Consider the following 104,453-nt stretch of genomic DNA (forward strand, 5'->3'; position numbering starts at 1 on the left):
TAAAAAGTAATTACATAAATTATTAGCTACGAATTATTCTCCTGGCTTTACTGTGCTGCCTCTCTGGATGACTTAACGCTTGAAAAGTACTAATTTGTATCAACACAAACATCACCCTGATTTGCATAGTACAAAAACAACATTGTGCAGAGTTGAGAAACAGAAATGCATTCCCGTGTGGAATAAACAATTTTCCTAAGGTCTGTGGATCTTTAGTATTAGCCACACATCAGAATTATGTGCCTGATTACCATGAAGGGTGTGAGGTACAGGAGTGTTTCATGTCAAATCCATAAGAACTACCCAGTGTAACAGTTACATATCCAGGCAGTGCATAAAAGGAAATCTTTTTCTTGTGCTTGTGGAAAAGGCTGCTTATGGCATTTGCAATTGTTACCTGTCCAGTGAAGTCTGCCACTGTGCTGAGCAACCAGGGGTGCAAGACTGGACCTGCACTCACAAGCTTTTTATTTCTGAGTTTTCCCAAAAGTTGGGTACCACACAGGGGTAACTTGATTTCAATCCTAAATGTCATGGTGATACTTGTGTCGAGAGAGGACTAGGCTGTAGCAGGTACAGCAGCTCATCACACTGGAGAGACATGCTACAGCATCTGTGCTAGAACATTCACCTAAATGCTGATGTGACTCAGCTTGGGCTTTCTGGCAGGATGGTCTGCCTGAGAGAGCTCCTAGTAGAGAGCAAGCAGCTGAAACAGCCCTGTCTGAAAGATCTCATCTGAGAGAGGTGTGTACCCCTCACTCAGGGGGTTTGGAGAGGGTTGTTAATGATGGACTTCAGTGAACTCAGGTGATCTGGGAATTTTGGGAAACTGAAAGAACTTTGAACTGTGTTTGAAAACCTTCATTAAAATGAAAGGTTTCACAGTTAATATGGTACTTGTTATTCTTGTCTTCTTTTATTTGACAGATTTCCAAATTTCCAGCATTTAAAATGCTGTTCTGGAGTTTTCAAATGAAGTGGCAGTCAATGCCCAGCGTCACAGCGACTTTACGGTGCCAGATTGGAGGCCCTAACGTAGAATAATAGACAGTTACTGTGACTTCTGAGTTTACAGCTTAGAGATACAGATGTAAACTGCCAAAGTCTTTATTTTAAGTGTTACAAGGAGACTTTGTGGGAAGCTTTTGATGACCAAAAGAGGAGTTTTATTGGACAGTAAGGGAGAAGGACGTAAATGTTACTTGTATTCTTGCCCCAAAAGTGAAATTGTAAATGCCGAAAACCTCTCCCCATAATTACTGAGTCAGCTTCTATGATCTAAAACATTTAAATAACATATGGGTATTGAAAGCAAAAATACCCAGGTCTTTAAGGTCTGATCATCTACTAAACTAGGGCAGCGGAGGTATTCACTCTGCTATGTGTTAGTTGTTTTAATCTTGCATTTGCCTTCCCACATAGACCTGACAGCATCAGAAGCCAAGACCCAGTGGAGATTTTCTGGCACGTGACAGACTTGATTTGCTTTGTGTAACTTCCCCATATTCACCTTTTTATTCTTAATGTGTTGAAAAAAATGTCGAAGTACACAGCTACAAACTCATCTCTCTTCTTAGGGATTATTTTAATGTGGTAATAAAAGCTGAGATTAGAGATGCCTCTGGCTAGAATAGATGGTGCTGCTTTCTAAATCTAAGTAAAAAATCAGCCTTTTTTTGTGAAGTTTCTCGTGGGAGTTTTGATTTTAGAAGAAACAATGTTGGAGAAAGACCTGGAACATGACACAGAGCAATTAACCATGCAGCAGCGGGAGGGAATGGCTGCTCTGCACGCCATTTCCAGGTCCATGATGCAGGGCCTTCAGTGCACAAACCCCATACTGTGCTGGTGAGGTACAATGTTTAATAAAAGGCAGCTCCTGGTTTTTTTTTTTTTTTATAAATACGGTTGCAAGTGAAAGGCAATTGCATATTGCTGAGCCTGAGAGGACAAGACCTAGAGGTTTACTCTCAGTTCAAGTTCATGTGCTCATTAGCCAAGCTTGGGATGATCTGTCACTTTGCTTGAGGAGTGAAGGACTTCCCAGGACAGTGACTTTACACACCAACCAAGCATAAACAGCTAGCCATGTCTAAGCACGCTAGCTAAATCTCCAGCTATAAAGCACATATTTAAGATCTGAGCTGCCAGGTGGTTGTTACCTCAGGAGCTTTTGTCCATCTCTAGGAATATTGTCTACAGGTGCAGGAAGCACATTCCTGGACTGCAGTGTAGTCATAATTGTATGCTGAAACTCTAGGCTGCTAGATTTCTAATGAAAAAAAAATTCTGTAAAAAAAATCAGCACATTGGAATCGGGGCTTTAACAAAGCCTGGAAATAAGGAAAACAAGAATTTGAATCTCTGAAGAAAGAATCCAGATTAAAGCCTAAAGGAAAACTGTTTTACTACTAGAAGAGGTGGCCAAACCCAATCTCTAGTGGCTGGTATTGGCCTCTCTATGTCTCTGCATCTGCCTACTATGGCAGATAATGCTATAATAATGGCCATGGCATGGACCAAAAATCTAACTGTCCTTCTGAAAAAGGATTTGTACTGATGTTACCCCCTTCTGTTACATGGCAACACAGAAACAGTAAAAAGTGCACCAGGAAATCAACAGCGCAATGGAGAAAATGATACTAAGCTTGTCAGACTGAGCTTTAGAGCACCCTGGGTTTATATTGGGGGTTTTTATTTAAATAACAAAGTTGCACTAAAACAACCAAAACTGCTGATGATCCTGGGCCACAGCAGGATCTCACTCACAAGCTCCATTTACTGCAGTGTGTGGTTGACCCTGTGAAATTGTAACTCCTGGCAAGGTAGACTTGTGCTGCAACTCTTAAGGCAGCTGCTTCTCAGACCTGTTCAGTGCTGATTCAGCCCCAGCAATCACTGGAAGGCAGAGTTATTAATTAAAGGTGTGCAGAGCATTCTATGGGGCTAGAAGACATGTCACCAATGAAACAGTGGTGGTGTTATTTATTATATGAATTCATAAATGCCTCTGGACTTCTTTCCAGAGCCAGAGCACATTAGAATATGAATGAGGAGGTGCCATTCCCTTAAACCAGGGGAAGAGGTTAAGCAGGAGGCTTAAGTGGTGGTGGGTGCTTGCTGGAACTTGGCTGTGAATACCTGTAAAACAAGCAGGTAAAGAGGATTCCTCTAGCTGAACTAGAAATTCAGGAGATTTCTGGTTCAGCCAATAAGGGCAACATCTATCAATCAGCAATATTGAGGGCTTGTGCAAAAGGGTGTTTTTTGAGCAGAGATATCCAGAATAATTGTTTCAAATTCCTGTGGATTCATATTGTCAGGAAGTCTGACATCCCTGGCATTATTCTGGAATACCTATTCCACTTCATGTTCACATTGCATCTTATTCTGGAACAATTTCTATAGACAGTCAGAAATCACAGGGATTCTTGTTATTGGGCTCACTGTGCTAGGCTCGCACTGGGCACTCCACTCCATCCTTCTGCTTTTCTCAGGAACCTTTTTGGGGGAACTTTGGGGGAACCTTTTCTCAGGAAGTTTCTCAGAAACCTTTTTGGGGGAACTAGAAAAAGACCCCAGACTTCTTTAGATTTTGTACAATACTTCCTTTATTATAAATAAAGCTGCATGAGAAGATCTATACAAATTCAACAGTGTCCTGCTATAAAAGCAGCGGTTTGAATACAGCATTGTCAGTCAAGGAAGACCTTAGTTTGGAGAGTTTTGGTGTTATTGCCCATCTCAGCTGCATTGCCAAGACTGATCTTCATAGTACAGTTTTGCTTCTGAGCTAACATATTACACAAACACACACAGTCCTAAAAAAAGAGACAAGTAATAAATAAAGCTGTTTACTATATAGGATCCTATGAGAATAACCCTTCAATAACCAGCAGCTCAACTGGTACAGGTGGAAAAAACTAATTTCTTCACCACAGAGAAAATGTTCCAAAGGCTTTGCATTAAAAACATCTGGCGACCAAGCACCAAATCCTGCTGCTTGAATACGTGGATAAAGTTTTGGATCGCTTTGCTGAAATAGATCGTTATACCCCCATAAGACCTGTATACAGAGCAAGTTGGAGAGAGAGAAGCCGTATTCTATGGTTGCTACACACTAAAGCGTGAACTCCCAACAGCTCCCCTTAGAAGACATTCAGCTACTGAACAAAAATAATAACCTTAGACCAACACATTTCCTAAAGGTAAATGACACCTGAGGCTATGTTGTAGATCAATGGCTGCTATCAAGCCACCACTAATTCCATTGCTTTGACAAAGCCTATAATAAAATATTAAAACCACAAGTTGAGGTGGAGGGAGCAGTTGGAAACCAGCAGAAGGCAATACGGGTTCATCTGTTAAATTCACCTGGTTAGCAAATAGCAAGAACAGCACTGGGACACAAGAAAGAGGTCCAGGACAGGCAGTTTACCCTTCCTCAGGAGCTCTCATGGAGATACAGGCATTACCAAAGAGATGTTTGTAACCAAGATGGCATATGCTGTTTGATTTTAAAAGAACGTTATTCACGTTAAGCCACAAAACCCAACTTCCACCCCTCTCCATTTAAAGCTGCTTCCTATGAATGCTCCACCAGACTTCAGTCAAGGCAGAATTAAACATGGGCAGCACTAAAATGTCTTAGGACATTTTTACTGGCTGACAGCTGATGGCGCTGAACTGTCTTAGAAACCTTTTTTATGAAATGTGAGTGTGGCCTTTTACTGATAGGGCTAGTACTTGGTGGGCAAAGATTTAATACAGGGGAGAGAGGGCAGTCCAAGGAATGATGTGCTTCATTCACATCATGGCCTCCTTGTATCACCGCAGAGGTCTGATCCAGGGAAATGCTGTGTACCCATGTCTCCTCAGATGGGACGTGTCTATACCTCTGGTATATATACCGGTATATGGCTTACAAAGATCTCTGCCCCGAGGCTTACTGGAGCACAGCTTATAATCAGAGAGCACTTCTCCCCCCAGATAGGTATGAATGGGTTCCCTCGCAGCCTAAACGCAGGACAGACCTCTTAAAAGGTGCTCAGGGCAAAATGAGCATATTGCATGTTGGAAAATTAAGCCAAGCAATTTGTTTTCAGGGAAATCAAACCCATAAATTCCTCGGTTCAGCTCAGCTTGGGTTCAACTAAATCCCATGGGAACGCTTCAGGGTCAGTTCAGGCTTAAGAGAGAAGAGGCACACAAATACGGAAAATGAAGAACAAAAGATTCAATCCACTTATCAGTTTAGGTTCTCTTTGAGTCTGAGCAGCAGTGCTTGGAGATGTGTAAAGACGAGTTTAGGCATGTTTACAAGCCCGTAGGACTGGCGTTACAAAGCTTTGTTCTGACATTTTAACAGGGGAGTTACCTTACTCTGTTCAACAGCCTTTTCTTCTCATCCTCCCCCCCTGCTCAACCTTACAAAGAAGTTATTTTTCAACCCTGAACGTCATTTCCTGAGAGACCTGTGTCACAAATTTGTTTCTTTGGACAGGCTAAATTTAGACTCCTGACAGGAAATGGCAGAGAAATTTTTATTTCTCTCTGCCTGGGAACACATTTAGAAGCAACTCTGACCACAACTGCTTCGGCACGACCTGCCTGCCAGCAGCCCATGCAAAGCTGGATCTGCTACAGGCGCTGTGCAATAAATCTGGCCAGGTAAAAATGGCAAATTGCTTCGGTCTGCAAACAACTTAGCTTCCAATGTAGCCTCCAGGCTTCAGTATTCACCCACCCTCCCTGTTCCTCTGCTTGTCGCTACTTGCTTGCTGTGTCCCCAGAGATTGCTCCTGCCCTCTTTTCTACTGGGGAATTCTCACTTGGTTGTGCTAATGAAAGCCAGGGGCTTACTGTACTCTTTAGCGTTAGCAATTAGTCCTGCCCTGTTGCTCTGCCAGCCCTGGCAGTCTCCCAGGCACTCGTTGCCAAGGGTGCTGAAACAAGCATTGATGATCATGACTGTCCTACTGGTACTACCCACCAGCCTCTTCTCTCTCATTTTGCTTCCTACCCCTTACATTCTGCGCAGAGGTATTGCTTAATCACCCCGTAGCTGTGATGGTAAAAGCCAAGGGGAGCAGCAATTTGAGCAGAGTTCCCTGTCCCCACCTGTGCTTTTTTATAAACCAGGTGTGGAAATGGGAGTTACAGCTTTTTCCGCCTTTCTGCATGAAATGTCCCTCACTGGTGTAGGAAAAGGGAGGAGAGGACATCTTTATGGAGAGTTTGCTTATCAACAGGCTGGATAATAAACCTCATGCTGCACGCTGTCCTTAGTAATGATACAGGATTAAATCTTCTCTCTGATGCATGTGTAGGAGAGGTTTGATAAAAAGGGACCTGTGGAGTCATGGTAATATCATCCCTGATGGGTCTCACCATCCAGAACAACCACCCTTTTGCAAACAGGATTCAGAGAAGCCCTAGTGTAAAATATTGCAGGAAATCCTAGTGTAAGAAAATGGTTGGGAAAGGCCCTTTGCACTGGAGGCCAGGCCTCCGGGACCAGCACAAAGCAGATCCGCACTGAGGCCCTGGCTTGGATCCTGCACAAAGCACATGAAGGACGGTGAGATGCTACTGAGCCCTCTCCTCCAGCAAAGCTCCCTCACCAGTGCTGGGCAGCCCACTGGCACGGCACTGACATACTGCTTCCTGAGAGAGTTCAGGCTTCTCCATTTCTGCATTGGGTTTTTCAGCACATGCCTCAAGATTCTCCCCTGGCCTGAAAGCCTGCAGAAGCTGTCATTTTCCTATCGCACTCCTGTCTCAGCAAATTACATTCTGCTACCCGCAGCTCCTCAGAGCCTCATCAGAGCAGCAGTCTTAAAAAGGATTGAGGAGGCCCCATATGGAGGCAAACAGGTAGCTTTTGCCTGGGTGTCTGGGAGCAGAAGGCATGTGACACAGACCACAGGCAGCTGCAGAGATAGCGCTGCCAAGCTCTGGTACATGAGCACCTCTTGCATTCCCTCCTCCTAACTCAGAGACATCCTGCTGGCCTCAGCCTCGTTAAAACCATGCTTGAACAGTCACACTTTCATTTGAAGGGTGATTGTTCCCTTCTGCTACCAGACTGCTGAGATTAGCTTCATTACAGGATAATTCTGGAGAACTGTTTTTATTAAAGCAAAACCTGTAGCAGTCCTTCCTCTTTCGGCTGTTCTCAGCCTTGCTGCCCCGAGGTAAGGAAAACAAACAAACAAACCAAACGGCCAGAACCTAATAATGGTGTTTCTCTCTTTTATTTAAGGTAAAAAGGTTCCTGTCCATTTATCCATGGAAAATGGCCAGGAATATAAACCACTAGCCATGTTACCATGAAGAAAATGGAAGACTCGAATGAAATGGTCTGAAGACACAGTCTCTGCTGCCTGCTCTGCTGCATCCTCCCCAGGGAGAATAAATGTGCAGGGGTGTTTCTGAAGGACAGGACAATCCATTTAAACTACTGCTGCAAGTCCTGTCAAGAAGGCTTTTTTTTAGAACTACAGTTACCTTTTGATTCAAGAGCTGTGGTTGATTTGAGGATCTCCATCCAGTCCGGATCTTGTGCATGACCCTCCTCCCCAGCTCAGCACCGAGTCTTATGTTGTACTTCCCGTTGGTTGCAGAGCTCCTGCTGTCTGCAAGCAGACAGGCTCTTGTAATCCCAAGATCCTGCCTCTGATTCCTCCACCCCTTCCTTATCTCCCCCTTCCAAAGGAAATGAAGTATTTGGCCACCACCACCATTTGCATTGCAGGCATCTGAATAAATTAGTCATATTTGTTGCTCACCACCACTGTAGCGTGACTGAGGCACAATAGAAAAATACATTCTTAGCTGCATAAAACCTAGCCAGCATACCAGCGGAGTGGAAACTTACTTTTATACCATGTCTTCCAGTTTTTCCTATCCTCCCCCCATCCCCTCTCCCTTACTGCAGAAACCACAGCCCGAGACTGGTTCACCTGCAGACAAGAAGCTGTACTGGCAAAGTCCACTGTCTCCAGGAGGCTTCAGAAAGCTGTCCTCTGGACTTGTGCTTAGAGGAACAAGTGTTTTCCTGCTGGCTTTTGTTAAAGGGATTCCTTATGGATCCCATTGGTGTGTGCAATGGGAATGTGCACTGTGTACTCTTTTATCAGCGCAGACATGTTCCTGAGCATCTCGTGGAACGTGTCCACTGTCTTCCTGTAAACATCCCTGCGTAGCACAAAAGGACGGAAAAGGTTGAGAGGCTCAGCCCTCTGGAATATGACGGGGAAGCCCAGCTCTGCTGGTACCTTCCCATTGCCAATGAAGAAGTGGCAGAGCTTCTTCTCATGCAAACATTTCTCCAGGAATTTAAGCATGTCTTGTAGACGGGCCTCCAACTTCTCTGGGGCCCAGTCCTGACTGGGACGTGCCTGCAGGAGATGCAGCATCACTGTCTTCAGGTGGTAGTTGGTGAGCCCGCTCGGACCTGTGAGACTGCACTGCTTCCCATGGAGGAAGGAGAGGATCTGAAGGCAGCTGACATGGCAGGCATTAGTGGGCAGCATTTTGGAGACCAGATGGATGAACCTCCTCTCATACACTGCGAAGGTGAGAAACCAGTGAGTGCTGGACGGGAGGTCTGCTGCCAAGCTGCTCTGAGGGAAATGAGAGATGAAGTAAACGTCAGAGTTCTCGTACTGCACCACAGGGGTGAGGTTGAAGGCAATTGATTTCCCTGACCTAAATTTTATCTTCAGAGCTCCTGGTGAGTCCAGGAGGCTGAAGGAGAGGTCAAATTCGTACTTGTGGGAGATTCTGTTCCAGGCCTTGGTGACCGCAATCTGGAACCACTTCATGACTTGGTCAGCATCCAGATATTGAGTATTTTTGAAGCACAGGAGGTCTTCCATCTCACTGCTTGGCCTGGTAGTATTGGCTTGGCTATGGAGGAGGCACAGCATATCTTCCCCTAGTTTAGTCTTGTCACAGATGCAACCTGTCCCATGTTCATCTGCCCTGCATACTTTGATAGTGCCATAACCTTGTTCATCTGGGGGAAAAGAGTCACCAGAGCACCAGGTCTGGGACTGGAAACGGTATGGCTCGGGGGGGGCAAAAGGCACTATCAGATCACAGACAAAAGGTTTACGCACTCTCCAATTCTCATACATACTCCCCACACCCATGCAGTCCTCCACTTCCATGTCAGCATCCCGGTTACAAACACTCCTCAAGGCCTCCAGCAGGTCATCTGCAAAGCCTTCCACCATCTCCCGCATCCTGGCCATGTCTCCAGTAGTACCTAGGATGCGCTTCTCATAGAAGCTGGCCAAGACAGCCTTGTCAGGGAAGGCCACTCCTTTAAATGCTTTCCCAAGGACAGCCATGTCATCCTCTTCTCCTCCTGTGTCCTGCCAATTCCCTTCCTGGAAATCCTGCCTCCAAAGCTCGATCAGCAGGAAGATGACCATGGAAAGGGCAGTCCACATATCCCATCGGACCTTTTCCTCTTTGCTTTCCTCCACTACCTCTGCAGCCTTTTCCAGAGCCTTTTGTGTGGCTTCCTGGTCTGCGATTTCCTGCTCCAAACGCAACTGCTCCAGCCGAAGGCTCTCCTCCCGCTCCTTCATCTTCTGGATGATTTCTTCCGTGTTCTCAGGGACAGTGCCATTCTCTTTAGGGAAGAGGAGCGGGTGGTTGACAATAGCTGTAATCACCACTAGGCACACCCGGAAGATTCCCACGGGCATGGCAGTTCCTTCCCTAGAAGAGAAAGAAAGGCAGAATGACCCACAATTCAGAATATATTCTCTCAAGAAGAAAAATGAAAGAAACTCCCCACTTGAATAAAAGCTTTGGCATCCTTTCTAGCCCTGAAAAAACTGCTTGAGTCTAGAAGCTCCTAAGCACATGCCTGTTTCTGCAAGTTACCAACCAAGCTTCCCAAGGAGACTTTATCAGCAGATAGTGGGGATGAAAGTGTCCTCTTATCAAATTATCTTTGAAGAACAGAACTGTAAAGGCACTTGCTGCTGTCAACCCACTGTGATGCTGTTGGGGCAGTGTAGGAAGGCATGTCATTTCTCCTTCCTTTAAAGTTCTCAGGACAGAAATGGAAAGAAGCAGGCAGGACCTCCCCAGATGTAAAAAAGTAGAGCTGGAGATGACCACTGCTTTCCCTCGACATAAGGCTAATGTTGCAGACCTGGCAATGGCATAGGCAGGGCTGTCCTGGCCACCTTCCATGTTAAGCATGTCTGGGGACCCACATAGCCTGCTTGGATCAGAGCAATCTTCACTGTCAGTGCTGGTTATGTGCACCTGGGTGGGAACAAGCCTGAATGGTTTTGTGCTTCTAAGCAGGCACTAGAGGCAAAGCTTTTCCTGCCTTTCAGCACCATCAGGGCCAGGCTGTGGCAAACCCTCCCAGCCCCCAGGATGCCTCATGACTGCGGTCCCCGGAAAAAGGGCTGAGACAGAAAGATTGCTAAATAGGAAAGGGTGTCCTTTAACCCAGTGGTTTTAAAAACATCGCATTGTTTATTTTTGGTGCTTACTTCACTAATAATCTGTGGAAGACACTAGTAAACACCATGGCTTTGATCTAAGTCATCTTCCCCAAGCACCCCCTTAACAGTGGTGCTTGCAGCCAGCTCACTCCTTTCTGAGGCAATGTCAGTGTGGCTGTGAGGACACACCCTGGGTGTTGGTGTCACTGTGCTGGCCGCAGGCAGCCCTGTGCCAGCAACGGTCCCGCATGTCACCCCTTTGACAGGCCTTGGCATGACCAAGACTGCTATGGTGTTTTGGAGTTGCTTCATGCAGTTACTGGCTCTGCTGCTCAGACTTAATAAAGCTTTCCACGCCATGGGGCTCATGATGAAAGAATTTAATTCCCAGCTTTCTGGGACACGGTCCCATTGCTGGGGCATCCGCCTGGCCCTGACGAGGCCTCCCAGAGGTCTGGGCCTGAGGGTGCTCAGGCTAAAGTCTGGGTTGTTTCCTCCCAGGTGGCATTTCTGTTTCTGGAGGGCTAGCATTGCTGTCAAGATCCCAAGCACCTGCTCAGGGCAGGACAATCTGAGGTTGTCACCCACTGCTGAGACATGGCAAGCTCACCAGTCCCTCTTTCTAGCAACATGACCCCTCAGTCCTAGCACAGGGAGATCAGAAGGACAGGGCGGACAAGCAGGGGTATTTCTTCTTCCAGCTGGGACGTTTTAACGCAGCCCCTTTAATGCCTCAAAAGTATGTTTGCGAGAAAAGGATTTCTGTTACAGAAATAAAGCCTATCCTTAAAATACCTAATTAATCAACCAGAAAGAGTAATCTCATTCCCAACAAACTAATTCATCCTGCTGCGGGAATGAGGCTGTTTCCCAGAGAGCCCAGAGATGGTGAGGCACCGTGTGTGGACTGGGAGCAGATGGCTGCAATTTTTTCTCCCTGCAATAGCTCCTTCCTGGCCTGAACCAGCATGTTTTGGTACCACAGCAACCCTGCTGTCCCAGTGTCTGGCAGGAGGAGAACTTCGCTGGCAATCTCATTTATGCCTCCACAGGGCATGCAATAAAGACAGATCCATCCCAGTGGGCCTTGTTATCATCACTGCACAACAAACTGCTGGCTTTTGATTGCAGGAACGTAGATTTCCTCAGTGTGAGCACTAACTGCACATGGGAACTGCATCCATCGGCATGTAATTAGCTTTGCTTACAGGAGGGCTGGGACCGGAAAAACAAGGGAACGGAGCAGGATTGAGATGAATTGTCCAAGCAGCAAGAAAATTCACACAGTGCTCAGGATAACGTTAAGTGCCCCTCCCTGTGCAACATTTACTAACTACCCTTTTTTAACATCTTATGTACATGCACAGATGCATGTCCTTACACAGACATTGCTCTGGAGACGGTTTGCTGGCTTTTCTTGTCCTTTTTACATGAATTCTTTAATTCATTAGGCAATGAATTAAACCTGAATTAATGCCCAAAGATGGGTGCGCCAGTTAATCTGTGAGCTCCATGCCTGGCCACATTTTAAAAATAAACTGGGGTTGCACTGAATTGCAAAGAGCTTTATCAGTTTGCCGGGGCAGGGCAGGAAGTGCTGGTGAGTTCCTTTCCTTAGTGCTACGCTCTGGCAGACTACATGTGCTTTCCAAGCTTAAAAATAACATGGCCAAGGGCCAGGTGCCTCCTCTTGCAGTCTTGATCAGGACAACATTGCTGCTCTACCCTCCTAGACCTCTGTCCCTGCGGGTGAGATGTTTTACTGTTACCAGATTACTTCTTAGATGCATAAGGCTGAAAGAAGTCAGCTTCCGTAGGATCTTCTTGTACCCTGCAAGACTCTCCCATGCCCAGCTGCTCACAGGCACGCTGTTTCCAGAGGTTACCTGCCCCAAAGCTCTTGCTAGTCCCAAGTCCATCACTAGCCGGCTCAGCTGAATTTGTTCCAACTCACACTGGCAGTCTAAGCTACCCCAGCTGATTTTACAGAAGCAGATTAGGAAGCATGCACACAACCTTCTCCCCCAGCAAACTCTACAGGCATCAGCCTCTGGAAAAGAGTCAGGATGAAAACTGGAAGTGACAACATTACGTGAATCTGCAAGAGGCATGTCTGTTTTCAGTCTGAACAATGGAAGTTTTACTGGTCAAAACTGCCCTTTTGCTACTGTAACTATCCACACCAGAAAATGAAGGAAAACATTAACCCCAGTTAAGGCTTAAGGTTAACCATTCTCTGACCAAAGTCAGTGGAGCCTGGCCTTGACAGTAGCAAGGATGGTAGGGGCAGAGCGTTCCCACACCTCATCAGACACAGCTTTCCTGGCTAATATGGAAAGTCTAAATAATACAGGTGAAACCAGTAGCACTGCCTGCTAGGGCGGTCCAGCCTTCCCCATAACAAAGGCCGCTCTTTTCCCCTTGCTTTTAACTTTAGCCGAAGCAATTTAAGTCTGATAAAAATATTTATGCCTCCTCTGGCTGAGACAGCTTTTGTGTGGGGAAGAAGGAGAGTCCAAATGTTTCCAAGCTGGAGACTAAGAAAAAGAAACATCATTGTTTCATCTCTGCATCCAATTTAGCAACATTTCAAACGCGAGGAAAAAAAAAAAGTATTCATGAGTTTTTAAACAGCAAGTTCCCAAAGTGATCTTCAACCCTTCAATGCTTTCCAAATTTCTGGCCCAGCTATTTTTTTTCCCATTCAAAACACAGACAATGCCCAGGCTTGGTGACAGGCTTACATCTACCTACTTTCTGCTGACCCTCTTGCAGCAGGTCCCAGGGCTCCAAAGACCAAGAAGGAGCGCATTGCGGTCCTCACCACACTGCAGGCATGCCATGGGCAGCCAAGCCTGCCCTTGCCCTGCTCCTCGGGCTGGGGCGTTCCCAGGGTGAGAGAGCAGAGACCCCACCTCTTGTGCTCCCACGGGCACAAAGCAGGGAAAGGAGCAGTGAGGCTGAGGAAAGTCACTCAAGGAAGGGAGGAGGGCCGGGAGCAAGCAGGTACTTGGAGCCTCAACATCTCCATGCAAAGCTCCGTCTCTGCTCACTGCCCAGCACATGATGCTGCTTGTTCAAACCTGCCTCTAGCACCAGAATTAGTTTCCTTCTGGGCTTTTCTGTGCACTCACTGCTTCAGTGACTGGGTACTTCACTGATCTTAAGGTGAAAAACCCTGGGAAGTGAGGGGGCAGGCACCATCCTACTCTCCAACTGGGGAGCGAGGGCTCAGAGAGATAAAAGCAGCTGATTGCTCTGCTGCACAATTAGAAACAATGATCAGCTGTACCCTGCAGCACTTGGTATGTTCAGAGCCTTCACCAAGAGCACCTGCAGCCCTCCACCCACAGCTTCCAGGCAAGTTAGGCCTCATCCTTTCAAGCCTGCAGCAGCTTCCCCAGCTGGAGGATCCTGATCAGCCCCACAGCAGGTCCTGGATAACATGGGGAACCCCACGAGGCAAAGGGGAAAGATAACACTGCTATCATGCAGTTCAGGTTGGTGCCATGAAGCCACACGCAGAAGGAGACAAGCTCTCACACTAAGCTGATCTGAAAGCCCTTTGTGACTCAATTCAGTAATGTTTGGTTCACCTGCTCACCTGGACCACAGTTACAGGTAGCATGTTGCAAGGAAAGGGAAGAAGCACATGAAGCTCACAGGTACATAAAGCCTTCACACAGCCAGGCAGTGGCTTGCCTAAGGTGAAATCATGGCTAGAGAGCACCCTCCGCAAGGGCACTCTGAGAGCTAGCTGAAATCCTCTTACATACACATCACAAAAACCAAGTGGTGAGTGTGCCCAGAGAGGCTTGCCCCAAAACTGCCACTGGAAAACACTCTTCTCCTTTGCCACACCGGGAAGCACCAGCCATGCCAAAGGCTGGAGAAGAAATGGGCTGGAGCTCTGAAAATGGTCCCTCAAGTGAGATCTGACTCGCCAGCCATGCTCAGCCCCTTGTCATTGAAGCAAAGGCAAAGCTGCGGCTCCTGACCGGCACAAATGCGGCCCCCTAAGCCAAGAAACTGGTGCTGAGCTCTGCAAACCAGCACTTGCTGTGCCTGCATCTCTGCAGTATCTGTCTCCGCACCACCTGCAGTACCCAGGACCTGCACCAGCGGCCTTGAAGGAAGATCATCTGCAGAGACTATTGCAAGACAATACAAAAATAGCCATCATACTGTTTCATGACTGTAGCCAGTCCTGAAGATGAAGAGTGCGTGCTAGTGCAAGCAGATTTGCTTAGTGGTGTTTTATGTGGCATGGGGGCAGAGCTCAGGTCTACCTTCAGCTTCTGCTTTGAAGACCTGCTCACCCGGGAGCATCACAGAGCTCATCTGGTGTTCCTGTGGGCCGACCTGGGACAGCCACTGCCCTGTGGCAGTGTGTGCTCCCCCCCTTCCCACCAGCCACCCTTCCATAGGCGATTTCCCTGCATGACCAACAAAGTCCTTCGTAGAGATGATGATGCTCAAAGCCATAACTACATCCCATCCCTTCCAACTAAAATGTGCTCAACTTCTGATGTTCCCAAGCCTCCCTCGCACCCTTTTCCACAGCAGCTTCAGACCGTTTTGCCTTCTGCTGAGTCTGGCAAAGGAAAAGAGAGAGAGTTAAACAGCCACTTGCAACTTGCATCTGTGGGCTGCTCATGTGCTCTGAGCCCAGATAACCCTCCGTCTTCTTTGAAGACATAGGAGAATATTTCCCTTTCATTAACAGTCTCTTTCTTTCCCCAAGAGTTCCTCATACGGCTATATTTTTTTCCACCTTTTTATTCCCCTAAATTTTGAATCATGGGAAGCAAAACAGGCTCTGGCTGGTTTCATCAATAAACCTGATAGGACTGACCTGAAGCTTTGATTCTTAAATTAGAAAAACCCAAGTCAAGGCACTGAATGCCATTCAGTAATGCACTGGAATACGCCAAGATGTCATTTACAACACACTCGATTGCTTCCTGCGATTTGGCTGACACAAAAAGCAGTGAATAGGTGTCTGTCACATTGTGTTTTGCTTTGGTAGGCTGCAAGAAAAGAGGTGATTCAAAGAGATGATAGAAACTACAGCTGGTTGGGAGATTTTTTCATTGAAAGCTGCCAAGTTTTGAAAACAGAACTTTCATGGAAACAAATATGATTTCTGAGACTCTTTTTGCGAAGGTTCTTGAGGTCTGGAGAGGACTCTGTTGCTGGGCATTTGTTGTTCAAATTTTGCCTCTTTTGCACTGAGAAGAATGAGAGAATTTTCAGGTTTTAATTTTATTATGCACACACTTAAAAAACAGAGCACATGTCTATGCTCTTATAGTCTGACCACTTACTTGGAGTGACAGAAACTTCTGTTGAAGGCTCTCCTCAAAGTTCAGGAGACATTAACAGTAATCTAAGCTTTGGTCTCCTTCCCAGCCCCCGAAGTTGCTGCCCTCATCACTTGGCTGCTTTCAGGTCAATGCTCACTCTGCTCTGCACGTTTGACCCAGGCTTTCACAGGACTTAGGGAATTGGTTTTGGCAGGACTTCAGTCAAACTTGTCTTGTTCTTGCGACCATTTTCACTGAGGTATTTTCTGGGGTGGGCAGGGGAGGAGTCACATTTTGGTGAAGAATTTCAGACCAGAAGTGAGTGAAGTTTCCTCCCAGGTCAACACCACGTTTGTTGGGGCCTGCGGGTTATACAGCACCATGGTGTGATGGATACTGCCAGCTAAGCCAGCTCCTAGAAAACATCAAGCCGAAGCACTGCATCTCAGAACACGAGTTTCCATGTTCACTTGAGTCAGCAAGGTGGGGCTGTGGCATCAGGTGGTGCTGGAGAGGCAATGGACCCTCAGGGAGGCTGGAGGGCCCTTATAGCCAAGGCAACTGCTCAGAGCCCATGTACTGACACACACCCCAGGGTGACTAAGGGTTTATTGCACCAGTCTACCCTTCCCACCCCACTGCATATGCACTAGCGCATGTGATCCTGCCTCCTTTGACCTGGCGCAGACGGCAAGAGCCCAGAGCCTCAGATAAGGATCCTCAGTTGGTTTCTACCCTCCATGATGAAGACCCCACTGCTGCAGTAAGAACACGTCCCCAGAACTGCACAGAGCCACAAAGATCCCCCACTTCCTGCTCCACCATCAGCTTTGACAGCACCCTGCACAGCCCACCCAGAGGCGAAGCAGCACGGGGCAGCCAGGAGAGGCTCCTGCTCTCCCATCTCTAGAGCACACAGTCAGCTGCAGCACACACAGTCCAGCCAGGAAAATTGGGAGCCACAAAAACGCAATACGGAGGCTGAGTGGCACCAACTTGGGCTGATCTTTCCACCCCTATGAATTAAGCTTGCGTGCAGGATGTTGGTGTGATGAGCTACTGACAGGAACAGGACAGTTCCAGCCACCGCAGCTATTACTCATGCTCTGACTTGTCGTCCTGAGCATTAAATTAGCGCGACAAAGTACCACATTTCAGCTGCCAACACAGTTGCAGCTGATTCAACACAGACTAGTGGGATCAGGCTCTGTCTCTGGCTCTCTACCAAAGCCACCAGTGGAAAGGACCAAATGCACCAACACATGAGGTGCAGACACCTGGAGACTGGTACCGCAACCATGTCTACCACCAGAACAAGCCAGCTGGCCTGCTCAGGACTACACAAGACAGGTATGGCAGAGCAACTGCCTTCCAAAACATGCCTGGAAGCCCCACCCCAGATTAGCTGCTTGACCATAGGACAGCAGTTGGGCCACTTGCCTGATAACTATTGTTTTGCTGTTTGACTGAGAACACATTAGCCTTTTGTAACATCCGTGGACACCCTGTCCAGAGCCTGCTGTAGTGCCAACGGGGTCAGTCGCGCAGCCCGAGTCGGACATCCTGCCCAACAGGTCTGCTGTGGACTTTCGGAAGCAATATTTTCCTGCCGGGGTCACCAGATCAGGTATTTCCAAGGAAATTATGATGCTCATCCTGTGTACAGGACTAGGTAGCCCTCCCTTCCCATGGACAGGCAGATTTGGGGTAGATAAGCATGCAAGCGGCACTGACATTGTTCTAGAGGCAGACACTACTGCGCGGCCCCAGGTCCAAGTGAGGAGTGATTTTGCCAGCATCTCTCAAAGCAGAGGAGTGCTTGACTTGCCCTGGGAAGGACAGGGAGCCTTTCTCATATGTCTTCCAGTCATTCACTACCTTTTCCATCAGAAAGCTTTCTCTCATGCCTCATTAACTCTTTCTTGCTGCAGTTTGAACCCCTAATCTTCCAGTGGCTGCTGTGGGTAAAATTAGGACAGATTGTTTCTTTTCTTCTTGCAGTAGCACTCAAGATGTTCAGACGTCCTCCCTTCCTGCCCCAACTTTCTCTGCTCACATATGCATTTGTAAGCTGTTGCCATAAGATCCCATAGCCCTCCTTCCCCCAAAGTCTAGACGATCCACAGTTCTCTTTCTGGCTCAGAAGGAGCTATTTGCCTTCTAGGGCTCTTTTCCAAAACCCAAAGAGATGTGGCACCTGTTAGATTTTCAGTTTCATCAGCAAGTAGGGGATTTATCTGGATATTTCTAAGTCACTATTCCTCAGTGCATACAGGTATCACACCACTGACCAGAACATGATTCTGGCCCCCTCTTCCTGCCCCAGAAGCCAGCAGCCACCATCAAGGACAGCTTTAATATCTGCTAAATAAATGCAGAACCGTGTCATGCCCCCAAAGGACTCACCATTTACTCACTGTAAAGCTGGACCAAAGAGGGGGTGCCCATGGAGACCAGGAGACAAAGCTAACAGCATGAGGAGTGTGTTGCTCAGCATCCTGCCCATTGCCTGAACATGCTGTTTTGCTTTTTGACCGTGCAAGCCAGCTCAGCTTTTGTCAGCAAGCGGCACATGAGCAGTCTGTGCAGTGCCTCGGGTTCCCCCTGCTATGGCCGAGAAGGGGTTTTACAAATTGGAACATAGTGCTGGCTGTGAGGGAGGCAGGAGGGGAAAGGTAGGAACTGTGCATGTGGCTCCCACCCACATACTGAGCTGTTTTGGTAGGATCCCAGCCAGGAACAGCTTGGCTTTTTAAGCCAAATAAAATTTTGCCTATTAACTGTGAGGAAAAAAACTGGAGTAGACTGTACTTTTGTGAGGATTTTTTTTTTTAGGAGGAAGACACACACCAAGAAATAAAAAAAAGAAGGTTGGCTTACAACCTCACTAGCTCTCTCCCCCTCAAGCTCAATGTGATGGGAGCCTGGGCAATAGCCGGTCATTCCCTTGCATAATCTTTCACCAGCACAGATGGACACAAGCCCCCTGCTGCTTTACTGAAAGCCTGATAGTGTCAACCACAGTGTATGGAGCAATGTCACTGCACAAATGCTCTCTGGCCTCCATCTGGTGCTCACGCTGGGACCCGCTCTGGCTGTCATCCTCCCAGCCACACGACCTCCCCTCGCATGTGCGGGCAGCCACGGCTCATTGATCCGATCTGGCAGTCACCTCAGGGAAAGGTGGCGAGGATACAAAAAAGGTTCAATTGCCAAGATGTTTGTTTAAATCTACTCTCCTTTTCCCCACTTAATTCTCAACAAGGTGGAGAAAATCACACCAGTGTTGCTAAAACAGGCAGTGGTTACTGTGACTCTCCTCATCATAGAATAAGCATATGCCCTACATCGCTACGCATCCATCTTAACTGCATATTGTACATCTATTTAAACAAGTGCTTTGGTATTAAAAGGGTTGGTGGAAACACTATTAGAAATTTGATTTCCCAGCACGGACACACCACTCCAGCACATCTAGGAAGAAAACGTATGGATATTGGCACAGCTCAGATATGACTCGCAGAATGATTATGTTTTACATGTGAAACTATGAAGTCCTGTCTCAGTGACGTAACAGTGAGCACTTATATATTACAGACAGCAGAAAGCACAGTAGTTGCCAGACGCTTCCACACTGCAATGCTGAACAAAACCACAGCAAAAAGAAATTGTCATTGCAGGCTGGGAATTTGGGTGATCTGAGATCTACTCCATCACAGTCTTGCCTCAGTGACAAAGTCACACTCCTATGTCAGGACACCTGCAGGCCCAAGTATCTACTTAAACAGAACTCAGAAAGAAACACTGGATGGGATTGGCGGTTTGTGTGATATTGGACTATTGTTTTGCTAATTAGTTACAGCTGTTTTATTCAAACAGTTGGGGAGGAACAATATTTAAAAGCTGGCTGTTGTAGCCAAAACATCACCACAGAAATGAAAAGCAATGCTTTATTCCATTGCCCAAAATCCCAGCTTCTTTATAAAAATACATTGTAGTTCCTTAAATAAATTAAAAGAAAAAAAAACCAAAACACAGACTGTGAAAGCCCCTGCAGGGATGGGTAGAGGGTGCGGAAGGAGGAGAGAAGAAAGAGCACTTTTCCTGCAGTGCCTCATTTCCTTGACTCTCACTAGGATGACTCCCTGATCTAAGCAGAGGCACCCTACATTGCACACGCTGGTGTGCAGGAAGAATCAGGCCCTCTTACTTCATTACCTGGTGGCTCTAGAAAAGAGCAGGGGAAACAACACAAATGCTTTGGGAAGCAGTAAGCCCAGTCTTGGCTCGCTAGTCATAAACCTAAAAACTGCCAAGAGACACGCACGCACACAAATATGTTGGCTGCAGAGTACTGATGGCTAACCCTGCTTTTCAAAATGAGTTTGAATAAATAAAAATCAGAAGAAAAAAGCAAGGCCATACAAGAAAACAAACTGCCCTACTTCCGTACAATATCCCCATGAAGCTCATCCTTTCAGCGCCCGTGGCCACCAACTCAGAGCCATTTTCACCCAAGGGAACGACTCAGAGACCAGCCTATTGCCACATGCACCCATATTTAATAATTTTCACATGCTCTTTACTCAGTCCCCTCTGCTTACCAACAAAAGAAAACATCTTTAAGCTCTTTCTTTCCCTGAAGAGTTTGTAAACTGAATGCTTGGAAGAAAAAAAACTCTGAAAAGACTCCATGGGATAAGAGCGATGTTAACATGCACTGCTGTAGCAAAAGTACCAAACACAAGTTAAGGCCGTGAAGCCACGTGGTTTTCATTTGGGATGTGTGGGGTGAACACATATGCTTGCTTCCTTTATAATATAGGCACAACAAAGGAAGGCTTTGTTTGAAAGCCAAGGGACAGCCTCTCCACACACTTAAAGGCTGAGTTACAACGTAATGGGAACTGTGAGTCATAGCTGTGGGGCCCCTGCTCATAGGCACAAAAAACCCCTCTGCTGCAGCAAGCAAGGAGCTTAGCTTAGCAAGGGGAAAAGACAGCTTCCAGTTCTGCATGGGAGACCGAAAGTGTCCAGGACTAGCAGCAAATACAAGGCTGAGCTGAGAGCACGTGCTGTGGATGACTTATAACGCAAACCCGTCCCTTTCAGTCGACATTTCTTCCCGTAACTCCTTCAGAGCTTGAGATCATAAAACCCTGCACTCGCTCCAAGAGCATGAAGCAGCTATGGCTTAACAGGGAGGTGGGATGGATGTCAGCCAAGCACCTTCAGACTGTCTTCTGACTTTGGCTGCAGAAGAGTATGGCCATGATACTTAAACAGAGCATAGCCAGCTTGCTAGGTAGGTCCGCAGTAGAGCTCTATGTCCTTAAGTCACCTAGTGTGCCAGATAATTTATGTCACTGTGTGTTACAGTAGGTGAGGGTCAGCTGATGGATTCCAGCTACCCAAAATACAGATACCCATCTCATCCTTGCCTCTACTAGCCTGGGAGAAAAAGATAAGGGTCTTCTTCAGTTATCCTGAATGGGTTGCAACCTGCAGTGCAGAATTGGCTGTGCTGCAAAAAACCCAAGTGTTTTCTCTCATCTTTCCAACAGTCCCAAGGTATTTGGTTGCTAAATCTCCACAGTCTTTTAGAAGTCAAACTCTCATCTGAAACCAGTGGCAGTCAGGTACCAGAACATCCAGGAGGAAATAGCTTAGAATCTAAGCATTTTGGGAGCAGATCCACACACAGGCCCCTCTGGGAAGCACTATACTGTGAACATCAAGTGTCACAGTTTAAGCTTGAAAATGTCTCCTTAGGTCCATCTCTGGTATGAATTAACATTCTACAAGCTCTTAAAAATTAAGGGAAAAAAAGAAATCTGAAAGAGTAATACATTCGTCCCCCTTCCAACTACATGCATGGCCTTCACTGCATCTGGATGGTTTCTGGAAAGTCTTGGTCTACTTTGTTCTGAAAAGCTTCCAGCAAATCTCCATCTCTGCCTCCAAAGGCAGTCTAGACTACTGCTTAACTACTTCTACCTGTAGGAAAGTCTCCTTATCACTGCATGTGTTTTCTCCAAAACAAGCTGTAAGCCTTGCTGGGATTCTGGGACATACAGGCAGTATCTTGTCTTAGGGAGCTACTTCCCTCCCTGCGGGCAGCGTGGGAACTGTTTGTTCCCACTCCTCAGCAGGTGCTCACCAAGCATCACCGAATCCTCTGCAATTTGGAAGAACTGAAAGCAAGGCACTCTGAAGCTGATCGTCATTGTTTTCCTTTGGGTTTGGCCACAAACTCCATCTTTTCAATTGACAGCACCCACCATCCCTTGAGGCAACCCAGAGAAAGATGCAGCTGGTTACACAGGTGGCTCAGCTGACACCTTATAGCTAATGTCACTTCTGCTCAGGCGCAAGAACCTCCTCTACGTGCTCTTCTCCCTGGTTTTGAAAGTGAAGGAACAGTACAGTTTCCTTTGCCAGGCAACAGAAATAACCATATGAGTGGGAGACTGTGCCTAACAGGGCTTAAATTCTGCAACAGTTGGCCTCAATGGTCCTCATCCTTGCCAATACCATGGTTGGTTTTTCCAAGCCACATGCATGGCAGTGGGGTGCATCAGATGTTTCCCTGTAAATGCTGAAAAAGCATCTCTACCTTGAGGCAAATATCACTGATATGAATAATGTGCTAGTTCAGCCAGAAAAACCTGCATCTGGAAGAGGGATAATAATGAAAGACAGTGAGGGGAAAGTAAAAAGAGAAAGAGCTTCATGTACACACAGGAGGATGGCAACGGGCCAGCTCTCACAGCTTTGGGGCTGGCTGGAGGAGCATGCCAGGGAATGCTGTGAGCTGAGCTTTGCTACAGCAGAGCAGCCGTTTGAACTGACTGGGATTGGAAGAAGGGGACAGACACCACCCATCACAGATGCAGATCCAGAGTAAATAAGAAAAAAAATCACATGGAGCACATGAAGTAACAGGTACTCAGAGCTGAGGCAGGACATTGTGGCAGCCAGGACTGCTGCCCTGGCAGCTCCCTCTGCCATCAGCTCCTGTTCTTCCCTTCCCACCACTGCTACCTGCAGAGCCTCCTGTCACATGCTCGCAGAGATGTCTGGATTTAACCCAGTAGTTCTGCTCTCAGTGGGTTTTTCAGCGGTTTTCATACAAACATGAAAACTCTACACATTTCTGGCTTGTAAAACCACCATTTCCCTTCAATTGGCTGCCTCTGCTCTCACCTCTGACCGTCAGGAGGTTATCTAGGCACTTCCAGACCTTTGCTCTCCCTCTAACACCTGGACGAAGGGGGATCTAGTGCTTACCCAATCCGGGTAAGGTACCTCTGAGAAGTTCTCCCGCATAGCAGCAAACGCAGCAGTAGCTGCTGTCAGCAAAGCTTGGACCAGTTAGTTTCCTTCTGCCATCACTCTCTGACTAGACCCCAACTGTATGAAGCAGTCAGATAAAAGCAATTTTCTACTGAACGCAAAAAGAGAGAGGCTTTTAACACTGATCTTCCAAACTGAAGCCATTTCCAAATTAAACCTTCACAATATTTCTACTTGTGCTTTGCAAATGCTGTCTGACCCTCACTGTTGGGAACGCTTACTAAAATATGAGCCACACCACTTTCCTTCAGGCATTTCTGCTGAAAGGCTCAAGACCTCCTAGTGAGAGCCCATCAAGAAGCTTTTTTAAATCACACCAAATCTGGAAGGAAGAATGACCCCTGGAGCACTTACCTGCTACACGACTTTACAGGTGCTCATTAAACTTCGCATTACTACTATCACTGTGATGCAGAGAAGACTATATTCAGTCACCCACCACTGAAGCACAGCCAGGAAGTCTGCAAAACACAAAGAGAACAAATGAGGAAGTTCAGGCAGAAGATGGGTACATAATGAAGTTATCTAAATTACAGATTGATTACAGGAGAGATTAACTCATCCCCTTACCTAATAAAATGATCATACAAGCTCAAGAGACAAGAAATAATCAGCTTTGAAGTGATCAGGGAAGAGTTAAAATGCTGCTTCTCCCAGGGGAAAGCATGCAAATCACATCATGGGTCTGTCAATGCTGCAAACACACCAGCAAGCGAGAACCTCCCTCCTCTGACTCCACCCTCACCCACCAGCCCTCTCCTTTTAAAATGGATTAGGGTCAAATTAGCAGCTGCATAAGTGCAAGGGCTGGGACAGTTTTGTCTGGGATTGGTTTTTCTCAGAAAAGGCATATAGCTGCTATAAGAAGCTAGAGTGATGTAGAAATGTGTGCTGGGGGACCTGGGTTTAAAGAGCTATCGTGAGAAACACAAAACGCAGGAGAAGAGGCAGGAAATAAGCCTATGAGCACAGAGGAAGATATGAAACACAGAACCACAACAGATAACTACCATATTTTAGGAGGGAGAAGTTAAGAAATTTTAGGTGAAACAGGAAACAAAGCAAAGTCCTCCGAGCAGAAGCAGGAGTGAGGGCCCGACAAGCTCACTGCAGGCAGATAAAGGAGATGTTACCCAGCTGCGCACGAGTGGACTGGGGAACAGGAATCCATCACCCTCGTTACCAGCCACGATCACCACTTCAAACCCTCTGTCTTGATCCAAAGGATGATAAAACCATAAATAGCCCTTCTGTGGGCTGAGCTGGACTTTGAATCTGGGTCCTTTAAGGGCTCCGTATTGGGTTGACACGTCCTTGCTCTCCTGAACCCCTTCAATTCAGCAGCCGTTGGGGAGGGGATGGCTCAACCCTCCCTCCTCCCACGTACCTGCTCTGACCAGACCGTGTGTACAGTTTCACTTCTCTGTTTCTGTCTTCAACTGCGAGGCCAAATCAGGCAAACGGGCTCTGCCCTGACCTCACAGCGACTCGCAGCCTGCAGGGCTCCTTGTGTCTCTGCTCAACCAGCGCCACAACCCTACCAGCCGCAGCGCAGACTGCCAAGCACAGGAGCAAGACACCCCAATCCCAAAAGGGCTGGATCTGCACTGTAATATCCCAGTGGGTGTTTGTTACCCCCAGGGCCTGCAATGCCTTGTTGCGTGGTGGCTTAGGGCCAGTTAGGTACAGCAGGCGCTTCTACTTGGAGGAAAGGAGCTATGAAGTGCTGTGCAGGAACTGCTGCTATGGGACTTAGGCGCTCTCACTTGTTAAAATAATTTTTAAATCCCAAAAGACAGAGTTTAAGTCAGGGTTTCCCTCTGCTATGTGTGTACAGATGTTGGAGAGACCTTGATTGAAGTTTAGGGGATTGTCTAAGGTCACTATAAGAAGGTCCCTCTCAGCAGTGGGTGGGTCTGTGCTGCATCCTCACAAACCTCCTCTCACTCCTCAGAGGCAGTCCAAGCAACAGAGCACAGTGTTTGTTGTGGGTCAGCCCCATACAAGGGCCTCCTCTCCATACCAGAAATCAAACCCACCCCTGCTCCAGTGCAGCTCAGCAGCTAGTCTGGCCTTGAGGTCATGGCAGTAAAACCTGTTTGTTTTGCTGAACCACCTGTGAAGGTTGACTCAGCCAACTCTGCATGGCGCACGTGCGCATGGAAATCAAAATAGGCTAAAAAAAAGGAGCCCTGTTGCAGCTGCACCCCTGGGCCAGCTCTCTGCCCCTTGAGCTGCTCGAAGCTTGGCTACCTGCCTCCCTTCCTTTTGCTCACGCTGAGGGGTGAATGGGCAGAAGGTTTTGCTTACACAGCTGAGCCCACATCCCTGCAAAAACTGGAATTCATGGTCAGGCACACGACGATGCCGCACAGCGCACACCCTGGCCACACTCCCTCCCTCCCTTCCTCCAGTCTGCAAACCAGAGTCTCTACCTCTTTCCGCCACCTAGCAATTACGTGTGCTGATGGAAAGTATGCTGCCTGGCAGCAAACCTGCTTTTTCCCTGTGTAAATGTATTATAATAACACTTGGGAGAGAAAGAGCTGGCCCGCCCAACAACCCATTTTGAAAGGGATCTGCGGGAACAAGCCAGGAGCTTTCTTCCAGCTCCCTTCTCCATTGCACCATTGCTATGACCACAGTTGCGATCCTGTGGAGCAGAGCATGCAGGACAGGACAGCATGGGACAGCAGGCAGACTCATGCAGACTCTTCATGGAGTTCATGTACTTCACCAGTGCTCACCAGAACAACTGCTTCTTAATGTTGATAGAGGATAGAGATAGAGTCTTGTTCATAGAGGCTGAATTTAGGTTACATTTTGCCAGGACAGTTGTTTTAGACGGGATGCAGATCTGGCAGGAGAAAGCAATACAACTAGAAAAATAAACCACCCCTTTGGCCGCGTACCCATTGCACTCAGGGAACCGATTTAAGCTGTTGGGGAAAAAAAAAAAAGTACACCACAATACAATAATACAATCCACTAAGTGTGTTCCCTGATATCACACAATTTACATTAATTTATTTGCAGGCAAGCTCCAAGAGACTGAAACAACAGTCAGCAGGTAAACAGTCACAAAACCCAGCCTAAAATTGTCCTTATGAAAACCATACAGTTTTTGCTTAAAAAACAAACTCAGGAATTAGTTAGATCAGCTCATGGAACACCAGTTTTAGGTTTCTGTGGGTCAGATTCCCTCCCCCTGTTACTCATTGCCACGTAAGGAGGATCACAGGCACTGGCATCCCTCTGAGACCGCCGTGCTGCAGAGGCACGTGGGAGCCCTTATGGCCATGGAGAGAACCAACAAAACTAAAAGGGGAGCAGGACATGCAGCTTTGGTGGCCCTAGCCGTCAGATGGCCTGAAACAAGCACTCAGGAAAAGCGAAGTCCCTCAGTCCCTGACCAGGGCTACTTAGTCTGACTTGTAAGGAGTGGGGGGGGGGAAGGAAGAAAAAATAGAAAAAATGCTGTTCTTCATGTCTTGCAATGCTCCAAGCAACAAAAAGAGGAAGACAGGTGGGGAGGGGCCACAGCCTGAGCTCTTGGTAAACGGATACAATGCCTTTGGTGTGCACAGGTCGTTTCTGCCTTGCAGACAATGCTGGTGCAAACATAGATCACTGCATTCTGCACACCCAAGTCATGCAAAAAAAAAGTGTCATCTGCCACCTGGGAGCCAAGCAGCCCTCAGGGCTGATCCCAGTGCTGGCACTGGCTCCCTGACCTTTGGCAAATCAGTTCACCTCTCTCCACATCTGTGGCAATCACATTTAATATGTGCATTTCCCATGTGGGAGCAGCGTGAAGCATCTATTGTGCTAACAACAAGATTGAAAAGAAGGCTTTACATTTCCATTCCTAATTTCCGTGCTCTACTTTTCCTCAAGAACTGAAGAAACCCCCTGTCAACTATATTAAGGAAAACTGGGACCAGTAGGTCTTAAAAGCAGCTGTCTGTGAAGGTAGACAGAATCACTTTAGTCAGAGCTGCAAAAGAACATTATCATCATCATGAAACCAAACTCAAAAACCTCACACAACAAACGATGCTGCACTACAGCCGCTCTCCTGCTCAAGTGCTGCTTGCCGGGCAGCTCACACCAAACGCTCATGCCTGAAGGAGATGCGCTGGTTATGGTTTAGGCCTATAGCACTCATTAAAAACACATTAATAGTAATGTTCGCTTAGAGGTGCTGTGGGAGCTCATCATTCCTGACCGCATAACAGGCACCAATAGCAACCTTTCCTATTTTCCTGAAGGATTTTAATGTGGCAGTTCCCAAGAGAACTGCTTCAGTGGGAGATTGCCAAGTTGAAGATGCAAAGGCAGCTAAAGGCTCTGGTTCTGCATGTCAGTTTTACAGCCCACGACTTCCAGTGTCCCAGTCCTGACTCACTCTGATCTGAGCTACAAATATGTACTGGATACCTTCAAAAAGATGCCTGCACACATGAACAGCAGCTCTACTAAAAACATCACTCCTTCTATTTGTGCTCGTTAGAGAGATACACTCCATCTCAGAAGAAAAGCAAATAAGTTTTGTAACAAGCAAAGCAAAGCCCGAGCACATAATACCGAATGCGCAGCAAAGCTCAGTGATGCATTCTGCACGGAGGGCACACGCCTGAGGTCACCGCTGGCCTAAGGACCCCCGTGCTGCCGGCAGCAGCAGAGGGAGGCGGCTGTGGGGTCTCTATTCAGCAGGACTGGGTCCCGCAGGGGCTCCCCCCGCGCCCCGCTGAAGGCGGCCGCAGCCAGCGCTCCTGCAGCCCCCAGGGCCCCCGAAAGCTGGCTGCCTTCTGCTCCTGCGAGAGGAAAGGCGAAAGATGTGTAGAAGTTTTGGTGGGCTCAGCAATCTGCCCCAGGGCCTGTTCCGGCCCCAGGACCCAGCACCCACCGAGACGGGCCGCTTACGCACGGAGCGAGCACGAAGTGCATCAGTCGCTCCGTAACGAGAGACCGAGGAGAGTCGCACCACCGGGACCTGTTGCAGGCAGGCACCGGCGCCGCCGCACCTACTCCTGCGCCTTCGCTCCCCGAAACCGCCGCGGTGCGGGGGAGCGGGGCAGAGCCCACCCCGAGCCGCCCCCCGCCCCTGGCCTCGGCCTCCCGCAGTCCCGGACGAGACTTACCGGGCCGGGGCCGCCGCTCCCTGCGGGGCTCCGCGCAGGGCGCCGGGGTCCTGGCGGGGCGGCGGGGGCTCCCTGGCGGGGCGGCGGGGGCTCCCGGGGCGGTGGCTCCGCTGGGCGAGGTGCGGGCGAGTCCGCCCAGCCTGGCCGGACCGGGTTTCCTCTTCTCTTTGGGTGCTTTTTGTTTCTTTCTCTCCTCCTTCAAACCACCCCCGCCAGCCCTAGGAGCCGAGCCGTCCGCCGGCAGGCTGCGGTTTGCTCTCTGAGCTCCCTCCCGGCTCCCCCATTAGCTTCCCAGATGGTTTTGTGCTGAGGGCACAGGGGACGGAAAGGAAATGCGCTCATTTTGCTTCACGGATGTATTCCGCCCTCCTGGTGGTCGTGCCTGAGAGTCAGGAAAGCAGTCGACACACGTAACCTCGCCTGTAGTTCTTATCAAAGCAAAGGAGCAGAGCCCGGGGCCGCCGACCCATTTTCCTGGCCGGAGCGGGCACAAGCAGAAACTTGCGGCTCTGCCCACCATCCTTCGGAGGCAGAGAAGCGGCACTGCTTTCCTCGAAGGGGTGAGGGACCTGAGGCGCAGCAGGGTTAACTCAATCAATCGCCGCTGCGAGGGATTTAAAAAGTGTTTCCAACACTGCCTTCATTCTACTGTTAAAGGGCATCTTCTTACAGATCTAGCAGAGAAATAAGTTTGCTCAAGAGCTATCACTTCCGCAAAGAAGCTTAAGGGCACCAGGTTTGAACAACAGCATAGTAGTAACATCTGTCTGATTTAGGGGAATTTTAGATCCCTTTATTGCACCCTTCCTCTTTCCACAGCATTGCAACAACTGTCTTATATTAACACTGGCATGGCATGTTCTACACTCTCCACCACTGCTGCTTTGATTTTTGTTTTTTAAGCTCAGGTGGTGGACATGTGCTGCGGTGGGAGACAACCTGCACGTTATATTGCACTAAAATTTGGTGATATCGAGAGGGCACCAGGCAAATGTGGTGGTGCAGCTTGGCATTGAAGCTGTCTAGCTTGTGAGTGATAACTGGGACTGTTAAGCCAGCCCGTTCTTTGAATTTCCTGAAGTGCTTACTGAATTAAGTAACAGTTTTAATGTTACTCAAAGGGTTTGTGTTTGTAAATGTGTGTGTATGGTGATGTTTTTTTAGTGTCTGAACCAAGTTTATTCTGGTTTATTGGCAACCTGGGTATTAGTACATTCCTTTCTCATTATGCCATAATCTATGAAAATCATCTCTAGCAAAAGCAGTACTGGAGTCTCCCCACTTCGGCTCTGCAGGACTCAGCCTGTCTTGGTGCATTATTTATTTCCCCTGGGAACTTCACAGCAGCAGCAGAAGAGAAAACAGATCCTTCTCCAAGACCACAGATATTCATCACCTAAGCCAGAAGAAAATGTCTGTATAAAGCCTGACAAGGTAGTAATTACTGATTCTGACCGTGTTTGTATATATACACACACACATTGGACAGTGTAAGTCTCTCTAGGTTACAGTGACTGTGATTTACATTCACCTGCAAAATCTCTCTGGGATACAGGTAGGTGAAGAGGGAAAAGGCCTGAACATTTTTCAAAGGAAGGCTCACATCCCAACAGATTATATTACATATCCGCCGCCCCATTCAGGATCCAATTTCTGTGCCACCTAAAATGGCATAAAATTATTACAACAATACAACACGTGTAAATGGAAAAGTCAAACCAAGACACGTTCATTTGATTTGTATTAATTTTTTTATGAAGTTCAGCAGTTTGAAAGAGGAGGGAAAGCTAGAAGTACATATCCTGACAACTCCAGCACATGATTCATTGTCTGAGCATTGCTGCACTGCAGAAGGCTTAGATGGTTATCTTGCTAAAGGTAGTAATTTACCTGATAATGAGCCAAGGTCCGCTAACTTTACCCAGACGCTGGGCAGGACCTGAAGCTGTGAGCAGTGGAGTAACAGTACCACAGTTCCTCACACACCGGGACATTGCCTGTGGCTCTGTCACGTGGCTGCTACTGCAGCAGAAATTACATATAATCATATTATTTCTAAAATGGACTCAAAGATCCCATCAGCAGGAGCAGGACAAGAGCAAGATTTGGGCTGAGAGTTAAATTCTAGGTATCTTTCTCTGCTGCTTTCAGACATGTTAGAAGATTGAGGAATTATTTTATTCTTTCCACAAATAGTTCTAATCCATTACAAAGCTAAAAATATCTCCTTGAACTATTACAAGCAATAAATAAAAAAATAATCTTGCAAGATCTACAAAGAGAGAATAGGGATATGATAGGCCACAGGCAGGCAGCAGTGAAACAGCTTTTAGTACAGCTTCCAGCTGTCACCTTCACAAGGAGCACAGGAGATGGCTGCCAACCTGGAGCACACGGAAGGATCGCATTAACCCAGAGAAAGCAGGAATGACAATCTTGCGTGAGTCAGGCCTTGCTGGCGCCCTGCCTTTTATACTGCAAGGGTTTGTGTATGCCTAAAGGAGCCTGCAGCAGGACAGTATTTTGATAGGCACAGGTCAGAGTGACCCAGCAGAGGAGCTCGAGCAGACCACAGGGAGGAGTGAGGGACTCCCTTCCACCCATGAATATTTCACACCTCCTAGCTACCTTGCAAGGAAATGTGCAGGGAGACAAGGTCACCTCCTCACAGCTCGCCATATGGTGTCCTCATCTACCCCCTCACACCTGACCTTATAAACATCTTAAATCTCTGTGATTTCTATAGCCTTCCCTGGGTATTAAGATATTTTTAATAGCTTCTTCCTCCCAGAGGACTCAAGCGTCAAGTAGTGAAAGATGCCAGGCAAATTTTCAGCTAGGGAAAGATTTGGTGGTGGAGAATTAAATGGCTGAACAATAAAATATGAGGGGAACAGGAATCAGAGCTTAGGGCCTGTGTTCTGCTGCTGGAACTGAAAGGCTGTTGGAGAGCACGGGGGGAAGTTGTTTCTCCTAATGAACACATTATGACTCTAGACGTATTTGAAAGTAATTTTTAAATACACCCAAATGTTCATGATTGGGAAGACAGCCACGGATCAGAACTGGTTAGCAGGTAATGGAAAGTATCCGCGGGAAAAACCTGAGTGCTGTGCAGGGCCAAGTGTGTTTATGTTATCTTGTAGGCTTTTTTTGTAGCCTCTCTAGGGATCAATGTTGCTGGGCAGTCAGGATGGGAGGGGTCACTTCTGCCAGACTCTTACCCCAAGTACATAGAAGGAAGAGTCCTCTCCCATGTCAAGCTGCAGGTCAGGTTGGTATGATAAACCATAATACTGGTGGTGGTAAGAGCCCGCAGTGGGCAGTGATGGTGATCCACAGTGTACAGCTTTCCTCCAGCAGTCTTGGAGAATCCCCATGTTTGGCTTGGAGAAGGGAAGAAGAGAATAATTTTCTAACAAGCATGAGAGGCCATTGTAATCCTAGTTGCAGAACTGGGAGGAAAAACTGGGATGGAAAACTATTCTGCAGTTTCAAACCTGCTGGGGAATGGCAAATTCAGCTTAGTTCCAGGATTATTTACTTAATTTGAGTTGCTTTCCATAATTGTCATCTTTTATTTTTTATGTAGAGCATGTAATTGTATGTTATACACAGACTGATTGGCAGCTTTAGCTTCTGTCTCGGAACTAACTGAGCTCTTTATTTGGGTGTTTCTATTAATCAAAACATTTCCATGATTAACTTTTTATGAAAATCGTAATGTTTCTTCCTCTTGAGATCATTGGCTCAACTCTAGTGCCAAACATGATCAAAGGTTACTGCTATCTGAGGTCTGTTGCGTGATCTTTATGAACGAAGTAGAAAGCCTCCATCCAATTTAAACTGAACAACTGTTCACATTATAAAACTATCATTTAGTTTGAAAATAACAGGAGAGGACATTCAAAAAGAATGTAGTAAAAATATCAGATAATTAAGTAATTGAGGACCGCATAGCGTTTCCTTGTCACTGGAGAAAAAGAAGTGTTTTTAATAAGCTCTTGTTCCTTTTAATACCACAAAACTGACGTAAGTCTGAGAAGGCAAACTGGCTTCCAGGGTACGTCACAGGACATCGGCCCACTGACAGTGTCTGCATCGTCACTGGTGTTCGAGGCCATGAGGTTGTGATGGATTTCTGTATTGCTGGGGAAATTGCAAGACTTGCAGATAGATAATTAATATTTATGTAACGTATTTGTAACAGACATAAAATAATATTCTAATATTAGTCAATTGTTAGACAAATTTTGCTTCCTTAGTGGTCATCTCCCATTCATGATGATATCTGAGTAAATTGAGCAAAACTGTATGCAAATACAAGACCTCATCCATGAACACACGGTCACCCAACTGTGATGTATCCATGTATTAATTAACATTTGTAACACGTTTCTAAACCAAAAAAGCTTGTCAGGGCTGAAAAGGGCTGCTGGTTGGGGGGGGGGGGGGGGGGGCAGTTTTATCAAACCACTGTGGTGGTGGAGTGCCACCTAGTGATGTTCTTCCTTACAACAGCATGGTGTGAAAGGAAATGAATTTCAGCCCCCCCCCCCCAGGCTTTCCTTTATCAATTCTTCTTATCGTTACCTTCCAGTGTCCACAAGGTTCATTTTACACTTTCTAGAAGACATGTACTGTCATGGTCCCTGCCCCAAATTGCTTACATTCTCCTGGGTGATGTTATGATGAGATTTTTCTACTCTATTTATTTATATCTCTGCAGTAGCCCATAAATCCTTACACTCAGGAAGTGATGGCTTATCATTTTCATGCCACTACAGTTTAAAACATGCATTAAATTAAATGCCTGAAGGTTGTGACCTCAAATAAATCAGTGAGCCAATATTTCTTCTCTAGTAACCCTTACTGCATGCACACAAACCACCCCATTGATGCAAACCTCTCTTTTATGCAGCTGGTGAAATAGGCGATTCTGCTTATTCACCATAAAGTATGGGTGTCTCTTGAACAAAGTCTGATATCTAGGGAAATAAATAGCAATCTTTTCAATGAACTGAAGCTTTCTGGGTCTGTCTTGTTCCTGCTGTTAATGGAGATTTATTTATTTTTATTTAAGGTGGTTTATTTATTTTTTTCTATTTATTTCTGTGGTTGTTGAAGTTCTTTTTTGCTCTTACTAGCAGAAAGGTTTTCCCAGAGCTGGGAACATAGGCTTAGCTTAAAAGGGAGTGTTAAGAGGTGATCCCACTTCAAGAGCTCCATCCTGTCTAGAGGTTCACTCTACGACATGAGCACAACATTTATAGCCATGACACTCACAACACACTTGCAGGATGGCAGATGTGGTTATTTCCACTTTACCGATGAATATAAATCACAAAGAATTTTAAGCGGCTGGTCCCAAGCTACAGGAAATTCTTGCTAAGGTCAGAAAACCAGATGTCCTCTTGAGTATCAGTCCAGCTCCTCGGTCATGAACCTGTCAAGACATTCTGTAGGTTTGTTGCAGAATTCAAACTAAATATTTGACTCTTGTCACACCTTTGTGTCCTATTTGCACTTAAACCTATGCGCTATGAGTTGCGGTGTTCTAAGTTGCGGTGGCTGGCTTATCAAAAATGGGCATTAGCATGAGTTATCATGGGCTCCTAACACAGTCACCCTACTATGTCTGCACTACAGTTAGGAGTGCAGCCACTGTGATGGTGAACTTGTCAAATTTGAATGAATTTAGCTCAAATAGCACTTGCCATGAAGACCAGCTTATACAGTCACCCTTAGTGGGTCTCACAGGACACAAATCATCAGGAGTTTAAAAAACAGAAACTCATGGGAATGCCTTAGTAAATGGGTATCATTTTTGGACACATTTATGCTGTTATCCACAAGTGCAAACATGAACCTAAAGGTACGTACACAAAGGTACGTACCTCCCTTATCAAGTTTTCACTCTTGTTTTATTGTTAAAACCCTAAGAAAGAGTATAATAAATATCAAGGTTATAGATTTAAGATGTAACTTTGAATGGGTTTTTTGTTATATCATAATTTTTTTTTTAATTCTGAGCATATCCCCTTCCTCCAGCAGTATTTTGCTAGCAAAATTAAAATCATGTCTCTCGATATTTCTTTACATATGCAGCTGTTTTGTTTTAAAGGTCTAAAAGTTTGGCCCTCTAGAGAATCTGAAATCTTAGAATCAGGGAATTTACCATGATCATCTTCCTGATAATTTTATTATGTAAGAAACATCAGTACAAAAGAAAATGAGGAAAGGAAGAGTGCAAAAATTAAAGAAGGAACTTTATTTTTTTATTAGAATAGTGCTTTGAAATGATTGAAAATATGTTTCAGCATGTAGGATATTTTGTAAATTAAGTCATACATATAGAGAATACATTATAAAATGTGTATTATTCTCCAGTTCTAATGGTAAAATCAGACCATTTAAAAGCATCCTTTTGAAATTGCCTATTTTGCCATGTAATCAGTAAAACAAAGCACTACAATTCAGGCTTCATTAAACCAGGAAGCGAAAAAGTTTACCACTGTCATTATCAGTTTCAAGTGGTACTTTCAGGTCATAACTAACATCCATTCTGCTAGGGAGCGTACACATGGTACAATACATTCCCTGCCCTAAAAAGCTATCAGATGAAACAATTTGTGACACCATAGAGATAAAAACAACTATTGCAAGGGTTAGCTGAGAGTGAAGCAAGGAGCAGCAGCTGATGATACTTGAGCACAGCTCTTGAAGTGCAGAGCCACTCTCCCGCGTTCCCTTGCTCTATGCCACGGTTTGTACAAATTCATTCATACGCACAGTGTGAATGGTCAAGTGCAATGAGATGACAGAATTCAGGCTCCAAATGTAACTTGTGCACCCAAACCTGGAGGTTTGGACAAGCTGGAGAGGTGGGCCTGTGTGAACCTCATGAGGTTCAACAAGGCCAAGTGCAACGTCCTGCTCCTGGGTTGGGGCAAACCCCCATATCGATACAGGCTGGGGGATGAAGGGATTGAGAGCAGCCCTGCAGAGAAGGACTTGGGGGTACTGGTGGATGAAAAGCTGTACATGAGCCAACAATGTGCACCTGCAGCCCAGAAGGCCAACCCTATCCTGGGCTGCATCACCAGCAGCGTGGCCAGCAGGTCGAGGGAGGGGATTCTGCCCCTCTGCTCCACTCTGGTGAGACCCCCCCTGCAGTGCTGCGTCCAGCTCTGGAGCCTCAGCACAGGAAGGACATGGAGCTGTTGGAGGGGGTCCAGAGGAAGGCCACAAAAACCCTCTGCGTGCTGGAGTACCTCTCTTACGAAGACAGGCTGAGAGAGTTGGGGTTGTTCAGCCTCAAGAGAAGGCTGCGGGGAGACCCTATTGCAGCCTTTCAGTACTTGAAGGGGTCTATAGGAAAGATGGGGGCAACCTCTTTAGCAAGGCCTGTTGTGACAGGACAAGGGAACAGTTTGCCCAGAGAGGTTCTGGAGGCCCCATCCCTGGAAACATTCAAGGCGAGGCTGGTTGGGGCTCTGAGCAACCTGATATAGTTGAAACTGTCCCTGCTCACTGCAGTGGGGTTGGACTGGATGATCTCTAAAGGTCCCTCCCAAGCCAAATCCCCCTTTATCACCTTCCACAGGGCCGACCCTGCCTCCCTCCGTGCCCTGAGGGATGTTCGTGCTGACCCCGCCGCTCTGCTCGGGGCGCGGCTCCTGGCCCTTCCCCTCAGAGAGGAAATATTCCCCAGCCTCGTTGGTGACAACCCCTGACGCCTGAATTTCAACGGCAAGACAGGCAGCTTCGGGAGAGAACCCGGAGGCCGAAGGGAGGCGACCAGGGTCTTGCCCAGGGCCGCGGCGGGCCTCTCTGAGGGGCCTCCGGGCCGCGGGCCCCCACGGCGCTGCGGAGCGGGGCACACCGGGCCCGCGGGGAGGAAGGCGGCCTCCGCCGCCCCAACGGCCCGCCCCGCCGCCGTTGCTACGATACGGCGCGGCGGCCACTGCACCGCGCGGGCTGGGGCCGCCACGGCACCGGCACCGGCGGCAGCACCAGCACCGGCACCGGCGGCGACCGCCTCGGGCCCTTCCCGCCGGCGGCATGGCTGAGGTGAGCTCCCTCACCCTCCATCCCCGCCCCGACAGGACACACGCCCACACGCCGCTCTGGATAAGCCCAACGGCATCATCTATAGATCATCCGTATTTATAGACCTTATTTATGTGTCGAGTTACTTTTGGGAGCTCAGTTAGATCCTGTGTTGAAAATAGAAGCAATTAGGCTATTTGCACACAGGCAGTAATAACACTTAAATTTTAGGAACACCTGCTGCCTTTAAGATCACGTGTGTGATTTTTTTCCCCCTCCTGTATGCTGTTACTGCACTTCTTTTAACTCTATTTGTGATCACAAATGTAAACGAGATCAAAACTGAAGGTTTGACGTTGGCGAGGAGGGTGAGATAAGCACCAGCCCAAACTGGTTGCCGTGAGCGCCAGAGGCGGTTTGAAGGGGTTCGGCACCAAACCCCAGCCATGCCGTGCAGACCACCCTTCCACGCCAAACGGAGCCCGGGTGGGTTTCAATATTCAAGTTGCCTTTGGTGGTTTCCCAGCAAACCATTCCCTTTGAGGTTTCTGACACAGATAAAAATCCCTCAAATCAGAGCCTTGTCGAGGAGGGGGGATTTGGAGCCAGTGCCTCTGCCTTGGTGCATCGTGTGGCCTGACCTTTCCAGTCGTAAGGGTCTGTTTTCACTCTTTTAATGTCAGGTTTTCCAGGTAGTGCAAACTTATGCACTCCAAAACAACAACAATGAAACAAATGAAACTTGTTGTTTTGCTCTCAGATTGTGTTTTTTTTCAGAATTTTTGAAAATTCTCACCTTTAAACTGTGTTCAAATGGTGAGTAGGGACCTGAACCATTTTTGAAATAGCAACCCATGGGTTTGGCGGGGAGATATCAGGTCAGACTTTTAAGGTTGCAGGAGCTGTGTATCTCATTGCGTCTCCTCTGTGAGGGAGGCTTGCCATACCTCCATGGCCAGCTAACAGGAGAGCTGTTTTCCTATCCAAGTAGGTCCACATCTGAGATGCGATTATAAAGATATACCTAGGCTTCAGGTTGCAGCATAGAGATGTTCTAGTCCGTTTTGAGCAATCTTGAGTAATGGAAGCAATGAATCTGTGACAGCATGTAGCATCCTGTGGGCTGATTTATCTTGCTGCTTAGCAGATCAAGCTAACTCACGAGAAGTGGCGACACTGCCTCTACTTGGTATGATTGTGTTCTTTTGAAGGCTATAATGGGGGCTTATTTTAAGCTGTTTAGAAAAATAGTAGTGGAATTTGGTGTCCAGCAACTGAGCTGGCAAAATCTGGTGTCAGAACTGAGCTAGGTCAAAAGTGTCCCCTGTGAAAGGTTTAACAGTAGCATATCCTGCAGAGGAAGGATTGGCTTGCATTGGCATTAGTGGAGCTTTCAGACACGCTTCTCTGCAAGTGATTTGCTGGCACTATCTGCATAGAGAGCCTAAACTAATCAGACTTTAGAGTGTAGGGAACTGGGAAGAATTGAGGCTAAAATACTGGGCTTCCTGAATAGTTGATGTATTATTTAAACACTATCACAATGATGATATTTTATAGTCCTATCTCTAAAGTAGTTGCAGTGCTCAATTACAGGAACTCTGACTGTTAAAGCACAAGTTATTTCTGTAAAATCAGGGGAAATCTGTTTGAAAAATAGCTTGCAATGTGCATATCATATGCTAGCAAGAGAGCTGTTATTTCAGAAAATTTTGTAATGATTTCTTAGTAGCTGTTAGACACTCACTGTATTGCTTTTTTATATTCTGGGGCCATAAGTGAGATGTTGAATTCCTCTTGTTTGTTGATTATCTATCTCATTTCTTTCAGGAAAAGTCTGGCAAACCATATCTGGATGACAGTGCATTTGAAGCACTGGAAAAAGACTTTCAAGAAGTCATCAATCTACTTAAGGGAGATAAAACTCTGGAAAAATTCCGAATCGAATATGAGAAGCTCCATGCTGTTATGAAGAAGTCTCATGAAAATGAAAAGCGTCTCATGGAGAAGTGCAGGGAGCTGAATGCTGAGCTTGTGGTGAATTCATCTAAAGTAGCTGCACTCACAAAGCTGTCTAAAGATGATCGAGGAACTATATCATCGATGAAGGCGGTAAAGTTTTGAATAGAGTTAAATATGAACTGAAAATTGTTAATGAAAAACTTGGTAATAAGAAAAGCATCTACAAGAACACTTTATTTTATGTAGAGAACTAGCTGGAGGACTAACTATGGAGCTGGCATCTCCAGTTCTTTAACCCCTACTTTCCTACCAATTACTTTGTTCCTTTAGCCTGATATTTTTACTAGTACCAGTTGAATTCTGTGCTTATTTGCACTAAACCAACTCCATCAGCTTTCAAGTGCTCACTAATAGTTTTTGTTTAAGCTTTTCCTCTGTACAATACCATATTTCTAACTTAATATACAGTCTTTGAGACTAGATTAATTAATATTTTTGAAGCACTGCTTGGATGTTAACTATTACCAGAACATAAAATATATACTTACTTGCTGAAATATGGATTGTAGACCAGGGAAGTGTCATCAAGTCATATAAATAAATGTTTCATGGTGTTTTTGAAACAGAATTCTGTATCGCATTTCAATATGATTTTACCAATTTACTCTGATGTGTTCTTTGTTATTATTGATTTGAACTCTGTCAAATCAAAGTGCTTGACTCACTAAAAACTGTCGATATTTTTAGCCTTACAGTGAGGTTTGACTAACAGAAACCTAAAGCTGCCAAATAACCGGAAGACTGTATTTTGAACTTTTTCCTTCTAGTGGTCTAAAAGCTTAGGCTGTGGAACCTAGACAGGCTTTAATTTAGCATTTAGTTGAGAAACCTCCATGCCTTACAATAAAGTGTTTTGTTCTAGTAAAATAAATTCAGTGTAACAGTCCGTCGTGATCTCTGAGCACTAGAGAAAAATAATTTCTTTGAAATTAAGTTTATTGTCCTTAGAATTAGGAAGAAAATACACTCAGAGTAAATATAAATAGCAGTACTGTCATCCTATGGCTGCAGCTTGCAAGCCCATGGTATTGCTGAAAGCATCCTCAAGGAGGAGGAAGACTGTGTAGAAAAGCTTGTTGATTTTCACTGCTGCTAATCAAAAACTGTAGGTGAGTGTCAGGAACCGCAATGATCCTTATAATTTTCTTTCTGCTTTTACGTGGCAATACTCTGAGTGTGAACAGCAGCAGAGGCAATCCTTCAAGATGTTCCCAAGCTGAGAAGACACAATCTTAGTAATGTCATAAAACTGAGGAGTGGAAGAGTAGGAAAAATAAGAGCGTTTCCAATTTCAGCAGCTAATTTGAAGCTCAGGCAAGGTATGGCTTAACAATAGCACCTACTATTGAACCAGCTAAGGGGTTTTGTAGTGAAAAAGCTGCTTGGCAATATGATCCTATTAGAAATTATGTGCAATGCACAACGTGTGACCTTTCAATTCTAGTGGTGTGCTGTGGGCCAAGCAAACAGCACTGATACTTTTTCAGTTTGGTTATGAGAATTAGTCTTTCCCTTAAGAGTTCAGGAATTACTTGGAAATTGTTTAAAATGCTCATGTCATGTTTTAGAGTTTTGTTTGGTATACCCTTCATATTTCATGTTATCCTCCTTTCTGAAGGGAAGTTCCATTACAGCTCTAGTATTTCACTACAGTTTTACTAACATTCAAAAAATGTGTTTCCCAAGTGTCCAAGGTAAGTGATGAGGAAAGTTCAAGTGCTAAAATAGCATTTTTCAGCACAAAGTTAAACAAGCAGTCTGCTTCATTGTTTCATTATTTACAAATATAGGAGAATCCTGGTGGGGCTGTTCCTGTAAAAATGGTATAGTAGCTTCAAATTAAGACCTAAATCTTGGTGACTTGATGGGTCGTCAGGGTAACAGGTGTACAGCCTTCCTCTTATAGGTAATTGTTTCACATACAAATAAAAGTTGCAGAAGCAACATTTTTCTCTATGTGAAGCCTCATTGTAATCAGTAGGATTTGTTTAGGGGCAGGGGTTAACTACACAGTCAGTGGCTGGTAGGACCCAGGTCAATAATAATCAATAGCTGTTAACTGTCTGATGGTTGTTCTGTGCTCTATTTTGTAGTTTTAATAACGCAGACATAACAGCCCACTGTTTACAGTCATATCAAAGGAGCAAAGTGCTAAGAAATACAATTCTCTTCTTCATTGGTCGGGATACTGATCCACAAGGCTGCTCTGGAAGAACCCTAGAAGGGGAATTTATAGGAGCTTGTACTGCCCTGCTTGGAATTACCAAGTTTTCAATTTCCAGGGGTATCAATCCAATATACTAAGAAAGCATTTCCGTAATTTTCAGTTTCTAAGCAGTGAAACTGATGTGAGCTTTTGGGGGCATTTAATGAAAATAACATAAGGCAGTCACACTTTATGAATTCTCCTTCACAATTTCCAGAGTTCCAGTACTTCCACAAAATTTTTTGAATTATTCTAACTGCAAACATCCTGTGTAGTTCCATCTTTACTTCTATAACAGACCGCAATGCATGTTACCTACCTAACCATGTACTGAAATCACCCAGTGATGCTGACATTATCTGCATTATTTCAGTTCCCCTTTCCACTGAGTGGAATGTGGATATGTGAATATTTTTTCAATGAAGGCTTCCACCAAAAAAATTTCCTTCTCTTTACTTTTGAATTTAAAGGAAGCAATCTGTTGATCAGCTCTTCAAAGTACAGGACACAACCAAGAAACAACTGTAACGAAGCCCAGTTTTGCTGATGCCAAACTCTGTAGAAAATTCTTATTTAGATTTTGCTTATTAATGGGGCCACCATCTGCGCCTGCTAACCTTATTGATGAAAATTGGTTTTATGAATACAAATTCAATAAAATTGGTTTTACACAATGAAAGCAAGGCAAAGTACAAAAAGCACAGCTTAGGGTGACTTGAAATCACTGCTTATCTGAATGGCCTCACTGACTTCAAGGGATCACTTTTGTGAATACTCACCAGAACAAAATACTCACAGAAGTCAGTAAGACCTCTCAGAAGGCATATTGATTTTATTCAGCAGTTCTATCCCCCAAAACTCCAATCGTAATGATTTAATTCACCATTTTTAATCACAGTCTAATCAGCCAGCAGGAAACTTTGATTTAAGTAATCAGCTTTAATCTTATTTTCCATTTGCATTTTTCTAGAGAAAGGTTGGTTGCCTCTTCTTGGTTGGCAAATCTGAAACATGTTTATTAACAGCTATATTTTATGTTCTTCTGCCAGTCAAGATGATGCACTATGTCTTCATACCACTATTTCAGCCTAGCGTGCATTTATTTAAATTTCATAATTGAACATTTTTATGTAAGATAATAATGAATGAAATATTTATTATTTACTAGATGATACTTAATACTTTATGTGTGATCATTGCTGCATTTGAATAGAATTTACAACTCAAAATGTATAAAATGTAACAACTGACTTTAATATTTTAAAATGTTTAAATATGCTTGATATATAAGTGAAAAGCACATTTTTCAAACTAAATTTCGAACTAAATAATTTATTAAGTAAGGAAAATACTGTCCGTAGTAGTGAATTTAAGTTACTATAATCTCCTTCAGAATTTCTGAACAAGTAAAGCCTGTTATTTAACCCCTTATTAATAGTCTGGGAAAGAAAAAGGAGAGCAAACATTCCTGATCTTTAAGCTCCAAATGGTTTCTCAAATTTGGATATGCTGAACTAGTTGAATAAATAAAATGAAAATGTATTCCCACGCCAGTCTGAAGAAGCTACAGATGTTATATTTTGTGCTAGCTTTTAAGCAAATTCTGGTAGCCTGTTACTTCTGCTAGTTTGATAACTTGAATTTCTAATTTAGTCAGTAAAAAGCTCAGTACTACATTTATTTGATTTAAATATTTAAATTTGACTTATAGTAATAAATATATTAACCATATACCATAATATAAGTATCATAATTTTGAATTTAGTGTTAAACAGTGTTTTAAAAAGATGTTAATTTCAATAAAGAACTGCTGTAAACAATAAATTAAACTATTTGATACTCTTCATTGTGGAGTGTTTTTCATTTTTTTTCCCTGCCCCTTTTTCAAATGATGCAAGTAGGAGTTGACAGGGATATTATGGCCTGATGGAATGATGCTTCTGTCTGGCTTTGCTTGGGGAGACCCCAGAGCTAATGTAGAGTTGCACAGCCACACTTGGAGTCTAAATCTGTACAAGTCCATCAAGTCCAAAACTCCACCAAGGAGCCAGCTGAGAAAAGAGCATGAGAGAGAGGACATCATGCTGTGATTTGCAGCTCAGGGACTTCTAGTGTCAAAAGTAGTGTCTTCATTATTTACTGAGTCTTTGGGAACTTTTCTTCCAGTCTAGTCACTTGCCGAATCTACGCATTTTTTTAGCAGAGGATTCCAGAACTGGTAGGAGCTTGGTTTGAACCTGGCAAGGAATAAGCCTGCTGTGTGATTCTTAAGGATCTGAGTCAAGGGAGAGAGATGCAGGGGAAGTTAAAAAATCAAGTGAACCCCCCCTCCTCTATCCTGTCTGTGGATATCAAACCCTGGGCTTTCCATCATTCAAGTAATCCCATGTGCTGAAATTTGGCATGAGAATTGTGGCTTGTCTAAATATATAGTTAAATTCAAAATACACTAGGTCCTCACAGATGAAAATTAGCAAAGAGGGAGAAAATTTCTGATTCATCATCATTCATCAATTCATTTGATTGATCAAATTCCCTGAAAAGAGCCCAGAGTAACATCTTTTTCTCATCCAAATCTGATTGGATGTTCATTGTCATAACAGCGAGTAAGATTTTTACACACATAAGTGAGCTGTTTAAGTAGATGGTACCTTTGTGGGCACTGAATTTTCAGTAAATTTTTAGATATTAGTGGGACTCACATGACCAGAACCTCATAGAGTGAGATTTGATAATGTTCAGATCTATGTGTTAAAGAAAATGTATTAGAGCTTTTGTGCTGTAAATTGACATAGCCTGAATGGGTCAAAATGTTTGCTATGCCCTCGTCCCAGAGAAAGACAACTGGTAAAGAAAACTGTTGTGAATCTAAGCATGAAAAGGCATGAAAATCTATTCTTTTAATTAACCAAAATGTGAGGCAATTAATTTTTAATTTGTTGTTTATTTTCAAGCCAATTTAATTTATGTAGTTGTTTTCCATTTTGTTCCTAGGAGCTTGAAAAGGCCTGGAAAATGGTGGACACAGCCTATGAAAAGGAACAGAAAGCAAAGGAAACAATTAATTCACTGCAAGAAGAAATTGCGCACCTAACTAACTTAGTGGAGCAAGGATCTGGACTATCCTTGGAACAAGAACATAAGTAAGTTTTCCCAGGGTGGGGGAAAGCCTGATCTGATTTTCTATCATTCCACACCTTGTTTAGCTATTTAGACACTACAAGGACACTAGAAAACAGAGAGGGGTCTTTTCTGCCTTTTACTTTTCTCATGAGTGCACATTTATTGGTCTATGTGTTTATGCAGTGAGCAAGCACAGAATGAGGCTCTGAGTGAGTTCATTCAACATTGGATTAAGCTGAGAGATCAAATAAAAATCAATATTATGCACTTTCTCAGTATCTGTCATATTGCTTTATCTAACATTTCAACATACTCTGTCTTTGAAAATAGGGTCCTGTCAACATTTTTACATATGATGGCAGCAGTAGATAAGTCAAGAAGCAGGAGACTTGATTTGTGTTCTGTTCCCAGCTTTGTTTTAAGACATTATCACTGTCTGTATTCTTGTTTGTGTTTTATATTTATACATTTTCAGGACTGTGGGGTTTTTTTACTGAACGATTACGCAGCTGCTAGCAGAGAGGGACCTAGTCTCAGGTGGAGCCTCTAGTTGCTACAGTGTGCAAATAATAGTGATCCTCAGGAGCTGCTCAAAAGCCTTCCAAAAGCTAGTGTTTGTAGTATCAGGTCCTCAGACTGTGCTTATGCTGTAAGATTAAGTATAAACTCAAAGATGAGATTAAGTATATTGACCATATGACCTGTGCACTTTCTATCGAGACTGCTGATGGTTGGCCCAGCTGGTAATGGCTTGAAATTTTCACACTGTGTAAGGTATTTATTTATATTATGCATTCAGGATACATATGGGTCATGCTGATATCCCCGTGCACTGTGTATCTAGGCTGCAAAAACAAGACTTGTGTCTGTGAGCAAAGCCTTTAATGTGCTTAAACATTTCCCCTCCAAGTAAAGTGCCAGCACATAAATCACCTGGATGCATGAGGAATCCTCTCCTTCACCTTTTGGATCTGAAATGTTCTGGACCTGTGTAACAGGCTTCCTTGGATCTAAAAGCTTGATCATCAAGCATTCACCTAGTATAACTCTCCCTAAAGGCAGCTCCCTGTGGCTGCTTTTTGCGTTTTCCTGCAAGAACTGGGAGCCATTACTTCACCAAGACCTCACTCCTGCCATTTCCAGCTGCTGCCTAGGCTGCTGAGACCTGCCTACTTACAATTTCTTCTTAAATTTCCCTGTGTATTGCCCTCCAGTTCCACACTTAAATACTCTGTCCAGTACCAAGGCCACGGGACTAGACAATTCCTTTGCAGGTTTTCAGCCCTATAGGGCTGAACACCTTATAGTCTTTTAGAACTATAAGGCTGGTTTTTAAGGTTGAGCTTGAACCCGCAATGCTTGGACTTGCTTTCGGATTGTAAGTGTGTCCAAACAGGGAGTTGGCTTTATTCTCACATTAGGTGACTGTAAGGCATAACCCAGTTAGGTGCCCAGTCAGGCAAGCTGCAGAGAGACTGGTTATAACAATGCAACATTTTTGGTCCCTGAGTAGTTTTGCAGTGGATGGAGAAAAGGAATTTTGTTCCCTGTTACCTTTTTGGGAAACTGAAGGTTTCTTCAGACCCATGAGGATGTGGTATAACAAGAAAGAGTGGTTTTATTGGACTAGGTTAGCTTTTAAAGCTGCCTATGTTGACGGTGACTATGATCACAGTAGGTAGAGCATATAATTCCATTGACCAGCAGACCTTTAACCCAAGAGGAATTTAAAATGAAACAAATTACTTTTACACTCCTGTTTATCACAAAAGATCTTGCTCTAGCATAGAAGGAAGAACAGAAAGGGCCTGTGACACTGCTTGACTATTATTTCCTTGCTTCCAGTATCCAGGATTTGCTAAAACTTAAAGAAGAGATAACAAAGGAGCGAGACCAACTCTTGTCGGAGGTCGTAAAGTTACGTCAAAGTCTAACTCAAGCCACAGAGCAGCAGCAGGATACAGAGAGGGCAAAAAACAAGGCAGATCAATCCGTTATGCAGGTCTGTACAGATCACCAGGTGGTGATTTTAGGCTTTGTCCTGAACCATTCTCCACTCTTACAGTTGATCTCCATTTACTAGTATGGTACTACCTGTTCTTTCACATCTCAGACATTTTAAGGAGGTCTCAGAAAGGAGTCTGTTGTGAATTATTTTTATATTTTTCTCTACTTCTAGGCTATGTCCTTTGCAAAGTTTATTGTCATGTACTACCTGCTACCATAGCTTCCCAATACCCTGAATGAGGCCAAGGTTCCTTTGCCTGAATCATAGTTATCTTTCGTATGGGAGATGAGTTTCTTTTTCTACTTTGCAGATCTCTTATGCCTCCAAAGAACCACTTAGAACACAGACCTGGAATGGGGATCCTAGGTCACTTGCTGTTGGCAGTGGTTGTTATATGATGCCATACCATCAATTTTAAAATTGTATCAAATTCTGACTTGAAAGATAATTAGGCTATTTTTTCCCCCACTGCTTATGGGAAGCTTTTCCAGAACATCACTTTTCTAATGGTTCGAGACCTCCTGAGTTCTTCTTCACACTGATTCCTGCCTACTGTTTTTCAGCTTAAATAATTTTTCACCTCACCAGTGTCTGTAGAAAGCAGTCATATTCCATCTCACCTTTACTTTTTTTGTCTCATCTTTAAGTTAGGCTCCCTGTTTCTCTCACCATCTGACAGTTCATTACTGATCAATATGTATAGCTTCTTTTAAATGTGTATAGCACTAGAGATACAGAAAACTGACGATCAATAGGACACCCACTGAATGGAGAGAAAGTAGAAAAGAATGGAAGATGGGGTCCAGAACTCTGATACATCAAAGTATAAAAACATAATAATGAGGAATAAGAGAATTTAAAGCAGAATATAAAGAGGGGTTGGAGCAAGGCAACAGGGGAAAGGAAAAGCAGGAAAGAACACTTAAACAAAGAACAGAGAAGAGTTAGAAGCAGCATTTAGCTTACTGGTTTTTATTAATCACAAACAGGAAAGCAACGATCAGCCTAGGTTTCACGCACAGAGCTCATTTCTGTTTCTAAAGCAGATGGTTGGGAATGTATTGCAAGAGAATGTAAGCCTTTGCTTTTCTGACAGCATTGTGGGCATGGGAGAAAAGAGAGAAGATTAACACTCCTGTCAAAGCTCATTGAATCTTGCCAGTCTTAATCTTCTGATACTCAATTCATCAGCCCTTAAACTTATGGGATTGTTACAGCGTTTGTAACAACCTCCCATTCTCCCAGTATGAAATTATTCTCCACTTCAGACTGCTTAAATGACAATGTCTTTTTGAAGATCCAGTCAGTTCTAGCAACTTTTCATCCATGGGCTCAGAGGGAGAGGAATCTTTAAGATAAGAACATCTTTCAATTGCAGGTCCCTGGCTGAACTGAATATTTCCATGTGGTTCACCCCCCGTGTCTCCTCTCTGCTGATTCTGCTCCATCATATTTTTGGGGAGGGAGAGAGCAGAAGTCACGAGCCAGTCTATTAAATATGAGAGAAAAGCTCCTCTTTCAAAGTTCCTGCAGAGGAGCTTTGAGAACAGAAAGATGGAGAGCAGTTGTGAAAATGAACACCAGTCTGACATCTCTCTCTTTCCTTTACTATCAGTGTAATAAGTGTAATAAATGTTTCTGCTGGTGAGACAGAAAAATCAAAATAAAAATCCTTGCAGTACAATGTCAAGCCCAACTTAGTTTTAACGCTGCATTCAGAACGTACCACTTTATAAGTAACTTACAACTGAAAATACATTTGTGGCACTGCATCTTCAGAGGAATGCTTTTATGTCTGAACTGTGTCGGACCCCTCTTGTGTGAGTGAACTGACTGGTGCTTAACAAATTCTTGTCATCAATAAATAGGTTCCCTCATGCAGCATTTTTTGTTCAGCCACTGTAGAACACATTTACTTCTGAGAAGATCTGGCATATTCTATGTAGTAGTGGGTACAGTAGTACAGAAGCTGTTGTTTTCAAAATCAAGCATAGTAGAAGGAGAGGTGAGAGGCCTTGTTTTCCTGAATAAAAGGCAGCAGAACTTAAACTTTTGTCTTCTCAATTATAGCTTCAGCAAGAAATCCAGCTGCAGCAGAATGAGGCATCACGAGAGGCTCGAAAGAAGGAAAAAATGGAGAAGGAGCTGAAAAATCTTCTAGCTGAAATGGATAACAAGCAAGCTGAGATTAAGAATTTACAGCAACATATACAGAAGAACAAAGAGGAACAACTGAAAATGGAACAACATCTAAAAGAGCAGAAGGTAGGCTACATGGCACACTGTATCCGTCAGGTTTAAGATTAGGGTCAGATGTCAAAATAAGAAGAAAATGGATTTTCCTGAAGGGAGAGGGAAGGAGATTATTTTAAGTCAATACATTTTAATAAATATTTATTTTTATATAAATATTACTTTACTAATAAATAAATATGTAAAGCTTGCTGACAGATTTCAGATAGATTTCCTCACAGAAATCTGTAGTGGATCGTAATGATATTGTTAGAGATCATCTTGAAAAGATCACAGCAATTGAGTCAAGTCTGTGAGGGGTATGGATGATCTAATGATAGTAACAGGAGACTGCCAGGTTGGACTTCTGATGTGTATTGCCAGCTTTGCCACTGATTCACTGTAGTTGTGTCGGTAAAGTCATTTTACCTCCAACCCCTTCTTTCCTCTCCGTCACAATAATTTTTATCTACCTCTCAAGCTTGTGGAAGAGTTTCTGTGAAAGAGCAGAGGACTGTCTTCATAAACCGTTTTGATTGATTTTCCCCATTCTGTTTCTGAAAACTTTATCTGGAAATGTCCTGACATAGTGTTCTGCAAGTGTTTGAATTTTCAGGTTTTCAGTCCATTTCCCCTGACTTTGAGGAACTCTCAGAGAAGCAATTCCAGTAAATGGCAGGGGAGATCTCATCACTGTAAAACAGTCCTACCTCAGGGGAAAGTTCTTTGGGAGTTGTGTGTATCATCTTGTGAATTTATGACTTTTACGGCTTTTTCTTCCCTTCAGGTCCCTGAATTTGTGAAGGTAGAGGTCTGTAACAATTTTTTGTCAACGTAGAGTCTCAGTAAAACACTTCATATAAAGAGATACAGAGAAGACCTGATTATTTCTCTGAATATCACTGATTTGATGCAGCTTTTGAGGGCAGCTCCATGATCTGCCATGATGATCACATTGTTTTAAACAGGATATCTACAATTCCTAGTTCTGTTCCATTCTTCCTCGTCCTTTCTATAGTCCCTCTCAACCTTTCTAAGTGCGGATTTTAGAGGCATTCAATTGTCCAAACTATCCTGGAAACCAATAGTTCACATAAAATGCTGTACCTAGGCTAATTAACCAGAATACTGGACTGTCTTTGTTGCCTGTGCTGGCTTTAAGATGTCTTTGGAGGCCCCGAATTGTCTGTTGTAAAAAGTCTGTCCAAAACACAAGCTATCCAGCTGTGCAGGAGTCGGAGTAGAGATCTGCAAGAGAAGGTGACTCAGCTATTGCAATGTCCTTGGGTTATTGTTTCTCAGCTGAATTGTAGCTGTCTGTGATGCCTGCTCTTATTCCACTGAAATGTCTACTAAAATATTGTTGCTTGCATGACAGTGAGGATGGTTTGATACAGCTACTATAGGCTTCATCCTATTGAGACTTGTCCAAGTCTCAATAAAGAATTGCCTGAAACACAGTGTTATCCTGACATTTGCAACACAAGAAACAGTATTCCTTGTTTTTCCATTGTCTTTGCTTCTGGATGCATTCAGAAGAGGGAGATTCCACTTCTCTTCCTTTAACGTTTGTTAAGGGCGTAGTACATATTGACTTAGTCAATTTATGACACATTAATGCTTGAAGTGAAAAATATGATGATTGCTCTTTCCTCACTTATGGAGTAATATCTGTTAGGGGAAATCCTACCAAGCAGAAGAAAAGGCTGGCAGCTCCAGTATTGAAGTATATGTTCTCTGTAGAAACCATGAAACTGCTGTTCTGGGCTTCTGACTGATCACAAATTTGAGATGAAAATGGTTGTGTCCTGGTCTCAGCAAACCAGGTACCCAGGGAAATGTTATCAGCATATTAAAGTAGGATTTGCTTGCTAAGAAACAGAGCTCCCCTGCCCTCTGCTGAATGAAGTAATTTGAATCTCTTACTCATTTTTAGTAATTATACGTAGCAAGTTGTTGTGTTATGTGTAATGCCTGCCAAATGCCTAACAAGTAGTAAAATATTTATCTACCACCTGCAAGAGAGACCTGCTAAGCTCCCAGAAAAAAAATGACACTGGCTGTGTTATTCATTAGAAATTATCATTTCCCCTAGTCAATATGAACATGTATCATATCACATTAGTAATTTCATCAGCAATAAAGAGTGGTTTTTTAAGCAGACGACAATGTGTAGCAGCTTTTATCTCCTGGGGAGAAGGAAGGTTCTGTCTTCATGTATATGTAGATATTGTAATGAGATTAAAAGGAATTAATAGGATTGTTCTTTAACAGATCTTGAATGAAAAAGCTGGTAAGGAACTCGAGCAATTTCAGACGAGAAATAGTAAGCTCATGCAGGAGAGTGAGCAGCACAGTGTGATGCTTGAAGAGGTGATGCAGGACATCCAGCAGAAGACAGCAGAACTGAAAGTAAGTACCAGAAGGTGCGTGCATCCTATCAGCTGTATCACTCTGATGCAGTCTTACCACTCGGGACAGGGGTGACCTCAGGTCCTGTACTGATAGCTCCATCTGGGTAATTTTGGGGGAAATCTGAGGAGTTTTTAGGAATAGGTCTGGCTGTCACTGGGTGCCATTCTTTCTGTGGCAGTACTGGGGTGCAGTTTCCAACCCTGTTACCTGACAGTGTAGCACCTGTCCTGCTGGAGGAGCTGAGTTTTATAGAACACATAAATCAAAATGATCAACACATTGTGTTCATAAAGGATGCATGGTACTTTTGACAAGCATTAAAATCTTACGTGAAGATTGTGAGATCTTCACACAAGAGCAACAAGTTCCTTTCTTACAGCGATTAACATAATCAGAATGTTGCCAAACCCCATTGAAAAATGTTAAGAAATTATGACAGTGTCCTGGATAGCTTCCACTGAAGGGGCTTGCCTCCAACACTAAAATTTTCCTGCCACAGTATCAGTTGGGGAAGTTAAATATAAGTAACCAAGATGGTGTTTACTTTCTAATCTAAATGGTTTTCTTGCCTGACTTTACATTGTTTAATAGTTGTTTCGTACCACTCAGAAGCAGGTGAGTTTCTGTTGGGGAAGGCTTAAGTGATTCCTGCACATGCTTTTTAGGGTACTTTGAGAGCATTTGTGATAAAGGGTAATGTATAAGTGTTAGATGTTATTACTCTGTCTACCATATCTTGTATTTTGTATCATCATTGGGGTTAAAACACTGTACATCAGAAAATTTAGGTAGAAAATCATTGTCTTATCAAGGTTTAGTCAAGTATAACCAATTCACCTAAATAAAAAGGTTGTTTGCCAATAGAGAGCTTGCTTTTTTTTTTTTTTAAATGGAAACTGTTAGTTACAATGATGAAAACTAACCACTGACAGATTAAAAGCTCAGTTCATAACCAATATAACACAGAAGATTCTGACTTTGATCCTTAATGGGCTGTATGGTAGGAGCTTGTCTTCTGTTGTATTTTGTTAGGCAGACTGGAGGATAATTTTCTTACCTATTTGAGAAACAAATTACTGTCTTTTTAAGGTTACGTGATTTTATCATTACTTCTAGCAATACCATCATTGTTTAAAACTTTACAAACAATGTGTTCAAATGTGACTTATATTTGAGACTCTAGAGTGTCAAAAGACAGATTTTCATTTTATGATCTTATCCCAACTTCAAGAAAAGTTGATGGAACTTAGAGCATGCACTCGCATGACTACACATGTGTGGACTTCTGGGCACAAAAAAAATAGAAGATACTGTCCAGTTAGTAATTAAGCCAATTGCTAAAGCTTCTAAGAGGCCCAGTCATGATCTAAGATGCCCCTTTTGTAGGTTCTGTGCTTGCAGTTTCATCCTGCAGCATGCTGAGTGCCTCCACTATGGTGTTGGAGAACCTACACTGTGAAAGTGTTCATAAATCTCTTGAAGGTTATTGTCGGTAAGAATTGAGGACACTCACATACTCCCAGAGGATACTCACATAGCAGGATTCATCATCTTACAGAATCAGTATCTGAGGCTGTAAGTGGGACAGTGTTGTCTGTGATGGCTGTAAAACCTAACAGTGGCACTGAATTATACGAGGGAGTTATATTTACTTCTTAAAAGGAAAGAGACAAATATCTGTTGTGATTATTGGTTGTGTTTCCTGGTAACCAGTTCCTTAACTGTTATGCAGTGTTTTGATTGATTATTTTCTCCTATGATTGTGTAACAAATGAGGTGAACTCTACATTTTCCTTTTTCTTATAGCCATAGGTTATAAAAGAGATGAGGATAACACATATCCGCTATTAGGGTTGTGCAACCAGACCACACTACAGATAACTTTCTCATCATAGGCACTGTCCCTAACACTTCAAAGGAAATTAGAGCTGCCTGTGTTTAATCTTCAGGACTAATTGAGTAGTGCTGTGTGAGGTTTGCAGCTGGGGATTCTTTATTGATTATCTTCAGCACTGAAGCATAAGATTTGATTATCATTTTCCTTGCCCTATCTGGTTTTGTTTAAATTATTTTTAATATTGTTCAATTAGCTAATTATCTTCTCTCAGGCGACCCACAGCACTTATACCTTTGCTTCCTGAATTTCATGGAATAAGTACATATCAAATACAGAGGCATTTTCTTTCTGTGGATACTTTCTCTCTCCTTTCCTGGTTGCTGTTCTGTAGGCCAGAGATGATGAAGTGACTCAGATGCGCCTTGAAATTGCAAAGCTGACCAAACTAAGAGATGTTCTCCAGAATAAGCTGCGTGTTGCAGAGGAGCAAAACGTTGATGCAGGACATCAGAGAAACACCCTAAAAAATCAAATATCTGGACTGGAGAGAGGTAGGTGCCTAACTGATGTCATCTGATTCGTAATTTATTCATTCAGGGTACATCATCCTGTTAGGAACATTCTCCTTTAGTGTCTAGTATGCACTGTATAAATGACAGCTGGAATCTACAGCAGCATTTTTAAAACCTTGTAAGGTTACAGAACTTTCATAATGTAGCATATATGCTTTATATAGGTGGGAAAATTCAACAGACATAACTGAGCTTTGTGATGTGCCAATTTGTGCCATGTCAAATAGCGACTCATCCCCAATGCACCTTCATCGCTCCTGCACTGATCTGTGAGAGAGAAGCAATCTCAGAGTTTACTGAAATCAGACATGGTTAGGATACACTTTTTTCCCTGCTTTGATTCTGCTAAATAGTTACAGCCTGGAAATGAATGTGTCCAAGCAAGCTGATAAACTTAGTTCGGGCACGTTTAGGACTTCAGTGGTCAGAGTGGATACAAGAGCTGTCCAAGTATTGACTTTGACTAGCTAGCAGATCTGGAAAACTTTAAGAAGGAACTTTCAACATTTTTGCCGAATGGAAATTTTGGAAGAAAATGCCTTGGGTCTAACAAAACATTTTGTTTAACTTTAAAAAACAACTTTTGGGGTATTTTTGAACATTTAAAACCATTTACTTTTTTTTTAACTTTAAAATACAAATAAATTTAAAATAAAATATGCTTTGAAATAAAAATAGACACATTTTCAATGTGGTTTTCAGCAAACACAGTTTTATGATTTTTTTTTCTAAAATAATATTATGAAGTTGGCAAAACATTTGAGTTGATGAGGCTTCACTTTTGGGGTGAGAGAAAAACCCTTTGCTAGAAACTTCATCTAGTTCAAATTGACATATACTGGCATAAATACCTCTCCCTGCTCTCCCTTGTTTCTAGCTTGTGTCCTGAAGACACTGCATGTATATGGATCTTTCCATATAACTGTATTTATGGAAAGTTGTGTCTGTTTTTCACGCCTCTCTGTGAGGGTGGAAGAGCTTTCCCACAAGCATTTTGCTAGTACTGCTTAAGGTCATACTCTGTACTAGAAGGGAGAGAGGAACTTAGGAAATTCAGATCTGTATTGGAATGCCTGAGAATGACTACTAATAAAATGTTTTTTCTCAATATTTGACCTATCTTAGCACTCCAATGTACTGCATTTCCTGAGTTGCACTGTTCGTGTAGCAGGTTTTAATTAATTTTAAAATATAGTGAAAACACATCTCTTCAAATTTTAATATCTTTTTAATAGTATATGTCCAGTGTTAACCTTGACCCATAGCAAGTAGTTTTAACTCCATTGAAGCCAGTAGAATCTCACTGCTTCAAAGCAGAACTGGATTTCACATAGATGGATTAGAATAATTCTGAAAGTCACTGTTTTGAAAGTGCCGCAGTTTTTGGGTGCTCACATTGAAGCTTCTTAAAAGGCTCTGATTTTCAGCGTGCTCCGTGATTTCTGAAAAGACAACTGTTTTGTGGTATCTTGGTTTAAACACTAAAATACAGTAAGTACTCATACCATTAATTACTGTGCCTGAGTCCTTCTAAGTTCTTTTAAGTACTCAAGTATTAAGGACGTTAGCAGAGGTTGCAAAACCTGGTCATAGCTAATCGAACTGTTCATGTAATGTTAAGGCTTTTTAAAAAGTCCCCTAAATTGTTTCTGCATTTTTAGCAGCTGTACAGTTTGAACCCAGGATTTATTCTCTTTCCTCCTTTTCTCTAGAGCTGGAGGCTGCCAAAAAGCAGGCAGACATTGACAAGAAAGCTATAGATGAGCTTGTGAGGGAAAGGGATATGCTAAGCAAGGTAAGCTTCCATTCATAATGCTGATAAACAAATCTCATTGCTTGAGAATGAAATGCCTGTAGTTTAAACGCTCACCACGACACGGGAATGTTGTAGAATAAGTAACGTTAAGTAAAGCATTTTTTCCTTAAGCAGATGCTTACACTGCTTCATTTCTGTGCATAGAAATAGGGTTCGTACCCATAAACACACAAACGATTTCTAAATTTTAACATATAAACTGTCAGGGAGGTCAAACATGCTACATGTGTTCACCTTTATTGCAAATCTGTTATTTGATATCCAAAGAGTTTGTTACATCTGTGCTTTTATACTCTGTAGCATATGGAGTTTAATATTAACCTAGACAAACTAAGTCTTTGCTAGTAAAAGAACAAACCAAAATGTCAAGGCACCATGTAGCAGTTTGGCAGGCTGTGTTAATACTAATCCTGCTTTTAGGTCCATTTCTCATACTGATCATTTTCCATCAGCCCAAGGTTCTTGTACTGTAGGATAGCATCTCATATTTATGGGCATTCCTGAAGTGTAATCTAGTAAATTCAATGCTAGAAGATGATTTCTGAGGTGCTTGGTATAAACTCACCGTCCTGTGTCTTCACTGTAGCAGAGGCTCAGTTTTGGCAGGTAACAAATACCTGTTTTGTATAGGGGAAGAAATTTCATAGTGGAACCAGGAGGCTGATTTTGTGAAGATGATATCTTGGTGTTTTCTGGGTTATCTTTATGCATAATTTTAAATGAAGCTTGGTTAATTTACAGTTTGAACGTGCTACTTAGAACATGAGAAGGAAGGGTATTCAGCTTTATTTATTTTACTGGCTGTTGGCATGCTTTACAATCTAAATGCCTTAAAGCTGGTAAGGTTTTTCCAGTCATTAGTTATATCCACTTGTAAACAATTCTATCCATTTTTTTATAATGCAGAGACTAGTGTTTTAACTTCAAATCAGAAAAAGCACTATTTAGCAGCTCTGTTAGAGATTTTTTTTAAATCAGATTTGAGGCTCAAGTATTTCAACTGAACAAATTAGATAAGGGTTAATAACATTGGGAAGTCATAATCCACTTAGACAATGGCAAGTTTTTGTCATAGTGGTGGTGGTGTTGCCTTTTCAGCTCAAGAGTCATTATTTTGTGTTCCCTCTAGAACTTGGTCAAGGCTACCAGCGCAACTCAGAAGCAGGTAAATTTGGTGAAGCTCCATGAGCAGTCGAAGAACAACTTGGAAGAAGAAATCCAAAATTATAAGAATGAAGCTCAGAAACAAAGGAAGATTATTTACCAATTGGAGAAGGAGAGAGATTGTTTCATCAATGAAACCAGTGAGCTCAAACAGAAGGTAGGACCAGCTTTTTATGAAAGTGATTTTTTCCTGTCTTACTGGCAAAACTGAAAGTAACAAAATGAGCATTCATTTCTTAATGTGCCAGTGGTCTTCACACAGTTTACAAAGATTTCGTCTTGCATAAGGCCCGCTACTGTTTCAGGTCTCTCTGGGTGTGTACTCTATGAGAGACTTGGAGTGCAGCCATGTATTTCTCTTATTCAGTGATCATTTGGGAAATGAAACTAAGGCCTCTGACTTCTTACACCTGAGTCCCACAACTGAAACTCTTGTACGCAGTTGGAAATTACTCTTTGATTGTTCTGTCTTATCTGCAGAAGACCTTATCTTGCATACTACTGGTGTCCTCAAATTGAATCCAGTGAGAACTGACAGTGCTTAGCATCTTTGTAGGAGACTTAGCATTTTGAAGGATTACTCCCAGTATGTGAAAACACCTGAACATGTGCAAGCTGGTCTGTAAAACAGAGGTTTTCCAGGAACAGCTGCAGAGAAACGCTGCATAAAATTTGTGATGTCTGCTGCTCTTTATTATGTGCAACTTTACACCTGATGATGTACTCAGGAACATGGTTGCAACATGTTCCATTAATTGCTGAAGATCACATTGAAGGGCCCTCCAAGAAGCTCATTGATTTACTGGAATTAGCCTTCAAGCTGTTTCAACCCACAAGTTATTTGCTGACTTTTCCCTTTAAAATTATCCTTTCCAACTTCATGTGATCAGGGGCTTGTAAATAATTTTTTGAACGGTATATGAACCCTCATCTGGAATGCCTTTTGTCATTTCCTTGGAATAACATTCCACAAAAGTGAGGTTTGTCTTTGTTGCAAAGTCCTATTTTGCATCTTTCCCTCATAGTGCATTTCTAACAGTATAGATATGAGTTAAAAACATTGTAAACTAGGGCCAAGGAGTAATTCATAACACTCTGAACTACAAGGCTGTTGCTTTCAATTCTGATTAGGGTTGCTCACAATATTTTGAGGGTGAAAATGACAAACGTTTGCTTATTTACTTTTTCTTTTTTTCTCCTGCTACTTTGGGTGCAAATTTTCTGTCACTTCTTATAATGCAGAGCCTCAGTAAATGGGTTATGGCACTTGAGCTGTTTGTATACTGATGCCTGCATTGTGATTGTAAGTTTCTGAAGAGCTGGCAGGCTTCTGTGCTTCACTAAAGGGACAATTCATGACTCAGCTTGCAGATGAAGAGCAGCAGGAGCAGTTCTGAGCACAGGGGTATGTGAGACAATAGTCTTGTCCGTGCAGAGGTTCCCTACATGAGGCTATTGATTGTTTGGAAGTATAAAACAGGACAAAACACAGGATAGAAGGAAGACATAGGATCGGGATTATTATAGCCACTAGATAATATTTAGATTCACTGTTTGACCTATGCAGATGGTTAACTTGGGAAACTATAGCAAAACTACAGGGGCTGTTTCACAGCTGGTTGGGAATGAGCTATGATGGTCAGTAATCATATGGCCAGTCAGTGCTTTTCTGTCACCTTTTACCATCAAGCTGGCTCTGAAGGAGCTCGCTGCACACCTTCCGAATTGTGTAAGAGCTGGTAAAAAGCCAAACCCATCTAAGTCCAAAGATTTCTTGGAACTCCTGCAAGGCAGACAGAGCCATGCTGTCTCTGAAAGCTGTCTGGTTATTTACAGCAGGACAGAATCCATACAGCTGCAGAATTCCTCTTTCAAAATAATAATTTACTACTGAGTAACTGATGAGCAGAGTCAGCAAAGTTATATCCACAACAGTAAAAGATTTTAGTGGTGAGAATTCATGCTAGACTCACTTTTCTAATTATTGGCCTGGCTGATATTGGCAGGCTCATTTGCACCATTTTTAAGCCAGTGTCACTTGTTGAATAGTCTTACTTCTGGATTAGCCAGCACAAATGAGAAAAAAATCAGGCTCTTTGCTCTTTGTTGTGTAGCCTGTATTACTGAGCTACAAATGTTAGTAGAATATTTCTTTTTTGAACTTAAATTCTTAGCTTATGAAAACTCAGTTTCCCTGTGGAAAGTTTAGGCTGCTGAAAAGGAAGCAGTGAAGTATACTCTTTAGTCTCACCTGAAGCATTCCCTGACTGTGCCTTATGGAAGCCATTTACAATGTTAATTTTAGAGTTTAACAACATATCCAGGGAAATTTAAAAAAAAAAATTCCCTTTTTTAAATTCACATAATCTTTTGGAAACCCTAATGCTCAACAGGTGTATCATTAAAACCATGGCAGCACTTCTCGGAGTGGTTTAAGGTAAGCAAATAAGGACAGCGCCATTACTGAAGTCTTGAGTAGGTCCACTGAACTAAACAGGTTACCAACAGTAGATGAAAGTTAAGTGTACAGGTAAAAACATCTATGAGGGTACTGAAGAAAACTATGAATATCTAATACTTTCAACTTAGCTTTGGCCCCTCATTGCCAAATCTGAGAGGTCTAGTGTGCTGTCAACTAAATCAGAATTGAGCATGCTTATCCTCCCACAGGGCTCTGTTGGGAAACATTGCATGTGTCTTTTCTGTATTTATAAGGGAGGATTATTTGGTTTAATCATACCTGAAAAAGCAGACTCAGCATCCAGCCTGTAAGCACAACTCAGAAACAGTCCACAAGCTTATTGTATTATATTGTATCAAAACCAAGTAAAACACAAATGCAGTGACCTACTTTCAAATCTTGCTCCAGCCTATGATCACCATAATGCAGATAGAAAACATGCCTTATTGACTTTTTCTCCCTGCTGTTACTATTGGCAGGTTGTTTTAACAGAAGAGGAAAAGGCAGGAGTAGGTTATAAACTGGGACTGTGTTTTTGTATTGCACTGTAAGCAGTTCCTGGGATCCTCTGCATTCAGCTACAAATGTGCTGGAATTTTATTTGTGCTGCTGTAATAAAATTTTCTATATTTAGCTATCCCCTATCTTCAAAGTTGGTTGGAGGTACCTGGTAGAATGATTAATTAAGCCCCTGCCCCATAGTTAGACCTCAGAAGGCTTTACTGCTAAGCAAGGGACAACATTGTCGACCGCAAACTTTGCAGTTATTGACTATTTGTCGTAAACATTTTTTTATTCTTCTGCTTTGACATATGAACATAAATCTTAGCTCGAACAGCTACCTTCAGAAACAGAGTCAGGAGAACTGGGTATGAAATGCAGTTGTAAATGGATTTTGTCCATGTGATTCCTTAGCTTTTTCTTTAATGCTTGATCTTTTCTCCAGCTTTAAGGGTGGCATTGTTTTCTCCCCCAGGCAGTGAACCTGAAAAATTGTGTTCCTGATGTGTGTACTCCTTAGCTTTCTTTTTATTTCTTTTAATCTTCTTTCTTTGTAATGCTGGATTCTGTTTGAATATTGCTTGTTAGTGCTCCTTGGTTTTCAACTTTGTACAGCAGGAGGAAGGTTCTTACCTTTAAAAACATAATTAGGAAAACCCATCTTAATGATTAGCAACTGTTTGTATTTTTGGTCCTTTAACATAGTAATTCTTATGTGTTTTTATGGTGGTAACTCTTTAATAAAAGTGCCTATAAAACTTTATATTTTTGTTTATTGATACTGCATGTGATCTTCTCTTTACAGTCTACAATACACTATTCTCTCTTCACATCATTATTTCTAATCCTTCACACAAGCAACTAATGGTGTTTACCTGCTTATTTAGATCAAGTGTAAGTTACATTAACTGACTTCCTTATTATTGTAACTATATATCAACAGTTTGTGATCATTAACAGTTTGTAATGATGTGTTCATGAAAAAAAAGTTGGGTTGTTAGAATAAGGAGTACATGCAGGGCTTCTTGGAAAAACATGTGTGTTTTAATTAATCTTGTCACACAGCTGACATCCAAAACAATATACAAAGTCTAGCTTTGCTCTGTAAATAACCTAAGTCTATTCTTGGTGAAAGCTGTTTATGTTCATTTTATTGAACCCCCTCAGTGGCAATATTTTCAGTAGCTTGTTTTAAAATTAAATATGTGCACATCTATAAGTTTTAGTTTTGAACAAAACCTAGGTATCAGATTAAAGTAAAATGTTGTCCCACATAAGCAATCCAGAAAGGTTAAACTTGTACTTGGGCTGAAGTGATTTTTGGCTGTAGCTAAAACTTATTATCACAGGGATTTGAACTTGTCATCTTAGAGGAAAATCACAAACTCTGCCCCATCCTTATAATCTTATGACGGTGGTTTAATCATGTTCACTTCCTTCTTTCTGCTACAGGTCATCCAGCACCTGAAAGATATTGAAATACGGGAAATGAAGATCTGTGACTATGAAAAGAAAATAGAAGAGTCTGTGATTAAATTAAAACAGCAACAAAACCGTTGTGAAGCTGTGAGAACAGAGAGGAACCTGTACAGTAAAAATCTGATTGATGCTAAGGTAGAAGGATATGTTATTCCTTGTGTTTCTCTCTCTACTCTTTTTTTTCCCTCATCTAATTTTAATTTGTTAAAAGGAAGGCTCACTGGATAAATGGCAGAACAGGTTTCTTCATTCCTGTGTGTTTTGGGGAAATGGGTGTTTTAGGTCCCTGGCATCTTATCTGGACAGTTTGTATTTGGACTGGAAATAGGAGTCCACAGCCATCCTGTGGCAATATCCCTGCTTCAAACCACACATAAAATCACAGTACACTGGTGCTACGGAATCATAAAACCCTATCAGAGAAGAAACTTCTTCCTTTCTGTCCTGGTTCCACTCTTATTCCTTTATGAGTTGTCCACATGTCTGGGAAATAGGGCATAAGGGGAATAAGATTGCCTCCTTAGCCCTGAATGCATATGCACATTACTGTGAATCATGATTTAGAAAGCAGAGGGAACACTTTTCCAGCTGAAGTGGAATTTTCTGACAGAACTTAAAGCTTCCACCTCACTTGTTCCTTTCAGGGAGTGTCATTTTCCTCAGATAATGATTCTCTCCATTCATATCTCTTCCTTGGGGATCTCACTAACAATACTAGAGGAAGAGAACAGATCACTTAAGGATACTTTCTGTTATTCTGACGTAAAGGTCTAAAATACTACTCAAATTCTATTGCAATTGGCAGAGATTGGAACCTTGGATAGCTGTGATTTACAGCCTTGGATTATTTCAGAATATGGATTTATGACATAAACATATATAGTTGATTACAAATTTATCCTCTGGTTTGAATGGGTAGGTGTTTTGCTTGAGAAGCAGATGGGAACGAACTGTCCAAGTTCATATCCAACTGTGTGCTGAATTTGGTTAAGAATGAACCATTTTGCCATTTTTGTGGGATGCTTTACTTGACCTTTGTCTGCCTCTCATCAGTGGATGCAGTGTTGGGATTCTCGCTGCTCCCAGACAATCTTTCAGGAGAAAAAAGGGTGAAAATTTGCAACAGTGCTTATTTATTTATTTATTTATTTATTTATTTATTTATTATAAAACTTAAATTTGCTCACTTATAAAGAGTTGGCATCTATGTGCTGAGTTGCAAAATGAAGCAATGAGTTAATCAGCCTTTTGAGTTTTTGAATGTTATGTGGTAGTATACACAATGTTGTTCACAGTTACAGTTGTTAGAGGCTGGTATTTAGACTTTAATAGCTTACTTGGCTTACCATAAAACTTTTTTTAGCAAGTCCTGTGTGAGAAGGTAGCTGACCCCAAAAAATCTTTTGGCTAAGGCAATATTATGTGTAGCAGTGAAAAAATAGCTATGAAAGAAAAAGAAAAAAGAAAGAGGGTTGTGTTAAAAATTATGGTAAATTCTTTCTCCTCTGGGAAGTAAAACAAATTTGCACAAGCTTGTTTAGTTAAAGCTAAATATAAGTATTTTTGCATTGCTTAATGTGGAAAGATCCCCTGTTGCCCACCTTTCTAGTGGTCTCCAGAGTACCGTAATGTTCACCTCAGTAAAATCTCTTGAAAAGACATGCTTGCAGGCCATTAATATGAGATAAATATCTGATGCATTCATTCTTGGGGTTTCTTTTGGTGTTAGGAACTCATTTGTTTAAGCAAGTTGATTAGGAGACCTATTTGCAAAAATTATGTGTCCTTACTGTTCTTCATTAAATGCAGAATTAGGAATGTATTTGGGTATATGTCTGGGCACCACATTTTAAATCTCTTTCATCTTTTACAATATTGAAGAGATTTATAGGCTATTTAGCAACCACAGCTTTTAATACGACTTTTGCATTCACAGGAGTGACTGAACATGCAAACTGGTGGGTCTAATGGTATATTGCTACCCTTATTTCTGGTTCATTTGATTTGCCAAATAAGTGTGGAATCCACGGATTTATTTTTGAAGGGCTGTCAGACTACTAATCAGTACTTTCTCATACTGTTTGTGAAAACTGCCATGACTTAAGATCTTGCTTAACTATGTTAAGCATTTCATGCAAGAAAACATCACTCATTTGTCAAGTAAATCCACACCTATGGTGGACGGTGCTGACAGAGCTCTAAGCTACCCTGGTTTTGTACTGAAACAGAATGTATTCACATGAAAGGTTATGATGCCTTCTCTGTGAGGTAGCAGCCTCTGGCAGAGGAGTAATAGGTTCTAAAATGACTTTCATTAGATTCGGAAGAGCATGTCTACTCTAAAAATGCATTTATTAGCTTCCATTTCATGTCACAACATGTGCTGCCACTGCAGTGAGTTGAAACAGTTTCTTAATTTCGTACAGGCAGGCACCTCTGTGCTGTGGGTAGAAGTATTCCTAGTGACCTGATCTCTCTGCAGTGCTAGCAGGCTTTTTGCTCTGTGTTTTGAGCTTAAAATATATGCTAAATATTCTCATACCAGGGACTTCTCAACCTCTCAGCACACTCTTTTTCCCCTTGCACCTATGTGCAAGGTAGCACATAGGCAAAATGGAGATAAGCATTTCCCATACTCCCTTGCAGGCACACAGGTATCTTACTTGTGGGTACCTTCGTCTAGACAAAACAAATATTTGTGCCCAACTGCATGCAACCTTATTGAAAAATATATTACTAGAAGCATAACAACAGATGGATAGGATCAGAAAAGTGGTGTCTTGTGGTAGGTACAACAGATCTCTCAAGCACTGTGGCTACATTTTCCAACATCAAAACAGCCTGAACTCCCAATCACAAACTTACTCTTTTTTGATCCCTCTCTGTGATCACACTTCCTGTGTTATTAGGATGAGGCAGCAGAAATGAAGAAGAAGCTGAAAACTGTGACGCATCAGGTGGATCAGCTGAAAGAGGAGATCACAAACAAAGAAGCAGCCCTTGTGCAAGCGCATCTAGAACATCAGCGAACAGAGAAAGAAAAGGAATCATTGAAAGTAAGAGCCTTTACATATACACCTTCTTACAAAGGATGGTTTTCATGATTTCACAGACTGCATTACGTCCTGGTCTGTCATAGCTGTTTTGCTGTATTTTAATAAAGTATTCTGTAATTGAAGCACAAGATCTCAGTACCCTTTAGAGGTATTAGTTACACAAATCTTCCCCGTATCTGACAAATTTAACCTCTGCCCATAATTATAATCAGAAAGGTCCTGGATTGTCTGTAGGAAGCTTTAAATTTCTTGGTGACAGAACATTTTTACTAAAAAGTTCAATTTTGCTTGCAGAAATGTGGATTTTGGGGATAGTTTGATTCCAGCAAACTTTTTAATACAGGCCCTTATAATTCAAGTTTTTATTTTTTAAAACGTTTTTTCCTCTCTCCTGTTTTTAAGTGCAGACCTTATTACACTTCCAATCTTGTATTTCTGTGTGACTAGCAAGCATTAGTCTTCTGGGAGTTAGGCAGTGCCTTTCAGTAGGTTCCTCTGCACAGAAAGTTATTTTAATATTGTGGTATAAAGCAGCAAAAATCTGTTTTAAATTGAAGGAAATCTGAGCTTGAAGCTCTGGTTCTTCTTCTCAGCACTGACTGCAGCCCATCCTTAGATAAGCTGTTAGATTTGTGGTGATATCTCAACTCAATTTGCTGCACTCTCAAAAGATTTAAGGAGTTAGTGTCTACAGCAGCTTATTTTTTCTCTTCACTAAGCACTAAGGAAAAAACCAAAAACCAGGAAACAAAGAACACGCGGCCCCCCCCAAATTCCCCTGCCACTTTCCATAATGTTTTCTTTTGTCAGTTTATTGTTATGCTGCAATGACTCCTTGAGTTTTCAGCCCCTCTCAGTACATTAGAGTTATGACAAGATGTCAATAGAGCTTTGTAAAAAGCTGATGAATTTGTGTTCTTGTACCTGATCTGTCTCAGAATTGTTCTATCAGTGATGGAGAAGGCAAACTGTGTCTCATTTCCTATGTGCAGCTTTCTGCCTTAACTAGTCCCTGATTCTGTCTCATCACCACAGAACTGTCTGCCATCCATTTGACAAACACATGATTACTACATGGTTTACCCACTCAATTATTCACTAGCAAGTATGTCCATACACTGACATCACATTACTGACTAGCTTCAGGGTATTGTGGTCTTTTACCTGAGTGTCTCTGCTGAATACTAAAGCAGAAGAGAATTCAAAGAGGGAGCTGATTGACAAACACAAAAGAACCCAATTATTTGTGTAGCAAGCAGCTTCAATTTGTCCAGTTTGCACTGATGTGAAGGAAGCAAGAAAGCTGTTCTTGGCAAATCAGTTTAAAGAACGCGCTAAATCATGGAGGACTGGGATTCATAGGAATGAGATTATACAGACATTGGATTTATGCTTGCCTCAACTGGCATGAAGGTCTTAGAAATGTGCAATCATGGTAATTGAAACAGAGGATGCCTGACCCAAGCTCCATTAAAGCCAGTACAATGCCATCTTTTGGTTTCAGTTTTCCTTCATACAGGCTTGTGGATCAGACTGGTTTGAAAAAGCACCCGAATGTTGAAAAAGATATATCTAAAAACTTTAAGAACTATAGCCCTCCAGGTTTGCGCTGCTGTCAGGTGCTTTTGTGTATTTTCGTACATATTCATGCTTGTCTTTTTTTTTTTTTTAGCATTTCCTAGAAATCTGGATGTAAAACCTCTGACTTGTTATTTCAGCATTCGGTGTCCAGCCCCAGTTATACCTTTTATAAAATTTGTATTTTCCTACTACCTCTAAATAAAATAAAAAACTCTCTTCACTTACACTAATATTTCAGAATCTAAACTAGAATTTGGTTTGAATTTGGTTTGAGATATTGGCATGGGTCCCATATAAATTCTTTCTTGCTGACTGTTCTTCAGTTCTTACAAACTCTCTGAACCAACTTCAGATGAGCTCTGCTGATTTACAGCAGTTTCAGACCTGACCATTTTTCTGCTTGCACAGTGACTGTGTTTATTGATTTTCTTTTCTCTTACCTAACGTACACAGACCCTCATACTGTAGTTTTTAACATATTTAATCTCACTGAAAGTCCTGTTAGCTTGTGGGGCATTGGTGAGGCTTAAAGTATTTATGTTCTTTACTGTACAAGGCAGTTCAGATTTATTTTGACTTAGTGCGTTCCAGTGAGGAGATTTGTTTATATGAATGTTTGTTGCCTGCATCTAATACCACTTCTTGTTTACAACTCATATTTTTTCTGACATAAGGAGAACATAGGATTTTAATATATTAAAAAAAATATTATCCAGCAGTGCCAAACGCATGAGCAGTTTTACATTTGTAGGCAGCTTTTGCACACTGTTGATTGCATTTCAGTATGAAGTGGCTTGCATTTTTATTTGGCTGATGGATTCTGATGAACATCCAACACTGAGTAAGAGAGATATGAGTGTTGCCCATATGGGAAATGAGAATTTTATTAAAGAACATAAGAATGGAACTAGCTATTTTTTTATGATGATGGAACTCTTTCTGTCTTAAATCAATGTATTTGCAGGTGCAGCCTTCATCACAGCCTCATTCTTTCAGCATTGGATGATTCTCTTTCTGAAAAGGCAGCTTGAACATCATCCTTTAAAAGGGTCAGAGTTGTGGTAGAGTCTTTCAGCCAAGGCTTGAAAGTTTTTGTATCTGTGAAAACAAACTGTAGTCAGCTAGTTCCATCTTGGCTCTAACTAATTACCTAGCAATGATAGAAACTTCTAATAATCCAAGAAGACCTTATTAGTTTTTCTCTATATGCATACCTTGAATTATAGAGTTCATGACAACAGGATAGAATTATTGGGCAGATTCCAGTGTTAGTTTATGTTAGTGGTGTGCAATCACTGTAACAATGCATTACTTCTCCTGCACTTAGGGACAGCCCCTATTTTCCCAGTCTTCCTCATATACATATCCACTAAAAAAGTGCTAAACCTCTTTAATTTTGCCCTTCCATGCCTAGTCACCATCTTTTCTATGAATTCTGGCTGTCCCGAGTTGATGCTAATTTGTATTACATAGTATAGATTGATGCCCTTTCCAGCAAGGTGAGCTATCCTTTCTCACATCCCAGCCTGGTTTTGAACTTATGTCTGCTAAATTTTCATAAAATAACACAATTGAAAAGCTTTCCAAATATGACCTATTTAATTAAAAAAAAAATTATTAAATGAGGTGCCTCTGAATTACAATTTGAACCATTGTCATAGATAAAAATCCATCCAAATTTATGTTGTGTGCAATACAACAATATTAAAATACTCTTTACAAAATTTTTTATGGGTCTTCACGCTTGCTTGTCTTAGAGCTTTGTTCTCAAAAACTAACAAAATATGTACCTCTCAGGAAACTAAAAAAATGTATGAGATTTCATTAAAATCCTAACTCTTAATCCCAGGTTTATGTAGTGGAAGTTGTTACTAAGCACGGTTTACCTATATTCTTTAACTCCATCAGGCTGAGCTGCTTAAGATGAAAAAACAGGCTCTGGAAACCAAACACTTTATAGAAAATCAGGAGGCAGAAGAGAGAAGACTCCTAAAAATCATTGCTGAAGCTGATGCCGAGAGGCTGAAGCAGAAGAAGGAATTTTCTCAGGTAGGAATCTCTAATTTGGCTTTTCAGACACACTGCATTCTGTTCCCTCATTTTTCCAGATCCTCAGCTACTGTAAATGTGGTACTACTAAGGGTTCATAGTGCTGTTGAAACAAAAATGTTAAGATACTGAAGTGAACAAAATACATAGTGTATACTGTTCAGGTGACTGAACCCTTATAGGGGAAACTTTCAGGCCCTTGCCATATTTCTTTCACTAATAACAGTGAAACCTCTTAATGTACATGATCTTGACTGATGCAAATATAGTCACAATACTTCAGGGTTTTACTGAGAAGCTTTAACAAAGATTATTGCTTTGCCCTGCCTCCTTAGGTTATCAACGAGAGAGATATCCTAGGAGCCCAGCTTGTTCGGCGCAATGATGAAGTGGCTCTGCTCTATGAAAAGATAAAAATCCAGCAGGCCATCTTAAACAAGGGTGAAACCCAATACCGACAGAGAATGGAAGACATCAGACTTCTTAAGCTGGAAATCAAAAAACTTCATCGAGAGAAGGGAATACTTGGCAAGAGTGTGGCCAATGTGGAGGATCTCAGGTAGAAAAACTGATTGAATACATTTCCGTAGTGACTGCATCTATGATTCGGTGTTTGAGACAGAAAATATGTTTTATGCACGGTAAAGATTTGTATCGACACACTTTATACCTTGGAGAAGGGGATTGTTTGGTCTGACCTCAAACACAGGCTGGATTAAATTCACAAAACAACTTATCAACAATTAAGAAAATTAAATATAAGAGGGAGGAAAGAAGGAAAAAAGACATATTTGCCAAAGTTGAAATAGTTTCTGTATTTCACCTGGTACTGTGAGTTACTGCCTACAGAATAAACTTGACAGACAGCAGCAGAAAAGGTGTTCATAGTTCACTGAGCTATTTAGTGGTACCCAAGGCCCAGATTAGCGGAACTGCTTTTTGTTAGGCAATCCACAGAGAATGGGGAACACTCGACATATTTATAACAAACCCCTGCACATTTTCTGAGCTCTCTCCTTCCAGATTTATATGTTGAGTTGCTCTCTGAGAAAGATTTAGTTAAATTTTCATTGAAAGTTGTGTTTCCTTAAAACAGAAGTTTAACAGCCCCAGCCTGATTTACCTCCTTCTTCTCTGGCTTAGTGCTTCCCTTCTGTTTTTTAACCCTCCAGGATTTGAGATGTATTCTTTGCTGATGGGAAACTATTGTCATTTTCTATAAAATCAGTCTTGGATTGTAAGGACAGGCAGCTATGTTTTTAGCAGATAACTATCATACTAATTTCATGTAGCTGCCACAGTTTTGGGTGAGATCTTTAGTTTATCTGTATCAGTATAATTCCATGGCCTTCACTGGAACAAATTAACTTCAATCTGTGGTCAGTCCCATTGACTCCAGTGGAATTTTGCCGGTTTGATTCGGTGTAACAGAAGAAAGAACTGGGCACAACAGTGGCAATTGCAGTTTTTATCGACTGGCTGCAGACAGGAATAGGATTTGAACTTGCTGCCCAAATGCATTCAGCTGAAAGTGTGTTACTGTATCGAAACTCAGGGATGGTATTGAAGTATAGTGCGATGCATGCCATGATGGGTGGATCAATTCTTGCTAACTGCAGCAGCAATCACATACTTTAATGAAGTCCAAAACCATCATGAAATCTGCCTGTCGAAAGGCTCCATTTATCACTTGTGCTGCTAATTAGCTTTCTTGATTTGCCAATAGGAGATGTGGGTTATTTCCTCTTCCCTAACCTTGTCCAACCTCACAGTGAAAAAAAGGCCTTTTTCTCTCTAGTGAGCTAAATGTAACTCTGAGCTTAGTGGGAGAAGATTCAGTGGGGGAGTAGAGACATGGTGATCCTCCACTCCCTTTCCCATTGGAGAATTTACAGGATCTATCCACCAAAGTGATAAGGGTTGGACAACTGCAGAATGTGCCTTTTTTTCCCTGTCCCTCGGCGCCCTCCCCCCTTCCCCCATCCCCACGATAGGAACGTAGTTGTCAAAGCATCTTGGGAGTGCTCAATTAATTTTAAATTCAGCAACAAATCATGCCTGAAATTCCTTGAGGAGAGGTAGTAAGAGTAAAAGAACTCAAACTTGGGTTCTCTAAAGAACAGTGCCCATTACACTTAGGTCCTAGAGTGTGTTTTACTGTATTACGTGAGCCATGTAGATTTAAAACCTTCTTTCAAACACAAGCTGTCAGATTCAATACAGGGGTAACTGGATATGACTCTGTAACTGATCTGTAGGTTACTCTAGATGAATTAACTGTCCTTCTGGCCTTAACGCACATGGGAAGACGTGGGCAGTGAGATCCAGCAGGCTGTGGAGTAGATGCCCCAAGAACTGATGAAAAGTCCTGGGTTTGAGCCATTCTTACTGAAGTGAGTGAAGAGGTCTAACTGTGTAATCTTAGGATTCCACTTGTATGGAAGTATCGGTGTTGACTATTAGTCACAAGAGTCACTTGCCAGTGCTGTAGTCCATGGGAGAATAATTTGTTAATGTTAGTGTTCATGTTTGTTTGTACCTTGGTCACACTGATATGGTTTTGGTATGGTTTTTTTTTCTTTTTGTTTTATGCTGGTCTTAAGACAGGAGGTTCATCACATGCGGAAGGAACTATTAAGGGAACAGACTCGGTGCAAAGTTTTGGAAGAAGAACTGGAGAATCCCTTGAATGTTCACAGATGGAGAAAATTAGAGGTGATGTCTCAGCATTTCAAGTTCCCAAAGCCCATATTACCAAATCAGTGACACAGCATAAAGCCTATTTATTTTACTGTTATGCAAATTATATGGAGGGGCAGGCAGGCTGAAATTTCCATAGTACCAGTGGAATGGTTGACTGCTGAATGGTTCCCTTGCACAATGCAATCAGTGTTATTTTTGTGTCACTTTCGCAGTGAAAAATTGCAGAGGTATTTGCAAAGAGCCAGTCAAATGCTAAAGGGAATAAGAATGCACAAGGTGAATTTAGAAGGAGGTGATTCCTTAACACAAGTGATGAGAAAGAGGATGATACGGGAGAAATAAAACTCTACCCTCAGCAGTTAGAGGGATGTATATGGGAAGAATGCCAGAACTGGAAAGGGTCAGGGAACAGGTAGACCTGGGAACAGACAGACATGCAGTCAGAAAGTAAATTACATCTATGAGAAAAGGAAGAGGCCTCCCAAAGGTGGTGGGCTCCCAAAGATAGCCATTCCAGGTAGTGAGTTCAACTGTTAGGCAAACAACAAATCTAAATTTTCACACTATTTGAACATGCAAAATGAAGGGGAAAATCAAAAAATATTGTCAACCAAGACCAAATATATGAACATCAATTGGCGTCACTGGATATTTTTGAAGTAAGTCAGAGCCAGCTGTGATTTCTTTGTTGCATGGATCTCTGATCTGATGCCAGCCTAGGTTGCTTAGCTGCTGTAATACCAAGTGGTAACATGCTGTTCTTACAGAAGCAGAGCTGAAAATTTTGGCTGTGCTTACTAGCATGATAGTTAATTTCTTATCTGTCCATGTTGGGCTTAAAGCTGAACAGTGTGCTTAGCTTTTCTTATGGAAGGGCAGTAAAATGCAGGATGCTGAACTAGGTTAAAGATGTCTAGATACAATCTCCAGCAGCATCTTGTAACAAAGGAAAATTAGGCCGGTCAAAACATCAGGTGTTGGGAAAATCAGTGTATGAATAGGCTGATAATGGGAAATGACGTCTTTCCATTCTAGGTCACTGGTTTGTGTTTGGAACACAGAAAGGCCAGCAGATGGCAAGATCCATATGAGATAATCCTGATGGAGTTTTGGTTCAATTCCTAATGAACAAACACCCTCATATCACAATACTTGTCACAAATTGGCACCATGTTTGGGTAGTGCTATAAAAAAAATCAAGAACTGAGTGGGTCATGGGGACTGAACTACTTTTTAGCCTGGTTTCTCAGGAAATGTTGTGTTGTGAGCACCACATGCATATCTGTGTTAGTGTCTCAGTTAACTTGAATTGATTAGTCAATTTAGATAAAATCAGACAAAGGATTGAGAGCCATGAGATACCAAGTTCCTTATAAACTCAAGCAAATATGCATAGAGTGGGACTTTATTGGAGCCTTTACTGCAGCATGAGTTTAATCTTATGAGCCACCAGAGACACCACATGAGAGAGGAGAGACCATGTGGGAGAGAGGTGGTGTGAATGGGGAAAAGCTTCAGTGAGAGTTTGCTCCTCATTAAAGGATCCAACAAGAAGATACAAAGTGGTGGGAAAGTGAGCTTTGCTGGCTGCTCCTCACAGGATTATTTGTTTGTTCCTTAGAGCTTCCTCCAGATGCAATCCGTGACAAAAGAATGAGAAGGGAAGAAGGAGAGATCCTGGTCTTAATCTCTCAACCTGTTTCAAAAAACTATATTCTTTTGTTCAAGAGAAAAATGTTCCTCACATTAAAACTAAATTTGAAGTTCTTAAAACAGTGGGAAGGACTTGCACTGCTCTTCATACGTCAGTGAGCATTTCAGTTTCTGCTAAAAATTATATACTAACCTCCTTTTCCTTCCCTGCCATGTGGTTCTACCAATCTTTGTTGATTTGAGGGTTAAGCTCTGAAGGACTCCTATTTATATTAGGTGTTTTGAGGGGGATTGATGAAGGTGGTAGTGTTAAACATGAACATGCTCCAACTGGTCTTCAAGAGGCAGAGATTGCATTTTCAGGACTGCTTGTATAAATGCCATTTAAATAAACCCCAACACCGCCCTTCCCCCTCCCCTCATTTTATATTTGTCACTTTTGGTCACTTAGATATGGTTTTCATCTGCAAGCAAGAAACACTAACTTGTTGTAAAGTATAATTTTTAAGACTGCTTTGGTCTTGTCTAGGCCAGTGACCCAAGTACCTACGAGCTGATTCAGAAAATGCAGAGACTACAGAAGCAGCTTATCAACAAGACAGGTGAAGTGATAGAGAAAGAATTGCTCCTTCAGGTACTGCAGCATCATTATTTTGTTGTATCTTATTAACATATCTGACTTAACCTGCATTCTCTGTCTGCTCAGATGTGCCTCGTGAATATTATTTAGATGCATGACACTGAATTTCTTTTGCTTGCCCCTTAGATAGCTTTAGATGGCAGCACTGACTCACTGAAAGAGGACAAATAGCATCTGATTAGTTGATATTTATATCCTGGTTACTGATACCTGGACAACTCTGGAAAATAAAATGAAAGGTTTGCTTTAGTTTATTCATGCCATAGATTAGTCTTCAAGTCAGTGTTAGACTTTTGGAAAGGCTTTTTTGTCCTTTTTTTGTCCTTTTTTTGTCCTTTTTTTGTCCTTTTTTTGTCCTTTTTTGTCCTTTTTTTGTCCTTTTTTTGTCCTTTTTTTGTCCTTTTTTTGTCCTTTTTTGTCCCTTTTTGTCCTTTTTTGTCCTTTTTTTGTCCTTTTTTGTCATTTTAAACATGCCTGTTATATGGAGGACCAGGACATGAAGGAAAATACTTGTTTGATTCCATTTGTGCTTAGCTTGGCTTTTGGCAGAAGGAATCCTACAGAGTTTGTGTGATTTAGATATGTTTCTGTCTGGGCCATGTTCGACTTCAAGGTCTTTGTGCTGAACTTTGCCAAAAAGTAATTTTTGTGATAGCTTATCTTTTTTTAATGGTATCAGATGTCCCCTAACCCCAGTGATACCAACAAGATTTATGTTGTAGAGTCAAGGAGAGATTCTATTCCTGTAGTGCGAACAGTGCTATCAAATATAACAAAAAAAGGACTGTCTTTGGGCTTCAGCCATGGGTGTAAAACTGGGAAATCTGTCTCCTTCTGCCTGGTGACTGTAGGGATAGCTACAGTTTGCCAGCTCTAAGTATGATTTTAATGTTTTGGTTTCAAATACCCTAATAGTGTTGATAGCTATGTTGGGTATCACTCAACGGAGAGTAGACTGTGTCCTGAAACTCCTTCTGTCTTGACAAGAAGCTTAACAGATGTTATCAAGGTAGGGTTTGTTTCTCTTTCTCTGTTGTTTCGTAGGAAAAAATAGATCTGCAATTTCATTTGAAGGTAACGTATGGTGTATTGTGCCCTTGCTTGGAAAAATGTAATCTTTGTTGCATCGCACAGAAATGCTGTCAGTGAAATAGTCTGTTAGCTTACACAGAATGTAGCAAAAATATCTTCAAATTTGCTGTGCTTTACCCATGCACAAACCCAATTCTGTTAGATTTTGATACTTTAGTGCATATCTTGCCTTATCCTTAGTGCTCCCATTTAGCTATTATCCTCATTTAGAAGTGAAGAACTGGGATCTAGGGGTACTAAGCTGCCTATTATTTGAAATAATAGGTATTTGAGCTTATGTTACTATACTAGCCGTTGGCATAATCTGTCTATGCAGCAGTCCTTCTGTGGCAACTCTACATTTTAAAATTATTTGTCTAGATTTAAGTCAGACTTTGGCTATATGAAATTTTATTATTATATTTAGAATTGTTAATGAGATCCTTTGCATCCTTAATTCAGGCACCAATTTCCTGTTCAGCAATGCTGATGTGAAGGTCTCCTTCACTGCGATTAATGATATAGAAAAGGCCAAAAATACCACACTCCACAATCTGTTCAGGGCTTCACCATCAACATTTCTGAGCTCTTATTTGGTTTGCCCCAGTGTTTTTGAGCCCTCCACAATGACTGAGATAGGGCTTTTTCATAGCAGGGCCTGGGTAAGGAGAGGTAACCAGAGGTGGAGGGTATCCCCCAGCTCATTTCTTCAGAGGGCTGTGTGTCCTACTGGTCATGGGTGTAGGGTGTGCAAGCAAAGTGTACTGGCTGAGCTGCTTCTGCTCAGTGTATGGATAATCTTGTATGGGTCATTTTATTCTTTGGACTGGTTTTCCTATATAAATGTAACATGGTATGATGACAATATCTGGTTTTTGAAGTGCTCTGATACTCGCTAAAGCAAAATGCTCACTAATAACTTATGAAACTGATGCTATCATGTTCCAAACTCCTCTGGTGAAGGAGTCAGCCTGAGGAACACCTCCAGCAGAAGAAGATTAATGGAAAGCAATAATGTTAACTTTTTGGAGGGAGCTGAGCTGTGTGGGCCAGGAGGGTTGCTTCACCAGGCCCTTTCTCGGCAGTATATCCTTATTCAATGGAGTGTAGGGTTTGATCCTGACTAAAATTTCCCATTATGAGAAACAGCAGCAATTTAGCTCCGATTTCTGGAAAACTTTTTTTTTGTCCTCTTCCACTTGCTTAGTGAGTTTGCTGCCTGGTCAATATAGCAGCCAGTGTATAAGGCACTGCTCTCCCATAAGGTCTGATCCTTCCTTTTTCTTTTCTTTTTACTTTTTCTTTTTTTTAAATCCTGGTAGATCATCTCATACTTAAAGGCATTCAACATCTCTTTTTATGGGTCTCTCCTGGAAGTCAGCTCAGTTCAGTTCAGTCAGTATCTGCTCATTTGCAGGAGTGGGGGAATTGGTGACGACTTGGACTGTGCCTGGCTGGCATAACATCCCCGGTATTCAGAGTCAGAGACTGCAGGAGCTGAGGGATACAAACTTAATAGTTTTCCCCGTGTTGTGTTTGCTTGCGTAAATCACACGTCCTCGTTCCCAGTCTTCCTCATCTGCACCTTGCCCTGTGACAAGGGCATAGCCATTGCATGTATCTGCTTTAAAGCAATCTTAATCTCTTGCTTGCCATACGTGACCATTTTTATCTGCCATCAGGCTGGCAAATAGGGTGTTTGTTGAAGGTGAAGATTGCGAGTGTCTGTGTATATGCTTTCTGTATGTCCATATTACGTAACTTAAATTCCATCACATCAAAGTGTAGTAATAAAATGGAGTGCAAAAAGCCACGTGGATTGAATATTGAGTGTTAAAAACAAAAAACACTTTTGGAATTTAGAAATAACCCACATCTGGAAATGGTTGAGCCCAGTGTCAGCAACATGCAGTTTGATCTGTAGGATATTCACCTTGCTGAATCCTCATGCAGAGCCATAATGTTTATATAAGGAAAAAAATAATATAATTTGTATTGTATGCACTGTAGTTCTGCCTTCTGACTGTTAGGTTTTTGGTTTGGGGTTTTTTTTTTTTGCAAATAGTCTTTTAAATGAAAGCTGGTTTATGCAGGAAACAATGTTTCAGGATGAGCTAGATGTATAAATGGAAATTTTTGCTAAGTAAGGATCACAGTATATAGATTCATGTAGAAAAGCATCTGCTTACTTTACTGCTCCTGATGTGCATTTGATCATATCCTTTTTATTATTTTTTCACTATTTCTCACCTGTTAGTTTTTTAAAATTATGCAGTGTAAAAGCATGCTACAATCCATGCTATGTGATTAAAAGAATGATTCCTTGTGCTTCAGTCAGAAAATTTTGATTGCTGACAGTTCAGGAAGAGCTCAGCTTGACTCTAAAATTCCATACAAAAGTATCTTTATTAACCTGTCAGCAGGGCACATTTTTTTGTATCAGACATTTACTGAGACGTATTGAATATGCAAAACTATGAATGTTGGTTTTCTTAGAATGACTTTTGGGAGTTGAACACTTCAATAAAGGTGTAGAAAGATGTCCCATGTTATAGACATTATTAAACTTTTTTCTTGTTTCTGATTTATCTGTGTCCTGTAGCCATAGCATCTTGGGTTATAACGTATCAGCTCTCATACACCAAACAAGTGTGGACATCCTGAGACTTTGAAGAGTAGCTGCAAAGCAGGTGGTCATACTTTCTCCTTTAACTCAGGCATTCTCACAGTTGTGAGCTGCTGTGCTGCTAAAAAATGCTGTCTTAAAAATCAGATCCAAAACCAAGGTCTTAAATACTTACGGTCAATAAAAATCCAACAGCATTTTTGCCAAACATAGCAAACATTACTTCAGGGTTAGCCAGCTTTCATGTTTGAGTCATTACCTTCCTTCTGAATTTGTGCAGTGGAAAGATACATTATTTTTTGGTTCTTTTCTAAACCATTTAGTAATACTGCAGGGCTTTGTGGAGAAATATGTTGTGTGTTAATCAGGGGACTTCAATGGTGGGTGAAGATCTTTGTGAACACATGTGGTTTGAGCAAAATGTGTTGTATAGCCATAAGGTATTATTATTAATAAACAGAAGTGCTCTGCTGAACAAATCCTGACTGCAAAAAAAATACTTGCTCACTTTGTATGTGGGGCAAATCCCTCATGTAACCAAAGCTCTATGGCTCTACTGCATACTGAATAGCGATGTGGTAAACTCGCAAAGTAATGTATTACCTTGTTAGGATTATGATTAGTGTGGTTTTACAAACTTATCCCATTAAAAGTGAATTATGCACTGCTTTATTTGTTTCAGATTTAGTTCTTTCTCTTCAGAGTGAACTCCTCTAATTTGATTTTATGTCTGACTGAACAGAATTTTATTCAGCTGCACGTCTTGGAATGGCTAACAGTGGGAAGATTCACATTAGATATCGGTTGCCTCCATTGTCAGTCATCTCAGAAGATTGTTCATAAATGTAAAAGAGAGAAGTGCAATCAAGATTATTTGAGGACGGAGGCAAAGGCGAATGTGTTTCATTTAAACTTTGCATGTAGCAGTGGAATTATTGTTCTTCTGTACATACATATTTTTAGTCACTATTGTTTTAAATTGTCAACAATCAATGACCAGGACTGGTCAGAATGTGATGCTTCCAGGCCATTAGCATCTTGAGCTCATAGTTTCAAAGAGTGGAAGGGCAAAAGGCGTGATTAGCTCATATATCTGACTCAGAGATTACAGCCAGATAACACCCACATGTCCTTGTATTGAGCCAAGTTTTGAGCTAAGTTCCAATCCCCCCAAAGAACTGATGGTCCCACTGACAGAGAGGAGGAGGAGCAGAGGGAATGCTGCTGTCTCCAGTATAAATCAGCAGTTTCATTTCAGGTATTGTAAGACAGCAGGGAGGAGAAAGTGAAAGGGACTTTTTCTGTGACCTTGGGCAGGTTACTTAGCTTTTGCATGCCTCACTTTAAGTAAAAAGGGAAGAAAATAATTTCCACACTTATAGTGGTGCGTGAATGAATGTATTAGAGACATGACTCAATTCAGTAGTAACAATAGCTAGCTAAGCACCCAAAATAGGCAGATGTTTTATATCACTTGCACTAACTTGGTAGTAGAGCTGTTCTATCCAATTCAAAGTTCTTGTTGCTATAGTGTCTGAGCATATACATAACCATCTTTATTTCTCAGAGCTGGTACTACAGTTTCATAAAGAAATCCGCTTTAGAACAGTGTGTTACCGTGTGGGTTTATGCAGGCTGGCAGCTACTCAAATCAAAGTTTTCTCCCAGCTAATGGAGGAGTTTTGTGATTTGCTTCCATGTATTTGTTATACAAATTTTTTCTGCCCATTTATTATCTAAAATACTGGGTTTTTTCAATCTATATGATTGTTTAGCCCCGCTCATGAGAGCCTGGTCCTCTTGAAAGTAATTTCTTTCTCTAGCTTGGCAGTTTCATGAAGCATGCTTCTGCTGGGTTCTTCATTGCTCTCACAGTGCTCAGGTAGCTTCTGTTATACAGCATGTAATGCAGAAAAGTGTACTCAAATGCCGAGTAAGAGATTCTCTCATCGGACAGCTTGCTAGGGAAAATAGGAGAATACACTCCTTTTACCTGCCTTTAGTTTGGTATTCTTAAGGTCCAGTTCAGTTTTATTTTAGGTATTATCTGTACATCTTCAAAATGGCTGGGATATACTTTATCTCTCAAATTTAGCATTTATATATTTTCGGTGCCGAGTATAGTGTCTACTTGGATTTGAGAGTGTAACCCACTTACACGTTATATGGCGGGTAGATAGTCTGAGTTGGGGCACTTTTTTGGGCAGAATTATCTATTTTCATAAAAATAACTGCAATTCACTTCAGGAAACTGATGACTGTAGAACCCCTAAGAGTCTCTGTTGACCTGGCCATTATTGTTTCTGTGTCATCTTGCCCTACAAGAGATTTTAGCAGAGGTAGTTTGGGAGAGTGTTTTGTGCACATTGAAACTTACAGGTGAACTGCAAAATCCACTGCCAGAATAAAATCCTTTATTTGCTGCTCCTTTATAATTTATATATAAAGTTAGCCTTTTGAAGGGATTTTTCCGTTTGAAAAGGAAGAGGGAAATTTTCTTTTTGGCTTTTTATACTTTACTAGGACTGGCATGTTTTCTACCTCTATGTCCTGAGGATTTGTCTTCCTCTGGAAGCGCTGGATTAATGCCTGATCTTGTGGCTGAAGCTAATGGTTCCCTCAGCCTTCAGTTAAAGGGGTGAGTATATTGAGCTTTAGGCCTGTTCTGTGCTTAAAAGCACCATTCCTACTGGCAAAAAAGTCACTTTTCTGATTTAGTGTATACCAGCTCTTGAATGGCAGAAGACTTTCTTGCCAGTATAATGGCATCTAATTGCATAGCCAGTAGCTGGCATAACCGTGTCAGCACAAAGAATTTGCACCACTAAGTGAGAGAGCTAAAACTTCTGGCAAAACTTCTAACCATTGATCAAATGGTTCCTGATCTGGGAAAAAAGCAGAAAAATGCTTTCCTGTCCTTATAAAAACCTAAGTGTTGTTATGTATCTTAAGGAAGAGTAGAGAGAGCAACTAGTACCTGGTGGAGTGTGATTTTTGAGTTAATGACTCCAGTTCTAAGTTGGTGGCCAGAATTTAAAAGGTTTTATATTAGAATATAGAAATGAGAAAATCAGTTTTAAAAAAAGTTTACTTCCCCAGTGCCATGCAGAATTAGGCACTGGTGCGCAAAGGCACACTGTGAGAATTGCCTTGATTTAGAATTGGACTCTGAAGAGGATCTTTGTTCTTTTTTCAAATGAAAAAATAATGTATTCCCATGAACTCTGGCTGTAGCCCAGTTCTAACTAGTGATGAACAAAAAAAAATTCCAATTATCAGCACAATATTTTGATGCACAACAGTCTACTGAGTTAGTGCCATCAAATTAACTTCAGTCAAGTGCCTTGAATCTGATTTGAACTGGAGTCTCCGATGCAGTATGAAGTGACATATGGAGGTACTTAATGCATCAAGTCATCCTTCAGGAGTACTTTTTCAGGTTCTTTCCACCTTGTGCCATCCTTTTATTTTCCTTTTGTTGTGCTTGAGATGTTCATTGCTGAACTAGGGCTTTGATTGGGGATTTTAACTTTGGCTCTAACTGGAAATGTTTTGTATTTTAGCATTGGTGTTAAGTTGAAGGATTAGTGTCTTTTAGTGATTCTATGCCTGGCATGATGATTTCTCCATGTAATTGGAATTTCTCTAGTGCCTTTTGCTCTGCCACTGATATTATTTTTCCAATTAATTATTTATTTTTTAAAAACAGATTGTCTATCCAGTAGGGTTCTGTGAGTAGGGAAGAATGACTCACACTGAGCAAATTTTAGAATCATTGTGTTAATTCCTGGTGCAACTTACCTGGGCTCATATGCAATCCTGTGATGATGTAGTAATTACTCACACATAAACAGGAAATTTAGGTGTCACCTGTGTGAAGGTCTGTTGAGTATCTACATATTTATCTGAAAGTTTAAGAATTCAGTAGAGGTTTGAGGGATGTTCAGTTCTTGCCCTTGCTCTCCTCAGAAAGGGGTTGATTTCTATTTCTGCATATTTTGAATACACTTCTTGGTGCATTAGTTTATTTTAGTCCTTCTAATCTCAGTCCATCTAGAATTAGATGATGTTCTATGCTATAGAAACTTACAGCATGATAAACTGCTCTTAAAAGCACACTGACATTTACATTCTTTCCCTCCTCCCACATATGTTGCAATGCACATGGAAGAGAAGAGCCTTCCCAGGAAAACAGCCCTTTTGGGTTTTTTGTTTAGGGCCTGTTTGTTTAAACAAAGTTTTGAAAAACCAGGCAGGAAAGGTGCTGGTCACTTTAATTTCATCAGGTGAAGATAATCAGCTGCTCTTTAGAGTAAGAAAATAATTTTCCAATAAAAATAGTGCAAATATTTCTGGCACTGGGAAATGGGAAGCCAAGCAGATTACTTAGCAATCAAACACAATGTTTTTGGTGAAGATTCTTACTGAATCTTTGTAGGAACTACATTGCCCTCATAAGCAAAGTAGGCTTTCCATGATAAATGGTTTTGGATAAAGCCAAGATGCAAATTTATTTGAGAAATTAGAAGAAAACAGATCAAAATAACTTCTGGGTATCTGCACCATTTTTAGCTGCTCTAGTGGTGTTTTAGTCAGAAATATTCATATGCCATTTACAAAGATGAGAAAGTTGCAGGTGGAGTAAAAATCTCTTAGAGTTTATAGGTGGCAAATGTACATGAATGCATAATCTGTTTTTAAAGTTTTTTTTAGGAGAATTGATATATTTACTTGAGGTTGAGGTTGAAAGAGAACTTTAGTGGGTCATCAGATGCCATTCCTCCACATCATGCAAGATTAATTTAATGACACAAATACAATCCTCCATGGATGAATGTCAGGTATAGATTAGTACTGCGTTCTAATACATGTGCTCTCAGTCCATGAATTTTAGCATGCATGAGAGAGATTGTTGTCTTGAAGTATACTGTGGTTTATGGTTGTGAGTTTTCTCCCACACGTCTAACCTGCTGCTGTAGTCTGGCCCTGGCGTTTCTGAAAAGCAAGGAGCAGATAGATGTACTAGCTTATTCAGCATGGTGGTCCTGGGAGTCTGGGAGCCTGAGTTTCATTTCTGTGTATCTTCCAGGAGTTTTAGTGAATTTTGGCAATTCATGTAGCAACTCTTTGCATCCAGACCGTTTTGTAGAATGAGAAGAGGGTCACTGCCCTGGCTGGAAGCAGTACTTCACCATAAGTATATTAAAGATTTAACAGCACTCAGCTACTGAAAGGAGGAGGCCATGTAATTACCCAAGGTACATCACTGTTATCTGTGTCAGAAAAGCAGAAACAGTGATCACTAAAGTATTTTATTCAAATGCAGTACATCTGGTTTGAACCCAGAAATCCTGAGCATGGATACCTTGTGTCAGTAGACTTAAAATATTTTGTAAAATGGCAAATTCCTAAAGCTCTTACTCAGTCAAAATTGCTGTTAGCTTCAACGATAGAATAAAACTTGAGTAAAAAGTTCAGGAATTGTTCCAGTAAATAACAAATAACTGAAAACAAACTTGTTTACTCCTCATTCCTGTATTCAGCATGTATCTGGGAAGGAAATAAATCTGCTGCTCACCCCCGGGGTAAAGTATATTAATCAACCAGTTATCTTGTTAAGGGAAAGTAAATGACTCACTGTGCTGACTGAATACATTGCAGTGCACAAACTTTGCAGTGCTGTTAGCAATCCGATACTGATTGTCAGCCATCCAGAAGCTGTTAGAGAAGTTAAAATACCAGAGGATTGCAACAGCACCATAGTAATACATTCACAAGCCCATATTATATAGTGTAGCCCAGAACCAGCTGCAAATCTTTATTATTCAGGTGTACCCTTTGGCCAGTGTTCTTCCACTGAGACAAGGATATTCTGCTCCTCCCTCAGCAGCAAGATATAGACAATCTACAGCATCCCATTCAGTGATGGATTATTATTTTGTATGATAGTTGCCACAACAACAACAAAAAAACCCAACAAAATAAAACATTCCACAGGGACAGACCAGATTTTATCTATTTCCAATCACTTATTTTCATTCTTATGGGAGTGTGAATGGTGCTGTTGTTGAGCAAGCATGTGCAGAGAGATGCAGCAGACTGATGTTGTTTTGGGGCAGTTAGGGGCAGGCAGTTAGAGTTACTGTGGTTGTTTTAAAAAAGTAGCTTAAAATTGGACACTTGAGCACACAAGCAGGTGTAGACAGAACCCTGTTCCTCATTGTTCACTCTGAGACAGCCAGACACGAGCTGCTGAGTGCACAAGAGTCATGAACCCCATGTAGGGAGACTGTCTGCCAAGTAGGGTGCATCAGTCAGACAGTTGCTCCACATCCTCTAGGCTCAGCGCTCAAGTCTCCCCATGCCTGTCTGCAGTAGATACAGCTGTAATCTTAAAAAGGGAATGGCACACTTGGGCACAGCAGCTCTTTTTACATGAACTTTAGGATTCACTCTCTTTCCCCTTCCTTTAGTCCTGTTTCTGTTTCTTTGAATTTTAAGAACCAGGCAGGAGGAGCTGAAACAGAACTCCTCGAAGGATAGCAGAGGGTCGGCTCTAATTGCAGTGAGTCTGAAGAAAGCCATGTATTAAAACATTAGTGATTTCAGAATTGCTGTATGTGTTTCTTAGATGCACTGTTATTTCTTAATAGGTTCCAAAGTGTAACAGGAGACCACTCTTTCTTCCCTGAGGTACTTGGTGTATGTAGGAAAACTCTGCTGTCCTGTCAGAAAGATGTACGTAGGCTTTACTGCCTTGTTAGACAGGTATTTGTAGGTTTAAGTGGTGGCTTGACTTTGAGACAGCTGTGCAGAGGTGGCAATTCCAGAACACCAAAGGACTTGAAGCTAAGTGCTCTCATCTTTCAGGGAAATCTAAGGATCTAAGTCAAGCAGGTGATTAGAGATGTAGGTGCCTAACTTACAGATAGGTATTCCTAGAGGCAGCTCTGCAGTTTCTCTGACCCTTCAAGGTCATCTGTCAGATCAGTCAGACGTGAAAGCAGAAGCTGAGTCTGCTGGGAATCCCCATACCCAGCCTCCACCTGCAGGAACAGCTAATGATTAACAGCAGAACTGTGATAATTCTCCTTGGATTCATCTGATGTTTTAAAAATCTAAATGGCTATTGAATAGCTAAAATACATGCTGTTACACTGACATTAAAATACAGAGGTTTTAAGCCAAATAGTCTACATTTGAAAAAGATACTTCGTTTTTTTACTTGAAACCCTGTATATAGTAATTATTAGCCAGTAGAAGGTTCCCCATTGTTTGCTTTGCAGATTTATTCACTTAGAATATTTAGACACCTTGTCAGTAGATTTGTATCAACGTCTGAATCTCCTCCAGGACACTTTAAGACAAGCCGCTGCTAGAATGTGAAACAAAGGTTTGTTTAGAGCCCTCTTTAGTCCAACTGTCAAGCTGCAGGCACTGTGGAAATAGCTGGAATATTTACATCAATCCATGCCGTGTTGAGGGTAATTCTCACTTTCAAGGAACAGCTCACTTTTCTTTTGTGTGTGTATATGTGCGTGTGTGTTTCTGTTCGCACATGTAGAACAGGGGATAATTAATTGATCATCTTCTGCAATGTAACGTATAAACACTGTGATTAAATGAGCTACTCTGAGTAATGATTTTATAAACTCTTGTGTAATGCCAATAGTAAAAAGGGAATTGCAGCTGTAATTTCAGCAAGAGGCATCCATACCATTTTCTTCTCATAGATTGTTATCCTTGTGTCTCAGAGTTCAGAAGTTGAAAGGAGAGGAGGATACATAAGCTATTTGTTTGTCTACTGGAAAAAAAAAACTATTTTCCCACACACTCCCTAAGAAAGATACAATAGTACCAGTACCTAGCAATAATAATAAAAATAATAATAAGTTGCAATTGCACTTTAGCTGGAAATGTTTGTACTTTGTTGTTCCTGGAAGATGGTAATAATGCAGCACTCAGCTCTAACGGTTACAAAAAAGAGTCAAGGGTGAAGACCTTAGAAGGTGCTCCAAGTGTTTTTTCCCCTCTCATTAAGCTGTTTTGAAAATGCCAGTCAATTTGGTGCAGTCTGCTCTGCGCCAACAGAAACAGATTTGCTCGTGAGAAGCATTATTATCAACTGGAGAGATAAGTCATAAGACAGGTTTAATATAACTCCATTTAGAGTGGTGTGAATTTCACCAAAGACAGGGAAATGATCCCAGCCTTTCCTTCAAGTTGATGGCAGTGTTTTAACAAGAAAAGCCCGAATGTCTCATGCAGTATTAGTGTTACCACATTGTGAAAGACTTCAGTGCCCTATTTCAAACCTGAATTAATTTGCCCAATAAAAAGCTCACATTGGACAGTTAAAGGGGGGTCTAGATGATGATGAAAATATAAGCTGTTCTAGGGAACTGCATGCTTACAAAGGTGTTTGCTGATGGATGTGGAATAGACAAGAAAGAGCAGGAGCTTTTGAAAAGTGTTTATTGAGAAAGTTTATACTGCACATTTCTCACAGTGCTGGAGGCAACTTTTTTCTATTGTTTCAAAATCGTGAAGGTTACTGTGTGCTAATTTTTTCTACACTCATGAAACTTTTAATCACAGGTGTCTTGAGCCAACAGCTACTCTATTAGGTATACATATACACATAAATAAATGTGCAGTGTATACAGGTAAAATGACTATGACTAGATGTCTATATCTATTTATGTATTTAATTCAGATTTCAGTGTCCTGTTTAACACTTCTGAAAATGGATCACAACCTCTTAAGGATGCTCTGCTGCTGCATGGCATCATAAACAAAATGGCTCTGGAGTTCAGCATAGCACTGGCATTTTGGTTATAGTGCCAATAAACAAGAAACCCCGGGTGGCACGTTCACTGACTTGTTTTCCTCACCAAAGCAATAAGGAGCTGTAGTGTGCTTACAGAGTTACTGTGTTGCTTTCTCCACCTAACTAATCAAAATAAGGATTGTTAGCTAGGTTAAATGTTTTAGGGTTTGCCACCATACTCTACATTGAACACTTTTGTTCTACATCTTTATCTTGTTGAGTTTATTTCTTTACCTCAGTTACTGGAGACGGAAGCTGACATAAATGAAGTTTACTGAGTCAAAGAGTTTTTGACTTATTGTGTGTAGGGTTTTTTTTTTTAATAATTTGTGTGATAGAAAGCTTTCGGTGCACAGTAAGATTTTTGTAGGTCTGGCGGAAAAGGTTGGTGTGCTGCTATACCGGGTAAATTTGTTGAATTATCTACTTGGAAAGACAAGCTGATAAAAATGAGGAAGCTGGGACTTGATGGCCTATTTCTGCTGAGAATACATCTTCATTAAATGGATGGTCATCCATTGAATCTGGCTCAGAATGATGCCCTGGGCTAACTAACAAGACAGGTGATTTCAGGAGTTTCCTAGTGTAATGGTGAGGGAGAAGACGGTATAAAATGGAGTCTCATCTTCAGAGCTAATACCAGATGCACTGAACTATCCCAGCATTGCTGACTGCCTCCCACTCCTGCCAAAGCAGTGAAATGCCTTGGTGTCATTTTGGGAATGTGCCTGATGGGGCTGATGGCCCCTCTGGCAAGGAACAATGAGAAAATTGGGCTGTGCTGGTCAGCAGCAAAAGCTTCTTTTGAAGTAGGATTGTGCTGGCAGAAGTGATTCTTCTTGCTGTAGACTGAGCAAACTCATGACCACCAAGTCCTGAAGAATCAACTGAAATTTGCCAAACACCCACCAGTCCTCTCCAGGAGAAAATTATTTTTTCTCCATTTGCTGTAGAGCAAGCAGGCCAGGAGAACTCCAGATTCTGGCTGAGGCAGCAGCTAGTTAAATTTAGGGGAAAACAACAATTCCCCCCTCCTCCAAATTAATAGGCGAGAGACTTGGGGATGCAGAAACATATTGTCATGGCCAAGCCTAAAGGCAGATCTGTGGGATCCTCAGAGCTCCTCTGGAAAACAAATCTAAGACAGGAAGGGGTGTTCTAAAAATAATGTAGAGTTTTATTTACACAATTTTTACAGCAGGTATTCACAGAGGCACTGAAATTCTCCTTGGAATGCCTGAAATTTGACTGGAACACTCAATCTGAGTCTCCCAGTGTGCCCTACATACACAAAATTAATATGGCTTCATCCCTCCACCACCAGCTTGACTTAGTTTATGCCATAAATCAATGAAGCTGGTTGACATTATGGGCTCAGTCTTACAGTCAAACACCTGCTGAATTCCGTGGGAATTTTGCCATGGGAAGGATCACATAAAAAGCTTTGGTACTGGCCTAGGCCTGATCTGAGAACATTACTATTACCAGTGAAGGCTTAACAGCATGGAGTTACAGAGAGATATCATGGATCTTCCTTCACATCCTCAAGATGAGTAGTGCCTCTCTCATGGTTGTGACTTTCTTCTCATCTCAAGAATGTGTAACTGTGGCAAGATATAGGCTGTGACTGGAGCCTGGCACGAGGACGAAGGGGAGTATGAGGGGAGGCAGTTTGGGACAAGCCAAAGAAACCCATCTTACACATGCTATAAACTTATTCCTGCCCAGTGGGTGTAGGGTTTCAGGTAGCTTTTTCTCCAACATCATCTGCTCAGCCACCAACAGAAATAAATGTAGTTTACTGTCTTCTACTTTGGAAAAAATAGTGTTAACTGATTTCCAGTAGGCACCAAACAGATCATATTACCCTCCTGTTTTTGGATTACTACTACACTGCTGATCATCCCTGCTGACTTAGGATTTTCTTGTCAGTGTCAGGATACCTTCTCTCCATCTGGCCCCATTGGGTTCTCAGACGTTTTAAGGAATGCACTACAGCTGAAAGCTACTTTGGATACCAGTCACACACAGGCAACCCTACAGGTCTTTCTACATGTTTTATGTAGCTATTTATAAGATATCTGCATGTAATACACATTGCACAGGTTGTCTGTCCTTTGAATATAGCTAGAGTAGTGTAGAAGCAAAATTTTTTATTATTTTGTGATGAATTTTTTTCCTGGGCATTCCTGATTTCTTATGTGTAGAGATAAAAGTACCTGCTGTAAGCAGTGGATTTTTGGTGGTATCACATGTACCTTGTGACTGACTTTGTTTTACTCTGGTGGTTGCTGTTTTAAAATTAATTTAATTGATTTTTTTTCCCATCCTGGGGTAAAATGTCAGAAATTATAGAAATGCCAACCTGTGAATATAAACTTTTGCTGATGAGGAAAGAAGTATCCAGGTTTTTCTTTTAATGTTTTGCTGACATATGGTGCTTCTAACCCAGTGACAAATTAATTGACTAGATGTAAAAGAGATGGACAGCGCTTCGCAAGGAAGGACAGGATATGCATTATAAGACAGCTGGTTATGCTTCTGTTGGATTATGGAGACAATATACATCGGACAGCTAACGAGTCTCTGTTGTATAAGATGGATTCTCCTTATAATAGAATTGCACGCTTTGTCTCTAAATGGGGTTATTATACACACCATTGCACAATGTTTGAAGAGCTTGGTTGGCCCTTGTAGAGAGTTAGGAGAGAAATAAATTGGAAAACAATTGCACATAAGACCTTCAATCCATCAACTGCTCCATATTTATCCAAATTACCGTTACACTCTTCCAAAATACAAATCTGTGATACATTCAGGGGTGGAATGTTAATACTGACCGGCCAGATTTTGACAAGGTAGATTTTTCTTTTGCTGTTGTTTTAAACTTGCAGTAAAATCTTCCTTCCTCAGGAAGAAAAGGTGGCAGTGTAAACCACTCATAGTGACATTCTCTCTACTGAGAATGAATTCTCAATTTAATTTTTGCCACTATGCAAACTTTGGTGTGAGTCTTAAGAGGTTTTGATTTTTCTAGAGATAAACTGTGAAGAACTTAATTTATAAGAATCTCTTCCTCAGTCATATTCAGAGTTTAAGGGCAATGCTTGCAAAAGTGATTTATGATTTGAAGTGCTTCCATTTTTGGGTCCCAACTTGTGACCATTATAGTGCATGGTTTTCAGAAAATACTGACATCTAAAAACTCTGGACCTCTTATGCTCCTGAAGACTGGACAGCTAAAATTTTATGTCTTCAAAGCAACAAGACACTTTTGAAAATCGTGGCTCAACCACTGAGCAAGGCCAAACGTAGCAATTCTAGGTGATGTGAGGGCACCATTTCCCACATCAACAGAAGAGTTCTATGGTAAGAGTTGTAGACAGAGCTTATAAAAGAAACAGCAAAAAGGGGTTTTTTGTGACACCAGTGTAAATAATCACCTATCCTACTTCATACTTGGCATTTTTGTCTTCTTTAATTAAATCTGTTGTCTGCTAGTCTGACTTGCAGTCAAATAACCCTCCTTTTTAATTCCAGCTCTCCAGGTACCGGACAAGGATAGGATCTTGCTAAATAATGTTAAATAATAACAATCTTAGTCTGACAGAGTAGATACTAAAAATATTGTGATGTGCAAAGCTATGAATGTGGCTTTGTTCACTGCTTTATTCCTCAGACGAAAAACAAGCACATCTTCAAAACACAGTAGAAAGCAACATTTCAGTACAGAAAACTGTAAGTGGATCCACGGTGTGGTTTCTGTTCAGGCATGGCTATATCCAATTCCCACAAGTATGTTGTTCCGACATGAATGAAGAGGAGACCAATGACAAAGAAAAGTTACTTGGTGCTAATTGTACTACTCATAGTTGTTGCTGTTTATACTTTATTTCCCTTTCCCAGTGCCCCTGCAGTTAAACCAAAAGGTTATCTATATTTATGTGTGTCTGTGTACATGTGTTTTGCAAGATTTTCTTTGGAAGAAGTTATTCTTTTGTACAGTCCTCCCCTGACATTTCTATAGCCTGCTCACAGCCTGTTGGGTGAAGCTATGATCCTTAATGTAAGGCAATGTAGCTCATAAGAAGAAAGATTGCAATAAGCACAGTTACTAGTAATTAATTTCCCACCCCTGGACACTTTTCCAGTGACTGTTTTATGTTCTCTGTGGTAGAGTGTGCTCACTGATGACAGCGTTTAAGAGTATTTCATTCGGGGTTCGAAGTGGCTGGGTGTTTCTCTTAATGAGCTCTCCCACTGCTATCACAACAACTTTAAATACCTTATGGCTAGTGAGGAAAGACTGGCACACAAGCAGATTTGTTTCTGCAAATATCTTCCTGACTGAGCTGTATTTTTCAGTGAGGTAGATTTCATCACAGGTTGTGCTGCTGCTACATTAGTTTTATGAAAGCTCTTCCTCTTCTCTTTTTCTTAGGAAAAGGAGAAACTCTATGTGGAATTGAAGCATATCTTGGCCCGGCAGCCTGGGCCTGAAGCCGCAGAACAGTTGCAGCTCTACCGGCACATTCTCCGAGACAAGACTAAACAGCTGAAAGTAAGAGATGCCCTTTATCTCTGGCTGAGGGGCTGCCAGGATTGCAAAACGACTTCACCAGTGATCCTGGGGAGCGAGGCTTCAGGAAGACTTTTGGTTATCAGTGTGCATGCCTTAGCATATTAGATCAGGAAAATAAGGTTAATACTGCATCACCTCAAGGGAGAACCAATAGCAGTAGAAGAGGGTTTTTTTTTTTCATTTGCTAGTTTGATTCATTAAAATAGAGGAAAAGTCTTATTAGAATATGAGTGTGCAGCACAATGCTGTAAATGCTTTTTGTGCGTGGGCATTCTGGGACACCATCAGTTTTCCATTAAGCTTATTCCCTTTTCTTGAACTGTTAAGATCTATAATAAGCAAATCAAAGCCATTTCATTTTCTTCTTAAAAAACTAGTGGGAATATATTGATAATCCAGTCTTAAAAACTTGTTATTTCTCTTGCAGTGCATAGCTGTATATTAGACTTGCAACTTTCACAGGGGTGACAGGAGTAACCTGTCCTAAACCCTTGTCACTAGAAGGGAGGATTTCCTGGTTCTGAAGGAATCTTGCAGAAATCTTTGAAAGCATGATATTAAACAGTGATTCTTTGATAGAATCAGCAGATCCTCCCTTGTTCTTGCCTGCATGAAAGATCAGTCTCCCCAGGAGTTCATCTGCTTCTACAGCTCCTCTCTCTCCTGAAGTCATCATCTCCTGTTCACTGCATCATAATCACGTCTATACTAACCATGAGGAAAAAAATGTGGGAGCAGATGGGCCCTTAGGAAACAAAGAGGCTGTTATGCAAATCTTAGCTTTCCATGGAGAAGAAAAACAATGTAGAAAATGTAAAATAGAAGCCAAAGTTTAGCTAAACTGAATGTGATTTGAAGTTTTCCATACGGTTCCCATTTGTCCTTAATGCAGTCAATTGTTACTGTGTATTTCAGGCACAGTATGCTGTAGCGTACTGGCTTGCATGCCATCTTGTGGTGCTGGGTCAAGCTATTCTTAAAGAAGGAAAACACGCCATGCTCCTACTTTTTTTAAAGTTTACTGATTCACATGAAAGCAGCATTGTATTCATATTTACACTGCCTGGTACTATTTTGCCTGTGTGGATTTAATTACTTCATGTAGCAAAGTGGAACCATGTGAATAAAACCCATTATTATTAAATAAATCCCTGCTTTATTATTTTTTAAGACCTTCATTTTTGGGTTTTCACCCAGATTTGTGTCCCAGAACATTAAGAGCTCATGTATGTATTAATACCATTCCCATAATTCTTGGGGCATATTTTATATACTTTATTGTGGTTAAATGTCATAGCCTTAATTTTGTAAATTGTCCTTAGGTGAGCAGAGCTGACCAAATGAAACATCATGATAGAAAATGAGATGTGGTGCAAAATGGTGATGTCTTATATCGTCAAATGTGAAATGAAAAAGTGCTTGTAAAAGTACTAACTTACGTGTAAGTGAAACTAACACCTCCTTTTTCTGGTTTTTGCCTTTTGTTTCTTAGGTTTTGTCCTCAGAATTGAATATGTATGAATCACAGAGCCAAGAATACAAATATAAAATTGAAAGACTTGCCAACGAGCTTTTGAATGTGAAAAAGAAATATCTGGCTCAGAAACGCAAAGAACAACAGGCCAAGTATGGGAAAATAAGTTTTGTCTGCACAACTTTCTGCATAAACCAGATTTATTTTAGACCCTGCTTTAGCCTTTTGATCATAATGTGGCCAAATTTGACTGAGGTAATATAATACTGTTGCCTAATTTTCCTGAATATTATCCTTCGTATTAGTTCAGTCTGGTCTAGATTTACCATGATCTATGGCCAGGACAAGAACATCCAGCAGAGATGTTGCTGACATGTTCTGCAGTCCAGTTAAATTATTCATACCAATGAGATGGTGCCCAGAGGACACAGATTAGTGTCTGGTCTCTCTCATCAAATGAGAGATCCTCTGCATTCTGAGGACCTCAGTGCATTGTACGAGTTATAGTTATAAGGAAATAGCATCTTATATGTGGGACAACTTTTCTTCAGGTGGAAACAACATAATTCTGGTATAAGAACAATGCTGTTGTTTCCAAAATGTGTAGTTCTGAATGATGTCTATCCCCTTCTGGCAGCGGATATCCTTGCCGATGGTTGCAGAAGAGCATTCCCCATCCACTTCTTGTTCCCTTCCTACATCCAGATGGAGCAAAGTGAGCAATGCTTTGAGTCTGGCTTTGTCAGGTGTCTTACCCTTTTGATGGTAGAGCCTAAGAACTTTCTTATAGGTAGTTGTTGTCTCTCCTTAACCGGTAGCAGTTTGATGACACCTCCCTGCTACTCTCAGTCCACAACTGAGTATTCAGCTGCTCCTCCTGATTAAAAGAAAATGACTGGCATCTTAGTTGTCCAGTTTCTGGCCCATTAATTTGCAAAGGCTGAGAGGTGAGACTATTCTGATAATAAATCTCCAAGCTGGGACACAAAAACTATTAAGTCACTTCTGAAAATTGAGTTATTGGACTTTCCTTTTAAAAAGAAGTTTAAAGAGATTTCCGCAGTCAGATGACATGATCTGCTACCAAGTTTTCAGGTGTATGCCTTTTGTCTTTCCAGCCCTTTCCATCCTCAGCCGGTCCCTTCCTTACACACCAAAGCCAGCAGTTCTCTGTGTTGCTGAATATAATTCAAAGCTGCCTGTATCTATTTCTTCCTTAATCATATTTCAGCCAGCAAACAGTTTTGATGACTAAATTAGCAAAATAGTCAGTGATAAACAGTGACTTTTGTCCATCTGCAAATTGCATAATGTTGCCTTAATGTTTGGAATTAGCAACAATTGTGCAGTGCTAATGGCCTTCCTGGAGCTTTAGGATCAATATGTGAGGCTACCATAATGCCTGATAATCCATTTTCAGCAGCTAAGTATCCTCTTCACAATAGCTTTAATGTTTCCATTTTGGACCCTGGCATCATGTTTCTTTCTGTTCATCAGATGAAAAGAAATTCACCCATGTTTTGTTGTTATATCGAACCTAGAATTAATTCCTGTCATGACTATTGAAAAAACCCAACTTGTTAGGGCCATAACTGCTTTAAAGTAAAACAAAAATATTGTGCGAGCTGATGGTGACTGAACTTGGGACTGTTAATCATGCACAGTGAATGGAATTTCATGTTGCAGGTCAATTAGTGCCAGACTCATTACACTGTTCCCAGGTTCAGGGCAGATATGTGCTGTTAGTGCAGCTTGTCAGGTGGTTGTTCTTGTGCGCAGGCATGGCTGTAGTCCAGTGAGCACTGTGTCTTTGAGACATCTGTGTTTTGGAAGTGCATTCAGATGCTGTTAGTGGTGCTTCTGCAGGATGATAGCGTCTCATTGCTCCCACCTCAGGCTCAGAGGCTACCAGCGCTGTGCTGTCAGCCCAGACTTGCACTTCTCTTGTGTTTGTGGCAGTCCAGAGGTGGCCAGGTGCTGGGCGTTGCTCTCCTCTGTCCCTCGTTGTTTTGTTCCCCAGTCAAACCTGTTGGACTACATCCTGCTTTGAAAGATATGCACGCCCCAAGGCATAACTGGGCATATCAATCCTAAACAACTGCAGCTTCTCTAATCTCTAGACTGCACTTTGTGTTGGCCAGCAGCAGCGGAAAGGAAACAACATTGTCATGCGGCCTTCCTTCTTCCAACGGCCGATTGTGTGTGACATCTTTTGCTTTCTGCGATAGACGTAGCTTCTTGTGCAGCCAGATCCTTCCCCAGGGAGTCCTTCACCCCTGACGTACAGCCATTCCACATCATTCCTGCCTCAGACCGGGCTGGGCAGGCATTGCCTGGCGTGTAGATGCTAGCCAAAGAGCCAGAGCCATTTAATTCATACAAGCTCAGTTTGCTCTAAATCCCAGCTGACACAAAACTACTGACTTGATCTCTATCATGCTGGTTAATGTTAACATCATGTCTGAAATAAATGTGGCTGGTTTTGCTAATAAAAAGAGGATCCTGTCAGGACAATAGCATTAGTAGCATTATTGACTACCTTGGTATGAAAGAGAATTAATACTCTCAGATAACCTCACACAAAGGTATCATCTAAAGCTTTTATTGATTTGCACAAGACAGTTCTGGTTTGTGATTTAAAGTCTTGGTACTGAACTAATGCAGTTTTCTGTGGGATGCTGAAGGGATATAATGAGTGACAACAGGAATTTAGCTTTGTGTTCAAGCTGAAAATCCAGTGTTTAAGATTTTGGTTGTGAAGTTGAAATCCTCTTTTTCTGCTCTCTGATTCTGAATGTTGTCTCTCCCAGAAGCCTAAGGCTTTCTTTTTCTCACTCTTCCCATTGTTTCCTTCAGCTTCTTGCATCCTTTCTTCTTTACCATTGTTCCTAGTTGCTTCTAGCACCAGGGTTCCGGTTTGTTCTTGATAAGGGTCAGTGAGAAAAATACGAAGTTTAAAAGACCAGGGACCAGATCCTGCACTTCTATACATGCAAATAGCTGCACTGCGGGATGTTAGTAGTAACTGGGAGCTTTTGCACGTGGCTGCTTGCACATTAATCCTGCATAATATATTACAGTATTCGGCTGCAGAGAATTTTCCATACTGATGAGCACATCTGTTGGCTGTCTCCATGGGAGCATGAAGAAAGAATGAGTATGGACTCTGGATCATTTTCTCTCCCCAAAGTTGAAAGCCCAATAGTGAGATAGGATGAGCCATCTAAATATAGCATGTTAGTTTTTAGTGCTGTCAGCTGGCACATCCATTAGTGCTACATTGATAAAATTAAAAACAGTTATAAATGGTTTTCATGGTGAAGTTCATCTGTGCCATCTTTTGCCTATTCTCGCACCTCCATGTGGGTTAAATTTGGAAAAGGAAACATAACTAGTCATCCTAAAGGGTTTCTCTGAACTTCCTCCTCTCCTGACACAGTTATTTGAGGACAAAGATAAAAGTATTAATTCCAGATAGTGTTTTCTTTTCCCTTAATGTGGACTGAGACAGAGTACTAATATGACAAGGCTAGATTTTGCAAAAGCATCGTTGCGCTCACGTTTGCGTCTCAGTCTCAATGACTGTAAAATAAAAGTAATGGCAGTGACCTTCTTTGTGAAGCCTTGAGACCTTTGCTGTTATGATAAACTGGTACTTCATAAAGCTCCACTTCGTTAATTTTAAATATCTCAGGACCTTTCTCTGAAATCTTCAGGTATATCACAGTGAGTCTGAAATACTGTCCTTCGTATTTGTTCTGCTGTGCTTACCTCCCCAACCTCATAAGAGTGGAACCAGCTAAGCCTGTTCCCTCCTCTTAAGGCCATCAAATTCAAGCCCTCCTGGATCCTCAGACGGACCAACTTCCTGGGGTTATCAGTGCACCCTCAGCACAGTGTTAGTTTACTGCAAATGTCACAGGCAGGTAATTATCACTAGAACTTTGTTAAAATGTGAAGACAGATAACACTATTTATTAATTAAAATTCAACAAATAAAAAATATCTCCCCATTGTGCCTTTGATGAATGTAGCTGTTTGAAAACAGGCATATACTTGCTAGAATGGGATGGTGATTAGAAATCTGAAGTCACGGAGCTCAGGTACAAACTTGCTCTAATGAGATGCTCTGACCATTTTGGGGAGTAGCACAAAGAGAGCTCATTTATTTCTAATTTTTAATAATTCCAAAAACCATCAGTAGGCTTGTAATTAGATCCAAACAGCCACCTAGTCTTGGTGGTTTAGCCTAACAGGCTTTAATCAACAATTTTTTAATGAACCCTTGATATGTGGTTGCATCAAAGAAACTTTGTAGGACACAGATTTCCTTAGCTTGTAAACATCACTGGGCTGCAGAATGAAATATGTGTTTTCCTTTTCTTTGTTCCTATTCAAAGGGAGAAGGAGAAGGAGCGATTCTTGACTGACATGGAACCTGAGTTTCCACGCCACAAGTCTGACATTCCTCGCTTCACTGGAGGGGGCTTTGCTCTCAGCAGACCCCTTCCCAAAGTTACAGCTTAGGAATGGACTCATCTCATCACATTTCCCTTCCCAATTTCTTGCCAAACCCTATTTGTGCTTTGTTGTTTGAGAAACTCCAATTTTAAAAGACATTCAGAATCAACTTTTCCTCTGAAATCACTGTATTGCCTTCAGGAAAAGGCATTTTATAGTAGAATTAATGTGGTTTTGGTTTACAAACTGTGGACCAAATCTGCCCATATGATGCCAATAGAAGCCTGCACTGGTGTGACCGAATAGTGGGGACCATACAGATATTTCTTCTTCAATACTGTGTCTCTGTTTAGCACTGTAACACCGCAAAATGCCTTAATATGTAGTTATTTCCCCTTTATCTACCTCTGTTGTAAGCACTCACTCCATGTATCTTCTGACTGAAAGCACCTGAAAGAAAAAACAGAAAAGAAAAATTAATATGCTGATGTTTCAAGCCCTACTGAGCAAATGAAAAATTAACAAGTCTTTACTTAGATGTACACATGTAGCAGTTCTTTGTGCAGGTAGTATATAATAGGGTTTATGCAGTGTTTGCTACAGTTGTTAGTAAGATCAAGGAAGTTTGTGGCCACAGTGTACATTATTAAGAATGTGCTGCTGTTTACTCTGGTAGACACAAAGTGACATAATTATATCTGTGCAAGTGGGGAGACTGTACACACTGACTGGGACATGCTGTTCTCCCACATAAATCCTTTCCAAGCAATTCAAACTTGGACTCAAAACATGGCAAACTTTCCTCTTTAATTTCTAGACATTTGGGCTTTTTTGTAACTTTCAGAAATTGTTTTTGTAATACAGCAGGAGCCCTCCAGCCTTTTCAGCCAAAAGAGATTTAATTACCATTCATTAACAAGTGAAATAACAAAGTCACGGCGTGAGGTGCTGAAGTATAGAAAACTTTCAAGCTGTAAAATAAAATGTTTTGAAACTGATTTGTACATGGAAGCTTTTTCCCAGCCTGGGGGATAAAAATACTTGTCCAAAGAGATACGCTGATAAATATTTCACATGCACAAAAAAAACCTTTGCAAAGATTTTGTTCTTTCCTTCAGTGGAATACATAATTAAATATTAAAGCTACTGTGGGAAACTTTTAATGGAAGTGTTTAATTCAAAGAAATCAAGTTAAATACAACAGGGATCTACTTTGCTTTTACATTGGGGACAAGAACACTTAGTCATCAGATCCATTGTATTTTTCTTTTGTTCCCAAAATAGCTATTACTGCTTTTTCACTGTCAAGTGCATTATGCTAAAGTTATCATTTTAGGGCAGTCATGCTGTCTGAATCATGTCTTTTGTGTACCTGACATGTCCTTATAGTTAGAATAATTGAGAATAACTGACATGGGCATTTGAGTTTGATGGGATCCTAAATAGGTTTTAGTGAAGCTTTTAAAAGCCGGTATTTGTTAAGGTCCTGACTATCCAGCCTAGAGCTGGACTCTGCTGTGCTTACTGGTACTGGGAAGTAATTTGTACTGAAATAAATCATCGAAGTCACACTTATTAATGCACCCGATTGAGAGAGGCACAGGTAGCCTCCCAGAATACCATCACACTGTGGAGAAGCAACTCACTCTCTGAACTGTGCAGCGTACCCCCTAACTTATCCAGAGGTAATCCAAGTCGGTGTGTGTCTTTCACTCTGTCTGTTATCAGGGTTTAGGAGACAAGGTGTTACAGTGGTCATAGCAAAGGAAGGGGAGTCAAGCAGGTGGAATCTGTTCCCTAATTGCATATATTTTTATGAATACACTAATAAAACAGATCCTTTTCCATCTTTAGATGTACTTAATAGTAGCTTTCATTGCACAGATTGGACTATTTTTAGGGTAAGAAGTGCCATCCCCGAATGACTGTTGACCTCAGTTTTCCAGCCTTTAAAATGGGTGGGATAGCATTTGTCTAATGACTTGTAAAGGTGAATTCAATTATATCTAAAAAGTGATTAGTCTTCTAACTAAAAAACCACAGAGGAGTAAAAAAAAATTGTGATTTTCTCATACAGCATGCTCTTCTAGTCTGAAGGGCTGGGAAGTGAATACACTTGTACTACAAAGTGCAGGAGCTTTTACTGTATTCATCTACGATTTCAGGCATCCAGATGCGAATGGGTTGGCTACTATCTCCAGTTTTATTGCATTATTTACTTACTACCAGGGAAACTAAATTCACAGGTTAATTTGGAAAAGAAGGAAAAAAAATGGGGCAAGAAAATATAGTCATCAAATTATTGCTAGTAACTTTCAGCATAATCAGGAATAGAATAACTGCAGCAAGCTTAATTTGTGGTACCAGAGAGTCAAAACCATTTCTGAGTTCATATAATAGAATGGATTAAAGCACACCAAATCCCTTCCCCCCCACTCCGTCTATAAAAGTCAGGGAGCTTGAAGAATTGCTCTGGATGTCTGTGAACCCAGCTGATGCTGAGGTGCTTTTAGTGTTCAAGGATTTGGCTTGCGCAGCAGGGAAAGGCAGAGCGTTAATGAGAGTATCATTTGTTCAGTCGCTTCTGCATTGTGAGCAGCAGCTCTGAAGTGCTTCTCCAAGTTTTGTTGCAGAATAATGTTAATTGAATTCCAGTCTGTGCAAGATGTAAGCCTAGAAGTAGCAAGCATATCTTTAACTTCTTGTTCCTGTAAAGATATGTGAAAAGATGGAAGCGAAGGGCTATGATCCATGGCATTTCTGTTAGAGGAAATCTTTCTTCACTTTAATTGGTTTGGATTGGAGCTGTAGTAGCTTGCACAGCGAATCTATCCTGGAGTCTTTTTCAGTGAGCAAGGTATATAATGTTGTTCATTTTCAGATCTCTCACAATATGTAGATAGTATTTTAAGTAACTTCCTGTCTAACTTAAGCTTTGATCTTGTCTGGCAGGTCTGTATTCCGTGTATTTTACAAGCAAGACACAAACAAGACACTGTACACTGAACTATCAAGTTCAAAGGCAGGAGTGTGACCCTTCTGGAATCACCTGTCAGCCACCAAAGACATGGCACAAGAGTAGAGTCCTTAATTTATGCTCACTTTGTGAATTCAGAGCAGCAGGAGCATATACTACACAGCCAGTAACATGTCCTGCTGCTGTAAATCTGGCAACCTGTTAGGTCAATAGCAGTGGAAAACAGTTCACAGCTCAGGTTCTGTTGTATTGAGAGCTACAAACCCCAGGGCAGGCTGGGGAGGCAGAAGGAAAGGCTGGGTACTTGGCCCCCGCAGACTTTTACCAGTACCATAGAGCAGAGGCTTTGCTGTGAGCAGAGCAGCAGGTGTTGGGCCCTGGAGCCCTAATGGGCCTTAAGGGCCCTGATCAGCTCCACCTGGGCCCCATTTAACAGGCTGAGCCCTGTAGGTGAGCAGTTTTTTGTGGTTTCCTGCCCTTTAGGGAGCAGCTGGCTCTTGCACCCTGATAGCAGGATGTAAGAACAGCTTTAGTGCTACCTTCTAAGTACTTTCAGAGAGAGCAAGCTGCTGCAGGATGGAGAGGAATGGATTGCACAGGAAAGGTGTTGTTGAAAAGCCTAGGTGAACTAGAGGAGAGGTTCCTCTCCCAGATCCTGTGGACAAGGAACTGCTACGGAGGTTTTCAGTTGCGTGTCCCAGAGCACTGCCTGCAGGTGGGTTGCCAGTAACTGTGTGAGTCCACAGTGCCAGCTCTCAGGCTGCTGTTTCATATCCTTGCGTTAGGGTGCAATAGAAGTTGCAATAAAGAGCAGAGAGAAATAGATCCTTGACTTATTCCCTATCATCCATGTGAAGTTCCCAGGAGGTAAACTCAGCAGGACAGTCAAAAAGAGAAGTTGGGCAGCAAAACCAGCCCCTGCCATCTCTTCCTGAAAGCTGGCCCATCCCGACTATCTCTACCCAAATTAGAGCTTCTAAATCATGTGCATTTGTATTTAGGCACTTGAGCAATAGAGTATTATTTTCCTAGCAGGTGGTTTAGCTGTTGTGCCATCTCTTCTAGCAGAGTGTATTTTTAGTGTGTTTCTAAAAGCAGGAGCTTGATTTTGATGCTCTTTCTGTTCCTTACTTGGGTACTTTTTAAGCAGCCCCACACAGATCAGCTACTTATGCTGTTCAGTGTACAGAAAGATGTTAAGATCTCGTCCCATGGGCTTCCTCGGGGAGCCTCATTTTCCAAGGGGGAGGTGAAGCTGTGCCTGTGGCACATGTGGGTGTGAGGGACCAGGGCAGGATCTGTAGGACATGCTGCATGTGGCTGAGGCCAAAGCAGCTGCCTGCTCCTCTGCTCAGCCTTACCCTTCAACTTGCTTTCTCCCTGAATAGGAGCACCTATGTAGGTTTATTGAACCCATATACTTTTTAATCCCTCTGCTGACCTTAGTGGGTTTATATACCTCATCACAGGTGTGTAGAGCTGTGCAGACAAGTCAGTATGAGTAAGACTGTGGGAATGCAGCTCTGGGGCTGGAATAGGCTCCAGACCTGCTGAGATCCTGCCCTGCCTTGCACAGGGTGCTGAGTTTTCTCTTGGGGCCTGCTCTGCCTTCAGCAACCAGGTCCTTGCAGGCAGCCACAGGAGCAAGGCAGTTTGGAGGTGAAGCTGTGCCTTCAGCTCACTCTGATGTGAAGAGGCTGAGTAGGGGTCACCAAATATTGAGTAACTGCCACAATGTGGCCACCCAGGGGTACGAGCTACACCGTGGCTGCCTCGTGATGCAGGTCAGGAGGTGACTGTCCCCACTGGGTGCTAACTGGGTAGTGAGTGACCACAAGCAGGATGCCCAGGAGGGGAAGAGGCATTGATTTTTAGGGTAAAGGGGGTGTTACTGAAGGGGAGGAATTGAGTGCTAAACTCTGCGGACTTTGAAACAAAAGGTGAGGGTAAGCTTTGCTCTTGTGGTCTACCTTAGCTAGAAGCAGCATGTTTCTTAGGGTGTTGAGCCTAATCACAGGGCTGGGATGCACACCATTAGTGTTGGCCTTCTGCAGGTTGGCTGCTGTTGACCAAGGCATTGGTAGTGTGTGTGGGCACTTCCACAGAGGTGGTTTTAACTTAGTTTTCAAGTGGAATTGGTATTCCCAGTGCCTTTGTGAATGCAATAGCCCTTGCCATACTTGATGCTGGGGCTCCTAATTTCTCTGCTGCCTTGCTGGCTTGGGCGGTGCTCATCTCTCCTGCAGTGTCTCTGAGAGGGCAACAGTGAACCCAAATCTGTAAGCAAATTGTGGAACTGTTTCTTAACCAGGGTGTATCCATGGATGTTCTGTTTGGGATCCTTCTTGTCTTATAGCCTGAGTGCTTTCAAGGAGAACCCATGGTTTTCAAGGAGGTAGTGCATCCTCCAGGGATGGTGAAAGGCTGGCCAGGCTGACCTTGTCATGGCCGGTCAGAGCTTTCTCCTACCAGTGAATTTCCTGGTTGCACATCCTATGCTGGCTTTAAGGACAGTCTTGCTCCCTTTCTATGAATCCCAGACCAGCCATTTTCTTTATTTTTACTGTTCTTTCTTATTTTGCAAATATTGTCAATGTTCTTTCTCTCCCTCAGCTCTTCAGCTTACCTAACATCCAGATATAAAAAAGGGTGCAAAGGTTCTTTTGAAGGATGTTATTTTTGCAGGCTGAGTCTTGGCAGATCTGAGTTTCTGTCCAAGGAGGCCAGGAGCTTCAGTTTCTGATGGTGGACACTTTAATCTGCCCATGTGTGAAGTGGATACAACAATTACACTTTCAGCCAGTCTTGACTATTTAAACTTCACGGTTCTTCACAGCAAGAACCATTTCTCAGGGATCTTTCTTGGCAGAAGACTAAGCAGTAATTTAAAGCCATTTTAATCTCAAATGAGAATCTCTACATGGGGTTTGAATGCACTTCAAGTGAAGTATGTATTTGCAACTTTTGTTGATCCCTCTTAATTTTCTGAGTGTCTCTGTAGAAACACAGCGTGTTTGTGTAGTGGCAAAACGCACTGATAGCTCGGCCTCGTTGAGAGCTGTAGTGTGATAAAAGCAAAAATAGTGAGTGGTGTACTTGGGGTCTGCACTGGAATGCAGGTAATTAACCATTCTTCCCTACAGAAAATATAAAAAAAGTGGTCAACATGTGCTCCTGTTTCCCCTCACCAGGAACATCCTGTAATTTTATCCTAAGCACAGAGTATTTCTGGAGTAAAAGCATATGTTTTGTTTTAAAAAATGTATAAATAAAATTCCAAGTACTGTGCCCAGCTCCTGTGGGAAAGCACAATTTTCTAGGACTGCTTTGACATTCATGTGACCACAAGTGATCATGCCAGAAGCTACCCTGTGGCAGCTGAGCTGCAGGAATTGACCACGGGTATGCTCTTAGCTGGCCCCAATTGTGGAGTAAAATCTGTTTGCTTAAACCATCTTTGTCACTTCAAATGAAAAGGCGCCCGGGGCAGCAGTTTAAATAAGCCTGTTTTACTTTGCGTTCGGGGCAGGCTCTGAGCAAACACATGCTCAGTTACCGCGTCTCACCTGAAGGGTGGTAACTTGCAAATTTTTGAGCATCCTCAGAATTGCTCGGTTTTGTTGCGCAAAAGCTGTGCCTTTTTGCAGCCCCCTTTAGTGAAGGGTGTGCAGAGGCACATGGCGTGGCTGAACAGCAGGGCAAACTCTGAGGGCTGGGCAGGTAATAAATGTTCTCCCTTCCAAGTCCCTGTTTGAGCTACCTCATCCCCTGTAATTTCTGTGTTATTGTTCAGATGCATTCCCTCCTGGCAGGTTAGGAAAACTCATCACTGGAGTTTTATTTTAACTGAGTATACACAAGTCATCCAGAAATTACCAAGTCCCTTGGTGATTCAGATGCTGTAGAGGAAAAAGACACGCAGACCTGAAATGTCTGAGGCCAGCCTTCTTTAAGAGCCCTGCAATTCTTTATTTGCTAAGTCCTGATGCTTGCACCAGTCCTGGATTTGGAGCAGCTTCAATAGTCAGCTTTTCTTGCCAAAGTTACCTTCAAAAATCCTTAAAGCAACCTCTGTTGTGGTTTGGTTTTGGAGTGGATCTTGTTGTCCTTGTTGAAGAAATGAGTGTTTCAATTGGTATGCGGCACAGCAGGCAGGTTAGAGCTACGTGTATTAACTGGAAGAAGTGAACAGTAAAGTGAACTTCGGTTACAGAAGTCAACAGATCTCTGCTTGAGTACATTAGCTGAGGGTTTAGCTTATTTCCATTTGCATCTAATCAGGCGCAATTCTTCTTTGCTTTTAATATGATGTGTGCTTACTGGATCCAAGTCTGATTTGTATTTATTTTTTTTCCTCTGACTTTTACCACGGATACTGGATGTTGATGGCATGCAAAACATTCCCAGGCCAATTGCTGTCCCATGGTCAGTAATACAGGATAAGCCTGATGCTTTGGATGGATACACTGGGGGTCATTCTCAGAAATTAGATGCCTCTCTCCTACAAGAGTGGGGGCCTTCGGTGGTGGTGGTGTTTCTGGTGGGTTTAGCTGTTGGTAGACCCCATGGTGGATACTGCAGTGTGGAGGTGCTAAGGGAGGATGGGTGTCCAAGAGACTACTTCTTTGGTAATGGGCCAAGGTTTGAACACACTCTCCCTTCCACCTCTTGCAGATACCACCCAGCTTTTGTGGTGTGAAGAGGTGTCAGAAGCAAGTGATTCATAACCCTGGGAGATCTTATATTTCTGGTGGCAAACCTGATTTTTGCCTGTCTAATATGGGGCAGATGACTGTCCTCACAAGGCATCAGCTGCCCAGCTCTGGTGGAGTGTGCAAGGGCTGGATGGAGAAGGGGATGAGCTCTGTCCTCTTTCCCCAGATGTGCTGCCTCTCCCTGTGGCTCTGGCCAGCAGCAGAGTTGGTGCCAGGATGCTCATGCCCAGGGCTGTGCCCTCTCCTCCTTTTGCATGGGAACAGATGCCTGCAGTTTCCAGAGCTGTCAGTCATGCAACCTTCACAAGCACTAAAATTCAAATCAGGCAATATCAAGGGGAATTAGATGCCAGCATTGCTTGTCTGATCAAGAGCTTCACCTTGTGCTCTTGAGGGATGTGTCTTGTAATTTACTTCAGGCTGAAGGATAACTGTGGTTGTTGGTGGGTTTTTTTCTGTTTTGTTTCTTTTCTTAAATTTTTTTTTTTCAATCTGCTTTAGTGCAAGCTGGCAGCAAACTACCCAAGCCCTCTGCCACCCGGCATATATCCCCTGCCTGTTTCCTTTACTGGCAATGTGCAGATTTCTGCTGGGCTTTGATCAAGGTTTACAGACGGAGCCTTGCTTTCTTCACTCTCTCTTATTCCGTGTGCTGGCAACTCTGGTTCCCCCATCACCATCCCATGTTCCAGGACTGTACCTGCTTTGCCCTTGGTTGCTTCCAGCCCCTAAGCTGATGCATCCAAAGAGCCCGGGGTCTGCCTGAGTGGAAAAAGCAGAGGTGCTTGCTGCTGTACCACGGGGCCTGGATTCTTCTTTCATCCAGGTACCTGCACCACCTGGGTTGAAGCTGAATTTGAGAAAAGAAGAGAAGCCAGAGGCAGTGGCCACGTGTTGCCTCTGGTGCTCAGTGGGCACCATGTGCAAGACAGGTCGCAGATATTTTTTATTTTTTTCTGGAGTTGAGGATAGGAACCTGAGAGTTTTAGTGCCAAATCTTGAGTTAAAATTCACCTGAGCACAGCACAGAGGAGTATCAGGGTCTGTGTACAGCCCTGCTTCCCAGCATCAGACAGCAGCTTTCTCCTGCTCTGGTGACACTGTAACCTGCCCGATTCTCTCCCATCACCTCTGCCCGCAGCCCAGTGCATGCATGGACAAATCCCCCAGGTGAGCTGGGCAGGGCTGCCAGCCTCCTTTGCAGAGTGCCCCTCTCCTCCTCCCCTCTTCCCCCGCACACGGGGAGAGGACAGGTTCGTTGAGCAGCCGGTGGGTGTTAATTAACCACACCATGAAATGGAGCGCTGGGAAAGGCTTCCCCCAGGGCTGCAGTACTGCGGGTCGGCTGGCCTTGGGAAACTGCGTTTTGCAGCAGCCTGATGGGAGAGCCAGCAATCAGAAATCCTAGGGGGGGAAATCAACGCTTCCATGGGTTTTATTGGACTCCTGGAAAAACAATAAGACTGGGTTTGCTGAACAATGTTTCCACTAGTAAATGCTGCCATTTAAAGCACAGTCCATAGAGTGATATGCTGCGGGCAAAATGCTGCTCAGGGAGCAGGCGAATATTGGGAGCAGAGATCCTTGGGGTGGATGAGAGGCTGAAGTGTCTCCAATTTGTGTGCAGTACCTTCACCCCCTCTCCGCTCCGAGCACCTGCAAGGCAGAGAAAGGCAGAGTTTGTTACCACATAAAGCTTCCAGACTATGGCTCATATCTTCCCTGAGCTTGCTCTGAGCTTACAGTGAGGCTGAAGGAGAAGGGAATTGGGAAGAAAGGTGTCAGATTAACTGCCTGCTTGAAGAATGGCTCTTGCCTAGGATCACAACGTGCCATTGCCATAAAGTTGTTCACCTG

At 42.2% G+C, this 104,453-nt stretch overlaps 2 protein-coding genes across 5 annotated transcripts; one reads left to right on the forward strand and one right to left on the reverse strand.

Moving 5' to 3' along the window:
* Positions 1-6,138: 6,138 nt before the first annotated feature.
* ITPRIP (inositol 1,4,5-trisphosphate receptor interacting protein) lies at positions 6,139-28,874 on the reverse strand. 4 transcript variants are annotated; one of them, XM_075108273.1, is made up of 4 exons: positions 28,291-28,849; positions 23,501-23,607; positions 15,812-16,205; positions 6,139-9,738 (listed from the first exon to the last, which is right to left on the reverse strand). In XM_075108273.1, the coding sequence occupies exon 4, from the start codon at positions 9,723-9,725 to the stop codon at positions 8,076-8,078; it is 1,650 nt and encodes a 549-aa protein (XP_074964374.1). In that variant the 5' UTR covers positions 9,726-9,738; positions 15,812-16,205; positions 23,501-23,607; positions 28,291-28,849; the 3' UTR covers positions 6,139-8,075. The 4 variants fall into 4 exon arrangements, 3 of the variants coding, with proteins under 3 accessions (XP_074964374.1, XP_074964373.1, XP_074964372.1); XM_075108272.1 differs by lacking the exon at positions 15,812-16,205 and adding an exon at positions 25,894-26,003; XM_075108271.1 differs by lacking the exon at positions 15,812-16,205.
* Positions 28,875-34,104: 5,230 nt separating this feature from the next.
* On the forward strand, positions 34,105-95,873 carry CFAP58 (cilia and flagella associated protein 58). Its single transcript, XM_075108112.1, has 19 exons — positions 34,105-34,179; positions 36,052-36,363; positions 38,173-38,454; positions 43,565-43,713; positions 45,539-45,695; positions 47,772-47,966; positions 50,208-50,345; positions 52,577-52,736; positions 54,470-54,552; positions 55,703-55,894; positions 60,152-60,313; positions 63,088-63,234; positions 66,724-66,864; positions 67,200-67,423; positions 69,468-69,579; positions 71,750-71,854; positions 88,829-88,948; positions 90,462-90,595; positions 94,844-95,873. The coding sequence occupies exons 1-19, from the start codon at positions 34,105-34,107 to the stop codon at positions 94,968-94,970; spliced, it is 3,015 nt and encodes a 1,004-aa protein (XP_074964213.1). The 3' UTR covers positions 94,971-95,873.
* The last annotated feature ends 8,580 nt before the right edge of the window (positions 95,874-104,453 follow it).

The sequence above is a fragment of the Phalacrocorax aristotelis genome, chromosome 12 (assembly GCF_949628215.1).
Source record: "Phalacrocorax aristotelis chromosome 12, bGulAri2.1, whole genome shotgun sequence".
NCBI lineage: Eukaryota > Metazoa > Chordata > Aves > Suliformes > Phalacrocoracidae > Phalacrocorax > Phalacrocorax aristotelis.

Bases quoted from the DNA above. Each gene is read 5' to 3' on its own strand.
- ITPRIP (XM_075108271.1), bottom strand. From the start codon at position 9,725: ATGCCCGTGGGAATCTTCCGGGTGTGCCTAGTGGTGATTACAGCTATT.
- CFAP58 (XM_075108112.1), top strand. From the start codon at position 34,105: ATGGGTATCATTTTTGGACACATTTATGCTGTTATCCACAAGTGCAAA. The intron at 71,855-88,828 runs GTACTGCAGCAT...TCTTTTTCTTAG, and splicing joins AGAAAGAATTGCTCCTTCAG to GAAAAGGAGAAACTCTATGT. The intron at 90,596-94,843 runs GTATGGGAAAAT...TCCTATTCAAAG, and splicing joins CGCAAAGAACAACAGGCCAA to GGAGAAGGAGAAGGAGCGAT.